General features: G+C 39.6%; 1 protein-coding gene and 1 long non-coding RNA gene across 3 annotated transcripts; one reads left to right on the top strand and one right to left on the bottom strand.

The window, feature by feature from the left end:
- Positions 1 to 24,301: 24,301 nt before the first annotated feature.
- Positions 24,302 to 27,248, bottom strand: LOC113609220 (uncharacterized). Its single transcript, XR_003428562.1, has 2 exons — positions 26,538 to 27,248; positions 24,302 to 26,201 (listed from the first exon to the last, which is right to left on the bottom strand). It is a non-coding gene; the product is annotated as an uncharacterized LOC113609220 (long non-coding RNA).
- Positions 27,249 to 27,409: 161 nt separating this feature from the next.
- PRRX1 (paired related homeobox 1) lies at positions 27,410 to 101,752 on the top strand. 2 transcript variants are annotated; one of them, XM_027086344.1, is made up of 5 exons: positions 27,410 to 28,669; positions 83,769 to 83,944; positions 88,648 to 88,829; positions 92,625 to 92,696; positions 98,419 to 101,752. In XM_027086344.1, exons 1-4 carry the CDS (start codon positions 28,429 to 28,431, stop codon positions 92,677 to 92,679), a joined length of 654 nt encoding a protein of 217 aa, XP_026942145.1. In that variant the 5' UTR covers positions 27,410 to 28,428; the 3' UTR covers positions 92,680 to 92,696; positions 98,419 to 101,752. The 2 variants fall into 2 exon arrangements, with proteins under 2 accessions (XP_026942145.1, XP_026942144.1); XM_027086343.1 differs by lacking the exon at positions 92,625 to 92,696 and having other exon boundaries at positions 27,542 to 28,669.
- Positions 101,753 to 142,692: the final 40,940 nt, after the last annotated feature.

The following is a 142,692-nucleotide window of genomic DNA, read 5'->3' as shown; positions in this document are numbered from 1 at the left end:
CTGCATCAGCAGGCGGACTCTCAACCACTGCGCCACTAGGGAAGCCCTGTTGTTTTATTTTACATTTCCTTGGTTATAGTGAGATTGATCTCATTTTCTGTGGTATTCCTATTCATAGCCTTTGCTCATTTTCCCAGTGGGTTCTTTGACTTTTTAAATTAATTTGTAAGAGTTCTTAATATGTTATAGATACTAATTCTTTGACAATTATATGCCTTGCAAATAATTTATATTATGCCTCTTTCTACAACTATTTAAGTATTTCTGTATTTAATGTCAAGCCCCATCTCTATTCTTTGACAGCTCCATTCACCATACACAGTTAATGACCCCAAAGAAATTTTACAGTAACTTCACTTTGTTTGCCTATCAACCCCATTCTTGTTCAATTCCAGATACAATTGGCCTCTGACGCTTGACTCCGTTTCCTTTCATTGGCCCCAAATCTGATCTTTCGTATGACATTTAAACTTAGAGGTTTTGATATTCGGTGCTCCCTTAAACTCTTGCCAAGCACTCAGCCTTGGTCATCTCAGCTCGTTTCTTCCTGATGCAGATTTTCTGGATTTGTATAACTCATGTACCATGTTCTCATGATGGTAGATCCTTTGGTCTAGCATTAAATTTCCTAACAAATGCTAAATCTTTATCAACCTGATTTGTTTTCTTCAGGCATATATCACTGTCCTAAATCATCTTGTCCATGTCCAGAATCAAAGCAATACCACTGCTTCTTTATTATCTGTTTCATGCCCTCTACCCTCCTGCCACTATGTAAGCTCCATGAGATCAAGGATTTCATCTTTTCACCATAGTATTCTCAATACTTTTAGAATGAATGAATGAATCCAGGTGTTCTTTGCACAACCTCTGAACTTTGGAAAGCTAATTCTAGCACAAGTCTTTCTAATTAAAGTTCTATACCATTCTCACACCATAATATACAACTGAAGAGATGAATAAATGAATAGAAGAATGAATGAAGTAATTTCAAAACTGCTTTCCTCCCAATATTCCCTATTTTCAGAATGGAGTCGCCATCTCCTTTTATTTTTCTAGTCCAAGAACCTCAGAGTCATCCTAAATCTTTCTCTTCTCCTTGTTCTAGCATACCCAATTTTGTCAGTTCTACTTTCTGAATATTTGCCCTTCCTCCCCATCTCCATGACCATAGCCCTAGTTTATCTCCATCCTCTTCATCTTCTACATGTCTATCAGAGGGATAATTCTAAACACAAGTGCTATTATGTTATACTTCTGCCCAGCTCTGCCACTGAGCTGCACGACCTTGGGCAAGTAACTTAACCATGCTTGTACCTTACAGAGGATTGTTGTGGGGCTTAAATGAATTAATATAATGAATAATAATAACATTTAGAACAGAGCCTGGGATATGGTGACAGTCAATATATGTTACTAAGTATTATTTTATTAGAACTTAGTATTCTTCAATGAACTTGCATTGCTTATAGGAAAACAAAAATATGTCACAGCACAAAACAACATTTTTGCCAGGCATGTAAGACCTTTACTATTTGACCCTGCCCACTGCTCTCTATTCACTTCCCCCTCTTCTCACTCTAAATTCTAGTAATACCAAATCACTTTGCATTCTCTATACATGCTTCTTTATAACATTGCACACACTGGTGTCATCCTTTTCAAAGTTCTCTTACCTTTTAAGTCTCAGCTTTAATGCTGTGTCCTCTGATGAACCTTGCCAGACATATCTTGATAAAGTCAGGTGCTTCCCTGGAAGTACCACTTAACTTTGTGTATATGCCACTTACAGCTATTATCTTACTGTATTATTAAATTTTAAGTAGTATTTCTGAATCTTCAGTAAACTGTATACTTCTTTGGGGCAGAAATAGTTCATTTAATCTTTTTTTCCTTTTTCCTAGTACCAGGGTCTGGCATTTAGTACATATCCAACAATTATTTATTGAACAGATATATGAATTACCTGGAATGGCCTATATTATTGATAGGGGAATAACATTTTGAATAAAGGAAAACCCCACCATTATTATTCATGACTCTCTGCTGAGAAAAACTCCAATTCTGCATTTTTAGTGATTTAAGTATGTAAGCTCATCCTTTGAAGAATCTCATAGCTTGTGATCTATTTTACCTTCATATATTCCTTCTCTAACACTCTTCCTTTCTTTATGTAGATACAAGTTTCTGACCTGCATCATTTTCCTTCTTTCTGAAGAATTTCTTTAATATTTCTTGCAGTGCAGGTGTCCTGACAACAAATTCCCTCAGTTTTTGTTTGTCTGAGAAAATCTTTATTTGTCTTTCACTTTTGAAGGATAATTTCACTGAATAAAGAATTCTATTTTGGTGGATTTTTCTTTCAACACATTAAGTATTTCACTCTACTCTTTTGCTTACGGGACTTCTGAAAATAAGTCTGATGCAGTTTCTATCCTTGCTGTTCTGTAGGTAAGGTGTTTAAACTCTGGTTTCTTTCAAGATTTTTCTCTTTGTCTTTGATTGTCTGCCATTTCAATATTGTGTACCTATGTGTAGATTTTTTATTTTATCCTACTTGGTATTTTATGAGCTTTCTGGATCTGTGTTTGGTGTCTATCACTAATTTTAAACAATTCCCAGTCATTATTGCTCCAAATATTTCATCTGTTCCTTTCTCTTTATTTTCTTTCTGATAGTCTCATTGTATGCATATTATACCTTTTGTAACTGTCCCAAAGTTCTTGAGTATTCTGTTTGGTATCATTCCATTCTTTTCATTCCTTTTTCTCTTTGCATTTCAGTTTAGAAGTTTCTATTAATGTTTCTTCAAGCTCTCTGATTCTTTCTTCAGTTGTGTCCAGTCTATTGAGGAGCCCATCAGAGGCACCTTTCATTCCTGCTACAGTGTTTTTGATTTCTGGTATGTCCTTTCGATTCTTTCCTAGAATTTCCACCTCCCTGATTACATCACCCATCTGTTCTTGCAATCATCCACCTTTTTCTTTAGGGCATTTTTCTTAGCACATTAATCATAGTTGTTTTAAAGCTTCAGCCTAATAATTCCAACATTCATGTCATACGTGACTCTGGTTCTGATGCTTGCTCTGTCTCTTCAAACTGTACTTTTTGTCTTTTAGTATGCCTTATAACTTTTTATTGAAAGCTAGAAATGGTGTACTGGGTAAAAGAAACTGAGGAAAGTAGGCCTTTTTGTGAGGTTTTATGTTTATCATACTAGGAGTTAGGCTGTGTTTACTGTTTGCTGTAGCTGTAGATGTCAGAGGCTAAAATTTCCTATGGTGGACTTACAGTTGCCTTCCCTGTTGTCTTTGGATTTCCTTAGAGATATCAATTTTTTTTTAATGTCTACTGCTTCTCAGTAGAACTACAGGGAATACACTGATACTTCCAAGAAGAAATGGCTGAGTGGTGCTCAGGAAGATAGAAGCACAGGTAATCTCACCAAGAAAGGGTTCCATGCTCCAAATATGTATGGCAGGAATCTACTGGTATTGAAAGGGTCATGCAGGCAGCAGACATTTAAGTGGCTATCAATGTGGCAGAAAGACTGAAGACCACATGCCCCCTACCCAATATCTTCACCCTATGTAAAATCTACAAACTGTGACATAACCCAGGATGGAGAAGTCCAGGAAAGCCTAATGCTTATGTTTTCTGCCTTATGGGTTGAAGGCTTAAAATATTAATTATATTAATTTATGATTGGGAAAACCCATTTATGATTAAAAACTCTCCAGAAAGTGGATAGAGAGGGAACATACCTCAACATAATAAGAGTCATATATGACAAACCCACAGCTAACGTTATAGTCAATGGTGAAAAGCTGAAAGCATATCCTCTAAGATCAGGAAAAAGACAAGGATGTGCACTCTTGCCATTATTATTTAACATAGTTTTGGAAGTCCTAGCCATGGCAATCAGAGGAGAAAAAGAAATAAAAGGAATCCAAATTGGAAAAGGAGAAGTAAAACTGTCACTGTTTGCAGATGAAATAATACTATACATAGAAAATCCTAAAGATGGTACCAGAAAACAACTAGACTTCATCAGTGAATTCAGTAAAGTTGCAGGATACAAAATTAATACACAGAAATATGTTGCATTTCTATACACTAATCATGAAAGATCAGAGAGAGAAATTAAGGAAACAATCCCATTTACCATTGCATCAGAAAGAATAAAATACCTAGAAATAAACTTGGGAGGCAAAAGACCTGTACTCCAAAAACTATAAGATGCTGATGAAAGAAATAGAAGATGACACAAACAGAAGGAAGGATATACCATGTTCATGGACTGGAAGAATCAATATTGTCAAAGTGACTATACTACCCAAGGTAATCTATGGATTCAATGCAATCCTTATCAAATTACCAATGGCATTTTTTTGCAGATATAGAACAAAAAAAAATCTTAAAATTTGTATGGAAATACAAAAGACCCTGAATAGCCAAGACAATCTTGAGGGAAAAAAAAAAAAAAAAGAAGCTGGGGGAGTAAGGCTCCCTGACTTCAGATTATACTTTAAAGCTATAGTAATCAAAGCAGTATGGTACTGGCACGAAGACAGACTTATAGATCAATGAAACAGGATAGAAAGCCCAGAAATAAACCCATACACGTATGGCCAATTAATCTATGACAAAGGAGGCAAGAATATACAGTGGAGAAAAGACAGTCTCTTCAATAAATGGTGCTGGAAAAAATGGACAGCCATATGTAAAAGAATGAAATTAGAACATTCTCTAACACCATACACAAAAATAAACTCAAAATGGATTAAAGACCTCAATGTAAGACCAGATACTATAAAATTCTTAGAGAAAAACATAGAACACTCTTTGACATAAATTGCAGCAATACTTTTTTGGATCCACCTCCTAGAGTAATGAAAACAAAAATAAACAAATGGGACCTAATTAAACTTAAAAGCTTTTGCACAGCAAAGGAAACTATAAACAACAAAAAGACAACCCACAGAATGGGGGAAAATATTTGTGAACAATGCGACCAACAAGGGATTAATCTCCAAAATATACAAACAGCTCATGCAGCTCAATATCAAAAAACAAACAACGCAATCAAACAATGGGCAGATCTAAATAGACATTTCTCCAAAGAAGACATACAGAAGGCCAAGAGGCACATGAAAAGATGCTCAACATCACTAATTATTAGAGAAATGCAAATCAAAACTACAATGAGGTATCACCTCACACCAGTCAGAATGGCTATCATCAAAAAGTCTACAAACAATAAATGCTATAGAGGGTGTGGAGAAAAGAGAACCCTCCTACATTGTTGGTAGGAATGTAAATTGGCATAGCTACTATGGAGAACAGTATGGAGTTTCCTTAAAAAAACTAAAAATAGAGCTACCGTATAATCCAGCAATCCCACTCCTGGGCACATATGTGGAGAAAGCCATAACTCAAAAAGATACATGCACCCCATGTTCATTGCAGTGCTATTTACAATAGCCAAGACATGGAAGCAGCTTAAATGTTCATTGACAAAGGAATGGATAAAGAAGATGTGGTACATATATACAATGGAATATTACTCAGCCATTAAAAAGAATAAAATAATGCCAGTTGCAGCAAAATGGATGGACCTAGAGATTATCATACTAAGTGATGTAAATCAGACAAAGACAAATATCATATGATATCACTTACATGTGGAATCTAAAAAATGATACAAATGAACTTATTTACAAAAAAGAAACAGACTCACAGACTTAAAAAACAAACTTATGGTTACCAAAGCAGAAAGATGTGGGAGGGAGAGATAAATTAGGAGGTTGGAATTAACATATACATACTACTGTATATAAAATAGATAATCAATAAGGATCTACTGTATAGCACAGGGAACTCTACTCAATACTCTATAATTATATGGGAAAAGAATCTGAAAAAGAATAGATATGTATATGTAAAATTGAATCACTCTGCTGTACACCTGAAACTAACACAACATTGTAAATCAACTATACTCCAATATGAAATGAAAATTAAATTTAAAAACTTTTTTTTAAATTTACAATGGGGGGGCTTCCCTGGTGGCGCAGTGGTTGAGGGTCCGCCTGCCGATGCAGGGGACATGGGTTCATGCCCCGGTCCGGGAGGATCCCACATGCCGCGGGGCGGCTGGGCCCGTGGGCCATGGCCGCTGAGCCTGCGCGTCCGGAGCCTGTGCTCCGCAACGGGAGGGGCCACAGCAGTAAGAGGCCTGCGTACCGCAAAAAAAAAAAAAAAAAAATTAACAATGGAGAAAACATTTCTTTCCAACCTGAATTTGTAGACATATTCACATTTTTATTAGATCCCTATGCTCTTCTTTAAAACAGAGGGTACATACCTACATTCAAATGATTTCAGAAAGTTTCTCCAATTCTCTTTTAATAGGATTCATCTTCCAGAAAATTAATAAATATGGAACACAGAAGACTTAGGCAAACTAGACTTTATTGCTGTAAAAACCACTTTGGATTAAACCCAATCTAAATAACTCAGTATGAAACTAAACAGGAACAAGATAGAACAACAAAATTACAACAAATAAGAAACTCAGAAGGGTCAAAAATGCTAATATTTACCAGTATTATGAGCTCCTAATTATTAATTGTGTCACAACTTAGCCTTGTGACACCTCATTACTACTGTAGTCCTCTTACTGTCCAATGTTCCTGCCCCTTCAAATTCTCTTGTCCCAAACATTACAGCTGCTATGGGCATCACGTAAAATTTGCTGCAATCATTGGCACTTCAGCTTAGTAATTATTCTAACTTTTTTCTATCATCCTGGACTCTTTGAACTCCCTCACAAATTGGTTCTCTTAAATCTCCAGTCTCCCTTGCCTTTGGATCTGGGATTGCTCATCTGTTGATAACCCAACCTCAGACCATCCTGATTGTTATGGGTTAATTTTACTTCTCTGCTTCCCCTCCCCACCAAAGATATGTTGGAGTCCTATCCCCCAGTACCTCAGACTATGACCTTATTTGGAGATAGAGTCTTAACAGAGGTAATCAAGTCAAAATGACTGGTGTTCAATATGACTGGTGTCCCTATAAAAAAGGGAGATCTGGATGCAGAGACAGAAACATACAGAAAGATGATGTGAAGAGACACAGGGAGAAGATGGCCATCTCTAAGCCAAAGAGTAAGCCCTGGAACAGATCCTTCCTCACAGCCCTTGAAAGGAATCAATCATGATGACACCTTGAGTTCAGACCTCCAGCCTCTAGAACTGCGAGATGACAAATTTCTGTTGTTTAAGCCACCCAATTTATGGTACTTTATTATGGCAGCCCTAGCAAACTGATACACTGATCCTCATCTGACATCACCTTGGAATGCTGCTTCTGATCATTGTTCTTTGGCTCCAGCCACAGAAACCAAATGCAGGATGTCCCACCGCATAAAACACAGCAGCAAAACAATATTCCTTATGCTCCCTATCAGGAGAAGTAAACATAGCCACACCTTGAGCTTCAAGAACATTTTTCTTTATGCCTATATATGAGTAATAATTATCAGTCTCTTTCAAAACACATAATTCACTGTTGTATTTACTAGCCAATGTTGTTAAAGATATTGTTCACCACATCACCCATATCCTTACATGGAATCCTGTGTGAGAAACTTGTTCTGAAATTCAGTGTTTCACAATTTGGCAATATCTATGAAAATTAGAAATGTAATGATAATCTATGACTAAGAAATTCCACAAGGCCCTGAAGGTGGATGCAAGCTTGGATTGTCTAAAGATCAGGAAAAAGGCCAGTCTTAATCTTTAGGTGCTTCAAGATGTGGATCTTTCTGAGACAGTTTGTTCTTCAACTTAGTGAATAATCAAGAGTAGAATAGAGTGAGAAATATCCCTAAAACGTCAAATATTTTCTGTTTGACCCTCTTGGATCCTTGGAATTTGGGACATTTAGAATGAGGATTTCAGTTCATCATAGATCTTGCCCATACCATGTAGCTGTGACTGTTCACTTTGTGGATCCTCAGACACAGATCCTCAGAGTAAGAATAATGATATTGATACGAATCAGGTTACAGGGCCACAATACCCATCAGGTGTGTCTTTTAAAGTAGCTCTATAGCGTAGCTAAGACAGCACTCAAACTGTACATAAAACAGTAATGATAGACAGCTTATAAAGTATTAATATGAAAGCTTAGAAACCTTATATGCTCAGAAGAAACAAACACTTTGCACCTGCTCCTGTAATCCTTACATAAGGGAAGGAAGAGCTGTAATTTAGACTGTTTTGTGGTTTCTTTGTCTTCTCTCTGCCCCAAAGAAAACAAATACACACACAGCTGTTATAGCACTTGCTTTCTGCTCCAGAAGAGCATAAGTATGGAGTAGAAATCTTGACTGCTTGCAGACATTGCCTAATAACTAAAAAGTGACAAACACAGCAGGTCTCTCCTGGTTCCAGTAAGGAGGCAGTAATTCATTATAAAAGCAACTCTGCAGCTGCAGTGATGGCTGTTTTATGCTCATTTGAGCTGTTTTATGCTCATTTATGCACCAGAGTCAGTCCACGCATAACTGTGTAAGTTTAAAGCTGAGGAAGTAACATCACTACTGTGGGCCTGGAGGTAGAAAGCACTATGATGATTCCAAATCAAAAGAGGAAAGTGACCAGTCCTACTGAGACAGAACCAGTTTCCCAAGCTTGGTCCCATCAAGGCCAAGAATGACTCCAGTTGAGAGGCAGTGACCCGAGATTAAGTCAGTGCAGTTTTTAAAAATATATATTTTACTTTTTACATTTCACAAACAAAAAATTTGTGAATTCCAGACCGTGTACAATTTAAACCTTTTCAAAGGGCCATGAAGTTGCAATACAGTAAGGTGCCTGGCTGAGGTTGGTGATGTCAGTGAATTTAACCCTTATTTTTGACTATTATTTCCTGTAGTAGTTATCGGTGGTATTGGTCAAAGACGTTATTTTTTAAAATCCCATTGATTATAGAGAGATGGAATGTCCTTCAAAGTTCCCTTTGGAAAGCTCTTACGTTTTCTTCCTACTATAAAGTAAATAATCTTGTGATAATTTTTAAGAAGAATCATTTGGCATAATATGAAGATATCAATCACAAGTGCTATGAAGCATTTCAGAAAAGCTCACTCATTCATTCATTCATCCAACCAGCTCTGATTAATTGCTGAGGTGACTTTGAAACTGACAGCTGAAGAAAGAGCAAAAGCTAATCTTAAGCAAAGTAGGTGTGATGACCATTAGAGACGAGGAAATGGCCTAGGTGAAGAGAGGGGTAGGAGGTAAAGTTAATCCAGTTAATGAAAGGAAGTGTGCTAAACCTTGGGAGAATAGAGATAAGGACAAATCCCAGTGGGAGCTTACATTCCAGTAGAGGGAAATAGATATGTGAACTAATAAAAGTAATAGAACGTGATCAATTTTATGATGAGGTGAACGATGGTTCAGCAGGGTCCAAAGATAAGAGTGGGTAACTCTACCAGGCTTTCTATAATGCTTGAGCTGAGTCATGAAATATGGCGATATACTCCCCAGACTTTTCAGAGAATGACAAATGCTCTAGATAGAGAAAACTGAAAATGTGAAGGCAGAAGTTGAAATAGCTTGATACATTCAGGTTGCTGAAGCTTGCTCCATTTGGAATAAGGGTTCATTCATATACTCATTCGTTAAACAAGCTCCTTAGAATAGTGAACGAGATGTGTTCAGCCTATGCCTGCATGGAGACTACTTTATAGTGATGGAGGCAGATTTTTAAAGTACGATGTAAATAAATATATAATTACAAATTTTAAGTGTTTATAAAGAAAAAAGTGAGAGCTAAGATAGATATAGAGAAAGAGACATGAGGAGGAATAGAAATATTCTTTAAAGTCTAGGAAGTGCTCTTGTGAGAGGTGACTTTTAAAATGACATTGAAGAATGAACAAAAGCTAATCTTAAGCAAAGTAAGTGTGATGACCATTAGAGACAAGTAAATGGCATAGGTCCTGATATGTGAAGAGAAGGGTGGGAGGTAAGTTTAATCTAGTTAATGGAAGGAAGTGCATGCCATCACTATGCTAAGGTGTTTAATCTCGCTCTTGTAGGCAATACAGAACCACTGGACAATGTTGAAAGAGACAAATACAATCATATTTGCATTTTAAGAAATCTACTTTCTTGGCAGGGTAGACAGGTATTGTCCATAAAGTAACCAGTTAGGAAATTGCTACAGTAGTCCAGTCAACGGAAGAAGGATTGCTGGAAGTGAAGTTAAGGAAGGAAAATAGAAGGTGCATATAAAACAAGCCCACATTTACACAAATAGTAGTGAAATTCAGGAAATTTAAGGCAAAGGGAAGATCAAAAAACCAGAGGAAAACTCAGTGGATGTTGCTTTTCATGAGACTTCTTTAGGGCCTCCTTTCTGACTCCAAGTATTCTTTCTCCTTGGTATCGAGTTTGCCTACTCAGCCTGCCTTGTTTACCAGAAGTCTATATAATTTTCTAAATATTTTGAAGTTATAGTTTTAATTGTGCCTAGGTTATATATTTTAACAAATTTAAAATTTTAATTTTCTATTAGTTGTAGTTTATTTTTATACTTTTCAAAAGGTAATTTCTAACTTTATTATCTTATTGTCATAAAAGACTTGTTTTATTTCCGCTTTTCTGTGGCATTCTTTTTGTCATAAACTACAGTAATAATCGGCACTTGATTGTGATAACCACAATCAGTTCAACTCTTCTTTGTTTAATCAATCACAGAGGCCCATCTTTGACTGTCTAAGATTTATGTCTTCTGTTAACAGAATCCTGTACACTCGTTAACAAGTTAGTTCACTCCTGCCTGAGATACAGAGGCAACTAAATTCAAAAAATATAATATCAGGCAACATTGTGTCTGCCTTCAGTGTCTGTAAGTTTCAGCAAGTATATTTTGGGTACCCGAAGTTTTATCACTAGCATCAAAGAGAATTAAGAATTGTAACCTGACTCTATTCATTCAACAATGTTCTACCGTTAAACTTTATTAGTCAAACTTCTTTCAGTATACTATATAGTTGAGTTTCTTCCCACTTGGGAAAAGGGACAACAGTGTCAGCTGGGCATAGGGTGAAATGTACAGGGTATCAATGACTGAATGGATCACCAGGCACTACCTGAAATATGCTTCTCTAGGCCTGTGTATGTGTGCATGTATTTGTGTGCACTTCCAAATATATTCCAAAGTATTCAATGTTAGTAATACTATTTAATCTGTACTGATTTTAAGGATGATAAAGCAACATTGTCCTACAGCCTCTAAAGATTCTTCTTTAATTAATAAATTGTATTATAGTTCCCCATCTGGTTTTCCTTCAGTCTGAATGGCTTAACATTTTAGACATGTCCTTGGAAAACCTATGTTCTATCAGTGAAAATCCTGAGAAGTAATAATAGCAAGAAACTTGATTGTATCTCTTGCTTCAGTTTTCCAAAAGAAAGCCAATTATATCAATTTAATTATCTTTCTCGTTCTTTTACCCTAACATGTCTACAGTTGTGTGTTCCTTCTTGGTGTTTCCATTGTAGCTTATGCATCTAAAATAGGGATAATGAATTTTTAAATATTACGTAATAGTTTTATAATATGTTATAAAACTACAAATATATAATCTATTTTAAATGTCATAAGAAAATAAATACACATAATATATAATAAACATTAAAATATAAACCTTTTTCCTCCTATTTCCATTAACTTTCTATTTATTTGGAAATATCCGTCTGCTGGAAATGGCAAATAGAAATGGAAAATAAAAGAGTAGTGGATATTCAACTACTGACTACCAAAATGGGATTTTTGAGTCATTTTTTTATGACAGTATTCTTAGAAGCCAAGCATTGTGGAAAGAAAAAATAAATCTCTAAGTTTTTTCTACTCTTTTTAAAACATCAAGAAGCAGGACAGGCTGACCTGAATATCAAATTCCAATGGGTAGAGAGAATTCAGAAGACATATATCCTTTCCACACAGGAAAGTGAGCAAATTCTACTTCTTCTAGCCTAAAAGGTTATGGGAAGAAAAGTTTAAAAGACATGGGAGGAGGTTCAGTTCCTCAGTCATTCTCCCCCACAAAGTACCCCCCCTCCATTTCCCACCAACTCCAAAGATTTTCCCCCTTCTTCCTATTTGCAACTCTTGAAAGAGATGATCTCACAGGGTGCTGTCTTGTACCAAAACAAAAACAAAAATAACAAACAAACCACACACACAAAAACAAAAAACAATGGAAAGGCTTGGTTTGCTTATAAGACTTGAGCTAGCCCTCTAAATACTCCATCAACTCCTTTAGTGTGTGAAAAAGATCCAGAAATTTGCATGCAAGGGGAGGGGAGGTAAGGAAAGCAGTTGAGCCATTGGGCTTATATGGTATTGCTGTGACAAGGGATGAGAGGACTTAACCAAAAGGATCCTAATCCTAGGAAGCTGAACATAGTGAGCTAAAACCGAGAGGGTTGTGCAATGCTAGAGTCAAACTGGAGCTTAATGAGCCAGGGTGGACCACTGCGGCCTAACCAGCTATGAGAAGCAAAAGCACACCTTCATCAATAATACCTGTGAAAGGGAGGCCAGGAATAAATTCCAACCAGAAGCTTTGTCATACAGGACCTAGAAATCAACACAGGGCCGTAGATCTTATTTGTGGATCTTAGACTCTCTCTTTCCAGCCTCTTTGAGACTTGAAACCCCTTCCTAACATTCTCAGATGCTAACCTAGAAGAAAGCCAGGGGAATGGAAAACAAGCTGAAAGATCGAGTATTAACATCCTCAAGGATAACGAATTATCTTTGAGAAACTATTGAATCCCCAAGAGTCTGAGATACCATTACTTATTGAATTTAAGCTTTTCTTTTGGTCCTACTGGATGAAGGACTAGGGGAATAGATCAATTTTAGAAATTAAAGAAATTACTTTTTTCAGTTTGAAAAATATAGTGTTCAATCATTAACTCTGCCACACAAAACATTTTCTTAATATCTGTTTATCTCCCCTCTTAGATAGTGAGTGTATTGTGGGAAGACCTGTTTTGTTGTTTGGTCTTTTTAAATCTTCAGGGTTAGTAGGCACTCAGCACATGTTAAGTGAGTGAATTAGTGAATGAATGAGTATCTAGTGCAGAAAGGCCTGGGGGATTGTTTTACAAGTATCCATTTTCCTGGTCAGGATTTGAGGTAAACAGGCATGAAAAGTGCAATGAAGACAGACATCTTGTTGAGAAGTGAAGTTCTGGATGAAGAGATGAATCTTCAAATATAGAAAATCAAGCCTTACAAGGGTTACTGTGTTGAATTCTATTTGACCTTTAATCCCAAATGCCATTGAAAGCAACATAAGCAAAAAAAGAATGTTGGAATCTTCACTTCATGCGCTGTCTGACTCACTATTTATACTTTTTATTTGATCTTCAATAAGGCTCCCTTTACCTCATACATGAGTTATGGGTTCAAGGTTTTTATTAGTCTTCTTGCTGCAGCAGGGTGCAGTAGCTGAAATTCTTCTTCAACCTGTACAAGTACAGATTCATTTTTCAATTGAAGCTGTTATCTCCAGAAAGAACATATTTCACCAACACAATCCAAGGGCAGAGTCATAATAGCAAGTCTTCCCTATGGTCTAAGAATAGGAATCTGGCTCCTGGCAGCTGAAGAGCATGCTGGTGACAATATGCATCCTGATGTGACATGGCAAAGGAATCTTTCATTGCAAACAAAAACATGGCACCTTTCAAAAATGGGGTGGGTGTGAATGTAGAGAAAAAATAATCTAAGTATGACTATCCTTTGATTTATAGGATATCTAAGCATACATTTCATAATTCTTTCTTTTCCATTGTTCTGCCAAGAAAAATAGTAAGCCTGAATGCTACAATACAACTTCTCTCTTAACTCCATCCCCAGAAAAAAAAAGCAAAGACAGGGCCCTAAACATTCAGTGGTATCTTATTTGGGAATGTGGACACTTTGGTGAGACAGGCAAAGGGACAGGCAAAGACTTTCTCTTCTTCCTCATGATATTTCTAGTTTTTCAGTTGCCACTGTGGTGTAGGGCGACTCAGGAGGGTAAATTGAAGGCTAAAGGTAGGGAAACAGAGGGAGTCTTGGAACTAACTTTATACTAAATCTTACATTTACAGTTTCAGACCATTGAACTGGCATTTCTTTATGTCACTGATGCACACCTGCACAACACACCATTTAGCAAGGCAGTTAAGAGCACATGCCTGACTGTCAGAGAGAACCAGATACTAATCATGTCTGGGTGACTCTCCTGGGAAAATTACTTAATTTTGGTTTCCTTATCTGTAAAAGGAGAGAGTAAAACCTACCTTCCAGGGTTATTGTAAAGATTAAATGAGATAATGGGTACAAAACACTTTGCACAGTGTTTGGCACATAGTAAATATTCATGAAATAGTAGCAATTATTACTATTATTACAGTTCTGAGGTTATGAAGTTGAGATCATCATGAACACCTGTAGAGCTAGGAGAAAATTGTCATGTCCTTATATACTTCAGACATCTGTTTTCAGTGCTATATACTTGGTATATCATTTACTTGAACACGTAAAAGCATAGTTAAGATTTTGCTAAATATCAGAAGGCAATTTGTGAAAATATTTAATGCTTCTTAGACCAAGTGATATTTTAAGCATTTTTTTCTCATGCTGCTACTTATTCTTACAGAAATTCTCTGTGGAAGACAAATGGTAAATGAGTGGCAAGAAATGGGCCTCCAATCCCCTGCTTGAATTATAGTTTCTGTAAGAAACGTAATATGATATGTCTTCAGCTTGTGACATGGAAATGGAGGGAACCGACTTTTTAAAAAATGTATGGAACAAACTAAATGTGCTCTTTGTGGCTGGCATTTTTCCATCAACATTATATTTGTGGACCCATCCATATTGTTGCATGAAGTATTTAATTCTATAGATATAGCAATTTATTTATCCATGATATTGTTGTTGAGTATTTGGGTTATTTGCTCTTTGAGTCTGTCATAAATAGTACTGTTATACTTTTTTAAAATATTTCTTTGGGTACATGTTCACATGTTGAACCATCCTTGCATTCTAGGAATAAATCCCACTTGGTCCTCATGTACAATCCTTTTGATATGCTGCTGAATTTGATTTGCTAGTATTTTATTGAGAATTGTTTATTCATGTTCATAAGATATATTTGTCTGTAGTTTTCTCTTCTCATAGTATCTTTGTCTGGCTTTTGGTATGTTGTGTTTTCACTTTCATTCATCTCTATTTTCTAATTTCCCTTGTGGTTTTGTCTTTGATCCACTGTTTGTGATTCAAAGAGTGTGTTGTTTAATTTCCACAAATTTGTGAATTTTCAAGTCTTACTTCTGCTGTTGATTTCATCCTGTAGTAGTGAGAGAATATAATTTAAATAATATTTGTCTTTTTAAATCGATTGAAACTAACCTGAAAAATGCCCCAGGTGCACTTAAGGAGAATGCATATGCTGTTATAGTTAAGTAGAGTGTTCTGTATGTCTGTTAGATCTTGTTGGTTTATTGTGGTAAGTCCTCTATTTCCTTTCTCATCTTCTCTCTGGTTGTTCTATCTATTATTGAGAGTGGAGTACTGAAGTCTCCGCCTATTATTGTAGAGCTGTCTGTTTCTCCCTTCAATTCCATCAGTTTTTGCTTCATATATTTTGCACGTCTGTAATTAGGTATGCAAATGTTTATAATATTTACATATTCTTGGTGTACTGAAACTTTCATTAATATATAGTGTTCTTCTTTGTCTCTTTTAACTTATTTTGATTTAAAATCTATTTTTTCTGATATTAGTACAGCTACCCTTGCTGTCTTTTGGTTACTATTTGCATGGAATGTCCTTTTCCTTCCTTTCACTTTCAACCTATTTGTGTCTTTGGAAAGTGAGTCTCTTATAGATGGCATATAGCTGGATCATGTAGTTTTATCCTTTCTGTCAATCTCTGTCTTTTTATTAGAGTGTTTAGTACATTTACATTTAAAGTAGTTGCTGATAAGGAGGGGCTTACTTCTGTCACTTTGCTATTTGTTTTCTGTATTCCTTACAGCTTTTTTGTTCCTCATTTCCTGCATTACTGTTTTCTTTTGTGTTTACTTGATATTTTGTAGTGAGACATTTAAATTTCTTTCTCATTTCCTTTTGTATATATTCTATAGTTATTTCCTCTGTGGTGACCATGGGGATTGTATTTAACATCCTAAAGTTACAACACCTTAATTTGAATTTATACCAGCTTAAATTTGATAACATACAAAAACTCTGCTGTTTACAGCTCTGTCACTACCTGTTCCAGTTGCTGATGTCACGAAATTACATCTTTCATATTGTGTGCTCCAAAACCTAAACTAATAATTCTTTCAAATGCATTCATCTCTTAAATTATGGATAAGGCAACATGTAGATTTACAAACCAAAGTTACAATAATACTAACTATTAGACAATAGTTAAAAATATATTAGTCTCTTAAATCATGTGGAATAGAGAGTGGAGTTACAAACCATTGTTATAATACTACCTTTTATAATCACCATGTATTTAACTTTATCAAGATCTTTATTTCTTCACATGGCTTCAATTTATTGTCTAATTTCCTTTCATTTCACTTTTCCTTTGAGCATTTCTCACAGGGAAGTTCCAGTGGTAAAGACATTTCTTAATTTTTATTTATCTGGGAATGTCTTAATGTATCCCTCACTATGAAGGACAGTTTTGCTGAATATAGGATTCTTGGTTGATAGTTCGTTTTTCCTTTGAGTGCTTTGAATATATTGTCTTCTGGCCCCCCAAATTTCTTATGAGAAAATCTTCTGATCATCTTATTGAGTATCCCTTGTATGTAATGAATCTCTTCTTGTTGTTTTCAATATTCTCTGTTTATCTTTGGCTTTCAAAAGTTTGATTATAATGTGCCTCAGTGTGGATCTCTTTGAGTTTATCTTACTTGGAGTTTGTTGAATTTCTTGGATGTTTATATTCATGTCTTTCCTCAGATTTGGGAAGCTCTTTGCCATTATTTCTTCAAATATCCTCTCTGCCCATTTCTTTCTCTTCTCTTTCTGAAACTCTAACACTGAATAAATGGTCTGCTTGGTAGTGTCACTTAGGCTCTATTCAGTTTTCTTCAATCTTTTTTCTTTCTATTCCTCACATTTGGTAATTTCCATTGTCCTGTCTTCAAGTTTGCTGATTCTTTCTTCTGCTTTCTCAAATATGCCTTTGAATCCTTCTAGTGAATTTTTCATTTCAGTTATTATACTTTTCAGCTCCAGGATTTCTTTTTGGTTTCTTTTTATGTTTTCTATCTCTTTATTGGTATTTTCATTTTGTTTATACATCATTTTCTTGAGCATATTTAAGACAGTTATTTTAATTTCTTTACCCAGGTAATCTTCCATCAGGTATTTTAAAGGAACACTTTCTGATTATTTATCTTTTACTTTGAATAGGCCATACTTTCTTGTTTCTTTGTTTGCCTTATGACTTTTTGTTGAAAACTTGATGTTTGAATCTAATAAGGTGAAAACTCTGGAAATCAGATTCTCCCTTTTCCCTAGGGTTTGCTGGTTTTCGTGATTGTATGTATGTATGTGTTTCTTTGTTTGTTTATTTATTTATTTGGGGCAATCTCTGTTCCAAGGATCAGCCTGAGGTGTAAACCTAAAATCTCCTCAGGTCTTTTCTGAGCCTTCACCTTTCCCATGCATGGTCACTTTCTAATTTTCCCTGTATGTGCACTTGCTTTTGAATGTCTTAGGCTTTAGTGTTTGTCTCCCAAAAGGGAAAAAAGAAAAAATGAAGTGGGGAGAAAGGGCACCGGCCATTTAATTCCCTTAGAATCACTTTCACTTGAGGGGAGGAGCTTGAACAATGGGGGAAATGTTACAACAATTACCATCCTCCTTTTTGCACTTCTGAGATCAGAATCAGTGATCAGCAATTAGAGCACTGATTCCTGATATTTGGAGAGTAGGGTCCTTTTTGCCTACCCTGGCTTCCACAAGTTGTGTGTTGTGTGTAGCTGCTCCAGCAATGTGTGCACAGCTGCGTGCCACAGGGCTGAGGCTAAGGTATGAGTAGTAGTTGCTACTGTGCTAAGAGCTAAAATTGACTGAAATCAACCTCAATTTACTGTCCAAACCTTCCCCTGAAACTTGCAAGCCTTCAATATACTCCAGAGTTTTAAATTAATTATATTAGACAGATTCTGCCAGCAAAATTGTTGTCAAGGTGGAGAGACAGTTTCTTGGTGCTTTCTACTCCCCCATTTCCCCAGAATTCTCTCTGCTTCTCATTATTTTTCTCCTCCATACTTAAGTCTGGATATTTTCTTCTGATCTATTTTTCAGCTATTTCTCTCTTAAGCTGTATCAAATATCCAGTTAAACTCATCTACTGAATTTTTGAGTTCACCTGTTGCATTTTTTAGTTCTATAAATTCCACTTGATTCTTATAGTTTCAGTAGTGGAATATTATATAGTTTATTGTTAATTTTAAGTCCATGTCTGCTATGTCCAATACCCGGGACACCTATTTCTGTTGTGCATGTTTTCTCTTGGTCTTGTTTCTTAATATGTCTGGGGTTTTTTTTTGTTTCTTTGTTTTTGCGGTATGCGGGCCTGTCACTGTTGTGTTCTCTCCCGTTGCGGGGCACAGGCTCCGGACGCACAGGCCCAGCAGCCATGGCTCACGGGCCCAGCCGCTCCGCGGCATGTGGGATCTTCCCGGACCGGGGCACGAAACTGTGTCCCCTGCATCGGCAGGTGGACTCTCATCCACTGTGCCACCAGGGAAGCCCTGTTTTTCTTTTTAACTAAAATGCTGGGCATTTTATATGAAAATTATAGTGACTCTGGGTGTTATATTCCTCCAGGGAGGATTCAACCTATTTTAAAAGGCAAGAGAGAGGCACATCAGCTCAATTTAATCTAGGACTGAAGTCAGTCTTTGGTAAGGTTCAGTCTTCATCTAAGTTTCTTGCATTCTTAGGGATGTAGCTTTCTATGTTTCCTAACAGAGGGCCCGAAGTGTTCTTGTGGATTCTCCTCCTTGATATGTCATAAACTTCAATTTTGGTCTTCCTGGCCCTTTTGGGTTGCCAAAATTGCTGATCTGCTTTTTATTCACATTATGTTATACTGAGCCTTTTGCCTTGTGCAACTTAATTAGCAAACACCTTGAGGGAAAAATGGTATTACTGTTCTTATTTGTCTCAGCCTCACTTTTCTATGAAATCTCAGCTGCCCCAAACTCTAATTTGTCTTTCTCCATGGCCGTACAAATGCATAAAGCTCTGCTGAATTATCTGTTTCTTAGCAGGTACATTTTTTTCCTTTTCTTTCCTTTTCTTTTCTTTTTTAAGTCTCTTGGTCCAGTCCAAAATGTGGCAGAAAGTGGCAGACTACCCAACAATTAAGGAGGAATAGAGAAAGTTTGATTTACTTCCAAAAGCATTCTTCTCTGGAACATGATTTTCAAGTCCTGACTGCCTTGGAAGCTCTTTGATATTTGGGGTGAGGAGGATATAAATATTTCAGATTTTCTAGTTGCTCTTAGAGGGAGCATTGCTGTTCTGCTACAAGCTACTATATAATAAACAAAAGTGGAAATTTTGGACTTTTATTGAGTATTTACTATTTGCCAAGCACTCTATTAGATCCTTACTATGTTATGCTACTTTTTTTTTTCAGCAGTACCTTAGATGCTGAGACTCAGATATTGAGACTCAAAGGGACTGCATAACTTGCTCAAAGTTTTTAAGAGGCAGAATCAAGAAATATACTTCCAAGGTTTTTAAAGCTTCTACTCTTTCCATCATACTAAACTCAACATGGAATATAATAGACTATCTGGTAATGGTTACAGGTTAATGGTAGACTCCTGCTTTATGCCATTTGGTCCAAAATAACATAAAATTGGATATCTGAAATCCTGTATCATAATTTTCAGAAGGAAAGCAAGACACCCAACAGTAATGAAAATTAGAGAGATCACTAAATCTTACCCTTCAAATTTTGAAGGAAATAATTCAAACTTCTGGCTTAAAGGAGCAGAAGATGCTCAAAAGAAAAATTACAAAAAGAGGAAAAGATAAAAGGTGAGTGGCAAAAGGAAGTTTTGTTTTGTTTTTAAATCATGTATGTTGGTGAGAAGTGGTTCTGGTGTTTTAAATGCAGAGCTGGACACCAGGTTTATGAAAAGCAAAGCTGTATTTGTATAAAAGAGGTGAATGGTGACTTAACAAAGTGTTGAAGTATTAGGTTCATGATCTGCAAAGTGTTGAAACACTACATTATTTTAGACTTTAAAAAAATCAGTTTTCTAACTTCCGTTATGTAAATACTTCCTTCTTATCTGTAGTGATGAAAAGCAAGAAAAGAATGGCAGGAAAATGTGACAACTGGAGGTAATAATCACTGCAACTGGTATTATACATACACATTATCTCACAGCATCCTTTTGAGACAGGCAAGAAAAAAATGTCACTGAAATTTGTTACCACTATTTACTGTGGAGCAAAACTTGAAGTAAGGTATATCTGGATGTGTTCAACATGACAGATAAAAAATTTTTATCTAACCAAACAATAATATACCTAACCAAACAAGTGTAAATAGACAATAGAAGGTGCAACCAGCTTGGTTTTTGACCTATGAGCTAGTACTATAGGAAAAGTGGAGAACTGGGGGACAAGAAGTGAGAGACCTGTTTAGAAAATTAGAGATTTATGGAAGGACTCAGGAGAGGAAAGCAGGTGGAGAATTGGTTGTGCTTGGCTCCAGATTTATGAGAGCAGCAAGTCCAAAAACGTAATCTTAAGTGTCATGCCCACTGGGTAAGCACTAAAGTCAGCTGAAGAGCCTCATAAGTTTTAAATTGGCCAAATTTACCCAGGCCCAAGGCGTATTGTATCTATCCTGTAAGATTCCACCCCACTTTTTTTTTTTTTTTTTTTTTTTAAAGAAACTTGTTTATTTTTATTTGTTTTTTTGTTTTGTTTTTGCGGTATGCGGGCCTCTCACTGTTGTGGCCTCTCCCATTGTGGAGCACAGGCTCTGGACGCGCAGGCTCAGCGGCCATGGCTCACGGGCCCAGCCGCTCTGCGGCATGTGGGATCTTCCCGGACCGGGCACGAACCCGTGTCCCCTGCATCGGCAGGCGGACTCTCAACCACTGCGCCACCAGGGAAGCCCATCCACCCCACTTTTGCTTGGCTTAGAAACAGAGCTCTAGGGCCCCAACGTTTAGGAACTTGCAGAGGCAATAAGCCAGCCTGGGACCTCAGCTCTGGTGTCTTACATAGGGCCAAGAATCCAATGAGCATGCAGGTTCTCTAACTATCAGAGTGTGGTAAAAAAAAAAAAAAAAAAAAAAAAAAATCCACCAGGCTTGAGCATTTCCAGCACAGTATTGAAGGGTCAGCAATGGTTTCCCTGGCAGTGCTGTGTGCTGCTGTTTGCCTAGAACCACTCCCAGTTTTATGCTTCTCAGTCACATGCATTTGCCCAGGAGTTTTCTAAAATAGGAAAACAGCAAGAATTTAACATCCTATTTTTCCATGGAACTCAAAGGAATCTGTAACCAGGGCCATCTGAAGAAGGGAATTAACAGAGTAGAGGAAGGGAACTTACATTTGTTAAATGATGATTATGATAAGGCAATTTTTATGTTTTTGTTTTTTTTCTTTCTTAATCCTCCCAACAGCCATTTGTGGTTTGTCTGAATCTGCCTGGTGAGTAAGGCTTGAGTTCCTCAGGACAGAGAAGGTATGGCGTCTGCACATTCATATTTCCTCTGAGGGCGTTTGGCAAGTCATCCTGACTACTAATTGTTATTATGTTAATATAATGTGAACACACTCTAATATTATAGCTACACACTCCCACGTAATGTTGCCTATTCATTTGCTCCAGTGTTAATTAATCTTCAGTTGCAATTCGACAAGCACTTATTGACTTAGTGACAGGATTGATGCTAGTTAGATAACACAGGCAGGATTTAGTGGTTACCTGGATAAGCTGGAGGTCACGTCAAAGAGGGAGGAATTTGGGGTAACTCCTAGGTTTCCTACTGGGGAAAAAGGCGGAGCATGGGAAGATTAGGTTGAGTTCAGTTTTGGACATGCTGAGTTTAAGGTTCCTTAATGAAGTGCATGTCCATCAAGAAAATAGCTATTTTTTTTCCAGGGTTTACTGTACGGTAAGCACTGTGTTAATGGCTTGCATGCATTCTCATTTAGTTCTCATGAATATATGTGGTAGGAGCATGGTTTATCTCATTGGAAAGATGAGTAAACTGAGGCATAGGGAGGTAAGTAACTTGCCCAGTTTGCCCAAGGTGACAGTGAGTAGGTGGTAAAGCTTAAGATTTAGATATTAGACTCATTGATGAACAAGTGGTAGTTGACCCATGAAAGTATATGAGATCTTTTAGTAACGACCTGTTTACTGGAAAGGACAGTGAGGATGAGGGACAGAACTCTGGATAATATCAATATTTAAGGAGTAAGCTGATGAAAAGGAACACTCTACGAAGGCCAAGAAGAAGTGGTCATTGAAACAGAGAACCAGGAGAAGAAATTTCAAAAAGAGAGTGCTCAATACTGTCAATTAGAGCGAAGGCACTTCGCAAAGGAAAGTCTGAGAGTACTCATTGCATTTGCCAATGTGCAGGTCCCCGGTGTCTTCAGTAGCACGTGCAAAGTCAGTGTCCAGTGGTTTGAGGAGGAGACAGCTCTAAGTGAAACTGCACTAGGTCCTACGTGAATATGTTGGCCCTCCCAAACTGCAACAAAATGAACCTATTACCAGCTTGCTACCTGGAAATGTGTTTTTAGTCCTACTTCCTTTGATTACTGCAAAATGCCAAAATAATCCAATAGGGCTATTGGATGGAGGTGGGCGTGGGTAGAGAGCATTCACCCATGCACAGGAGAAATGTTCCTGAGATGCCACTTATGATAAGAAGAACCAGAACAGGGAGGGCAAAGGAGAGTTTTTCTCAAGTCTGGCATAAAATCTCCTCGGAAACACTAAAATATGAGAACCCTGAAGAATCTATCTTGCATTTTACTCTTTTCCCCTTTTTTATTGCTAATGAATATATACTAGAATGTCAACCATGAGCAGGAAAGCATTTCCACCCCTATAGCATGTTATTTGCATGAGGGTGGTATTGTCTTGTTTACATGTCATGGAACCTATGACCTGTCACACGTGATTATCATGTCAGCTTATTAACATGTCAGAGAGTACAACTCCTGGCTTACACCTCAGAGGGGAAACTGCTTAGGGTGTGTGGGGGGGGGCTAGCCAGATGAGGCAGAGTTCTGCTAGCTTCCAGTGCCAGGGAAATCCTGGACAATAATCAATACCAAACCTAACTATGAATAGGACCACACAAGGGCACATAACTGGGAACCAAACCTCCTTCCTACTTTGGTCTGATCTCTTGGCAAGTTTCCTTGCTAGTCCGAGCTTTGCTCCCACTTACTTGGGGAGGAATCTAGACACAGGAGTTATTTTTAAAAAGGACAGGGCAGAAGGAAGGGTTGGAAAGCCACTCGCAGATCCTGGAGGGATCATGAAGAAGAGGGTTCTGGTTAATTACATGATCCAGGGCTTCACATTTTAATAATCATTGATTGATGGATGGAAGTCAAAGAAAAAGCCAGGGAAAGATCTACACACGTTTAGAGATTTTGAGTTAGAAATGCTCTCCTTCTAACTTTTCCGAAACGGAAGTCACATGGTGAAAACAAAGTAGTGATTAGGTAACTAAACAGGCCACAGCATTCTCTGAGGACTTCTAAGTTCCCAGGCCAGGCCTGCCGCTTGCCTGGGAGATGAGCATGTGCTCCCGGCCACAGCTTCTCCTCCCCTGACATCTTTCTGCCAGATGGTCATTCTCTAATTCTAGAGGTGCTTGGCCCTCCTGGTTCCTGCAACCTGAGCCGAGAGAACTTTGATCCACCAATTTCCCCCTCCCTCCACCCCTCTGGCGAGCAGGGCCTGGCGCCTGGACGCAGGGAGAGGCCAGGCGTGGAGACCCTTGGCACTCTGAGAAGGAGCTCCGTGGCCCGCCTCTGTGTGCCCGAGGTACAGCGTCTGCGCTGGCTCCGAGGGTTCCGCGTCAGCCTTCTCCCGCCTGGCCAGCTGGCAGCACGAACCGACGCCTTTCACCATTTACCGGGTGAATGCGCTCCTTGCTCATGAATCTCCCTGTAGGGTTATCCGGCTGGTTTTTAATTACAGTCCAGAATCTCAACAAATTACAAATGTTTTGTGTAAACATAATAAGGGTGTGGATCCAATCCACTAGCAATTGTTAATAGAAAAAAATAAAAACTAAAAAACTCCACAAAGACCTAAACAAGAAAAAAATATCAATTCTGCAGGGTCTATGCCTCCAGGATTTGCTTTCTTGGGGACCCTCCCAGAGCGTCCTCCCAACTCACCCCGCCGCCCCAGCTCCCTGTGGTGAGAACTACGGATACCCTGGGAAGGAATGGCCTTCTGGAGCGGTGAAGAGTCCCCGGAGCCTTTTCCGCAGGATTCCAAAATAAGCATGCCGGGACTGCCAGAGGGGCCCTGCCGCCTGTCTCCAGACCCTGTCTCAAGCTGGCATCTCCCTTCCCTTGGACACCCCGGGAGTCTGCCCCCTAGTTCCAAATTCTTCTGGGCTTGGAGGACACTCTGTCAGCCCTTCTCCTGCCACGTAGTCCTCAAATGCCACCCCTGGAGGGGGACTCCGGGGCCTCAGGACTCTAGCGCAGCGCCGAGAGCTGCGCTGTGGCAGCTGGGCCAACCCCACACAGTCTGCTGGTATTTGAACTCTCACTCCGGAAGACATTTTGGGAAAATATTGTGCATAGAAATGTATAGATGTATATATGTGTACATATACACACATATATATGCATGTATATGTAATTTGGTCGACAAATGCTAAGCAAATGTGCCCAGTGTTTTTGTTGAAACCGTTAGCATCTTAGTTGGTATTGGTATAATTGGTTGATATTATTATAAGTATGACAAGTGGATGATGTAAAGGGAGCGCCCGATCCCCTTGGAAAACACAGCGGAACACAAGTGGAGACATCTGATTGTTTCCAACTGCCCGTATCTCCCCTGTCGCTACCTCTCGGTCACCAACCAGGCTGACGGCACACTCTGGACAAGGCAACTTCCTCCGAAGGGCGATCTCCCCTCATATGACTGAGATCAATGTGTCTTCAGGGGAAGCGGCAAGTCCTGGGGGTGTCAGAAGCCCCTAGTCCCTTATCCAGACCTTTGTCACAAAAGGCAGTTCGGTTGGTATCAAGGACGAAAAGAAACATTAAAATACAACTGTGTAATGAGGGTGGAGAAGGAGGGAAAGGCTAGGGCCTGCTCCATTTCTGGGAAGATCCGAAGAGGCTGACTCGGCTGCGGGGACATTCCCAGCCGTGCCTCGCGGGGCGTGGAGAGAAGGGAGAAACGGCCGGCCCCTCAGCCCTTTCACCTAAGCTCATGCAGCGGGACGCCGGCTGAAAACCTCTCTATGCGATTAAGTCACGTCCATTCCAGCCGGTGGCACTGACACATGTGCGCTCGGCTTAGGCGCGCGCAACCAACGGTTTTGGAAATCTCCGCGCAAGGCACCCGCCTGCAACGCTCCCACTCCGGCGGGCCCACCTGGGAGCTCGGCCGTCTCCCACCGGCATCCCGCTAGCCCTGCCGCGCAGCTCGCCCCAGCCCAGACGCGGACAGATGTTTACTGCTTAGAGCCCCGACCACTGGGGAGACGGAGCGACGGGCTCTGCGCACCACGCGGCGCTGGCTGGGCTCTGGGGCTCGCGGTCCGGGTGCGAGCGGGCCGCGGGGGAGGGCGAAGGGATGGAAAGAGGAGGGAGGGAGTGGGTGGGCTAATGATGAAAAAGTCTCCTCCATCCCGGCTCCTTAATTAAATGCATGGAAAGAACCGAGGCGAGCACATCTGGTTTCAATCTGCAGCCCTTTGATGGCATCAAATGTTCTTTTCCTAGATCAGGGCTGGAAGTTCTGGGCTAACTGTGGCCGTTTGGAGCCCAGAAACCATTTACACACACTCGGACCCTTCTTTCTCTCCAGTCGAGCCTCTGGGCTATAGGAGAAAAAGGGAAAAAAAAGAAAAAAAAAAAGTTTAGTAATCAAGGGAGTGAGGGAATATGTGTGTGTGTGTTTAACGAACATAAAACGCCACAAATAAACACTTAATATTTTACTTACTAGTCATATAGTAACTCATTTCTAATGAGACTATTAAAGCTGTACCAAATTCCAACAGGTCATGAAAAAATCGCTCAGCACCTCTCTGTCCTCTGTCAAGTTAGGGCTCAGCATTAGAACGACAAAGCATTATCCGTAGACTTAGATGGGGGTTCGTCCACCCCTCTCCGTCCTTCCTCCCTCCTCCACCCCCAGGGCAGCCGGACTGTACCCTGAACCTCCGCTGGAGCCTCCGCCCGCAGCTGGCTCTAGGAGTGCCCCTGCTTCCTCCGCATCTGGGCAGCGCGACCCTCTCGGCTTAGCGTCGTAGCCTGGGGAAGCGACCTTGGCCGCACCAAAGAGGTTACGAAATTGGCCAGCGTGGGGGGAAGGGGAGCAATTATGACAAACTCCTAGAGTCCTTTCTTCCAGCTAAATAAATATGTAAATTTCCTACTGCCTGGCCCCGGGATTCCTAGCGGCGCGGAAAGACTCGAATCGATTCAGTGCCTTCTAGATCTCCCCCAACCTGCCTTCAGTCCACGGAGGAAGCGTGGGAGAGCCTTCCATTATGATCACTCCTGTCATTTTATTACATTATTTAATAGGCTGCCTCTACAGGGCCAAATGCAGCCTTAATATGCTTGCTGTCTCCCTTGTTCTCAGACGCTCTTCCAGCCCCACCACCCAAAAATTGTTAGAACAGCAGGAAACGTAAAAAAAAAAAAAAAAAAAAAAGGCAGAGGGAGAAGAAAATTTGATTGAGATAGTTGTGGATTTTTTCCAACAAGTTTCCCCGCAGCTGTTATCAAAACATGCAAATGAGATTTTCCAACAGGATCTTAAACAAATCTGGAGGAGTTAATGCCGAAGCAAAATAATCAGCCCGTTTGAAGTGACTATGGGTTTCAGTTTGTCTTTTCTCCCCGTGATACTATTGCAGGGGAATGATAATTAGACCTTTACTTAAAAAATCTGAAGGGGCTCTCTCACTTTCTTTCCCCTCCCTTTTCTCCCCCTCCTCCCTCTCTCCCTCTCTTGCTCCCTCCCTCTCTCCTTCTCTCTTGCTCAGAAGTTGGCAAAGGGGGTTTTCTTAATCAGACTGTTTTTTTGGTCCGAGGGAAAGGAGGAAGAAGGAGATTGTGATGGAGAAAAGGGGTCTGTAAAACGTCAGGCACCACACAAAGGCTTTGCCACGTAATTACAGGCTCCTATTAAGTCGAGATCTGCCCTCCCAGGGGTCTCCAATTTTCTTGTATTCCCTACAAAGCCTCCTCTGCATGCCAGTTTGTGCCTTTTGAAGTGCCAGAGAGCTTCTTGATCCAACTGAGAAGGAAAAAGGAGCTCAGCAAGAAGAGGGGGAGAGGGAGAAGGGAACGGGGAAACCCACCACCACCCTCCTTCGGACTCTTGGAGCCCTTTTTTTTTTTTTTTTCCTTACGAAAAGTAAAGTGAGAATCCTGCTCTCCAATACATCTGCAAGACATCACCCTCTCCTCCTGAAACTTTAGTCACTCCTGAGAATCCACAGGAGTGCAGAGAGGGGGAACACGTTTTCTTGAAGATGTTTTAAAGCTGGAACAAGCCTTCTTCTGTTGGTGCTTGAACTCTTGCCTGGGAATAACTTTTTTAACCTTAAAAAAAAAAACCCACTTTGATTCTTCTCTCCCACCCCTTCTTCTCTGTTCTTCTGTTTGCCTAACTCCCCCGCCCTGCTGGCCTCCCCTTTCCTCTCTCCCCCTTATTATTATTTTTAGTGTGTGCGCGTGGACGCTTTTGGAGAGCTGGAAGGGATTTTTTTCTCCTGACTTGAACATAGGGTGACTTTTAATTTTATTTTTTGGTGTGGATTATCTCTTTGGACCCCGCCGGACTTGGCCTCAGGAAGGCAACCGAGGCTGTCGAAGGCTGCTGGTGCAGAACGCTCTGCTCTACACAAGGGGGTCCCCCGCCCTCCTTCCACTTTTTTTTTGTTCTTCCCCTCCTTCTCTCTCTCTCTCTCTCTCTCTCTCTCCACTCCCCCCCTCTCTTCCCCACTCTTCTCCTCTCCCCCCTCGCGCCCACAGCGTTTGGTGTTGATTCGAGCGGGAAGAGGGGGGTGGGTGGGATCGGAGGGGGAGACCATGACCTCCAGCTACGGGCACGTTCTGGAGCGGCAACCGGCGCTGGGCGGCCGCTTGGACAGCCCGGGCAACCTCGACACCCTGCAGGCGAAAAAGAACTTCTCCGTTAGTCACCTGCTAGACCTGGAGGAAGCCGGGGACATGGTGGCGGCGCAGGCGGACGAGAGCGTGGGCGAGGCCGGCCGGAGCCTACTGGAGTCGCCGGGACTCACCAGCGGCAGCGACACCCCGCAACAGGACAGTGAGTGAGGGGCGCATGCCCGCGGGGGTGTGTGTCCCGGGTCGAGGGCGGGGGTCCGGGCTGGGCGGCTGGAGCCCGCCTGGGGCCAAGGGGAGAAAGTCAGGAACCAGGAGGGGTTGGTGGCAGTGGCCGGAGGAATGGCCGGTCACAGACAGAGGGAAAGGATGAGAAAAGGAGGGCTCCGCGGAGGACGGAGCCAGGGCGGACGCTGGAGGGAGGCCCTGCGATTGGGGTCAGGGACTCTGCCCGCCGCAGACTCTCGCCGAAGCCGACTGCGCTGCCTCTTCGTCCCGAACGAGTGCGGCTGCCAGATCTTCCCGCTTGCGGGGCGACGGGGCTGGGCTGGAAAAGGGTCCCAGAGCGGTGCAAATTCGGGGAGCCCGCCCTGTTTGGGAAAGCATTGGGTTAAAGATGCTCAGTCGAGTTCGGAGGGCTTCTTCCGGGTGGCGTAAGCGGGTTGGAGGGCAGACGGGACAGAGGTGGCAGAGGGCACCGTGTAAATCGAGCTAGACCCGCGCTGCTCTGGCTGGGCACCGCGCGCGGGCTCCGAAGGCCGGGTGTGCCGGAGAGGCGGCGCCGGAGCGCCCGGCTAGAAAGCCGGATCCGCTCTCTGTCCCCGGAGCCACTCTCTGTCCCCGGCTGTTGCGGACACCTGCATAAGGGTTTGAGACCCGCGGTAGAATGAAAGGCCTGAATGACACGGGAAGACTCAGGCGAAGCAAAGGTAGTGTCCTTTAGGGGTGAAACCCGAGCTGCCGCCCCGCATGAGCCCGCACGGGAGAGATGCGCTGGGGAAGCGCGGAGCACTGTCGCATTGAAGGAGCTCTCCCTACTGGCCCCAAAATTTCCAGAAAAGTCCATGTATAATCTCCCTTCCGCAACCTACCTGATTGGTATCGTGCCCCCAAGGAAATCTCACCTCGCATTATTAGCTGTACCTCAAAAAACGTGACTCCAAGTGTATCCATACGTCCTGGAGTCTATAACAGACCTGTCACCTGGCTCATCACAGGTGACATGGGGTTGGATATTTCCTAAACAAGGTTGTTAGAGTCAGAACTTGGCTGGAAGGTTTTAAATGAGGCTGATCCCTTTCCATGCCATTATTTGCTGACTGCTGTTTCGTCTTGGAACCTGGAGCCTGTGGAACCAGGGGGTCCACTGGAATTCTGTGCTTTTCCAAAAACAGTGCCAAGGTCAGATTCTCAGAAAACAGATAGCAAAGGAAACGGGACTTAGAAACAGCTGGAAGCAAGGCCTGTGAAAAATGGTGGGAGGGCCAAGCTGAAACAGGCCGCAGGGAGAGCCCATCTCTACCGCAGGCTGCCTGCTGTTCGCCCTGCATCCTTGGTCCAGGCCTGGGCTCCCCTTATAGTTTTTTAGCCAAAAGCAAACTGGGGCCGATCCACCCTACGACGCGCAGAGGCAGAGGGTGATGGGGAGTCTGACCTGGCCTGACACTAGGGAAAAACTGGGCAACTCTGAGGAGTGAAGACCCCGTGTCCCCAAGTCCCAGATAATGCCTGGGTGCAGAGGCCTCCTTGTTGAGGTTACTGGTTTCTGGGGAGCTTTCTGGGGAGCTGCTCAGGCCCAGCACAGCCAGGCAGCATGACTCAACCACCGAAGGCGTAGGCACTTGTAGCTCAAGAAAATGCACTGCAAAATAATATTATTTGAAAACACTTTACTAGGGAATATTTAAACATACAAAGAGTAGGGCGAATAGTATTACGAATTTCCATGTGCCTATTACCCAGCTTCACTAATTCTGCAAATTCTGCCGTTTTTTTGTTTTGCCATGGCTCATTATTAATCACAACGTTTGTCACTATTCGGAGAACTGAAGGCTGGAGCCACAACAGAAAACAACGTTGTGAAGAAACTGCTGTATAGAAAATCAGGGTGCGGCAAGGGAGATCAGCCAGGGCTGCTTTGCCCCAAAAGCAAGCGGAGGGCTGTGTAAAGCAGGCCCAGGGTCAGTGGCCGCAGCAAGCCCAGGGCCCACGCAGGCCAGGGCTGGAGAGATGCTGACGGTTCCTGTCGTTTGACTTTAAGTGGACACAAAGAGAGGGGAGTTCGAGTTCATGGTGGCCTTCTAGTGGGTACAGAGCAAGACTGGGCTGAGGAGGCCAGCTGGGAAGCACCCCCAAGCTGAGGCGAGGCCACAGTGGTGGGGAGGCAGCCCAGGGATGGCTCTTTCAAGACCCAGGCCTGGCGCAGCTAAGGCTGCGTTGAGCACGTGACAACCGCGGGATGGTTGGGGACAGGCAAAGGGCAGCAGGCAGAGTTGGGGACCGTTTGTCCTGAGGGAAAGGGATGACACCTGTGGGAACCTGCCTGCTTGATACTGGAGCACATCACAGAGTTTCTAGTAGTAAGGAGGCCTAGTGGGGAGTGACCCCAGAAAGGAAACAGATTCTGGGGGAGAGGGTGTTTGAGGAAGAATGGTAGACAAACAGTTCCAGAGGGAGGTCGCAGAATGCAGAGCGAGGTGATGGGAATGAGCTGATGGACAGACACCTGGGGCTGAGAAAGTAGCCGGGAAAACACACACAACCAACCCCCCCCCCCACACACACACACACGCCAGAGGCCTTGCTTTCTGGAGATGACCAGGGCCTATCCTAACAAATAGTAGTTGCTTTTAGAAGCAATGTTTCCTCAACCTCCTTCCCCATCTCTGGGATGAGAATAAGAGGGTTTGGTAAGTTGAGTGATAGCAAGTGTCCAGGAGGACCTTTGTCCTTAGTCTTGGGCCCCAACCAGGAGATGCCAAGGAACCTGTCATGAGCTACCTAGAAGTCAGGACCAGTGGAGCCCTGCTGGGCCTCCAGTCCACTGTGGACAGTGAGGGTCAGACTGTGAATCAGAGAAGAGAGGAGTCTCCAGGCAGGGTGTTAGAGCTAGGCTGCCAGCTGCAAGACACAGAGGAGGGCACCGAGAGTCAGGCGCTTTGAGCAGCCTGCTGGGAGTCTGCTCCAGAGTGAGAAATCATAATCTCCTTTGCAGAGATGAGGAACATTTAAAAGACACCTTTTCCTCTTAGAGCTATATAGAAACAGGTCCTTCCTAAATTTTCTGTTCAGCTGAAATAAGTAAAACAGACTCTACTTACACTTGCAATGTTAGATGATTAATACTGCAAATTTTTCTGAATTACAAACTGGACCCATCTTAGCAAAGAGGAGCCACGTACTGTCCAAAGTGAAGGCTTCCCACTGATCTCCTGCACTCCACACCACAATTCTGTCCCCCCCTTTTTTATTCACTTCACTTTCCTCTCTGTTGAAGGATTTCTTTCTCCTTTTACTGATACTCCCAGCCTAGTAAATTTCTCAAACTTCTCGGTTCAAATATCTTAAGTGTTTAAAGAAACGGTTCTTTAACACGGTTAGAAATCCAGTGGCTAATGGGGGAGTGTGGAGTGAGAAGGGGGTGGTGGTAGAACAGGGGTAGTCAGGGAGAGGAAAGAGAAACAGGTCATAAAAATAGGCAGACCTACTTCTAGGAGGACGGTGCATCCCGCTGTCATTTCTTAATCTGAACTTCTGCAAACTCTTAAAAAAAAAAAAAAAAAAAGCGCCTGCCTTCCACGTTCCCAACCTCTAAATTAGTGAAACCAGATTGTCCTAATAAGACCTTTCGTTGGAAACACATGTAGTCATAAAAAGGTAGACGGAAAGTCAATTAGACACGCGTGCACACTAGCACACATTCACAAGGCTGTTGTAAGTGTGCACCGGGCGCAGCTGGACCGCGGGCCACGGCGGGATGCAAATGCAGAACAGCGGCGCGGGAAATCGATTTGTCACAAAGGGAGAGGTGTAAACGCGGCGCGAAGGAATCACCCGCCCAATGCGCCTGCCACATTCCCGGGGGCCCATCTCTGCCGACTCTTCTAGGCCAGAGAAACGCCCAGGAGAGCGGGACCGTTCTCCAGGGCGCTCCCTGCTTGGAATTCACATCGGAACATCAATTCCACTGGAGTCTCAATATTTGCAACACCTACAGCGCCAAGAAATTTTCCTATGCGGCACCACCCTGGGGCCCTGGAGCCGGTGCCGCCACTCTGAATTTGGGCCTCAGTTATCTCAATTCAGGGGAGGGAGCGAACGAAATATACCGTTTTAAGCGTAGCCTGGAATTTTTTTCTCTTTAGAGGAGGCAGTGAAATCCAGGATCAAGGGAGGTCACTGAGTCCCCAAGGTTGAATGTCAAGTCCAGAAAAGAGGTTGAGAATCCTGTTTACCTTACATGCAGAAGCAAGGGGCTTAATGGCCTCCTCTTACCGTTTCGGAGAAATTGACCGCCTAGTGACTCCCTCCCGCTTTGGAGCGAAGGGCGCTTGGAGTTTGAAGCTTCGGGGAGGGGAGCCTCTAAAGTCCGAGGCCCCGGCTGCCAATACTCCCTGGGGCTCCAGATCCCCCAGGTCTAGAAGACAGTGAGTCACTGGCTCCACCGTTCACTTCACTGAGGAGGCCCTGCCCAAGACTCCGGAGCGCCTTTCCCGCACCTTGGGCGTCGCGCAAACCTGCATTTTTGCTCGGCGACCTTAACCTTCCCCGGGCAAGCTCAGGTCAGAGCGTAGGGGCGTCAGACGGGGAGCAGTAGGTCACTCGGGTCCCTGCAGTTCCTTCGTCTTCCCAGGGGCGTCATTTTAGATTTTACAACACGAGTAAATAAATCATCTCCAAACCAACAAGATGTCACCCCCCTCCAGCCCCCTGCGAAAAAACCCCAGCAATTTCAGAGCCAAGGAGATCTTCCTATTCCACTGGCTCAGATCAGCTCAGATCCGAATTTTGAAGCCGCTCTGGTCAGCAGACACCTCCGGGAACCTTTTTCAGTTTTAAATAACATCTATAGATTTTCAACGATGAGGATCCCTAGACCCATTTGAATTTTCTTTTAAAAGATGTGTTTCTTTTACAGTTCCTCTCCCATATCCTGTTTACCTGCTCCCTCCTTCAGCAGGGCCGACAGTCAAATCAGACCTCCACCTCCTGGAGAACCCCTCTCCTTCGCGGGGGCGCCAGGGACGCGGGTACGAGGAAGTTGAAAATCCGTGCGCGCCTGTGCGTGCGCGGCGAACCCCGCGTTCCTCTCGCTCCTGGCGGTGCGGACTTTCAATGGCTCTGAGAATATATATTTATTTTTTACCCGTTAGGAAAGATGGAGTCAGCAAAAGCCATAAGAAGTACAATTTTTAGGAATCGGGGGAGTGTATTTGTAGAAAAGGATATAAGGCTTCCTTTTTTCTTTTTTTCTTTTGTCCCCCTGAGGGTGGATAAGGGGCCAACTCCCTGTTGCCACTTCGTGTCCAAACATTTACAGAACTACCTGTGATTGCGCGCCATTGTAATCCGATTGGAAGCTCTTTGTCGAATTCTGGGTTTTAATTTGAAGCGGGGCGAATGCCACTCATAGTTTTGGTACACTTTTAACTCCCTGTTCGACAACTCAAAGAAGATGCATATGTCAACAGCATTATTATTTATCCACAAGAATTTGGATTCTTGTAAAATCCAATAGTTTGGTGAGCAGGCTAACAACACTCAGTTAAAAACCAACCACCTCAAAAAGTAATAATAATATCAACAAACTGCCACGAACTCCTTTTCTCGAAATGCTGTTTGTTATTAAATCAGTAAATGCGGAGAAACATTGCTGAGACGTCTGAGGAGGGACAGTCATCGGTGTTTCAGGGTCAGTGGGTTTGTTTTCCAAACACACGTACGTTTTTGAGTAAGGAACCTCCACCGTGGTCTGGATATTAGTAGATTCTTGGCATTGTCATTTGTCTAATTTAGTGAGGCAGCCTCAGGGAAGTAGTCGTACAGAGAATTATGGCCTATCAATTTTAGGTTTAAGACAAAAAAGAAAAATCACTACATTTCACTTGTCCTGGAAGCACTTTTCTTGGTGAAAAAAATATCTGGGAAGCCGATTACAGGGGCAAGCCACTTTAGGGGAGGGGAGGGGAACAAAGGCACAAATGGTGGAGGGTTAGGGAAATTTTATGAAAGAAAATAAAGAAAACACGTCAGAACAAATCAATCACAAACACAAGTGACTTCTCAGAAGAGTCTGAGTACTACTAGAATCAAGGATTCTGCTGTTCCCGGAGTTCTCAAATACAGGAATTTATATAGGTCTGAGTTAGGACCAGAACGCAGTTCTCGGGCACTGGATAGCCTAGTCGCTTTGCTGCACCCCGTAATGAGGGAGCTCTAATTCCCAAGAACTTTGGTCCTCATTTTTGCCATTATTGATTTCCCCAGACTCAGCTCCAAATGAGGAATGCATTTGAAAAATGTGTATTAATTTGAATCCCCAAGGCCCGAGTTATGAGAAAGAACAAGGACAGGTCCTCTGGTTCCTATTTTGTCTGCTTTCAAGGAGTTATTTGCAAGCGATTGGAAATGCTCTTAACTGCCGCATGAGGAGAGACTACACCGAAACTCTCTTGCAGGAATGGCGGTCGCACCCGGCCAGAACCACAGGCTCTCTTCGACGCTCATCTATTTGGAGGAAGAGGGGCGGAAGACGTGGGGCGAGGGAGAATTAATTCAGTAATTCAGTGAAGAATTTTAACTTGTAAAATAAAGACACAGTATCTTAGATTTTAACGTTCTCCATCTCTGCCGGCCGGGACGAAGATGCGAAAACCGCCACCCCACCTCCGCCCTTTTCCTCCCAGTTCCAGGGGCACTGGGGCGCAGCGCTCGGCGAGGTGGAACGCACTCGCGAGCCTTACCAGACGCGCCACTCCTTGCTCTCTCTTGCCGAAAGGGGGCGCATTCCTCCCAGGTCGGGGCTGGAACTTAACCCCGGCCTTCAAAAACCCTTGGACTCCCGCAGGAGAGAGAGATGTGCTGGAAGACCCCTCTACACAAGTAGCAAAAGATGGGAAATATCAATAGCGTGAAGTCACTGCGGGGCCTGCGTAAATATATGCTACACATAAGTTTTAACGGAAACATGGTAACAGCTGGTAGGCTTTGTGCCTTCCTCTACTTTGAAACGAGGGTGGTCAGTATTCCAGGGTTAGCAGGAAGGGACAGGAGAAGAGTGGGACTAGATGACCCTGGATAGGTGGGTGCTAGGGCTGATGCCTCGGTTCCAGTGGGAAGGAGAATGTTTGTCCTTGTGGAGGTGGGTGAGACATTTCTGTAGATGAACTCCAAGTATTTAAAGAAAGAGGGGCAGTTCTGAGAGACGGAGAGCTGGCAGTAGTAGTGAGATGCTGCAAAACTGCCACAGAAACCCTCAGTACCTGAAGTCCTTGGATAGGGCAGAACATTGGCCACCTTAGAGTTAGGCCCTAGGGTTAGGGTAAGCCTCTTCCCCTCAAAGGAAGAACAGTAGCTGCCCCCGCCGTCTTTTATGTGCCTGCAGCTTGGGCACTCACAACCATTTCCAACCCCTGAATCTGACTCCTGGCCTCCACTGGTCCTCCCTTTTTGGGCAAGAGTTTCAAGAGACTTACAGGACAGATGAGGATACACCCTTGTACAACTTGGGATCTTCTACTTCTCTCTTGGTCTGTTTCTCACCCTGACATTGGAGGGTCAACAGGATAAGGCAATGCTGGGAACAACAAACTGACAGAAGGAATATTTTGTCTTCGTAGCTTCGATGGTAGTTTATACACACCTTCCAAGATAATCTTGAGCTTGGGCGTTCACTAGAAACAGAAGCATGAGGCCAGAACTGGAAGGGAAATTGCTTTCCCTCAAACGTTTGTCTGAGAGAACATTCACCCCATTCACTTAATTTCTCATCATCAGTATGTCATTATATTTTAAAGGACCTCACAGTGCTGGAAGGTGGTGTAGTTATAAATAAGCATAAACACAGATGGGTACTCTTCCAGAACTCTGAATATACATGCGGAGGCCAAATCTATTCAAAGACGATTGAGATACACAACTTAAAGGCCAAGGGGCTCAACTCAATCAATTTTTGAGCCAGGATATGCTAAGTTCAATCAGCTTGACTATGGGCAAAGTGAAAGGCCTAGCCAGCACTTCAGATATATACAGAGAACATGTTTTCTCAAGTTTCCGTTGTATTTATCCACACAAATTCATGGTAGTCTGCAAAGGTCTTGGTAGAATTGGCTTTGGTCTGTTGAGTGATAGGGAGTCAGTGCCCCGGCCTCCTGAGCTTGTCCACCATCCTTTTCTTCTTTGCATTCATTCCCTGTGCCCCAACTGGCTGTCCAAGATCTGTCTGCTGTGGAGAAAACTGATGTTAGAGGCCACAGAAGCCTCTTAAATGCTGTTCTAGAATCCTCAGAAAAGGAGAGGGCTTTTGAGCAAAATATGTAATGTACTAGGTATTTTCATGTATTTGTCCTTTCTGATGATTCATTTTGTAATAGCCAGTTAGAGACTTCTTGGGGATTGAGGTTCGGGAAACTGGTTACTATTCTGCTTCTTTTCCAAGTAACTCATAAATATATGAAGTTGAAAGTTCTAGTGGGAACAGGCATTGAATCTAAATCTTTATACCTGGACATTGACATACATCACCATTAATCCAAACTGGGAGGTGACACTAAATAACTATGTACATTGTGACTTTTCCGTCCATTTTCTACCAGTGCTACTTCCCTAAATACTGGTCTGGATTACAGCAGTCACATACCACTGGGACAGGTGCCAGACTGTTGTCTGTGCTCAGTAAATGCTTATTAAGTGATAGAATGAGCTCCCTAAGTTTAGTGGATCCCCTTTCTAACCTAGCATAAGTACTAGGCCCCCTCCCCTCCTCTTCCCACTCTAAACCCTTTGCCTTGGAGATCTCCTCTAGGCTCACCATTTTAGTAATCATCTATATACTAATGACCCCCAGCATATAGCTTCAAGGCCCCCCCCTTGGAGCTGCAGATCTATATATGCATCTACCTATTGGACATTTCCATTTGAACAGCACAAAATGCTTCAACCTCAAAAACCACCTAAACATGGCACTAATGAGCTCCTTTTCTCAGTCTGATCCTCTCATAACTTTTTCTATTTTCCTGTATCAAAACATGTGGGTGCAACACTCAGAAACTTCAGACTCATCCTTGACTCCTTCCTTTATGCCTCTGTCCAATCCAACTCCAAATCCCAACAATTTTACCTTCTAAAATCACTTGAATTCATCTCCTTTTTAAATCTTTACAATACCTCACCTGCACTGCTAAGCCAGCCTCCTAACTAAATGGGTCTGTCTGCATCCATGCTTGTCCTCCTCTATGTGTACATGATGGCAGAGTGGATATAATAGATCTTCAAAGAATATTGGTTGCATGAATGAATGAATGCTAGTGCATTTTTTACAAATATATTTTTTAAAAAATCATGGCTCTCCTCTTCTTTAGAATTCACAATTGCTTTTCATTCTTTTCTATCTGAAGACCAAATTTTTGTCCTGTTCTTTTTTTAAAATCACTCTTTACTATATATATATATATATATATATATTTTTTTTTTTTTTTTTTTCTTCGGTACGCGGGCCTCTCACTGTTGTGGCCTCTCCCATTGCGGAGCACAGGCTCCGGACGCGCCGGCTCAGCGGCCATGGCTCACGGGCCCAGCCGCTCCGCGGCATGTGGGATCTTCCCGGACCGGGGCACGAACCCGCGTCCCCTGCATCGGCAGGCTGACTCTCAACCACTGCGCCACCAGGGAAGCCCTACAATCTATATTTTTATCTCTGCCCCAGCAACCTGCTCATTCACACACAAATGCTGATTCGAACCATTCCCCTGCTTTTCCCTAGTATGCCAGTTAAGCTAGTACGTGTGCTCTAGTCTCTTTTCTGCTTCTTTGATTTTGATCTGAAATGTCCTTGCTCCATGCCTCTTTTTACAAACCTACCCATGCTACCTTTCAAGGTTCTGCTTCCATCACCTCCTTGTGATATCTTCTTTGTCTGCTTCTTTTAGACCAAGCAAATCCCTTTTCTCAATGCTTACTGTAGAAATAATCAGTTCCTCTACAAGTACTGTTTAATTCTTTTCTAAATAGTTTAAATTGTTAGTTTACCTTGAGAATTTTCTTAAGATTAGAGACTTTTTTGGGCAGGGTTTATTCCACAGTTGTAGTAAGCAAATAAATCAAATAGATAATTTTAGGGAGGTATTGTATGATTCTTCTGTTTATGCAATCTCTAATGCAAGTAACTTTTAAAATATGAGTAATACCAAAGTGCAATACATGCTTATTTTAGAGAATGTATTATTTTGCATTAAAAAGTTTAAATGGGAAAGTCAACTAAATTTCACCACCCTTAGGTAGACACAGGTAACAGTTAGATGTTAAAGTATTTCTTTTTTATTTTTTACACAATGTTTGTATTAATATTCTTTTTTTAATATAAATTTATTTATTTTTATTTTTGGCTGCGTTGGGTCTTCTTTGCTGTGCACGGGCTTTCTCTAGTTGAGGCGAGCGGGGGCTACTCTTCGTTGCAGTGTGCAGGCTTCTCATTGAGGTGGCTTCTCTTGTGGAGCGTGGGCTTCAGTAGTTGTGATACATGGGCTCAGTAGTTGTGGCTCGCGGGCTCTAGAGCGCAAACTCAGTAGTTGTGGCACACGGACTTAGTTGCTCTGCGGCATTTGGGATCTTCCCGGACCAGGGTTCGTACCTGTGTCCCCTACATTGGTAGGCAGATTCTTAACCACTGTGCCACCAGGCAAACCCATGTACAACATTCTTGATGGCTGATTTTTCTTAATTTTTCAAAGACTGTGTTTCCCCCAAATTAAGAAAACACACACATGTTGAACCCACTTGCTCTCGTCAGAAAAGTTAAACAAACGCACAAACAACAAACAAAAGTTCTCCAAGAATGATGAGAGCTGTGACATCACAGTTATTTCCCAGCGTTCTCAAGTTCCAGTGGGTACATTTCCAGCAGTAAAGACCTTCAGAGTAAACAGTTTCTTTTTCTTTTCTGCTTGTTCTAGCTGGGAACCTTCCCTAGACATGAGCACATGTCTCCTTTTGAAATTGGAAAAGCCTGCATAATACCTAAAGGACATTCCAAGACCACAGTTGGAGAGCTACTGCTCAAAAAAAATCATTTTTACATGATTTAGTAAGAAAAGTGCCACAAAGCAAGTTGGGAAGAAAATATCTTAAGGGACTGAAATTTTTCTATTATTGTAGATCCCTGGATCTTGAATTTTCTTTTATTAAATATTTTAAGACGCATACATGCTTTTGTAGAAAAAAGAGGAGGAAAATGATATATATTTCTCTGTACCCTGTAGAATGATGATCAGGTTGGATAGCAACATATTCCAGGACACGGTAGTGTTTTTTGGCAGAAGAAGAAGCACTTAGAAAAATCAAAGACAATGCATTTATCCAGATATGAAAGTCTGCAGTCCCCCAGCCCTTATTTAAAGTGATAATTGCAGAGAAAATATAAATTGTTATTATGAAGTCTATGTAAAAATCATTCCCAGGCAAAATGATGTTGAAACATTTGCCTGATGAATGCAAATATTTTCTTTAGGGAAAGTATTAACAAATGATATAACATCATGCAGAACAAAATTTTAAAATTATAAATTAGATATAGCTAATAATTAATCTTTCTCTTTCTCATGAAAAAGGGGGAACAGGGAGAGTAGTCATCATTTTTGAGGATTAAAAATCACTCTTCCCCAATAAAAGTTTCTGCAGTTTCCCACATTGCCTAGTTTTAAAGGAGAAAAGAAGGAGAACCACCCAGAGAGCTCTTTGCCTATAACCAGATGTGCTGTTCAGCTGCTCTAATCCTCAAGTTCGAGGGAAGAACACAGGATGAATCCTTAACACATTTAAGAAATAAAATGTAATTTGGTTCATTAATCACGAAACTGAAATCTGCAGTTTCGCTACATGTATTTCAAAGGCTGAATCCCTTTTGACAAGAGAAGAAGAAAATAATATCACTGCACGTTTGACTGTTACGCGTCTGTTTTGGCTTCCCTCAGGGAAGAAGAGATTTTTCCGTGCGTGATCATTTTTTACTCAGAATATATGAAGTGTTATTTAAATTTATATCTTTTTTTCCTTTACCCTAACACTCTCCTTTCTCAGGGTGATGAGAATATCTGTTGTCTGCACTGTTTTGGATTTTTCTTTTGTGTGTGTGTGTGTTTGAAGATTCAGGGCTACCTTGCACAGCCAGGAAATTCCAGCTGTGCTTGGGTAAAGCCTTAAAAGTACAATTGTTTAAACTGAATTAATATACTCAGGCTGCTGGTTTGCTTAATTCTTTTCCCTTATTACTTGTATAAATTGATGCCTTACTTGTCTTAAAGGATTAATAACATTAATAATAGGAATGATAAAGTGAGATAAAATATGAAACTGCTTCACAAACTCTAAGAACATGTGCCAGTGCTATTATGTTTTATAAAGGCAGTTCTAAGAAGTAGGTAGGGGTAGCATAATTATTTTTGTTTTACAGATAAGAAAACTGTGGCTTGGAGAATTTTAGTGAGCTACTGTTGAGTGACTTGAATCTTGATCAGGAATCTCTCCTGATCCCATTTTAATTTTTTTCATTGTATCCCACCACCTTTGATGTCAACCAGATTCTTTTAGATACATTATTATCTAGAGAAACAACACTGAGTTAGGAAGAGGGACCCCAGCATGCCACTTCATGACACACTGCCGTGCTGCACAAATCTCTTTTAATTCCTCTGGTTCTTATTCTTCGTTATAAACTGGGCATATAACTTCATTATAAACTGCCCATCTTCCTCATGGGAATGTAGCAGGCCAAAAAGACATTGCATTTGTGAAAATATTTGAGAAATAAAGGGCTAAATTTATGTACATTAGTATACCATAAGGAATCAAATGAAGGCTTTTCTAAATTAAGTTATCAAATAAAGATAAAAAACAAGAATGTATTTCAATACATTTATATCCAATTCTCAAAAGCAAGAATACTTAATTTAGATTTAGGGGCACTAGGAGGTTCAAAGCATTTTACTTTGTTTTTAGACAAATCCATGTTAAATGATGGGTCTGCAATTTACTTTCTGGTTGACTTTAGACACGTCTCTGGGTCTTGATTTTCTCATCTAAAAACCTGACACATTAATATCTATCACACAGGTTTATTGTTTGGAATGATGAGATGATGTAAACAAAGACCCTGAATGCTTGCCCTTTCCCTGTTCTCTAATTCTACGACCTCTCCGACAAGTTCAGGCTCAGTTATGTATTCAATACGGTTTCCCAATCCATGCTGGAGGTCATTTAATGTCACTGAAATTAGGAATATTCCCATCCTCCAAAGTCACAGTCTTACAGCATGTCACTTACCGAGTGACTAGGGAGACATCCGTTTTTGATCAACAGTTCAGAGCTGATGCCTTAGGATTTTTAGTGACACTCCTAAGACCACACCATAAGTTCCTGGCAGAGCCAGGAGTCTGGCTCAGATGTTCCTGACTACGGTCACCTCTTTCAGGCCACCCTCCCCTTCTTTAGCATGAAACAGTATTGCACATCTTTTTAAACTTTGAGATGGGACCAACCTTTCATATTTCCACGTGCTTCATCCATCACTGAAGGCTTTATCGTGACTGAAGCAGACAAACACCCATCCCCAAGTTAGACACTGAATTGAATGGAGAATATATGACATATGCTTAGGCTACCAGCTGTCAAGACTTCTCATCCCAGACCTGACACAGCCAGTAAGTTTCCAGGAGACCAATCACGTTAAATTTTCTCTGTAGTATAATATCTCTAACATAGCACTGTCATACCACTCCTCTGAGATTTCTGTGGGGTTTACTTAATTTTTTTGTACATGAATAATACTAAGTTAAATGTGATTATATATAAAGTTGCCATTCTTTTGCCAACTTAGATTTCCTAACCAGTTGAGTAAGATAAACATTCTGTTCTCAGTTTGATATGTGACCTGCTTTCATATATATGGCTTTGAAATCTGATGAACCTGGAAGACATACAGACTGCATTTCTATATCATGAAGCATCCAGGACTCTTTATTTATTTTTTGCCAAGCAATTAACGATGAAATCTTCCTGGCATTTTTCTGTAATAGAACAGCATGGCTAATGCTTGTGGTGCATGTGGAGAAAATGGGTCACTGTGGGTGAGGCACTTTGAAGACGGTTTATTGCAAGACGTGTGCTAGCCGTCTAGAGAAGCAGGGTACCATGTATCTTCTGCACATGACAGATGAGAGGCAGATCATCTCTTAAACACGCTCAGTGGGTATTAGTCAGAGATTAGGAGCACAGCTTTGTTGGGAATATCAGTTCCAACATATGGAAAAGTGTTTGTGTGTTTGTTAAAAATGCTTTGTGTGCTTTACAGTGTTATGTAGTCTCTAATTGGGGGTGTAGATAACTGGGTTACTGCTTTCCTTTAGGGAGCATGGAGTCCTTCCTCATCCAGGAAAATTATGCTTTGGTCCTTATATTCTTCCTTTCTTTCTCCTATATATGTCTCTCCCATGTGCAGTTCATTTCTAATGATTTAGAGAAAAAGGATAAAGAGAAATAACAGGTAATCGGATTCTTTCTCTAATGCACTTGCAATCTAATCCTGTGTATCTTAAAGTGTGATCCCTAACTCACCCGCATGCATCAGAAAGAAGAACCTTAAAATGCAGATTCCAAGGCCCCACCCACACCCAGTGAATCAGAATCTACCAATCATGTGCATTCTAAATATCCTGGATGATTTTTATATACCGCAAAGTTTGAAAACACTGACGTACACCACTTTCTCTCATAGTCATTGGTGTTGAATGATGTTTCTTTGTGACATCCACTGTGTTTTACGTGTTCCATTGTTATTTAACTCTCCCTAAGTGTCAATCTTATCTTTTCAACCAGGTGTATAAAGTTTTGAAGACAAGGGCAGAGAGGCAGGTATTTTCTAACTTCAGAGTGCTTATCATGGTGCTTTTCATGTTGTAGATGGCTTAATAAAAAGCATTTATTAAATAAATGAATGCATGAACAAAGTGGGAGATAAAAAGAGCACACATAAAGCACTCACTAGGTGCCTGGCACTGTTTTAAACGCTTCACATAAAACAAAGAAAAACAGTTTGAGGCAATTATTGGGGGTTGTAAAATTCCTATGATAAATTTTCAGAGATTGTTATCTCAGCTCTTCTTCTAGAAGAAAAATGTTAAAGAAGGGGCAATCTATCACACAGATACTAATATTTGCAATTTCACTTTAGTTTTAAGTAAGTTTTCAGATGAAAGCATGCCACATTTAGAAAGTTATAGTTCAGTATTTTGTATCTTTTTTTTTTTTACAAAGTCCTTCCTTTCTGATGGTTGATAAAGTACAGTTTTTCTAATATTTATGCAATTTTGTGTACTTATCTTCTACATGGTCTGAGAAAGCCAAGTTTTAATTTACCCTTTTTTCAGACATTGACTGTGGGAAGGTTGTATTTTGAAATTTCAACATAACTTTTCCAAGTTTGCCATGTTTAGAGACAAATTTATTCCATTAGTGGGCACATACATTAGCTTGGCACATACTAAAGTTACATCTCAAATATCTCCTTTTAAGGTGTGTTCCAGGGCTTTTGCCCTAAATGGATTTTTCTGCTAAATATCAGGCTTAGCTTTTTTCTACTGAAGTATATCTAATTCATAGCTTGCCGTTCAAAGAGTGTGGAGGAGATGTGGATAGCCTCTTAAATGACAGACCATTCAGTTAAAAAGGAACTGCATTTAGAAAGTCAGGGTTAGTGTGATTTTAGAAAGCTCAGAGGAAGAGAACAAGAAAGGAGGACCTTTGCAGAGATGAGAAGGGGCAAAAAACAAGGGGAAAGCCTTTCCTGGAGTCATATCTGCAGCAGAGACCACTGCTGAGTTACAGGCCTCTAAGCTCATCTGGGATCCTTGGTGACCTAAACTTTGCTCTAGTGGTTTACGACATCACTGGCACCCCCTTAGTGGAATTACAACTTCATAATTTACAGTTAGCTGTTGTTTATTTTATATTTAATCATTTGTGGAGCATATTGGCAGTATACTCAGGGGAACTATGTGGTTGTGCTCCTGCAAATCTTGTTGCATAATTAAGTACGTAAGAAGTAATTCACCCAGTGTCATAACATCCCATATTTCAGGTCTTGCAGATGCTGGCCTTGGTTGTGATTGTCCTGAAAGTTAGCCCTGCTGACTCACCTTCTCAATGAGTTTTTCTTTGGGCTGAACAGTTACCAAAGACAGCTGGGCTTCCTGGTTTAAATACAGTTTTCTAAGTAGCAAGCATAATGCTTCCATAGAAAGATAATCCTCTATGTGATATTAACTTCTATGATGTAACTGTAAAATGTGTTTCTATTCCTATTAACCCAAAAGAATGTTAAATGTATCAATGATATAACAAAGAAGGTTCTTGAGTTAGCAAAGGGAATTTGGATTAGTCTCTATATTTCTCTGTGTTTGGCCCTGCGGCTCAGAGATGCTACCACTTATCTAATGTCTTTGGATCTTTCAATGGAGGAAGGGAGCTAAGGGAAAGAAATTAGGATTTATTGAGCACTCATCATGACCAGGTACTGTGCTGGGTGATTTATACTACTTAATACTGTTTAAATTTTCACAATAATGCTGAGTGGTAGATATTGTCATGCCCACTTTACAAATAGGGTTTTGAGACTCAGAAGGGGCAGAGCAACTTGCCTAAAGCCTCAAAGTTAATCCTGACAAAACCAGAACCTGTCTTGACACCTCTGGTAACCCATATTCTGTTATCCTATCACTTATCCTCCAGTGGCTAGAAAAGTGGAAGAAGATGATTGAGTTGAATGGCTTTTCTGTGACGTTTAGTCCGTGGAACACAGGACTCCTGTAACTGGGGTACTGGACTGTTCACTGGGCTTACAAGTTAAAAAATGCAAATAGTCCTTTAGAAAATTATAGTTTTGCGAAGAAAACCCCTCGTGTCACTGGATACTTCAATGACAGTCAAGCAGCAAAGTTGAGGTTAATTACAGGGCTCAGTGAACTTGACTGAAAGGGTGAGCTGAAGATAGTACCAGAGAAGAGATTAGGAGAGCCAGAGAGCTTTCCTCAAGATAAGGACTTGATTTTGATCATGGCTCTGACCTTGAACATGCCACCCAGCCCCTCTGAGCTATAATCCTCTCAAATAGAAAGCATATCGGTATAGTTTTTACAAGTCCATTGAAGATTAAATCAGGTATATATGGATCTTCTTTACCTTATCTCACGAGTGGTACACATCTTTTCAATTGTGTCAGGTCTAATACTGGATTAAATACTGGATTAAAATATTGAAACAAAATGACAGGTCCAAAATTTCTGGTTATATTCTTTCCTGCTATGGAAATGATTTTTTTTTATAGCAAAGAATAGGGTTTTATTTGAAAGAGTCAGTCTGATTTGGTTGTTTGGAATTGGAAATTCATTTTTCCAGATGCAATGTTATAAGTGGTGATTAGGGTCCCAGGAAGCCTCCAACAGACGAGTAAAAGTATGATATAGATGAACAGTAGTGATGATGGAGGCATCCAGTGGGCTGTGTCCTGGAAGGAATTGTCTCAGGGGCTCAATAGTGAGGAGGAAAGGGCTGTCTTTCCCTCTTTACTGGTATAGACCAGTGCTGGGAAAAGTTTAGAACTGGATGAATTTTATCTCTAGCAGCCTTCTTTAGCACTTACCCTCTGACCACCAATGTATGAATTCAGCCCTTCTCTCCTGGTGCTCTCATGTCATTTATGGTGTGGTCTCTTTGCCCGGTTTCTTTAAGAATGCGACTGAGGTTTTGGTGCCTCAATCATCCTTCCTGCTCACCCCTCTTCTTTCTTAGTTCCCAGTGATAAACACACAGACAGTAGTTTAATGGGAAATGATATACTGAATTTTCATCATCTGGACCAACACTCAATAAACCCCGGGCAGCCCAAGGCCCCATCTTCTGAGATTTGCTGATGAAACAAAGTTGGAGGCCTAAGTTTAAGTCTGTCATGATTGTGGAACAGACTCCCATTCCATTGTCTTTTCTGTTCCTCTCACTCATTTCCTCATGTTTGACAACTATGTTTTGAGTACCTGCTGTGTACCAGTCACTATTCTAGGTTTTGGGGATGAAGCAGTGAAAAAGACAAATTGTTTCTTCTCATAAACCTTACATTCTCCTGGGAAAGAAAGGTGATAAACCTGTACATAAACGAACAACTAGATAAATGATTCAATTACACATGATGCTAAGTCCTATAAAGGAAATGAACAGGATTATACGAGCAAGGATATAATGAAAGGAAGGAGCTAACCATGAGGAGATGAGAATAAAGAGCCTCTCAGGCAGTGGGAGTAAACAGCAAGTGCAAAGGCCCTATGACAGGTACAAACTTTTTTTTTTTTTTTTTTTTTTTTGCGGTACGCGGGCCTCTCACCGTTGTGGCGTCTCCCATTGCGGAGCACAGGCTCCGGATGCGCAGGCTCCGGACGCGCAGGCTCCGGACGCGCAGGCCCAGCGGCCATGGCTCACGGGCCCAGCCGCTCCGCGGCATGTGGGATCTTCCCGGATCGGGGCACAAACCCGTGTCTCCTGCATCGCCAGGCGGACTCTCAACCACTGCGCCACCAGGGAAGCCCTTCATTCCTTTTTTTTTGTTTTCTTTTGGCGGTACGTGGGCCTCTCACTGTTGTGGCCTCTCCCGCTGCGGAGCACAGGCTCCGGACGCGCAGGCTCAGCGGCCATGGCTCACGGGCCCAGCCGCTCCGCGGCATGTGGGATCTTCCCGGACCGGGGCACAAACCCGCGTGCCCTGCATCGGCAGGCGGACTCTCAACCACTGCGCCACCAGGGAAGCCCAACAGGTACAAACTTGATGGGTCCAAGGAACAGAAAGAAGGTCAGTGTGACTGGAAGATAGCAAATGATAGGAGTTTGGCAGATGAGATCATAGACATAAGTAGGGGCCGGGTGATAGTGACCTTGTCGGTCACAGTGAGGAGCTGGGCTTATATTCTACGTGTGATGGCAGTGGGAAGCCCGTGGAGAGATTTAAGCTGGGGAGTTTTGTAATCTGATTGATGAATTTAAGAGAACAATATGACTGCTATATGGAAAATAGATATTAGAGGGGAAAGGAGAAGCAATTAGGAGGTTATTGCAACAGGCCAGGTCGGGGGCGATGGTGTTTTGAACCAGCTGTATGGATGAAGAGCTGAGCATCGGTGGCATTCACCCAGACTGCGCTTACTATAGGGGCGTAGGAGGCTGATGGGAGCCAGCTGGCTTAGTAGATAAAAGAGGCCTCGCCTGGAGGACTGACCCCAGGTGCTTACTTTTCTTAGCCTCATCTTTTCTGTATTTCCTTAACCAGGTTTTCTCTCGAACTTGCAAGCCTTTTCTCAGGGAGCTCCCTGGAATCAGTTGACAAAGAAGAGGGAGTGGTTGGGTGCAGTGCAGTGTGAAATGTGGGCAATTTTTTTCTCGAGTTTGTGATTTGAAAAGTTTGAGCCTGTAATTCAGGTACTGCCTGTAATTTTCCCAGAAAGGAAGGATTCTGTTTTAAGTTTAAGTTCAAAAGCAGCCTCTTTGTAATTTAACAAAACATCAGAAAGTAGTGTTACTAACAACCACAATTCAGATACGTGATAACTGAAATGCCTTGAGACGTTCTTTGTATTTCCCCGGTTGGAGTTCCTCCCCTTTAGTGTGTGTGCATTAATGCAGTCAGAGGTCAGAAGCCAGTGAGGTCTTTTCTCCAAACAATGAAATAGTACGCAGAGTTCAGATGAGCTCAAATCAGAACATTTTACCTACCACTGGTCATCCAGCTAACAAGTATTTATTGTGTTCTGCACCATGTCAAGCACTTTGGAGGATACTAAAGATGCATATGACATAAGCTTTTGCCAAAAAAAGCCAATCATCTAATTGGTGAGATGAATCTACTACTGGCCCTCACATAGCTCACCTTCAGTGTAATTTTAACACGTCCAATCCTGAGATCACCAGTCCTCCATACCTTTCCTCCTCTTTTCCCCATCACTCAAGGGTACCTCGGGCTACCAGGTGGTGCCAGCTCAAACTTTCAACAGCAACTGCAGCTCCTTCCTGTCTCCTGTTCTACATGCCTGTTTCTTGGGGCAGACATCTTGTCTCACAGGGGCTTGATCAGACCTTTCCTTCCAGTTCTTTACAGATGGAATTTTCTATGACCTGGAAGTGATTCTAAACTGGAGGAAGAATTTCAAACATGTAAGAAACCACTAGTTGGAAAGAAGACACTTTGAATAGATACATCTTGCTCTTATTTATTTTTTATTTTTAAAAATTTTTATTGGAGTATAGTTGATTTACAATGTTGTATTAGTTTCAGATGTACAGCAAAGTGAATCAGTTATACATATATCTACTCTTTTTTAGATTCTTTTCCCATAGAGGCCATTACAGAGTGTTGAGCAGAGTTCCCTGTGCTATACAGTAGGTCCTTATTAGTTAGCTATTTTATATATAACAGGGTGTATATGTCAATCCTAATCTTCCAATTTATCCTCCCCCCCCTTACCCCCTGGTAACTACAAATATGTTTTCAACATCTCCTCTTGCTTTTAAAGAATATTTTGAACCTCCAGTACTTTAAGCATTGTGCAGCTTATAGTACCACGAGAGTTAAGAAATGCCTCATTATCTCATCTTCCTCAGCATTCTAAACCTTCTAACACTTCTCGTGATTTTCAAGTTATTTGGCAAATGATGTTATAGTCAGCGTAAATGTACAAGTATGCGATCAATTAAACAGACCACACAGAAAAGTTCAGTAGTTGGAAAGAAAAACTGGACTTCATATAAACTGAACCTTGGAACAAGATGACAGTCCCCTAACTTTGAGACTAGAATTCAGAGACAGTTTATTAATTTCTTAACACGGAATTTAGACAGTATTTTTCCTGAGGCTGAAATATTGGCTTTGCAACGGGGCTTATTTGAGGTTTTATTAGGCTTCTCATTTCTTCTGAGCTTCCACTAATGTCTTTATTAATGATCTGAAAAAAGGAGCAGAGGAAATTGGGTCAGGATAAATCATTTTACACCAGTGGTGGCTGGAACTAGCCCTGCACATCTCCTGATGCAGGGGGACACAGAGGACAGTGTGAGGTGGGGAAGCCCTGCAGCCTGACAAGGCTGGTCATAGTCAGCTCAGACCTGGGAAGGCTGGTCAAAGGGTAATTCAAGTCCTGACTAGTAGCTGACTAGGGAACAACTCAGCAGTTCTCAGAAGGCTGATTCCAAGCCAGAGGATTTATGGAGGCAATCTGCAAGACACAGTTAAGAGGGAAGATGATATGGGAATTACAGTGCTTTCATCCAGACTAGGAAGTTTAAAAAATATTTGTTTTGGTAGGTGAAGAATATGGAATTTGAAATCAGAACATCTAGATTTCAGTCCTGCCTACGTGTGCCACTCTTGGCCTCTATTACCCATCTGTAAAATGGAATGATAATGCATGCTTGATTTTTCTTTTTTTTTTTTTTTATGGAGTCTTGAAGGGGGCACAACATGGAAGAAAAGATGTATATGAGAAGAAACTAACACAACATTGTAAACGAACTATACCCTACTAAAAATTAAAAGAAAAAAGATGTATGTGGTTTGAGGTCTGATCAACACTACTATAAAACTCTAGTATAACAGAAGGGTAGCAAACTGCTAGGGAATCAGACGGTGGATTTTTCAAACTAGCGGGGATACATGAGGAAAGGCTTCCTGGAAAAAGCAGCATTTGAACGGGACTTGGGTGTAGTAGAGTTTTTTTACAAGTTGGAACATTGTGAGTTAAGAACAATATAAACACTAAGCAAGGAAATTTCAAATGGACATGGACCTGTTCAATCCCACAAGGACGCTTGCAAGCAGAAGGGTGAGGCCTGTGAATTTCCTTGGCAGTAGCTGACATTGCTTCACTCTGTTATAGTTAAAAATATAGACCCTCCGCCTCCAGGCTGTCAATCTAGGCACCTTTCACCAGCATTAAACTCACTTAAAAATGATTTGAAACAACATTACATTTAAAAAAAAAAAAAAAAGAGCCTGGTAGATTTTTAGTCAAGGGTACAAAAAACAAGTTGCTGTTTGTGTTCCAGATACTTTTTAAAAAATATGGTCTAGTGAGTGGAGAATGGCAGCTTGGAAAACATGCTGGCTTTTAGAGGACCAGAAAACCTAAGAGGGCAAAAGGGGGCAGCTCTGCATTTTATAACCCAGCTTTTCTTTAAAAGGAGCTATTGGAGACCCTGGAAAGGGGGGAAGGAGAGAAGTGGGGAAGAGAACTCATTCAAATAATCCCATGGTTTTCAGCAAGGTCAAAAGTCTGAGAGTTCTGTGTTGCCTTGGGGAGTGGGACTAAGGAAAATGTGACTTGGCAAGGTCAGCAATTTCTGACACTCATTCAAATTCTAGCCTTAGGAGGGTAGCTATTTGATGAGAACAGGGGAAGAAGTGGCATGAATAGATGACTTTTAACATCGGTAAGAGACAGGCAGCTGCAGCAGCTTGTGCGCTCAATTCCAGGAGAGACATTTCGAGAGCAAACAGCGTCACCTCTTAATCGCCTGCATATGGATTTCCCACTTGGTGGATTCTTTTAATGTCGATGGTTGCTGTCTCAAACTTGCACACTCCAGAGGTACTTCATTTCATTATCCCAGAGACTGCACGTTGAGAACCCAAAATCATCTGGAAACCAAACCTAGGCAAAAGTTGTTAGAAATGTATACCTCCTAGGTAAACGAAAACAAAGAAACTATATAATATTTTTCAGGGGTAAATACAGAAGGCTTCTGGACTACCTTTTGTTTTGGGGAGTGGAACTAACATTCTTTGAGTACCTTGTAAATGGTCATGGCTTGCTTCTCTCCATTAGTTAGAACAATCAATAATTGATTGGACACTTCCTCATCCCCACCCCAAATACAAGTCATTTAAGCGTTTTTTAATTAATACTAGGCTCTTTCCAGAGTGACACAAAGTTAAACAAAAAGCATAGTTTCTATGATATTAAGAGCTTCTTTTAGAAAGGTCACCTTGACCACTTAGGATTCTTTTTTTTTACAGGTCAGAATATTGTGAGTGAAGAACAATATAAACACTAAACAGGCAAATTTCAAACTCCATACGTGAAAGCTGGGTTTTATTTTTATTTATTTATTTTTTAATAAATTTATTTATTTTATCTTATTTATTGTTTCTGGCTGTGTTGGGTCTTCGTTGCGCGTGGGCTTTCTCTTGTTGCGGCGAAGGGGGAGCGACTCTTCGTTGCAGTGCGCGGGCTTCTCATTGTGGTGTCTTCTCTAGTTGCAGAGCGCGGGCTCTAGGGGCACGGGCTTCAGTAATTGTGGCACGTGGGCTCAGTAGTTGTGGCTCACGGGCTTAGCTGCTCCGCGGCATGTGGGATCTTCCCGGACCAGGGTTCGAACCCGTGTCCCCTGCATTGGCAGGCAGATTCTTAACCACTGTGCAACCAGGGAAGCCCTGGTTTTTAAATAGTGAGAAAGTGTTGGCGTCATACATTTACAGTCTGTTGCTATATTTGGTGAACAAGTCTGTGGGAAGTACTCATGGATATTAAACAAGGAGGACTCTTGGTCTACAAACCTTCCTCTCTCACCTCTTAAAGGAAATTTATTTGGATGTTCAGGGATGCTCCACAACTTCTGTGAATTCTTTCCTCTGTATGATGCTGTGCTAAGCCAACAGGAGAAGAGCTTTGCTCTGAGAGAGAGGCAGGGCCCACCGGCTAAGAATGTGGACTTAGTATAGCAGCCCATTCCCTCACTTCATGTTCTGCAGTTACTCTCTGAGCCCCACCTTCCTCTTCTCCAAAACGAGGAGTACAAAACCTCCCATATAGGGCTATTGTGAGCATCCAGTGAGATAATGTATTGAGCGTGGTTAGCGCTGTGCCTGGCATGTAGCAAATACTTGCAGAATGGAAGTTATTTTATAATAAGCACTTGATCCTTATTTTACAATTGAGCAGACACTGTGGAGTCCTTTATCACTCAGCCATAAAAACTGTGTGAATATTTCCTTGAAATATTTGTAAACATCTGGAAACAATTTAGTCCGAGGACACTTTAGGTAACTAAAGGGACTCATTCTTAAAATGAATATATAGTCTCAGGAGACTCTGGGGTCAGAGAGCAAGTGACCAAATACTTCTGCTCAATCCAGAAAGCTTTGTGGTGAGAGAGAGGGAAAAAGAAGTAGGGAGAAAGAGAACGGGGGGGGGGGGGGAGAGAAATAGATTTTGCTTAAAGCTAAGGATCAAGCATATTTGGTTTGAGAAGCAACATGTTGCTTATTCTATGATTTAAAAGTCAAAGCATCTAGGCTATATATCTATTTATTTGCTGAGTGACCTCTAAACCCAGTGGAGTACCTCTCTAAAAATTATTATTGTTATTATTATAATTAAATCTATTCACCTAGAGATCTTGGGAGATAAAGCCTAGAACTGCCCGCTGAATTTGGACCTCGAAGCGGTGTAAAATTACTCGAGGGAAACATCAGCACTCAGAGTACAACGTGGATCAGAAAAATGTAATGTTACACAGTGTAAAGAGATATCTGTGGAATTGGGCTATACTTGCAAAAATGGAGGTATTTGGGTTTTTTTCTACTTTTCTTAGACGTTGCCTTTTTTTTTAACCAATCCATTTGAAAAAGCAATTGGCTTTTTAAATTTTGCTCTTAAAGATAACACAAAGCCAGGTGTGTTTTGAGGGTTCCCAACTTTTAGCCCTTCAAAATTAATTTCAGATTCATGCTCTGGATAATCTAGACTTTAGAAATTTATTTAGTTGTAAAATTTTATTCAAAAAATTCTGGGCATTCTTATTTAGCCACATAAGGACATTTATATAAACTTCCTACTCTTTTCTGACTATATCGTTTCATAAAGAAAAGGATACTATAACACCAAAATAATAAAATGACTATAATCTCAGAATAAAACTTATGAGTGCACTTAACTTATGAAGAAACTCGCTGCTTTGTACTTATTTCCTCCCCGTTTTATATTGGAACCTTGAAAGATTTGTTCTGAGGACTGTTGACTAGGAATCTCTGATCTAGGTATTTTTTGCCTCCTATATCTTCACTATATAATTGCTGATTTTGTTATTGAAACTCATTTGATGATTTCGTGATGACCCTAGTTCAAGTAAAATTCATATTCTTTAGCTATGCATTTTCAGTTCTTAGTTCTGTGACAATAAAATTATCATCAATATGCCTTAACAACCAATTACATATTTAAAACCAGATGAAAGATAATCTGAATAAAAAGTAGACATTTGAGACTTTTTTTCAGGAATTATTGATTTGAAGCTGTACTCAATCCATCAGGATCTATTTTTTCCTTATCCACTGGTACCCAAGTTCAGATTCCCCAGCTTCTTAGGGACAGTGATAGGAAAACTTGACTAATTTTCAGTTATTTCAAAACACCTAATGAAAATATATGTCTACTCTCTACAGACAAAGAAAAAACTTTACGGTTTCTTGATTGGATTGATATTAAGTTACTGTCACTCTGTGGAACATTGTATATAGCTCTTAGAATATAGTAGGGACTTATTAAAGAGCTGATTGAACACATAATGAATGATGATATTCCTGGCTATCACAGGCTAAACGACACCTTAGACTGACAATTTTGAGTTTACTTAATGAAAATAACAAATGATAGTTTATTTTCCAGTAAGGTTTTTAAAACATGGAATCTGTGGTGGGGGGAAGGTAGTCCATGGAACTGAAAAGATTGACAGCATTCTTTTCTTGTGTGAAGATGTGAGTGGAAACAGGCTGTGCTTTGAGGGAGTTTTGTGCACTTAATCTTTATGTTTGTGACCAGAAGTCTATGCCAAGAAGCATGTGATTTTTTTAAACTTTCAGTATATGATTCTAATGTCCTGATATTTATCAGCTCAAAAAAAATCCTTTTCATTTCTTAGATATTTTTCTTGCTTTCGGACACCAGGTGGCGATATGAGGTGAGATGTGGGGAGCTTGGGGCCCTGAGGCTGGATTATGTCACAAGACAGATAAATTTAAAAAGGGAAGGCGTTTTAACGATTTGGCTGTATTTTGGCTGAGAAAGGCTAGGTTGGCATTCATCATCTGTATGAAACACTTTTCTCACCAGATTTCAGGCAATATTTCACTTGGAAAATTCAGGAGCTACCAGAAGGTCTGTAGCTTCTGCTAGTCTTTTCTTTTTTTTTTTTTCCCGATACGGGGGCCTCTCACTGCTGTGGCCTCTCCTGTTGCGGAGCACAGGCTCCGGACGCGCAGGCTTAGCGGCCATGGCTCACGGGCCCAGCCGCTCTGCGGTATGTGGGATCTTCCTAGACCGGGGCACGAACCCGTGTCCCCTGCATCGGCAGGCGGACTCTCAACCACTGCGCCACCAGGGAAGTCCTCTGCTAGCCATTTTTGATTAGTATTTCATAATATACAAGACCTGCCCTCCTCCCATCTCTCACATTCATTCAACATTTACAGAGTACCTACAGTGTTGCACGCACTGTTATAAGCACTAGAAATATTGTGTTGTATAATAAGGTCTGGGCCCTGCCCCCTAGGACCGCATAGCTTAGAAGAGGCAGACATATGAGTCCTAAATCAGCAACATGTCATGGATTCTAGGATGGAGTCAGGATCAAGGCAGGATAAAGAAGAGTCACAAAGGATGAAGTTGTCAACCAAATAAATGGCTAAGGAAGAACTACATGGAAGATGCGAACTTTGGGCTGAATAATGAAAGATGAACAGATGTTAATCACTTAGAACGGATTGGGGGAAGGGAATTCCCTTTATACATAACAGTCCATTTTGCCACCACAGACAGTTCAAGTATGTGTGGTATGTGCAAGAAAAGTTGGTTGGGTCTTAGCAGTTAATCATAGTCATACCCAAAAGCAAACTTGGTAGTTAACATTAGTAACCTAGTTTTTGGATTTGAAAATGTGAGAGAATACACTGTTGGCAAAACCCGCCACCTCCTCCTATATATGAGAATTTTTGTGATAAGAGTAATTGTAATATAAATTGGGTTTAAACATTCAAATGTTTTTACGGGGTCAGGATGGTTTAAATATGGGCCACCTGGATTTTGTGTCAGAAAGGTCTGGACGTGTGATTCTTGGAAGAGTTTGAATAAAAAAAATTTAGAAACTATTCAGAGAGTCGGAAATTTCAGAAGATGTAAGAGCCTGGAGAGAGAATAGTAAGTTGGCTTGATGCAAGCACTGCCATTGGGGTCAGAACCAGGGACTGCAGGGATTGATCAGAGATAGTCCATTAGAAAAGGTTTGATTGCAGGGAGAAGGTACTAATGGTTTTGTCTGGGCAGACAGAAAGAATTTAGAGAGGATAATGTGATGAAAAAGATGCCTGCTTGACAAAATTTGGGGATGGATAATAGCACTAGTTTGGGTTTCAGATGGCTGTGGAGAGAGTCAGATAATCCGTTCAAGTGAGAGACATGTTTTGTTCCCCACTATTTTTCCAATGCCCATCACAGACCTGGGAAATTGTTCCTCAAAAAACATTTGTTGAATAAATGAAATAAAGCAGATGGGTTGGGTGACAGCAAGCAGACTCAGATTGGGTTAAAAAATGTTTATTAGCCAATTTAGGCATGAAATATAAAGTAATGTCTTAGACATTGCCAATGGGTTTAATCAGGTCAAATTTAACCCAAGTAATGAGAACAAACTTGTTTTTATAGAGTTGCCATTCAAATGAATTCTGACTTCGAGAAGAAATTACATTCATTTCTTCCTTCTTTCTTCTTCCCTTCCTCCCTCTTTCCTTCCCTCCTTCCGTCCCTCCCTCCCTTCTTTCCTTCTTTCCTTTTTTTTTCTTTCTCATGTTTTTGCTATTATTTCAGGTACATTGAATTATTTTGTTTTCCCCAGTTCCCATCTTTTCTTCCTCTCTCCTTCTTTTTCTCTCCCTTTTCTTCTTTTTCTCCCCCCTTTCTTCTGCATTCCCTCCCCCACCCTTCCTTTTCTCCTCCTCTCCTTCCTCCTTCCCCCTTCTCCTTCCTCTCCCTCTTTTTCCTCCCCTATTCTTGTGTGAGTGACAAACATAGAATTGAAAATAAATAAACTAAAGGAGCACAGCCCCAAGGGTTTAATGTAAAATGGAAATATTTTAACCCTTGTGCTCTGGTGGCTGACAGAGTTCTAGCTGCAGGTTTCAGCAGACCACTCGACCTTCTGTTGGGGTGGGGGAAGCAATGCCTTATTACAGCACTTAAACCTACCTTATTGTAACATTAATTCAAGAAATATTTAATGCGCCAACATATGTACATGGTACTGTGTTAAGCACTCTGAGAACACAAAGTTCTTTGTCCCTCAAGAAACTTGAGTTGATGGATGGGTCTAGAATCTAGGCTCTAGATTAGATAAACACAAAATAAATATAATATTAAATGGAAAGTGATGTTACAAGAGAGGAACAAATTATTTGATACAGGAGTTATTTTTATCTTGGAAGTCCAAAATTGGAGTAGGATTTATATTTCTGGGAAAGAATACGCATTTATATTAATGATTGTCCAAGATCAGGAAGTTCTTCCTAATAACTGACAATCTTTATGGGTTAAAAATCTAATTATTCTTCCATAGTTTCAATATTTCTGATTAAATTCTTAATTTGAAGGGTTTAACTCAAGAGAAGAGCCTTAAAAATCCCAATAAGTGGTGTTAGTAAGACTGTTGGAATATTCTTCCTTGATTCATTGTTGAATTATATATTAGAATGTAGCTAACTTTCTAGAATGTAGTTAAAAGATAACCTTACATTATTATTATAACCCTACATTATAATGAGCATTATAACCTTATTATTATTATTAAGTTATGCATTACATGTATCTGATGAAAAATCAAAGCTGATTTTATTTCAGGTTGTTAGTATTCTCTTATTATTTAAGAATTAGATTTGTCCTAGTTGTGGAATCATTGTTTTTCAAGATAAAAAATGATAGTCTGTGACAAGGATTGAGGATTTAAATGGGTTCAGTAGAGAACTTTCATGGAAATAAGTTAAAGGAATCTTTAACTAATTAATTCCCCACCACCACCCAACACACACTCACCCCTACCTCTCTTACATTTTTCTGCATTTGGGGCTTTTGGAATTTGTATATCATCAAAAAGCCTTACCTTCTGCAGAAAGCCCTTGACCTTGAGGTACCTTGGGAAACTTTAGGAGCTTGCTTAATCCTATATGTATTCCAGGCAAATTTTGACAGCCTTATTGCTTTTCATCATTAAGTGATCCTGGAACTTTTCCTAAATAGTTGGGCATATTAACACCAGCATCTTGATTCATTTCCAACCCAACCTTCAATTTATTCCACTTAGGCTAGTCATAGCATTCTTCCCTGCTCCTTCTGTGACCTAAGCCATTTGGGAGAACAGTGTGTGCTGTTAATATGTGTAGAGTTCTCAGGAGACAGAAGCAATAGAAAAGCCAAATAGCATGGTTTTGTTATTATTACTAATCACGGGGCTCTACCTCAAAGGAACGAGGGTGAGAAAAGATGAAATAGCATTGATAAATGACTTGCACAATAAAATATGCTGTAGAAAAGTTCTAAATATTACTATAAAGAGTGGAGACAGCATGCAAATGTGATTAAGGAGGTGGGGCCAGAGGGCAAAAGCTGGAATATGGGTGCACTTAGGGTCAACAAGACTGATTTCTGCTATGATGTAACTTCCCGCACATACCAATCTCAGAGTCATGTTTTCAGGAAACAGGATATTTGATATGACAGCAGTGCCTTACTTACGAAGGGGACCAGGAAAGAACAACAGTTAACTTTCTTGCTGGGCTGTGATACCCCTCTTCCCCTACCCCTAACCCCCACTAAATTCAACAATTACCATTGTAAATAATTTAAAAATTGGTGTTGCTAGGTAGAACTTGCTCAGCCAGACTCTTAAAAGGAGAACTTTTAGGAATGAGACGTTTGATAGTACAGTTGGTATGATGGAGGATGGGTAATGGGGTTGATGGGGCCATTTATTACCTGGAATTTCTTGGAAATTGAATTAAAAAGACGAGAAGATCAGACCTTGAATTGGACTAAATTTTGAGATGAGACAATCAGAAATCTGATAAGATTGGAGGAAAGTGAGATGTATCAGTAGTAGCAAAGAAACAAGTCTACATAGTATAAATTGCAGGTGAGTTTTTGTCTACAAAATAAAATGGTTGGGAGTAATAATTCCATTTTGTTTCAAACATTTGATTCCTAATTTCCATGTTTTCTGCCTGTGAGAAGCGGGAATAGTATTGTTCACCACACACAGATACCATAGAGTTTTAGGTAAAAAAACTTTGCAGTTTTTTTGGAAGAAGGTTGCCGCCACAAAGGATGTTACTACCACATACTTTGGTTTCTAGGTGCAAATGTGTCCAAAATCCCAGGTGCAAATGTATCCAGATTTCAGCACCACAAGGTTTTAGTTTCTCACTTGTGTTTGTTGTAGTCCCTGCCAACAAATGAAACATAGTAAAGAGGTTGGGTCAATTTCTAAAACGAATTAAGGAGAAAACGGTAACTTACAGAATCTCTGAACTCACAGTTGAAAGAGAGTTTATAAGTGACTGAATCAAACCTATTCTGGAATCTGGAATTCCTCCTCTGGTATTCCTGGATTAAAAAAAATCCAGGGCTTGTTTAGTGGTTTTCACAGCTAAGGAGTGCACTATCTCACAGAACAGCTGTTTTCTTTGTAGGGTGGAAATTATCTTTATAAAATTTATATGAAAATTTTGTACATGTACATGCTTGTGTGCATGTATTATACATATGCCCATTTAGAAGAGGCATATTCCCTATATAACTTCATTTTCTTATTCAAAAGCTAGTCACATGGGCTAAAAAGTGTGAGCATATTTATGGGGAAAATAAGAGAACTGGAATAGTGCTTAAAAACTGGGAAATGTGCCCGCAGTATTTACCACTCTTTTAAGAAAGCATATTTAGGCTTTTAGTACCAAGCACATCTTTTTATTAACTCAGGAACTTCTACTATTTCACAATGAAAGCAGACTGTAAATAAAACGTTACTGATTTTTTTTTTCCTTTTCCTGTAGTAACCAAATGCTTTCAGCCACTGGAGTCTAATGAATAACAGCTGTGCTTGAAGTGTTTCTATAGATAAAAAATTTTAAGTATGATAACATCTAAGGATTTTTTGTTGTTGTCAGAATAACAATAGATGCGGGAAACTAAGTGGTGACTAAGGGCATCAGTTCTTCTAATTTGTCATTCAGCCTCTTCGTGAAGTAAATTAGGAACTGGCAGAGTCTAAGAATGCAGTGCATTGGGAGAGAGGCCGGGGCTCTCTGAATCTGCATGTAGTTGCAAGAACTTGCAATGGAAGAGTCTAGTTCACCCACTGGGATGTCTTTGGTGGCCTGATTTACAAGATATCTGATATTAGAATGGCTAAATGCAATAACTCTACCCCCATGGACGGTTAGAGCTACAAGGGTCTGGAGAGGGCATCCTTCCAAACCTCTTATTTGCAAAATGAGGAATCTGAGGTGACTTACACAAGATCAGGTCGCTGGTGGCAGAACTGTGTCTGCAACTGGAGCGCCTATTTAATGCCCATTAGGTTCCACCAGTGGCTTTTCCAAAGCTGCCTTCTGGTTGTAACCACTCAAAATAAGATGCTATATAAATACTACATACCTAAATATTCAATCAATTGTCCCCCGCCCCCCGCCACCTTTTAGCGAAACCTTTCAGGAATATATTTGACGCTAGTGTCATGTGTCTGTTCACATACGCTTAGTGAAGGAATATTTGTCTTTGGGTGGAAAGGTCATTCTTTCATGCTGGGAATATGTACATGCATGAGATTCTCAGCCACAGTTAGATAGAGGAGAATATTTCCTTCTTCAGAGTCAGGATCAGAAGCCTTTATACTGCCAGCTGTGCTTGAGTTCTTTTCACTTGGACATATCAACTCCCAGTCAATTATATTTCCTATTAGTTCAAATCATTTCCTATCATAATATTGTAATACTTATATTCAATACTACATAATATTGTAATACTTCAATTAAAAAATAAATAAAAATAAAAAACTCAAAAAGGAAAGTAGAGACTATTGCCACCAACATTTTTGGATTTGTATGCTGGCAAGAGTCAAACATCAAAGAAATTTTGCTGCAAAGCTTTTAGATTTGGATTGTGTTTAAAAAAAGAGAGCCACTAAAGTAGTGCTGGTTCGTTATTTTAAAATATTAAATCTGCAACACATAATCAGTGATTTGATTAATAGTGGCTAATAATTACGGATGTGCTTTTTTGCTCTATTCAGTGAGGAATCATTTTTAAAGTCTTTATGTGTGAACTTATAGCCTCATATTGGCATTAGATATTATAAGAATAATAGTTACTGATAAATAATAAAAAGAAAACATAAAACTAGATGCATTTAAGGTCCTGAAACTATTTTATTTGTTTACTTGATCTTTTATTTTTTTTAAATAAAATGCATATATATTCAAGGTAAAAAAAAAAATCACTTCCTGTTAGTTCCTGTTAGAAAGTCACACCTCCAGTCAACAAGAAATCTATAAGAGGTATGAAATCACACCTTTCCCTCCAGCTATCCTAACTGCGTCTTCTCTTTTCACTTCTTTTCCTGGATATGCTCTTTTTTGCTCTATTCTCTGGGCCCTTATCTGGAACCCCAGTTGATGTAATGTAGCATAGGCTTAGAGCGATTTAGGATGATTTTTCTGGGACCTTCCAGATGTTCAGTGTGGAGAAATAAAATATAGACGTGCTTCCCTCTAGACTTCAACATAAAAGGCTTGAGCTTTTAGCTTCCTCTCCCTGTAGTGGTACGTGTCCAAAATCCAGCACAAAAGAGAGACAGAGAGCATCCACACCTCACATCTGCACGGGTCACTCATGCAAGGTGCCAGCTAGGCAGGAGCAAAGGAGAGAGTGACACATGAAAAGTCCCAGGGCCACATGACAGTAAGACCAGCCTGGCATGCTTTTCTAGAGCGATTTGGAAACTCAGCGGGAAGGGTGCTTAATGCATTATTAGTCATGGCCAGCGGTGACCTGTCTGTATTAGAGAAAAAGAGGCAAACTTGGCTCTCAATATCATATTTTTTGTCTTACTTTGCCTGTTCCCTAGTGTGCAGTTCTCAGAGAGGAATGTGCCATAGTATTCCAATGGTTATGAAAAGATAGCATAAGTACAGCTGGCAGTCCGGAAAGGATGTGGTTAAGATATAAGCCACTTGAAGTTCTTTATAAGTAAAAATACCTCACTTAATGGCTCTTTTTTTGTTTTTTTAACATCTTTATTGGAGTATAATTGCTTTACAATGGTGTGTTAGTTTCTGCTTTATAACAAAGTGAATCAGTTATACATATACATATGTTCCCATATCTCTTCCCTCTTGCGTCTCCCTCCCTCCCACCCTCCCTATCCCACCCCTCCAGGTGGTCACAAAGCACCGAGCTGATCTCCCTGTGCTGTGCGGCTGCTTCCCACTAGCTATCTGTTTTACGTTTGGTAGTGTATATATGTCCATGCCACTCTCTCACTTTGTCCCAGCTTACCCTTCCCCCTCCCCATATCCTCAAGTCCATTCTCTAGGAGGTCTGTGTCTTTATTCCTGTCTTGCCCCTAGTTTCTTCAGAACCTTTTTTTTTCTTTTTAGATACCATATACATGGATTAGCACACAATATTTGTTTTTGTTTTTCTCACTTCACTCTGTATGACACACTCTAGGTCCATCCACCTCACTACAAATAACTCAATTTTATTTCTTTTTATGGCTGAGTAATATTCCATTGTATATATGTGCCACATCTTCTTTATCCATTCATCTGTTGATGGACACTTAGGTTGCTTCCATGTCCTGGCTATTGTAAATACAGCTGCAATGAACATTTTGGTACATGACTCTTTTTGAATTATGGTTTTCTCAGGGTCTATGCCCAGTAGTGGGATTTCTGGGTCATGTGATAGTTCTATTTTTAGTTTTTTAAGGAACCTCCATACTGTTCTCCACAGTGGCTGTATCAATTTACATTCCCACCAACAGTGCAAGAGTGTTCCCTTTTCTCCACACCGTCTCCAGCATTTATTGTTTCTAGATTTTTTGATGATGGCCATTCTGACTGGTGTGAGATGGTATCTCATTGTAGTTTTGATTTGCATTTCTCTAATGATTAATGATGTTGAGTATTCTTTCATGTGTTTGTTGACAGTCTGTATATCTTCTTTGGAGAAATGTCTGTTTAAGTCTTCTGCCCATTTTTGGATTGGGTTGTTTGTTTTTTTGATATTGAGCTGCTCTTATGATTCAATTTTCCAGTTAAAAAAGGGCAAAGAACACATTTTGCCATTTGTGCTAGAGATTAGTATCTCTTTATTTACATGCAAATTACTTTAAAAACTAGGAAAACCTATAAAATCTTAAATATTCCACACCAGGGACTCAAACTAAGAGTCTTTGTCAAATAAAATGAATTCTCTGAGATCTGCTTTGAGCAACTTTCTTTGCATCTAAGCACAGCCTCTCTTAGAGGAAGGAAATAGTAAAGTTCTCACAGGGAGAGAAAACGTTTACCACTCAGTAAAAATCCTGGGGCCTCGCTGTATGAAAGCTTTAATTTAGCTCGGCTCACTCCTCCATGAGTTAATTTAGAGCACTAATAAATGGAGATTATTTTTGGACTGAGAATCTGCCTGGTACATTCTTTGAACCTAATAGAGCTAAATAAAGCCATCCAAACTCCTGTGATTTTTGGAGGAGGTCACCCACAAGTGATAGCCCTGTGATAGTTTTTATGAACATAGCAGACCAAATGTGAAGGAACATGCTCTAATCTGGAGCGATTAGGAGCCTCATATATGAATAGACCCGCTTCTTAAACCCACATTAACTGGGAAAGATATGGAATGTGAATGTGCAAGTGTGCCTGAGTGTGCACGCACACACACACACACACATATCAGTGCAGGAGGCAGCAAGGAGAAAGGGAAAGCACATAGGCCTAGAAGTAGAATAAACCGTGTCTCAGCTTTGGCTGTGGTACCTACCCGGTTTCCATTGGGCAAATCACTTAATCTCTTTAAGACTCAGTTACTTTATTGTAAAAATGGGAACAGTCAAAAGGTTATCATATTGGATGTGAAAAGTATATACATTCACAATCACCTTGCAAGCCTAATATTTTAGTTTTGATTTTTTTCCTTGCCTGTACCTTTTCTGTTTTTTTCTCATAATAAATGTAAGACAAGCTCATCATAGAAAATTAAAGAAGAGTATAGAAAAAAACAATATGAGAAAAATATCTATTATTGCATCACTCAGAGGTAAATACTCTTAACACTTTGATTTATCTCCTTCCAGTCTTTTTTTGCTGAATAGTGTTTCACACAGTTAAGAATATACCAGATGTATAACTTTCATTCGTATATATATGGATATATGTGTTCACAAGCGTTCTTTCGTAACATTAAAAAGGCTTTATAAACGCAAATCTTAATACTGCATATTCCCCCTCCTCATCTTTATCAGCATTATTGCCAACAGCATCATTATCTTCGTTTACTGATCACTATATACTAAACAAAAAATAAGTGGTTTACATATATTCTGTTATTTTACTTCCTTCTGATAGAATACCGATGTTTGTATACTGAGACAAATATAGTCAATAAAAGCAAAATATTGGAGGGAATAATAATATTAATCTGTAAGCCTCTGAGAGAAACTCCAGGACCATTGAAATTAAATTAACTGGCAACAAGGTGATAGTAATACTGACAATGACCTCATACTTCTCTGGAAAGTTAAATCTAAATAAAGATATACACATATGTTTCTTGAAAAAGAGATGTCGTACCACATATATGCACTTGAGACTAAATTTTTTTCTAATTTTAAAGTCTGGAAAACAAAGCATCTCTTTGTTTTTCTGTTCCTAAGGAATGAAATCATTTAAAGATGGTTTAATGCCTCAGTGAAATGCAAAAAGGCTTCTTCCGAGAATACATAGGCACCATTCAGGGTTTGGGAGGGTGTTTTAGAATCACAGTAGAGGCCTTTTGCTTATTAAAATTCACTATTTTTCTGACCAGTTAGCCTCTAAATGAAGCAGCTGAGAGGAATAAGACCATATTATTTCTTTAGTTTTCAGAAACCAATCTTGTCATTTCCATTTTTATCAACAGAGCTCATTCAGAGCAGAATTGGAGCAAAGTTGCTGCTGACTTGATTTGGCCAAAGGTTCTTAAGTAAGGCCTTTCACAACCATTGCATCCTTTTGCTGAAAGCTTGCTGGTGAAGGGAGAGAGTGCAAGAGATGGGAGAGTCAGCCTTTAAAAGTGAAGAGGGTGGGCGAGGAAGGGTCGAGGGGGGTCTCTGGGGAAGGGGCTCTTGGTGTTTAATGTTCTAATCCTCCCTTCAGAGTGGCCCACTGGCCGCCAAGGCTGGTGTTATCCTGTGTTCAGTGTTGATGGTCTGTAATCCTTTGTCAGAGTAATTGATGGTGAAGTCTGCACTTTTGCAGCTAATGATAAATAGGGCTTTTAAAGGTTATAATTTCTTGTTTAACTGATGCCAGTTGCAAATACTTTGTGCTGAGGAATAATTTCTCTCTGCCAAATAAAATATAGTGGAAGTCTGGGGCGTGTTTTTCAGCTTATTGTTAATCACAGCTTGCCTGACAGAGCACTTTCTATGCAGGAGATAAATGCTCAGGCCGTCTGGCTGCCAATTTCGGTACAGAAAGGACTTTTCTTGTGGAAAAAGCTTTTCTGTTTCTCCAGCAAACATTAATAAGGCTTGTTTATTTTTATTTTTTTTTACTTCTGATTTTTATTCTTGTATAAAACACTTCCAGAGGGCTAAATGTTTAGTTCCTTGAAAAGAGAGGGATTCTTTGAGTTTCTGAATGTGTCTCACTTCTTTCTCTGTTCCATTCTGGAGCCGTGGTGCACACATAGCTCCGCCAGATAAATGGCAAGAAGGCAACTTTCTCAATTCACGGAAAACTGAATTATGAGCAATGGGGTTGGGGGTGAGGATCTTGAGGGGGTCTGCCCATTTCAAGACTGAAGGAAAAGTTAGAGTAAAAAGGGCTGGAGAATGGCAAAGAGAAGAGAAGTAAGGGTTCCTGTGGGCTCAGAAGGAGACAGGCTTGCTTGGATTTGAATTGCACAAAGCAACACAAAAATACGGTGAGAAATGCCAGTTTGCCTCAAAGTACAAATGCATGCACTTCTGGGGTTTTCATATATATATAATTATACATAAAATATACCGATAGAGTTAGCAATTTTAAAATACCCTGTGGTCAATATTTTGTCATATCTGATATTATATTTTTGGAAATTTTCTTTCTTTTCTTTAATAAATCAAGTTGCTTAAAGTGAGACTCCTCAGGAGCCTGGGAAGTTCAGTAGGTCTCAGGTGGAATGTTGGAGGGTGGAGGCAATACCAGGTAGTATAGAGCCTTTGATGGGTTGTGTTACTGCAGGTTCCTAGTGGAGGGGTGCGTGGACTTTTTGGATATACATTTGGACCATTTGGAAAGTCCTTCAGAGTTCTGCCATGCAGTAAAAAATTTCACTTCTTCATGTCCTGAATTTGTACTTTGAATCTTTTGTAACTCAGATACACATATACTTAATAGATTGAAAGAAAGATCAGCAGGGAAGTTAAAAACAGGTACATACCAGAGAGATAGAGAGAGATGATGGACAGAGATATTATGGTAGAATTTTAAGAATCAGAGATGCCTAAAGCATCCTGAGCATTAAAAGCAGCAGGATGGGCCACATTATTAGTACTGACTTTTTGAATATATAAAGTGTCGATGTTTGCCTCACGCCCAGCCAAAACCACACTCTATGCAATTAGCAGGATGCTATCTGAAAGGCAAAACTGCTCCTGTCACCCACTCCCCTGCTGAAAAATTCATTACTGACTCCCCTGCGCTAAAGGATGAAGTCCAAATGCATGTTTTAGGAGGCCCTCCACCATCTGGCCCTGCTTTCCCTACAGCTCCATCTTTCTCCTCTTCTCAAAGATCCCAGTGCTCAGCTTCAGCAACACAGGAAGGTCAAGATCATATCACTTGCCAGCCCTGCCTTCTTGAGATGTCTACTTTTCCGAAACTCTGAAATTAGGGCAATGACATGCTCCTTCATGGGGCTGGAATGAGGAATAAATGAAGTGAAAATCCTCTATTAGGAATGAGTAATACTGCTTTCTATAACTTTGCTCCATCCATTACAAGCAGTCATCCCCCCCCGGTCAAAGTGTAATTTTTTTCCTTGAAAATCCAGTGCAATTTGTTTCTCCTTTTCTGTGATTTTTTTTTTTTTTTTTTTTTTTTTTTTTTGCTTTTCGTGGGCCTTTTATTTTTGTGGCCTCTCCCGTTGCGGAGCACAGGCTCCGGACACGCAGGCTCAGCGGCCATGGCTCAAGGGCCCAGCCGCTCCGCGGCATGTGGGATCCTCCCGGACCAGGGCACAAACCCGTGTCCCCTGCATCTGCAGGCAGACTCTCGACCACTGCGCCACCAGGGAAGCCCTGTCTTTTTTTTCATCTGTTAAGATGCAGTTGATCCCTCCGTTGTTCCACAGCTTTGCAGTGTATGCCTCCGTTATTTTACTTAGCTCATTTTTTTTGGAAGTTACCTATTTATAGATCTGTTTTTCTCACTAACCTGTGAGCTCCTTGTGGGGGTGAAGGCCATTGACCTTTCATACTCACCAGCCCCTAGGTGTTCAGTAAACACATGTCACATTGAATAGAAAGAAAACACAAGATAGGAAACCTGAACTGATTCATTATTGCAACTTTATTTTAATTCCATGGTTTAAAGGCTCGTATACACCTTGGGCATGAACTCAGTTTAATTTGTGGGCTACTGATCATTCCATCTCTACTCAGGCCAAATGCTTTGCTTGCTTTGTTCAAGAATCGCTCATTTGTCAGACTCCCCCTGTGGAGTTGGTCTGTGTGTGAGGTGCGTGTGAGGGAAAAGCAGAGGCACATTTCTGCTAACAAATGTAGTTTCCATCACAAAAGAACTAAAAAGAGAACTACCCAACTTAATTTCTTAGTGGGGCTCACCGGATCCTTAAATTGAGGTGCTTATCTACGTTCACATCAGACGATATTGAATTTTGCTGGTTTTTCTCATGTTTTCCGTTGTTCTATCTCATGAGCACCCTCTGAAGGATAAACACTTAAATTTTTAATTTTATTTTGATAGCACTTAAGGCAAAGACAGTATAATATGGTTCTTCCATAAATGGCAATAGTAGAGTATTGCAAACAACGTGGGGATTCCAGAAAGCTGAGGTCGCGGCACTTCAGTGATTGATGATGCTGAGTGTAACGGATGGGTACTAGGTCTGTGCAATTATCTTGTTCCCACTGGCCTTGTGCATAATCGGATTTATGCTCCCATGATTCTGGGAAGAATTTGTAACGAGTTGATCAGGAGAAGAATAGAAACATCTTGTAGGCTGTAACTTCAGTGTTTAACATTTTGCCAAGTCAAATGCTCAGAAGTGTTTCTCTGAAAGAAACACCTCTTATACAAATCATATGATTGCAACCCAATCATATATATATCAAGAAGTTGGTGTATTTATTTATTTCAAATTCTGAGTTAAAATTATATCCAACATATGCTCACCAATTCCTATGCACTTCTTAAAAGTTCTTTCATTTTTTGATAGTTTTAGGAAGGACATTTTATAACCTCTGCATTCTTTCAGGAAAGAATGCTGGTTCTATGAAAGACAAACAGAGTAAAGAGTTTCAGAACTTGGGCTCTGTAGCCAAACTACTAAGAGTCAAGTGTCAGCTATGTGCCCCTGGTCAGGCTGCTCAATCCCTCTCAGCCTTGGCTTCTTCATTTGCAACATGAGCATCATAATAACATGACCTATTAAGGTAATGAAATATAAAATATTCCATGTAAAGTACTTAACAGTGATTCTTGGAAAATAGTAAGTACTCAGTAATTGTTCGTTATTAAGAAATATTAATTAAGTACTTACTTGGGAAATCATATTAACACAACATCACATTAGATCCTGGAAAGTAGGTAAGACAGTTACAAAATATTGTGTCTGCCTTCACAGAGTTTACAATAATAATGTCTTATTTGTATGCATAGTAGTTTTTAGAAAAAAAATCTTATTTGAACCTCACAACAATCCTTTAAGATTTTTTTTCATTTGTTAGTAAAGAAACGAGCATAGTAAGGCTGCGAGTTTGTTGAATGACAGTGAGGGGCAGACACAGGTCGGGCACTCAAGGCTCTTGTCTTGAGTTACTGTCATTTAGCTATTGAGACTAAAATACATAGAAAACAAAGAAGACAATGTAACAGTGTATAACAATGTGCTAAATTGTGTGAATCAAGCACTTAGTGCAATTAGAGTTAAGAAAAGAGAATAACTCATATGATCTTGAGAAGTCGGGAAAAGTAAAATAAAATTTTTAATTAGAAATAAAAACAGTGAACTCACCCACTAACCATTTTTAATTCTGAATGTTACTGAACATTGGTTTCTCTTGTACATTAAATTAAGTAAACGTTACTTTACTTAGTTTTGCTAAATTTATTAAATTATTAATATATTTTTCCTTAAAATTGTATTTAAGTGCTCTTTTCTTATACTGTAAACACATTTGGAATATAAATGAAATAGCATATGTGAGGTGTTTTATGATCTTTGGAAGAAAGGCATCATAAAAATGCAACCTCTCAACCCTCAGAAGTTACGAATACAATTACATTGTCTCTCTCTAATGGAATTCTGTTCTCTCCAACTGCACTGAGAATAAAGTGGGGAACATAGATTTCTAGTTCTATTCCTGAGGTTTAAAAATCTCTAGGCTGTGGTTAACTTTTGGCTTGAGACCACAAAAAACACACTCCAAATATTTGTCATATCCAAAGGTTAAGTAGGGTACAAAGATGTAATTGATTTATTGGCCATTGGTCACTGGAGTCATTGTATAGGACTGTATGCAAACTTGCCTTCTTAGCTGTACTATATTCTTAAAGGCACCTTGAGAAGCAAGCTAGACTTGGGAAAGCCAGTGACATACATCTTCCTGTCTCCTGTCCTGAGCTCCCACAAGGGATGATCTTGGAGGAACTCGCCATCATGATAGTCTTTGTTGAAACAAATAAAACGGTAGACAGATTTGCCCCAACAGATCTGCACCCTGTGTATAATAGACTATACACCAAACTCTTCTTAATCCTAAATGTCAGAGTTTTTCTCTCAGCCTGGGAAGTAAATTGTTTTTCTGAATGCTCTCCTTTTGGAAGAGGCATCAACTTGGAATCTAACTAACAGGCCTAAATTCTGTTGTTACTGGATCCTTTGCAACATTATTTTTCCAGCCCTGACAAGAAACTGCTTTTCTAGAGGGACCCATAAAATCTACCTAGTGGCTTTGGTCTGGATTTTGAAACATATACTGCAAATGGTTCCAAAGGCTTGCGTATTACTTGGGTCCTAGTGGGATGGTGTTAATGTATAAACACTCACAGTTTAATGGAAGAGCATCCTTAGTGATTCATCTTTAATGCACTCCTACTCCTTTTGTGTCACTTCCCCTCCTCTATGTCTGCATTATGCAACAATTTAAGACCCCATTGATATAGCACTTGGTTGTACCAACCAGCACAACTTGGCAATTGACTTACTTGGAACCTTACACACTCTGCCTTGGTTTATTTAAATTTTAAAATTTAAACATCTGAAATATCTATTTAAGATTTTTTTTTGTTTACAGCTGAGTCCAGCTGGCACTGATATCACATGAGCCATTGTCGGGGAGCTCCTACCTAGAAACTAATATGTCAAAGTGAGTTACCAGATATAGCTGACATGAGACTAGGTAATGATGATAGGTCTTAACAGTTTTAGTGGGCTACACAGAAAGCCCAAACAAGTAAAATCTTTCACAATGCCAAAGGTTGGTCCTTTCCACTGTGGGCAGTTGGATCTGCTTCTGGTTCTCATGTTTATAGCACTGTTGCAGTTCAACCCAGGATTCTCCGAGCTGAGTCACACACACACTCACGCTGACACACACACCCACGCACATGCACATGCACACAGACTTTTTATAAAAAATATGTCCCCCACCTCTAAATGTCAGATTATTTTAAAATTCCAGAACTTTATAAAATGGTTTTTCATCTTTGCTCTCTTCTCAACTGTTTGAATACTTGCTAAATCTGAACATTTTCTTTAAAGTTTATCTAAAAGAAAATAAGCATCTACGCAATGCTGAAATAACCCTGATATCCACAAAGGTCATCAGTAATGTTATTTAAAACATCAAGAACACTGCAGATTTGACTGCAAAAATGTGTATCCGTGGAGTTATATAATATCTAGTTAGTCATAGATTCCAAAATTGGAGATAATTAGTAAGTAAATATATTATTCTTTACTATATACCTCTTTGAGGGCACAGATTTATTCATTGGTCAAGTATTTGAAGAAGAATTTATAATTTAAAATCAGGAAAAGATATTAAAAAATCTAATAACATGCCACATTTGATAACAATAGAAATGGAAACCCAGCTTGGCAAAGTTACATGCTTAAGATTACATGACTGGGAAAAAAATCACATGATTTTTAGTACCAGACAGGTCAAGAACCCAGGTTGTCTGACTTTTAATCCACTGGAGTACCTCCCCCACCCCTGCCCCCACCAATTATATAAAACTGTCTTTATAATAAAATTCTATGAAGACATAAATATTGGATTTCTGGGGAAAGGTATAAAATCACTATCGTGAAAATCTGATCTGGGGCTATGACTAATTAGAGATAAAGTTTGATATAAAACTAGACTCTCTCAAGTCAAGAAGTTAATTATACTGACGTCATTCGGTGACCACCTAGGCTTAGTGGCAAACAAAGTTAGTGCCCTTTTGGCTTTTGGGAAGATCTGAGACTGGTGCTAAAACTAGAAGTCTCCAGGAAAGAAAATCATGATAATCCTCTAGCCAAGGAGCTTTACTTCCAAACTGACAGACCTGTAGTAAAGAAGGAAGTTTAATTATGCTCTCAAGGGAGGTATGACCACTACTGGAAAACCTTAGTATGAAAACAACCAAACAGAACAAAGTGAAGGAGCCCAGCAGGGGTCTGCAAAACACAACTGAAGAGCAAGAAGGAAGTTGATTTCCTTGTAGGTAACTCCCTCTTTGGCTAGATAAAAAAGTATAAAACTGCAGCTTAGGATGGTCTCACTTTCCCAGATCAGTTACTGTATGCACACGTCCTTCAACCAATTTATGGCAAACATTATGTTTCCAAAATCTTATTTTCTAAAATCTCTTCTCCCATCTATACACCTAATCCATATTATGTTTTTTTTGTGAGTCACCTGAGTTCATAAATCTTCCAGTTTATTCCTAAGATGCTTTATTTTAAAGGTGCTGCCTTCCCAGTAAGCTAACCACATCGTCAAACCCTGTGCCATTTTATCAACATTGCAGAGGAATAGAGAAGAAATAAGAAGAAAGCCAGCAAATGAAAGTTGAAGAATGGTTTTGTAGTGGAATTAAGCACTGGTTTTGTAGTGGAATTAAACACTAGTTTGTCCTGGTTTATCCTTCCTCTTGGTTCAACATATTGCTATCAGAGTCCTTTCTTGAAAATGACTTAAAGGTTGGAAAAAGATCTAAAGGTAGGGAAAATCTGTAAAGAGACGCAAGGATGTGGAAGGAAGAATGGCTGTATTGGCAATGCATGCACATTGGGAACAGGTGTCAAAGAAGAGAAAGATTTAGGTGGTGACTAAAGAGCCATTGTTCTTACCCTTGGTTATCCTCCTTTTCTAGTTACCTTCTTTTTAATCGGTAAAACTTGGTATTAGGTCTTTCCTCCATCCTGGCTTCTTCCTGTTATGAGCTGAGCAGTATAAAGTCTTCTTGCCAACTTTCAGATGATGCGGAGTTGGAAGTGGTGGCCATGACATGACTCACAGTGACACATAGATTACTCATAGGTTTCCACTCTAGGCAAACAGAATCACCTACTCACAAGGAGTTCTTTAGGGCTGTTCAACAGCAGGGGACATGATTCAGTGGAATAAGATTATCCCACATGGATTTTTGAGTGCTTTGCCCAAAACCTTTTTTCTCTCATATGACCTTAGTGCATCAGCTTTCTTACCGGTTAAAAGTCACATATCCCTGGAGAGGAAATCGCCATATAATTAAGGTTTAGGTGTGGTTGACAGTAATGTTCTTGTATGTTGGCAAATGAATTAGTCATGCTTTTGCCCAAGCTCCTTTACCAGTGAAAAGGAACAGAAAACACAGAAATAACTAACTAGAAGAGAATACAACCTAAAGCTAAAAATACATATTTTTGGAACAGAAATAACTGTATCAGGTCACCACTAACATGTTCAATAATTCCATAATGTGTCATCATTACCAAAGTCAAAGATTTCATGAGTGTTACTGAGATATATAGGGCTCTGTTCTACACACTTATTCACCTGCCTCAAGGCTCTCTTCTAACTGGGGTGATAATTACTGATGCAAAGTCATGTGCAAAGAAAGTGCATGAGAGACCTGGGTAACACATGCTCCTGGAATTTATGTGCCTTGTAGAGATTGCAGTAACCCTTCATAACAGGAAAGTCTCTGTGCCAAGACTTTATAGAAACTCAGCCCTGAAAGGGCTGTCGGGTTTGTGGCTGAGTGTGAATCAACCAGGTGTACAGAATAGGCGTTTTCACCAAGCACAGTTAACATATTCATTAGTCATTCAAAGAAAAGAGCCTAAAGTATGCCAGGCACTAATGCTAGAGGCTGGGATACTACAGTTAACAAGTCAGAAAAGGTTCCTGCCCCCATGCAACTCATATTCTAGTGTGTGAGCCAATCAACAGCAATAATTATTTGTCATAATTATTAGTTTGTCATAAGTTGCAAAGCCGATGGTTCATTCCGATTCTGGAAGGGGAATAGTTATAGGAAGGCTACTTCTGTTTGGTGATCAAAGAGGGTCCCTATGGAGAGCTGACAGGAGGAGGTTAACTATGGAGGTTGACTGAGACTTGGAGGAGGAGAAGGTACCATCAGTATAGTCAGTGGATAGGGGAAAGGCCTAGTATGTGTGGTTAGGCAAAGACAGACGAGGTCAAAGAAGAGTATGAATGACACATGAGGAAGGCATGATTTGTCACCATCATCAGCTGAACAACCAGAATGGGGTGAATGGAATGACAAGTCATAATGCAGCTGAAAAAAGGATGCTGAACTTCACATGTGACAGAGGGAGGCTCATGCTGACTGTGTCTTCTTACTTGCCAGCCACTTTGGTGTCTCTGTCCTCCTCCCTCGCCCATTACTGGCTCTGATGGCCACCACATCTACTGGAATCTCTTTTCTCTGTTTTTACTTTACTTTTCAAGTGCTCATGGCTTCATTTCCCAAATCGATTATAAAGTGCCTTGAAGGTGGACTACATGTAATATTTGTCTATTTCTCAGAGCACCTACTTGCCTGGTGTGTAGTAGATGCACACTTAATATTTGTTCAAATGAATGAATAAGGTGATAGAGACAGGATGTGAAGGTCAAGAATAAGCGTGACCATTGTTAGTGGCACCAGTTTTGGGATTAGTCTAAAGTGGTTGACATAGACAGTGTTTTCAGCAAGTGTACTGTCACCCAACCCACAGTTAGGTGGTCAAAGCTAGTAGAAGTAATAATAGAAATAGCAGTTATTCTCATTTCTGTTAAGTAAATTTAAATGTTAGAATAACTGTTTCTTAGAAACCTCTCAGGTTGCCTCTTTTTTCTTGACTGCGATTATAGGTGAACTAATTTCTTTTAGAATAAAGATTCACATAAATTTCAGTTTGGAGACATATGTGCAGAGTACTCTGGACATAGAGGAATGGGTCAATCACTTCAGCTTCCTCCAGGCATGAGTAATTACAGGATAGTCTTCATCCAATATGTCATCTAGCCAAAGGTTTTCCAAAACATAGACAAGAACGAAACAAAGCAAAACCAAACACATAACAACAAAAACCAAAGGACATGATTCAGTCATTGCCTTAAACAAACAATTATTAAAAGTTTTCTATTGGGCTAGATACCGAAAATATAAAAACAATCCGAAAAACCCACAGTGCTGGATTTGAAAGAGATCTTAGTTGCCTAGTCCAACCTATAATTTTTCCAGTAAGAACACTAAGGCCAAACATCACATATTTGGTCAGCAATCCTGCTGAATTAGGATCTGAACCCCCTGATTGCCAATCTAACACGCTAATTGCCAATTTCCACAACTGCTCCATAACAGAATTTAAAGCAAAATAGAAGGAAATGTGTATATACCTAGTTGTTATAATTTTTAAAAAACATGTATTGTTTATGTCTTAAAGCAACCCCATTTTACAGATAAGAAAGTTGAAATCCAGAGACGTTACAGTGTGATACATTTCTCAGAATATGTCAAGCTTTAAACCACCGTTTACACTTTGGCTTTTCTAATTCTTGAAAGAGAATTTTAATTTCCTTTCACTTAAACATTGTTTAAAGATACCAGGCTTCTTATGTTGACCATTTTGGCATATTTTAGTCTTTATATTAGTTTGATGTCAGAGGCCAGAGTAACACCTGAGAGGGGCTTTAATCTCCTCTTTAGCCCTCTTCATTTACTCTATACAGTGTTAACAGAGTTATCCTTGCCTCCATCTTTATTGTGATGAAAAGCTAATTCTCTGTTCTCTGTGGCTTTCTCTGCTATAGGCATCTGTCCTTTTAACTTGAGATGAAAAAGCATAAGGAAAGACTAGTCATGCTTCTATTCTCAAGTGTTCAAGCCTCATAATTGTCTTTTTATCCAAGTAAAAGAGCCTTGTTCCACCACTACTGTCCTTTCAAGAGCTGAGCTGACTCATTAATCATGTACATCTCCTTCATTACTATCTGCTGCCAGCTATGTTTGTTTGTTTTTTTAAAAAATGTATTTTTTACCGTATTTTTCTTGAGGACATTAAAATTTATTACCTGAAAAATGAATCATTAAAAAAAAATGACTTATAGCGGTTGCCTCCCATGGAGACACCAATTTCCACTGCTAATGTTAAGACTGATGTTGTGTCTTTTACAAAATAACAACAAGTCTTACTACAAAGGGAAAATGCTACCCAAAGAAGACAGGAGCTTATAACTCCTCTAGAGCTTTGTTTGTAATCCTACTGAAATACACGGCACTTCCAAGGGGACCACACACCTGGAATACTGCAAGTTTAGAAAGCTTTTAAAATCTCCATCAGAACTCACTCTTTTCCCAGAATTCGCTTTCCTTGGTTTCTTTTTATCCCTTTGGAATTCACCAAAATGCTCAGACATTTAGAAAAAAAAAAAGTCACTGAATAAATATGGAGTAGTATGACCCAACTCTTGTGTTTTTAGACATGTGGCAACCAAATTAGTCAACCCGAGGCAAACAGGCTGCGAAATCATTGAATTTTCATAGCCTGGGTTTAGCCCTTGGTTGTCTTCTTCCTTTCTCCTGTATTTTTTTTTTTAAACTTGTTTCTAGTGAGATTACTTGTTAAAGGAGAAGGTTGCTGTCTTTGAGTCTTAGAATCTGCCTGCTTTCTGAAAGTTTCTTTTCAAAATTTTAATTGAGAGAGGAAAATTGATTGCCTTGTTAGAAAGCTAGGAATTGACGAGCAGTAGAAAAGTGACCCAAACTGCACTGATTTCCATGTGCAATTTTGGGTCTATTGTCATGTTTCAGTTCTTTTTTAATTTATAAAGTTTTTACTCATTTTTCATGCTCCCTAGATCTCAACTATGCCCTCCATCAAACCTAACTAAGCCAGATCAACATATTTGAATGTTTTTTCTCACTATCTCCCTAGTTATGCTGTGATAGAGATCTTAGTGAATAGTTAGATACCAACAAACAGTAAGCAGAAGAAAAAAGGAAGAACAGCAGTGGTTTTGACAATCCACCTCCAAGGAGAAATTGCAGCAGCAGTGGTAGCTGTTAAAATCCACCACTTACGAAACAACTGCTATGTGCCAGACTATCTGCCTGCTCTGTGTTCATTATATTTTCAAGTGACCCTAGGAAGTAGGTAGTCTACTTCCATTTTATTGTTTTGAAAATTGAGGCTCAGAGAAGTGAAGTGTCTTACTCAAGGCCACACAGCTACTAAAGTAGCAGGGCCTATAGGAGAACACAGGTCATTCTGATTGCCAAGCCAGTGAACTTTCCTCTCTACTCCACTGCACTCCCTCCTGATTATAGTGTAGTTGGCTCTGAGTAAAACATTCTCATTTTCCACTATTTTCGACATCCAGAAATGAATTGAAAAATGAGTAAATAAGTGATTCATCCGTAGAGAATTGGGAGTAGGTTACATATCTGAAGCTGGAATTTTATGTCTTTATCAAAGAGAAGGTATTTTGTGCAGTAACTGAACTGCTATAATAATTCCAATATATGAATATTTTATGTCTGACTGTTAATTTGTATTCACTGAGCATTGATAAGAGCTTCAATTAAATACACATGTAAACTTTGTATTCTGAAGTTATAGTCTAAAATAGACCCAGAGTCACATGGAAAAATGATAGCATGGGGAAAATTGTCAATATAGTCCCAGAAGAAAGCTAGGGTTCCAATATAGGGCTGCATCGGAAGGCTTGCTTTGTCTCGGATATCCTCAAGGTTCTGGTCAGGAATCCTTTCAGAAAAATGTCTTAAGAGGGTTAAAGTAGATAAGATGATATGGATTGTGTTGATATTTTTGACTGTATGGAAATGTATTGGTCCTACAGAGGTGAAAGCAAATATGTGAGATGAAGAAGTGAAAAGCAGTACAAACTGTATTATGATATCTCATATTCTCCAGTATTTTCCATTTCAAATGAGAGTTGGTTATATTCAGAGAGCTCAACTTTGAGCTGTATCTGCTTGAAACCACTGTAGCTTTACACAGAGCCATTGATCCATCTTTTGGGTGAAAACCATTCAAAATAACATTATTTCAAACTTTTTAGAGCATTTTATTCTCCAAAGAACATATATTCCCCCAAATGTTTAAGGTGTTTTAATGCTATTTTCTAAGGTTTAAGACTCATACTTGACCAAAAATAAACCATGTCTATGCCAAGTTGACAGTAAGGGAAAAAATCATCAAAGACCATGACGCAAAGTTCAGGTTCTGGCAGCCATGACCCTAAGGTGAGTAAGAGCTGTACAGTTGGGCATTTGTATTGGCTGAAACCTGGTCACTCTTGACAGTTGCTGGGATTCAGCAGTGGAGGATACCAGGTATGCTGCAGAGAAGATGCGGATGTGCTGCTGAACTTGGCTTTGGTCAGTGGGATGTGCTAAACTCAGTCTACACTCATCCCGGTGAGGATCTGTGTGCCATTGATCGGAGCACTTATTGAAAGGATGCTGTCCTAATTACAATTGGAGCTTAGTGTAACCAAAGAAACTCAAATGAATGCCATAGCTGTATTTCACTGCTTTTCATAAGCCTTGCAATAAAAGCTAAACAGTTTTTAGTGGCTTTTACAATTATACTTCCCTTCAATCTTCCAAAGGTTACAGGGCCTGAACCACACAAATCCCATTAAAGTAAGTAGTTGTGCAATGTAAGTTCCTTTGAAAACATTCTTCAATGCCCATAAAATGATCAGCCGGCTGCTCTTTAGATCCGCTTGCCTGCCATGTTTTCAGCCAAAAGGCAGATGACAAGCTTTGATGTGATGGTTGGTTTCTGCTACTGAAGCTGGCGTTTTATCTTCTTGCATCAGATTTCTTCTCAAATTGATGTGACTCAGGCATACGAAACACATTTTTTTCTTCAGATTTTATTCCTAAAATATGTTTTTGCTGTACCTTTAAATTACATTTGGCTGACTGATTTTGGAATCTCAAGTGTCCCACAGGGTACAGAGCAGGAGAGCGTAAGGGCCTTTGGGAGTTAACTGGAGCCTGCACAGTGAGTGCAAACCTTAGTGAGGAGGAACCGCGGTGTGCTGCGTTCTCCTCACGCTTGAGGATGGCGCTCCTCCCTGTCTTCTCCACCCTCCCTTCAGTGCAACTTCAGCAGCCGCGAGTGAAGTTCACAGTGAATTTCAAGCTAGAGCCAAGGACAGAGCTATTGTTCTCTTTAACTTCTACTTGAAAGCGTGAGGGGTCTCCTCCCTAGAATTTACGGCTTTCTTTCCTAAAGAAGTGCTTGATAAGTATTCTAACATCCTGTTCCATAGGAAACACCATTCTCTTTAGCAGCTCTTCCCCCTGCGTGTTCCTGTTTGCTGAAATCATTCATTTATCTTAGATCTGCTTTTCTTGTAGGGAATAAAAAAGAAGGACCAGCTCCTTCATTTACGGAAGAGTCAGACCCACCCAGCTTTCTCCCATCTCTCTAAATCTGGTGGTGAACCTGTTTGAAAAAGAAACATGGTAAAAAGATTTTTTTCCTCCACAGGTAAAATTATCCAGGGACAAAAGATAATGTTAATCTAATTATTTACTATGCACTGTTAAAAATAATAATTGGAATCAGAAGTTATTCAGCCCTCCAAAACCTTACGTAAATCACCAAGGTTCTAATTTTCTGGGACTACTTCTATACCACAATACTACTATAACTCGTTCAAATTTTATTTAATGTATCAAAAGACCTTATGTCTTTTATATAGGAATACTTGAGCGCAGCGAGGTGACAAAACATTTACATAAAAAGAAATGAACCATAATTTTAAAAAAGTATTTGATTATGTACTAAAATATGTTTAGGAATTTAGATATGGAGAAATCAATATGGACTGGCATTATCAGCAAAGTTTTATAGAGAAAGTAGGATTAAGATGTGTCATAGGAGACAGAGATTTTGAACTGTGTCCTAAAATGAAAGAAAGGGAAGTACTAATATGAATGTGAGGAGAAGATGGAAGGTGAGGGTTTACTCCTGTGCTAAAGGAACCCTGCACACACTTAATTGATGAAGCAAGCACTTACAGAGGCCTTTGAAAAGTGAAATCCAAGGACGTCTGGATCAAAGTTGCTGTCCTAGATGAGAATGGTTCCATTTTTGTAATGGCTCTTCTGGCAGGAATAACAGCTTGTGATACACGTGGACCCTCTTCCTGAGACCCTCTTTATACAGCTAGTTTGGTTAAACCTACCTTTCCCATAAAATTTTTTCCTGGGGTAGTGGTTTTTTATTTATATCTGTGGTGAGTCATTGCCCCTCTCCTGCACAGGGTGTATATTGTCATTGGCACTTAAAAGTAGAGTGGAATTAGAAGTCCTGGCTTCCACACTACTATATATAAAATAGGTAACAAACAAGGACCTACTGTATAGCACAGGGAACTATACTCAATATTTTGTAATAACCTATAAGGCAAAAGAATCTGAAAAAGAATAAATATATATTCTTTTATATATTTTATATATATATGTATATAAAATATGTATCTGAATCACTTCACTGTTCACCTGAAACTAACACAACATTATAAATCAACTATACCTTAAATTAAAAAAAAAAAGAAGTCCTGGCTTCTAGCTCTGGCTCAGTCACAGCTTGTATTGTGATTTGAGGCAAATCACTTCATTCTTCTAAGCCTCATTTACCTCATCTGTAAAATAAAAGGGTTGAATTAGATAATTTCTCTGGTTTCATGGGGTGCCAATATTTTATGACTCATGAATCCACGTGAAAATTAACCTGCTAATAAGATCATTTTTCTTATTTTTATTAGAAAGCATGGCAGTAACTGCATACTTACAATTTACTCAATCATTCATAACATACATAATCATCCATAAAATCTGTAAACACCTTGGATTTGAAACATGATTTTGATAAAAATGTATCCATGTACCCTGTGGTTATCCTGCAGTTTGGTGAATCCTACCCATTTCAGAATTCCAAAGAATTAGCTATTTCCTGATGGCCAATTGGCTGTCAGCATCCTTGGACAGCATCTTTCAAAATCAACCTTTACAGTAGCTGTTTTTATAAGAAAGATGATATTCCAGCAATGATAAAAATACACTACTTTCTCTACCCTGTATTCAACCAGAGTTCAGAATCTGATAACAGTCCTTATCCCAGGTGTTTCAAATACCCCACATTTGGAAACCCGTACGATGTTCACATTTTCTCTCATGCTGCTGATGAGATTGTACTGATCCTGTTCTGTGTTCTTGGGGGAAAACAGGGAGCTCATAGTTGGTGATTAGTGAGCAAAGACAGACGAGCCGAAGGGCTGCCGCTCAAGCTGTCTCTGTTGCCCCCTCACTGTCTCTTTCTGTTATACTTGTGCTCTGAAGGACGTTTGCCAGATACACTCCTTGGACCCCTGTTATTTGTGTGTCTTTTCTCACCTTCAACATGATCTGGACTGGTGTTTTCATTTGTTAAAAACAACAAGAACATTCACTGGGAAACTTTTGCTGGAATCATTTCAGGTCATCATAGCTATTTATTCTCTGTCATAAACTATAATTCTCCATTTCCCTTGCTCCCATGTCAGGGGAGTTGGTGGTTTATGGTGGACAGGCAGTGGAATTTGAGTGAAGAGTGGAAGATTTCAAAGAACTACTGAAAGGCTATGGAGCAGGTTGTAGTACTAACAACAAAACATAAAAAATTCTTGTTCTCCATCATAGTTTGGCAGTACAAGAAGAAATGGGCTTACCAAACAGCGTAAAGGATTTATAATTTGTGGTTATACCTGAGAAAGCATTTTCTTTGAGGAAAGAAAGCAAATCATGGGATTGGCTTAACAAGGGATTTCCTTTATATGATTAAAATAGCCTAGGGTCTAATTGATCTCAGTCTAGGGTTGGTATGGAAGCTAAATATTTTTTGCAGACTTCTGTTTAATAGGAGCATGAAATACAGGTGTGGTGCTGTCAAAAGGCCTGAATGACTGAGAGAGACCTGAAGTGCAAGACATAGAACTGTAAAAAGATTTAGAAAGAGAATGGGAGCAACAGGAATGCCTTCAAATATTCAAATAGGAAGGAGCATACAGACGCAAGGCAACAGCTGAAAGATGTATGATCCTAGGTGTTTGAACTCTAGTGTTGACATTATTATAAACTAATTTTGCTAATAGCTAAATAGTGGTAAAATCAGGGTTGTTGGATGGAATATTCCAGGCGTTGATAGATCCCAGAAATCATGATAATCAAATTGGCTCCATTCTCAAGATGCCACTGATCTGACCTTCTTATTGAGAGTGTCACAAAACTGCCTTCAAAGCAGGGCTCCTTGTTGAGGTACCACAGTGGAAGAAACTAGAGAGGTGGTCAACTCTGAACACAGCCATAAAGCTGAGAGAATGGGTGTCAGCAGCTTCTTAGCTGGGGGAATGTGGTTGAGATCATACGGCTTTTTTTTTTTTTTTTTTCCTACAGAAACAATTTTCTAAAGCCAGGAAAAGTTTCACATTTTCCCTGGACACAAATTCAACAAGCACTTACTATATCTAGGTGCTTTAACTATCAGGAAGGAATGAGCAGTCTCTCTTCTGAGCTCCAAGGGCTTCATCCTCCACTGATGAAGCAGCACTCATGAAGAAGGGGTCTCTCATCGAAAAGTCTTGGAGGCCTTAGTTAGGCACTGAGAGATCTGAGCTAGGAACTCCTAGATTTAAGCTGCACTTTGAATCCCCGCCCAAATCTGGAACATGCCCTCAGTTTGTAATACTACTACTGTAGCTCAGGGGTGGGTCACTCTCCTCGGGGCATTAGAATTCATGTTAGTAATTTTTAGAGTATTTTGTGTGTTTATAGTCAGAGAGGATCAGGAGACTTTACATGTTGGAAAAAATGGCTGAGAGCTACTTTCTGTTGAATGTGGAGCTAGCAGCCACGCTCCTCTTTCTCTCCATCCTCACTCTCACTCCTCATATTTTTCTTTGAGCTGAGTGGGGAAAGTGATTGGAAGTGTGAGTTCAGTTCATCAGGCTGAGCATGTGACTTGGGCCTGAGCAGCTTGAGCTGTAAGTCTCTGAGTGCTACACGGGCTCTGCAGTGGCTTGGGCGTCAGGGTGAGGGCTTGATGGTGGTGTTAGCACAACTGGTATTCCGCGCAGCTTCACACATCCATCATTCCTGTCTGGGCTGAAGGAGGGTGGCAGGACAGGAGCACACTACTCTCTGACTGCCATGGGCAACCTGGATGATCAGCTTGCCAGGGTGCCTTTGGGGGCACTCAGAGAAAACCAAGGAGGAATCTTGACAGGTGAAAACATGGGGAAATGATTCTCCAAAGGTTCCCAAGAGCTCAAAGCCTTAGAACTCAAATTTGGAGTGAAACTGTTTCAGAGATGTTTCAGGACTGTTCTTGAGTTCTTAGAGGGTGAGTCTCAGGTCAGTGTCAGCTTTTGATGGTGTTATAGCACTAGCTCTGATCTAGGCTGAGGCCCCTGAAGCCTGCCTCAGCAACAGCATGGAGCCTTGAGCGAATACAGTTATGAGTTACTTGCCGTTTTCAGGAAAATGCATGGTAAAACAGAGATCCTTCTAATATTGCCTAAGACAAGTGAGGTACAAAGCAATCTACTCTCCTTCCCCAATCTCCAGAGAATATGGAGAGGAGTTAAATTTTCCTTTAGCCCTCTTTGACAAAACAGGCTTCAAAAAAATTTTTTTTTTCAGCATACAAAAAATATCCCTCTGACAGTTCAGGTCTGGTCCCAGATTTAGAAGCAACAGCCAAGCATGAGGACTGCTGCGGGCTCTTGGCATATGAACCTGATTGCACCAACGCCTGCATGTGCACACTGAAAGTGGCATTTGGCTCTAGCACTTTGATAAGCGTGTGAGCCAAGGAAACAGTCTCACTGTAGGTACACCGTAAAGAAGTGTAAACCGGGACCTCCAACGTGACTTTTTAGCTCCTTATCATCAATTTCTTCTATTCCAGATGATCAACTGAACTCAGAGGAAAAGAAAAAGAGAAAGCAGCGGAGGAACAGGACAACCTTCAACAGCAGCCAGCTGCAGGCTTTGGAGCGTGTCTTTGAGCGGACACACTACCCGGATGCTTTTGTGCGAGAAGACCTCGCCCGCCGGGTGAACCTCACCGAGGCCAGAGTGCAGGTAACCGGAGTATTCCCCTCCTTAGAGGCACATCTCTGAAGACTGTTGAAAAACACAACTTGTAGGTTTCAGACCAGAGCCGATGCTAAAAAGAATTATAAATGGACAGCATGAGAACAGAATCCGTTTCTAATTGTGTTTCTTTTGGCAGCAGAGTATTGAAGTGAATTGAAGCGAATGCCTTTCAGTAGGGCCGAAAAGGCTTTGCTGGAGGTCTCATTCCTCCCTTCCAGATCCATGTTCTAAACATTGTCCATTGGAGGATTTGACTCTGCACCCTCCCTCGTCCACATCCCAGATTTCGACTTGAGTTGTAGGGTGGCGGGAGAGATGAACTCTCTGTCCTCCATCTCAGTTTTCCTCCCCAGACTTTGGGAATAGCTAAATCTTCAGGAAAGGTATTATAAATACACACAATTATGGACATGGATGGGAGTGAGAAATGAACACACCAAAGACCTTGCCCATAGGAACTGCATTAAGAGCACATTCAAACAGGTGATTTTGTGTTTCTATGAAGTAAAGAAGGAGAAGGGCATGTAAGACAGGGGAAAGAGAATCACATGTGTTTCTAATATGAATGCCATGAGACATCACCTACAAGCCAGACATCTAGAAATAATACCACCTGTGATTAGGAATAATAATGATGATAATCATAACTAACACTAGTTGAGCCCTTACATGCCAACTAGTGTTTGTAGTTACATAAACTAATCTGTCTAATCCTCACAACAATTCACTGAGGTGGATAACATTATTCATCTTGCAGATGAGGAAACTGAGACTCAGAGGTTAAAGTAGTTTCCCCAATGTCACACAGCTAGGAAGTGGCTGAACTAGGATTTGAAGACAGATATGCAGATTCAGAGTTCCTGATTTTAAGCACTACAGTAAATTTTAAATAAGTAAGAGTCTTCTGGCTAAATGCTTTTTCAAGCAGTGCTTTGCTGTCTTTGCTGAGAGTCAAGATTTTATTATTTTCCATATTGCCAGTGGTAGGCTGCTCTTTTTTTTTTTTTTTTTTGTGGTACGCGGTCCTCTCACTGTTGTGGCCTCTCCCATTGCGGAGCACAGGCTCCGGACGTGCAGGCTCAGCGGCCATGGCTCATGGGCCCAGCCGCTCCGTGGCATGTGGGATCTTCCCGGACCGGGGCACGAACCCGTGTCCCCTGCATCGGCAGGTGGACCCTCAACCACTGCGCCACCAGGGAAGCCCAAGTAGGCTGCTCTTTTGATAAAGAGGGGTTGTGGGCCAAATCTGTCTTGTCTTCCCGAATGAGTTATTGTTTGCATATCTGTGTTCAGTCTGGGCTTAAAGGGTTTCTTTCTGCAAATAATAACCCTCTTGATGGGGACTAGAGCTAGACTCAAAGAGTGTGGAGAGTAGGAACTGTATCTAGTACCCTATGCTATGAGAGACATTCGTTGAGTTGAGGGAGAGGGTCCTAGAGGTCCCTTCAACCTGAAGAGAGTGTGCAAGAGTTTTCCCCATGGGAAACAGGGACTTCACCTAGAAGTGTTCCCCAGGAGAAAAAAAAAAATGTCATTGACAAAAGGGGAAAGTTGCCTGGGCACTGTGGTGCCCCCGAGGATAGGTGAGGAGATGGCATACGTGAGGATGCGTATGTTACTGCGTGGCAGTCTCTCAGGGCTCAGATGAGAGTGGTCCACGGGCACAAACTCAGTTCTGCTCTCTCCGTCCTGCAGTCCAAAGCAGAACTCGGAGGTCTGCCTTCCAACATCCTCTTCCCCCATGCTGCTCACCACAGTTCTCCAAACACGTTCTCTGTTTCTACTCTTAAATCTCTTCCTCTCCTTCAAAAACCCCATATGTTTTATACCCCAGGCTTGGCCTGCAGTGGCCTAATAAATAATTTTAGGCCAATAACCCACAATTCCTGAAAGTACCATTTTTGCCATGGCGATCTGAATTTTAAATAAGGAAACCTGGACACGGCAATGCTGGAAATTTTTAAAAAAATGTGAAAGAACAATTTTGGGTTGAGAGCTATTTTGGCCCCATCACAACAATGAGCAAATGACGTTCTTATATGCTGAAACTATTTTATCTTCCACCTTTTCCATCCTACTACGTTCTAATGTCTTTTAGAGCTGTGAACATTTCCCACGTGAGCAGGACAGAATTCTCCCTCCGTGACTTTATTCTTCCTCCGTGAAGTCTTAACCTTTTGCCAGTGTGAACCACTCCCTCTGACTCTGGCCTTCTTTATATTTATGGCTTTTATCGCAACATGACATGTATTATATTGAGTTGTATGTGGGCCAACTTCCCCAAGTAGACTGTGAAGCCCTCTTGGATGGAAGCCATATCTTATCATCTTTGCAAAATTCACTTTTTTCCCTCAAATATTTATCGAGCATCTGTTATTCGCTTGGAACTGGTTTTGGTTTGCAGGGCATAAATAATACACTGGCCTCTCTCCTTAAAGTTGTTACAGACTGGGGGCAGAGAAGACAGATGTGCATATCATACTATTATCATAGAGTAAGATGATTCCTACACTACAGGAATGTTCAAGAATGAGTGATAGACCAGAGGAGGGAATGATTAAATCTTCCTGGGGAAAAAGAGAATACATGAACATTAAGCAGCCATTCTGAGCCAAGTCTCACAACAACCTGTGAGTAGGTATAATTATCTTCATTTGATTGGGGGACAAGGAATCAGAGAAATTAAATAACTATCCAAGGACAAACCTTTAAAGCCATGGAGCCAGTGTTTTTATCCAACTCTGTTAGACTTTAAAGTTATGTTCTTTCCACTACAACATTTCACAAAGAAGGTGATATTAAAGTTAAATCTTAAAAAACATGTCCTTGGCATGTGGACAAAAGGGAAGAATATCACAGGCAGAGAGAACATTCAGTGTGAATACACGTAGGTGGGAAAATAACCAAATATATTTGGGAGCCTTAAGCCCAGGTAGGATTGGAAATGATGAAGGGCCAGTGCATGAGATTCAAGTGATACAGGATGTGGCTGACTTGGTGGACAGTGTGCTAATTCTTGAACAGTCTTTGTTCTACGGTAATACATTTTGATTTTAATCTGTGGGTGATGGAGAGTCAGAGGATGATATAAAGCTAAAGCGAAGCCCTGATACAATTATATTTGCATTTAAAACGATAACTCTAATAGCAATATGAAGGACACATTAGAAACAAAAGAGGTGAAGCCAGAAAAGATTCTGCCTCTACTGATTTGCACCCTGGTCTTCCATGGGGCACCAATCACATGGTATTTTATGTGAATGTTACCAACTAGAACTGTGAAATTGTCCCACTCCTCACCATAGGATTTCTTTCTCCCACACCTGGTCATGCGTTTCCATAATTGCACTTAAAATTCTTGTAATTTTTCAAATTTACATGTCTATCTTCTTTTAATAGATTGTGAGCTGCTTATGAGCAGAGAATAAGTCTCACCTCTCCATTCCCGGTATTTAGGCCAGGGTCTAGAACACAGTCGCCATAAAGACTTCTTGAATGAGTAAATGAATGAATAAAATACCACGGCAGTCTGGAAGAGTTGTAGTATCATGAGTCAGATGTTCTTAAGCTCAAAAACTCAGCCATTTATTACTTGTGAGAACTTTAACAGATTACTTAATCTCATTGAAACGGTTTCCTCAACTCTGAAATAGAAATAATAACACCTAATTGTGGAATTGTCATGATAACTAGAAATAATGTAGGTAATGTGCTTATATAAGTTCCTAGCCCCAATAGCACTTAATAAGTGATAGGTTTATTATTAGCTGTAGTCGATGATATCAGTACTGCCCATTTCCTTGGAACCCTACAATTAAATATACTCCAGCCAACTTCCAATTTTCAGTATGTGCATTTCTTCTGTTTCACAAGTTTCTTTCTAGAACTTCGGGAGACACGCCAGAAGTGTTGGAACATTTATGATCAATGACTGACAGGAGCCAGTGTACAAATCCACAGTTCTCTCACCCCTCCAGTGGGAGGTGTGTGCCCTGCATCAGTCCTTAGAGCCCCTTAAGGACTGAGCTCCCACAGAGGAAGCTGGTTCAGTAGCACAGTTAGAGGTTGCTTTTCTTCTGTTACTTCCTCCCTCTCTTATTGATATTCCTTGCACCTCCCAGATAAACTATTTGCTTCTTAAATCCTTGTCGCAGGGTCTACTTTTGGGAAGATGGAGAGTTTTCTTTCCATATCCAATAAGTATTATGAAAGCAGTTGAAGTTTTTGCTTTTTGAAGAACTTTGAAAAAACTTTTAAAATGCCATTGTATCTGTGCAGAAATCTAACGAGATTTTTCTGTTTTTGAAAAAACTTTTAAGATGCCATTGTATCTGTGCAGAAGTCTAATGAGATTTTTCTTTTTTTATTACAATTACAACAAGGAATATAATCCATATTTTGCTGTCACGTGGGTTAGTCATGGACCGCATCTCCGGTGGCTTGATTATTGGAAGTACCTCATGGTCCTGTTCTAATAGTCTTTGTGCTTAAGAGCCCTGGAACATGGCCCACCAGGGAAGGATTATGGCATGTTTTCTGTTGTTCTGGGAAGAATTCCATACTTAGCCTAGATCTTCTATGGGAAGGTATTGCATGGTAAAAATCAACCAGGACTTTATTCATGGAACCTCTTCTTTGTTTTTTTCTCTCCCTCCTCATGCTCTTCTCTCCTCCCGACAATCTTCCAGGTGTGGTTTCAGAACCGAAGAGCCAAATTCCGCAGGAATGAGAGAGCCATGCTGGCCAATAAAAACGCTTCCCTCCTCAAATCCTACTCAGGAGATGTGACTGCTGTGGAGCAGCCCATCGTACCTCGTCCTGCCCCAAGACCCACTGATTATCTCTCCTGGGGGACGGCCTCTCCGTACAGGTGAATGACTGGCCCACTCTCCCTTGCTCCGCTTCCACACGTTTCTCAGCGGTTGGTCACGTTTAAAGCTGCTTGTGCAGCTGGCTGACATTTCTTACTGGGTTAACCTCTTCAGAGACATTCAACTTGCTGACATCCCCAGATTTTCACAGGAGATTACTAGTTGCCCCAGGAGCAGGGTTTGGGGCAGAAGAGAGAGGGGCAGGCCATCAGCAATCTCCTCTTGGACTCAGGAACTCTTGCAAAGGTTTCAAAGATGGGGAAGAATCTCAAAGAAAAGATCATTAAGCTATGCCCAGAGTCCCTCTTGTAATCATTCTGGAACAAAACTTCACTCCATTTCCAAATCTGATAGATTGGTTTGATTATATGCAAGTAGGAATTGAACATGTAAGGCTCTAAGTGTAGGACCAAAGGCAAACTTCACAATAAAACTGATTTTGAATGAAAAGAAAAGAAGTAAGGAAGGGAAAAAAGAAGGAGAGAGACAGAGAAAGACAGGGAGAGAGAGAAGGGGAAAAAACCCAAGATCATTCAGATAACTTTCATGGCCATAGTTCTTTGTTAGTAGGTGGGGATGTCTTATGATCCAAGATGCCTTCCTAATCTATTGCTAATTCTTGTCTACTTATCTGAAGTTCTTTGAGGGGTTAGTTTGTGTGTGTGTGTTTTTTTTTTAAATATATAAAAACAATGTATAATTTACACTAAATTTTTATATTTAAAAGGTGAAAAATATTAAGGAAGCAAATAACAGAGTATTATTTCAATGGCTTGGAAAGGCTTTTAACCTCCATTTATTATGCTGTCCAGAAAATACAGATTAACGCCAGAGGGAAGCTGAGACACATGTGCCCAATGCATTGTCATCAGTCTAAAGTGTCTTTATTTGAACCTAAACCTGAGTATTCTTAGAAACCAGATCAAGGCTATGTGTTCTCTGGCTGATTGCAGTGGAGGAGGAAGTATTTACAAATTCATTTATTATGCTTCTGTTTACCTTTTTATTGCTAAGGTTAATTAAAAGTTTAAAGAGAGGTTTTAAACTAATTATAAGATTATCTCCCAGTTGATGCTGAGCTACTGATGTGAAATGCAACATTAGTGAAATGCAAATACTTGCAAAAGTTGATCACTCTAATCAAAGCAAAAAAACCTCAACTAAATATTCTCCCTGTTCCAAATCAGTTCCTTGAAAGAAACAGCATAAATGGATTTGAAAATTTCTTTTAAATTCCCCATTGTGAAATTAGCCTGAATCGCTTTGGTCTTAGTACATGGAGATTCTATGCATAGGAAACTGGAAATTTCTATTGCTCTCAGACATAGTATGCTTTGCTGATTTCAAAAGATTAGTCCTATCTGTGTGTCCTATTTAAAATTTAGACTCCTCTCCCATAGGATTTACTAAAAACATATTTTGAAGACCATCGTGAAATCATATATTCTTTAATATTTTAAAAAAGTGGAAGACTGCTTTGTTTTTCAGATAAATATTGATAGTTCATAGACTCATTAAATGGCTTGGGAAATGGATGTGGATCAGAGCTTGATGTTTCAAGGTCTCTGGTTTGAATTTGGTCACAACCAGGAAGTTCAGCTCCTTTTTCTTCCTGGATCCTAGTGAGGAAGTTTTCATACCAGCTGTAATAACCCAGATGGCTGTCACGTGGTCCTTACCAGTGAGAGGCGGAGGGCAGTACACTGCATGAGTGGGGATGAAATCTTCCCTGAATTAATGGCTAGATTACCTGGACCTCAGCAGAAGTTCAAATCCTGTGCCTGCATTATACATACTATGTATATGGGCATCTAATTGAAATTATTATGCAATTTATGTGTGCTATTTGGGGAAGTGTTCTATTTTATTTTGAATGATTATGTAGAAATACTAGATACACTTTAAAAAAAACACTCAATTCCACCATCTTGAGATAATTAGTGTTTATTTTTGCAATTAGAGTTCAGTATTTCATATAGTATAGACTTAGTATAAATACTATTTTGTATTCTGCTCCTTTCACTTAAAAATCATATAACCTAGTACTTCTTACTCAATTCATGGTATACTTTTATATCATTTCTCTCTTAGACACAGAGTTTGTAAAAAATAATTAAAAATTTCATAGAATCTGATTGTTCATATTCTGTATGAAGAATTAATTCATCTCCAGATTTAAGTAGAAAAATGATGGTTTAAGCAGTCATTTAAGCAATAGTAATGTTTTTTGACCCAATGTTGACTGAAGTGTTTATATTTTGATTAGTTTCTAAAAGTGGCACAAAGCTATTTTGTTTCTTAGAGATTTTTTTCTGCTATGTTTAGAACCAAAATACATTATGATTTCACATTTTGAAGCTTGGTAGGAAATATAAGTCTTGTTAAGGAAATATAAAAGAAAACCAAGTGATGAAAAGCAGAGGAAATGATAGACCTTTTGTGTTATGGAAAATTAACTTGCTATTTCTGTTGGTACTATTATGTCAAATTAGTTATCTCACATGTGACATTCATTAAAAGGCATTTCTCTTGGTTAATCCTTGGACGTACCTGTGTGGCAGCTCTGTCCTTGATCTGGTTCCAAAGAACAGACCCAACACTTGCCCAAGTTTAAGCCTTCAGCAAGCAGAATTAGAGCGAGGGCTCATGATCCCTGTTTGTTTCTGTCCAAAGTATTAGGCCACATAACCATATTTTCATTCAAATTAAATCTTACACGATATTGAAAATAGTAAATCGTGTAAGACTAGGAAACTACGTAAACATGCCTGTTTGATTCAGGGTTTGTCTCAGATCTGTGAAGCATGCCTGCGACTGAGGTCCACCTTCTGGGGTGTGTGGGTAACCCCTGGGATGAGTGAGGCAGCTTGGTCATGCAACCCAGGGACAGCGGAGCAGACAGTTTTGCCAAAGAGGACAGTTTGCTCACTTCCACAGCAAACTGTGGAAGAAGACAGGAGGAAAGCAAGACTCAAAGCAGACAGCGTGTGTATGGTCAGAATTATGGGATGGGAAACAGCCAACATATTTTTTTCTGGGTGTCTTTTATATCTAGAGTGGTGGCTGTATAATTTATCATCCAAACTGGGACACTTTTGAAGTAAAAGGGGAGTGCTATTCATAATGACACTAGGACAACAGGCATAAACTGGGATTGTCCCTGGCAAACTGAGACTTATGGTTCACTCTATTTATAGCATGCCATGACCTCCTTCATTCCCTCGAGGGTGTTAGAGGTGATGATATCAGGTAGGAAACTGAGTCACCAGAAGGAACAAAGCATTCCTTAACAGGACACTACTGTCCTGGCAGGTGTCTTCTTTATCTACGCCTAGACAGTTGAAAGAAGCTTGTCTTTGGCACACATGCTCACTGCTTAGCTAAGAACTGTTTCCTTATGCAAATGAAAGCACACACAAGCACTAGAGTTATTTAAGACTCATTAGCTTGTACTGCTTTGCCTTTCGGGTGGCAGTGATTTACCAAGTCCTGGACTTTTGACTGTTGTTTTAGATGAAGTAGTTAAGAAACCTTTCTGCAGAGACATCCCTTCCTATGAAAGATAGAGAAAGAATGGCCTAGCTCTGCAGTGTTGGTCTGGAGTGACATTTCCAGAGGGAGGGCTGGGCTTCAAAGAAAACTAATGACAAGTGAAAGAGAGGCCAGCGATCCTTATCCACAATTTCCCTCCCCCCACCTTCTCCTCCTCCCCTCATTTGATCGTGGTCACGGTGCTGCCTGACATCTGCTGAACGCATTTGGCTCATTTCTCCCTTTCACACTTTCAAAAATAGATCCTCGTCCCTCCCAAGATGTTGTTTACACGAGGGGCTTCATAACGGATTCTAACGGAAGACACTGAAAAGGTAACTTGTCAGAGGGGGAAGAGGGCGGCTGCTGGGGGTAGGGTTTAAATGGGAATTAAGTATATTCAAGAAAGTGGGGCTTACCAGTCCTAGAAATGAAAGCAGTGAGGTCCTCAAGTGGGGAACACCATTGGAAACCAAAACTGCAAGAAAATACGTCCATAGAGTTAAGGGTAGTCTGATAGCCTAGAGCACGGCTCTGCAAAGATTACTGGGCGTATGAATCACCTGGAATCACGGTACGATGCAGAATGAGATTCAGGAAGTCTGGGGCAGGACCTGGGAAATGCACCTCTAACTTGCTCCCATGTGATGCCCATGCTGTTGACACTTGGTACATACTTTGAATAGTGAGGTTTTAGAGGAGATGGGACAGAGGTCAGAAGAACTATGTTCTTGTCCTGGCTCTTGTTGTTCTTCAGGCCAGTTGGGTCGTGAATCTACGTAACCTTGTATCTAAGCTTGAGCTAGTAATAGTTTCCCTATTCTATATCACACAGGGGCATTTGGAACCTACGTTAAGCAATGTGCATTTCAAAAAGAGAAACAAAAATCATTGAGACAACAGAAAGATGCAAGTCTTCATATATAAAACATTTCTAGAAAGAAAAGTTTAAAATGGTGGAAGCATCACTGAACATGCAGTGCAAACTGAAGGCTTAGTAATGAAATATGGCCCAAATGTGTCCACTTTAAGAGCTAAATGTACGTTTAAAAAAATCAACTTCTGAGTTTTAAAAACAGAAGTTGGAAATGATTATTTAAATCACGAAAAGATCATTTCCAAAAGGATTTATCGGGTCTCTCTTTAACAGTAAATTTTCCCTAGGAAAACTCACATTGAATTTCCTTAGATGAAGCGAGTATACCTCTGCTGTTCTTGCATTGACAAAAGAACAAACCAAAGCGATGATCTCCAACCTCTACACGTCACAGACAGAGTCATGAAAACCTCAAGCTCTACAGCCTTTCGAAAAATCCCAAGCTGGGAAGCCTTAGGATCTCAGGAAGACACACAGACTTCTTGGGCTGACAGATCTGTCTTTGGGGTGAAATTTTCCATAGCTTGTCATCATTTGTCCAAAAGGGCCAAATAGAAAACGAAGTTAGAGTTGAAAACTGAGTCAGGTAGTATTTTTCCCCCAGCTCTCCTCAATTGTTTCGTGATTTGTGGGATTTACACTCCAGGTGATTAGAAAGCAGAGGGGGAGACGGTCATAAGTTTCCTGGCTTTAAAACCATACCATGTATAGTATTTTCCATACTTCCTTGGTGTTTGGCAGTCATTTTAACACACTGTCCCTCACGACAACCTCTCAAGGTAGGTTGAAATTATCAAAAATGATTTGTCCCCAGTGAAAACAGAACTCTAACCCTGCTGGTGGTTAGCATTCTGCTGTCTGTGGCTGGGCTCCAACTGTTAGGAATCTCCAAATAAGGAGAGGGAAAAATTTCAAGCTTACTTAAATGTGTCAGCTCTGTGCAAGTCCCAGAGCAGATTTGCTGAATCAACAGATAGGATACAAGTATTTCTTTTTCATCTCTAATTCCTCAATGCCCTGTACACGGCAATGTCGTTTCTTGGTCACAGACACAGAGAATTTTACATTCTTCAAAACTAAATAGAAATATTGCTTTGGCCAAACCCTATAAGCCCAGTCTTAGTACTCATCTCATGTCTGCATCCTGTTAGAGGAATAGGCAGAAGGCAAGACCAATGGGCAGGATCTCTACGTGTTGGAAAGCAGGCTCTTGGTGTTATCATGTGCTTAATAAATTACCTAGTTTCAACCTCATCTTTTTAGCCCAGGAAGCTTAATCCTGTTTAGGAAGGAGAGGTCATTTTACATGGTGCGAATGGCCCCATTAATTTGGTTGAAAACAGCTTATTAACCTCACTGGTTTCTGTCTCGTGAGAAAACATTTCAGGGTTCTCGTTCTTTTCCTAACACAGAGCTTTAGAAGTTTTGGTGACATGGAAAACAGGTGGTCATGAACAATCTTTCAGATTGACAGCCACTCAAGGCTCTCTTGCATCTGTTGTCACTTTTGGAAGTGGGTCCTCTCCATCATACTTCTAATGCCTTTTTAAAGCATGACTAAGCTGCTCTTGGATTAATTTTGTCTTTTCTGACCTGTAACACGTCTTGCTTATTACTGGTATGTCAAAGGACTGGTCCCTACTTGCCTAAATGGTAGTTTTAGTTTAAGTTGAGAAACTAGATTCATGTCAAACTGCTGGAGGGAAAACATACTCGTTTTCTTTAGTGTGTGCACACTATATCACTTTAGCCTCTACCTATAAAGTTACGTACTCTAAATGTTTGTTTAGAGGCTGTGAATTAAGATGGTCTCTGTTCTTTTATCCTATTTCTTATGGCTATGCGATGCTGAAATAAGTTAGACCGATTTTTGAAAGTTTATAGCTTTCCTAAACGTTTATAGAGTGAAAAGCTTATCACTTATCAAGTGTATAGGATATTGCAAAACTCATTCATTAATATCAACTGCTTTTTTATTCTCACATCCCTCTAACTTGAGAGCTACATATAAGTCATTGTCATGGTCTCACTAACACAGTGGTGTCCTTTAACAGCACCACAGTACAATTAGACAAGGGTGTTGTTCTCAACTCTGCAAACACAGGTTGCTATTTAAGGAAAAATGTCTCAGTGAAAATCCAATCTCCTGTGTAAAATATAACTCTAATTCCATTAATTTGGTTTTGAGATGGGAAGTGGATCAACATTCATCTCATCTGGGGTATTAACATCTGGCCTGCGTTAGAAAATCTCAGTGTTTCCAAGATATGTGTTACCACACTAAGTCTTCAGACTAGAAAACCAGATGATACTAGCGAATTATGAAGTAACTGCAGCAAAATGGTTATATAATAGATAAAACTGAAATCGCAAATACAGTAGACATTTCTAGAAAACAGTAACAGCATCTTCAGTAAACTAATTCTCCATGGTTCTAATTCCCTTTGTCTGCTAAGGCAAGTGGCCACACCTTTGATCATCACAAAAAGAGAGAATCTCTATTAAATAGGACTTTGCTTGTCCAGGATCTCAAAGGAGGCAAAACATATCCCCCGAGAAATTGGGCCAAATACGTAAAAGCACAATACTCTATGACAATCTACAGTTTGCCATCAGAGAATTTTTTTTTTTCTTTCTGCTCTCTCATGAAGTTTTAGCCTCCTGTTTTCAGAAGCCATTTAATTTTATTCTCAGTACTTAAATAATACAGATAACTCAAAATCTGAGCTTCTTTCCTATGCATTTAAAATTATACTATGTACCATCTTTAGGACTTAATTCTCTCACAGAAATCTGGCTGAGAAAGGCTGATTTGGTTGATGTCATAATCTATAACTTAGGTACATTTTCCAAATCCAATTATCTTTTTTTCTCAGCTACTTAGATCTTTTATTTCTTTGAAATCTTAGATTTCAGTATATCCTAGAAATTTCTTGAGTATGGGATTTATGGATTTGCATATATTTCTGGTAGGGTCTTGAATGGAAGCATGTAATTCATACAGAACTTAAATGATAATATGTATATGGGTTTTGGAAATAAATGAGACTTCTTGGTATATTGTAACAAAGACAAAAACTTGTCCCATTTTAACAGGTTGTTCTATTTATCGCACTCCTAACTGAAACCTACATGAATTGGGACTCTTTCTGTCTTTGTCTTTTGGTAGACAGTAGTAGTAGTAATAGTCTATTCTATAAGTCTAACCTGCACCAATATTTGTTCACTTTTTTACTGTTAAAAGCTATTTATGGTGGATTAAGAATATGCAATCATCAGTCTTGCCTTGGTCATGTCCCTTTTGATTTGGCCATTCGATTAAGATAGCAAAATTAACGGGAAGGACTGGTTCCTTAAAATAAAAGCATGTTGGTAAAATATTTTTAGAAATCATTGCTCACAGCAGGATGACAGAGATCACTGATATTGAGCAGTAATCAGTTTAATCATACAATATCTAGATATTTGTCAGTTACTTATCTATTCATTAAATACTTCCTTGAATGCCAAATATGTGCTAGATATGGTGGTAGTTCTATCTGGGGACACGGTGGTGAACAAGGCAGATGTGGTATCTCATCTATGGGGCTTATAGTATGAGGAACTGAAATAAGTCCTAAAAGGAAAAGTACAGGGTGCTATAGATAAATCTAACTTTGTGTAGACAGTTAAGATCGTGCACCCAGAAGTGAGTAAGAGTGAGACACACAACAATGAAATAGAGGAGTGTAGGGTTATTTTGGAACCCTTCTGAGTCTTCCCCCTGCCATAGGACACAAGCATAGACACTCACACTCATACACATACCAGTGTTATAAGGGTCTTAAATTAAGGATTATATTTCTGGAAAGACCTAATTATACTTTTTAACCCAATTTTCCTGGGTTAATTGCTAGTAACTGAGCTGATATAGGCTATTGTGAGTCTTGACTCTAAGTCTTGACGTAAATCTTGACTATGTGGTGTCCCAAATAAGTATTAATGACACAGTCTCTCTATTTGTAGAGTAGCTTTAGTTTTTTCTTTCTGGTCTGTCACTTGACCCCCAGAACCACAAACTCTTGTGTGGCTGACAAAATTGCATAGGAATGCAGGCACCAGAAGAGCACATGTCATTCCATTTATAAGTCTATCTCATTTCAGCCCTCAGTTGAAAGGTATTTTGTTAATCTTAGAAACAACTAGGAACATTTTCATTGAATTAAAGTGAGTTCCCTTATAGCTGTTTAGTATCAAGTAATGGATAATTTGCATCCAAGTCTAAGAAACCTTTACTTTTCCTTTAAAAGAAATTCATGGATACAATTAACAGAAAACCACCAATTACAAATTTCTGCCCAGTGGTATTCCTAGGTCTTAATTACAGTCTCCGACAATGAAAAACAACTTTGGGTTTTTCTCAGCAATAAGAACGGTCAGAAACAGTTACCTCTGAGGTCAGGAATACTGAAACTGGAACATTTGCTAGTTTATCTAAGAGATTTAAACATTTCCAAAATAACTGACCCAAAAGACAGTGTAAGCTGCTCGAGTACTTTTGAATAAGTTATAAAATCAAGGCCAATTGGAGTGGAAACCTCTTGCTTTGGCAGTGCTTGGTACTATCAACCAGTGGATCAACAAAGGCAGAGAAGTCATCTTAGATTATTTAACTGGTTCTCCAAGTACACTATTTACTATGGTATTCAGTGATTATCTAAAATATGTTAGGATTAATGTCAGCTACCTAGAATGAGGAATGAAAAATGCCCCGTAGTTTCTTTTCAAATGCCTCCTTCTCTTCCTCCTCACTCCCACAAGCTGGTGATGTAGGCAGGACAAGATTAAACACTGTTTTAACTGGTCAACTGATGAAACACCTGTTATCCACCATAAGCAGCTTTCTTCTCTCACCCCAGAAATAAATCATTACTCACCGTATCCAACACAGAAAATACTTTCCCCCTCGTCTTGTTCCACGCTCCACTGCTTTTCCCTGCCCTTCAAAACACTGCCACCCTTTTCCAAGGGCCTTAGACTAATGGAATCTGGGGCTGTAAGGGACCTCAGAGGTCATGTAGTCCAACCCACCTGCCCCTACCTGCCCCCATCCTGAGACTTGTACCCATCTGGGGCACAGACTTGCAGCTTTATGAAACTAATGCCTGTTATTCTCCCTGCTCTCTCCTTTGTCCCTACAGCGCCATGGCTACTTATTCTGCCACATGTGCCAACAATAGCCCTGCACAGGGCATCAACATGGCCAACAGCATTGCCAACCTGAGACTGAAGGCCAAGGAATATAGTTTACAGAGGAACCAGGTGCCAACAGTCAACTGAGGAAAAAAATAATTAAACAGGCCTAAGAAGAAATCAAAAACCATAAGACACCTATCCTGCTCTGTCATTTCTACATCTGCTGGAAAAAAATAAAAACAAACAAACACAGAAATAAACTATTGGGACCATGGCAGAGAAAAGCAGGAGAGGAGCAAAATGAAAATTAGTTAACAAATGTTCCTCCTCCCTCTGGGATACCACCACCACTTGTTTCTGTGTGTGTTAATTTTGTTTTTCCTTCTATTCATATGCTTTGCTTGATATACTCTGAGCTTCTTCAGTTAAGTTCAGCCCACCCACCCCCATGATTGTATGGGTTTTAAAAGAATCTACAGCAGCCAAAGAAACCATATATGTATATATATTCAGAATACTTGCCTATAGTCTCCTCATTGACCTGTTTGAACCTCAGTGTCTTACACTATCCTTCTTCCTAGTTCTCTGTACAGAAGCTCTAGGAACTTCTGAAAAGCCAAAGTCTTTCTGAAGAATCTGTGCCAGACATAATTCCCTTTCTCATTGTCTCCATCTCTGTTGGTCATGGTAAACTTGTTCCATCAGCTACTGGAAAGAAAAAGCAATTGTATACAACATCTGGTCACTGGCCTGTCTGATCCAGTGTGATTGGCTATGTCTGGCTAATTCTAAGCTCTAAGTTCTAGATCTAAGCTCTAGATTTAAGCTCTAAACTATAGAGGATAATATTACCATCACTACCACCCCTCACCCCTATCCAATCAATCAGCCATCCTAAGTTAAAGATATTTGTTGTTTCTTGAATGATTTGCTGTCATAGGCTATTTGATAGAAGATACATTTTTCACTTGAGAGAGGGAGAGACATTTCTCTAGGAAAACAAAGACTAAGTTGTGAAAGGCATGGCCTATATCTCTTTGGTGCCTTAAGGGTAGTCAGATGCACACTTATATATATACTGTATATATTTATATATTATATATATATAAAATATTCTTGCAAGCTTGAGTTTGCAGTTTCTCAAACACTACAAAGAGCAAATTTCACACCATCACCAGTGTCTTTATTTCTACGGTGATAAGACTTTTTATTAGGGATCTCATTTCCTTTCTTTCTCTACACAAAATTCTCATTACGGCCACAGAGCAATTGATAGGGCAGCTGTTTGAAAACAGGTCTAATTTTCACATTAGGGTTTTAAATAAATTAGAAACTATTTGAGGCTATGAAAATGTCCTTGAGTTTGGCACCTGAACTCTGGTGGAATGCTGATACATTCTGATCTATCACGCGAATTACACTTAGAAGAGGGAAAGCCGTTTCGTCATCTGTCCTTTTTCCACTCAACAGAAATCTGAAAGGTACGCCTTTAAGTGGAATACTTAAAGGTTTATCTAAATTCTAAAAATTTAAAAGGCAATTGTGGGCTATTTTTATCTTCTAATATATTGAAATAAAGTTTCGTGTCTAGGGCTGGGAGCCAGGACTGACCTTTTCTTTGTTTCTTTCTCTTTGTTTCCACCCGTGCTTTTGTAACTTGTCAGGTAAACTTGACCAAACCATGTTACCATGCTGTGCCTTGGTTTACCTTTTTTGTAAAATGGGTTTAACAATACTTACCTACCTCACAGGGGTGTTGTGAGGCTCTAATCATTTGCTTTTTCATTCTTTCCTGTATTCTCTGTACGTCCAGCGCTTTGTAGCCATGGGAGGAAAGGGAATATAAAAGTATACCATGTTAATAGAAGGCCGCTGTACCCAGAAGCCTTGTTTTCTAGCAAGGAAATGCTACCTTGCTGTAAATACTTATAACCTTGTATTTGGAAATGAGAAATAGGTTTATATTTGCAGACCTCTCAAAAAATCACATCATTTGACCAAAGAATAATTTAAGACACACAGAACAGACATATCTTTGACTTATGTTTTCATCCTGACCAACTTGGATTTCTAATAATTTTTATCAGTAATTTGAAAAGGTTTAGATTGATTTTGGCCAAATATGCCAACTCTGAGTGACAGGCAAGGATTTGGGATTTAAGATGCACTTTCAGTACAGATTTTTTATTTTCCCTGGCATATCAGATTAAGCTTAATGGTGGTATTTTTTCAGTCAAACAGCCACCAATCTGAAAATGTATTTCCTATGTTGATTTTGAACATCTTTTATTAAGAAGGAAGCCCATCTTATGCATTTTGCTTTCATCAGCTGATTCTCTCAACATACTATTAAAATATTTCTTACTGAATGGTTTATGTAGGCTGGCTGAACAACACACATTACTTGCTTCCTGAAGTATTCTTCAACTAATTCTTTTGTCCCACTAGTTGCTGCAGATTATCAAGTTTCAAAGGAACAGTGTATCCTAACAGATTAAAACATTCTTTGTGAAATGAGTGCAGTCCAAGAAATTGGTGAACTTTTGGAGTTTAGGGAGAACAGCTAAAAGAGGATTTGGGTTATATAGTGCATGGAAGAGACATCATAGGTGAAAAGATTTTGCTAAAAAGGGGGAAATCTTAGAAGAGGGAGTAAAGAGATAGAGGATCATGTAAAACAAGGTCATTTGAAACTTGCATCCTGACATTCATTTCCAGTGGTGACGAGAAAAGCCTGAACCCATAACCCCAGTGCTGGATGAAATTAGGCAATTTTACCCAACACCTGGGCAAGTGCTGTCCAGGACTATCATAGAGTAACCAATGCTGTCTGCCACAGGAGCTTTTATTGCTAGTGAATCAATACCACAGACACCTATTATGTAAGCATCTGATGGAGAAATGTACACAGGGTACAAGCACTCAATTTTGTTCATTCGTTATTGATTAAAAAAATAGAAGTTTGATATGTGATTTGGAGGAGTAGCCTTCTGGCTCCTAAACCAGGTGTCAACAGAGGGCCTCAGGGACACAAAATTCAAAGGCATATCCCTGTTCCTTATCATTCTATACCCAGATAACAGATGAATACATACAAACTATCTGTCTGTGTCCCCAGTCCCCCCCACCACCAAAATAAGGCGCTGATTTGTAGGGTACTTGGCAGTTTAAATCAAGCATGAAGAAGTGACCGGATAAAAAAGGGAATGACATTTAGGGTATAAAGATCTCATAAGAAATGTAATATGTAAATTATATCTTGCTTTATGATGTAAAATATACATTGTTTGCGCTAGAATAGAAATGATTCCTTTTCAATAAAAAGAAAGAAGGATACTACTATGTCTGCTGAGTCTGCTGGTTCTTTTCTCTTCGACCTTAAAAAACACATCTGCTAAGATCTAAGATTGCACTCAGAAAAGAGTGAAGGTAAGAGGGATTTATGAACAAGAGAACTTTTATCGGAGTGTAATAATATTTTCTAAAAAAGGGAAATAATCTATTGTTCTCACAAACAAAGACAAATGGTGGGAGGAAGAGGGGACTTCTTTTTAGTATAATGGAGAAGTGTAAAGCGGATCTTTTAGGAGAGTTTTGCTATTTTTCATCCACATCTTTAGTATCCACAATAACAGATATCATTAGACAAAACAGATTTTATATAAAGCACAGCCTTTTCTTTTAGAAAAAAGAAGTAACAAAGTAACATTTCTTAAGCACCTATTGTTATAGCATTGTGTGTGGTAACTGGTGGAGGCGTGATATAGAAAAACGAAATAGGAATCGAGTTTTTTCATACAAATTAAAATATGATTTAAAAGGCAACTACAGCATGAACAAATTTATGCAGTAGTTCAAGACAATAAATTAATGTGTCAAAGAAATAGAGCAGATGGGAGTTCAGAAGAGGAAGCAAGAAAACACTGTGAACTGGAATGGGAGAGGGTTTCACGGAGGAACTGGGGCTTGAGTTTCATCAGCAAGGATTTGGTCAGGAGAAGGGAAAGTGATGGCTTTCAGGTAGGGGGAATGGTATGCGTAAGAAAGGATGAAGGTAGGGATACGGGAATGAGGAATTTGTTTCAGGAGCACGGCAAGATGGGCCTTGTGACTGCCTGGAGGGGTGGGATAGGGAGGGTGGGAGGGAGACGCAAGAGGGAAGAGCTATGGGAACATATGTATATGTATAACTGATTCACTTTGTTATAAAGCAGAAACCAACACACCATTGTAAAGCAATTATACCCCAATAAAGATGTTAAAAAAAAAAAAAAAAGATGGGCCTAGATGGGATGGAGAGTTTATTTTCAAGTGGAGTAGAAGAAAACACTGAAGATTGAAGCTGAGTCTTCATCTTGCAAGGTATTATGTGTCAGACAAAGGACTGTGGACTTTTCCTCAGGCCATAGAGATTCACTGAAAATTATAAAGCAGGAAAAAAAAATGCCATGCAAAAAGTACTTCTTTAGCAGGATTGTTGTGGTAAAAGAATAAAGGTAAACTAGCGCAGAACAGAAACCGGAAGCAGAACAGAGAGAAGGGGAACAAAAAACAAAGGATGAATAGGAAATATCTTGCAAGGAAAGAATCAATGGGACTTTATGATGGGAGAAAGAGAATGGACAAATCAAAGACAACCCTGATTTGAAACCTGGGGACTAGGGAGATGAATCACTGACAAAACTGACAAAAAGCAACAAAAATGGGAGAGACCCAATTACAGGATAAGATAATTGCAGTTTTAGATGTATTATATTATTGTACCATTTGAAAACTGAAATGTAGGGACTTCCCTGGCAGTCCGGTGGTTAAGACTCCACGCTTTCACTACAGGGGGCATGGGTTTGGTCCCTACTCAGGGAACTAAGATCCCACATGCTGAGTGGCATGGACAAAAATACAAAACAAAAAACTGAAATATAAGTGTCCAGTAAGTGAAGAAGTAAGGCTTGGAACCAAGGTCAAGGATGATAGAAGTTTGGGATTCATCTTTAAGGAGGTGACACCTTGAGGTACAAGTGTGAATAAGTTCTTCAAGAAGAGAAAGTGTCATTGTGACTCAAATAAATATTTTAATAAGTGGCTTTTGGAAGTAGTTTAGCCCAGGGAGGAAGACAGGACTTTGAAGAACATCTCCAAGTAGGGAGAGAGTTACTGAAAGCAATTTACAAGGAGCTTTTTGAGAAATAGGAGAAAGGTCAGCTTGTTTGTTATCCCAGAGTTAAGGAAAGAGAAGTTTTCAAAAAGAAGGGAATGCTTAATATACTCAAATGCTGTAGAGCAGACCAGCTAACTGGGGGTGGGGACAAGGCCATTGGATTAGTGATTTTCTAGAGTACAGTGTACTAGAGTGCTGAAAGAAGAAGGTACATTTTGGCAAGTTATGGTAAGAAGAAGTGCTTTAAAAAATGGAAGCAGTGGCTATAGACCACTTGCTTGAGACTTTTGGCATTGAAAGTGTATTAATAAGGATCCTTTCAGTGGCAGGTGGCAGAAACCTATCGCACTAGTTCAAATTACAAAGAGCTTTACTTAAAGGACACGAGGGTTGCCCACTGAACCCAGAAAAATACTGCTGGAGCCAGAGTAGCCCTTGGGATCCCAGACACTGTAATGAGGCCCATACCCTTAGACCTGGCAAAGTCCACACACCCTGCCTTGGGTCTCACTAGCACTCCTCTGACTGTGCAAATAGTCTAGGGGGCCAGATGGATGTGCCCAGCTGGAATCTGCACCGTTCATTGTAGAACATCCTTCAGGCACTTGGGATTTGGAATTTCCTGTCAGAATGATCTGGAACCTGCTTTCAGGGTTTCCATAGGCCTCTTTTCCTGGGACCACTGTTTTTGGGGGATGGGGTTTGTACGTTGTCCTAGGATATGTGTGCTGCAGTTGCCACCTGTGTGCGCATGTCTACTTTTGGTGTGGGATGGGGCTGAGGTGAGAAGGAAAGTGGGTAGGCCACAGGCTGGGAGCTAGGTCCTGGCCCTTCCCTACACTGCCATGCTCTGAAAGAAAGTACAAAGCAAACAGTCTGAGAATTCTGGATGTGAACCTGGCTTTTCTGGTCATTATGGAGGGATTCATTAATGGAGGAGAGTGGAGCATAATTGTTTAGCGGTTTGTTAGCCTGATTTATAATATAAGCGTGTGGACGTAACTATGCGGACCTTCATTTGTACTCTTGCCTGGGTATGGCTCTAGCACCCCCATGGATGAGAGACCTGGCTTGGCTGCCTTTTGATTTAATTTCTGGAGACTCCATTAACTAGAAATCAGTGCCAGAAAGCTTTTTGCGTCATAAATTTTGAATCTGAACCCATCCTGACCCCACTTTTTTTTTTCTCTTAGAAATAGGACTCAGAGTTCTATGCATCTGTAGGACTTCAGCTTGAAGGCTTCTTTCAAATTTTCCTTGGGACAGGGTCACAGGAGAGTTCTGAACAGAGCTAATCTGCCCCCTATCAACCAACATCCCAATTTATTGTGATTTACATGGGTTGGGGTTTGATACCTTACATCAGGTCTATGGGGAGAGAAAACAGCAGAGAGCTTTGAGAAAGGGCCGAGAAGGGAGATTTCAGTTATCGCTTTAGCTCCTCTTAAGCCCATGTACTTTCCACTGTGTTTCAAACTTCCTGACTTTGCTTAAAAAGGGGACATTTCTGTTACAGTTCACAGAGTTTGCTATGGTCTCACCCTCGGGAGTCTTGGAGATCTGGCAATGGGTTGAGATCCTCCTGGTTGTACAGAATACCTCAGGTCATGTAGTTCTAGATTTGAGGGCCTCTAATAAATGACACTCCTCTTTCACTTACCCATTTCTATATTGTTAGGTACATTTCTGTTGCAAGTGGCAGAAACCCAACTGAAATTAGGTTGAGGCAGTTTAATTAGGGTGTTTATTAGATGGATGGGAGGTAGGCCAGAGGAAGAAAAGAGGAGCCATGAGAATCAGGGTAGCTCTGAGAAGCTCAGCTACCAGAAGAGACTTGACATCACCAGAACCCTCTGTCTCTCATCTCTGCAGGCAAATTTTCTCCATGGAGTAAGGAAACTGACTGCTGGCAGAGGCAGACTTACATCCCTTCAGCTTTAGCAGAAAGATCTGAGAAACCAGCTCCTGTTATAAATGTCCTGGGAGAGGACTTTAGTGTCCTGGCTTGATGTACGCACACTCATGACCCAATCATTGCGCCCTGGGGGTGGAGGTGTACTGAGCCTCCAGACCAGGGGTGTCTGCCTTTTTCAGGCACCACTTGAGCATCAGGGCAACTCCTCTTGTCCTCACTTCTACCTCTAGTCACTACTGAAACATTCAGTCCCCAGCATATTTCCAGAGTCTTGTAGACAGAACATAAACTAAGCCAATGTATAAATGCTCCCCACTTTCATTTTCAGGCATACAATTATTGGACATCAGTCCCCATAGCAGTGGTGGCCACCTTGATAATGGATCCTTGTGTTGGTTTCCCTTTTTTCCTTTTTATTCCCTAAGCTCCTCAATCCTGCTACCTGGGATCATTTTCCAAATAAAATACCTGCATGTCAGCCATTACCTCCATCTGTGCTTTTTGGGGGGTGGGGTGGGGGGAGGGCTCTGACTAATACGAAGCTCTATTCTCTTTTGCTAGGGGCATCCTCCCAAAAACGATGTGGATTGAGTATTGGGGACCTGCTGTTACCAGATGAAAGAGAAGGAAATGAAATGTAGTCAGATAAAGATAATACAGACAGGTTGTCCCGAGCAAGGAAGGAGAGAGAAACATTTTTGACTGTAAATTGCTTTCCATCTCAATTGGTATTAACTCTTTCTTCTCACTAATGTTGGCAAATGTTTGCTGCAAATACTTCAGTTAAAATCATACCAATTCCTTTCCTCATTCTTGTAGAAGAGACAGCTAGCATTTCAACAAAGTCCATTTACTCTTCTTTCTGTGCACATGGGTAGGTCTCATGCCCCAGCATCCCTTGCAGTAAGGTGTGGTCTTGTGACTAATTTTCAGACAATGGAATGAGAGAAGTGGTATTTGACAACTTCAGCCCTGGCTCATAGCTCCCATCTATGCTTTCCTTTGCTCTTCCTCCCTCTGGCTGCCTGATATGACAGCCTCTGATCAACACTGGGAACCACATTTTAAGGATGGTAAAGCAACAGTCAACCTGGGACTTGGAATAGTGACTTCAGGAAGCAATGCTGCAACTCTCGCTGACCTGGAAACATTCTGGAGTGTTATATGGTGGGGAAATAAAGTTTTGTTCTGTCAGTCTATTACATGACAAGGTCTATTTGTTAACTGCAACTCAGCCCAACCTAATACCTCCTCCCCCTTTCTCCTCCCTTTCCATTCTTCCTTCCTTCAATATCACATGCATTTCAAGATCCTTGTAACTCACTGACTTACTGTTTTCCATGAGCACACATTCTTATTCTCCCATACTGGATATCTGAATATTATAATATATAGTTTTATAGCATCTTGTGCCCTTTGGATAATACCTAATTAATTGAATATTGTAGTAAATGAGTACACTAAATATCACTTTCAATAAATTAGTGCCGGACACTCTGGAGTTCCTGGAAAATATCTCAAAATGTTATTCTAGTTATAAAAAGGCAGCATTCTTGAAAGTAAGATAGCCAGGTCATCTACAAATTGAAGACATCTGAAAACTATTTCTTAGAGTCACATATTTATTTGCTTAGTGTCACTCAGTTACTCAGAGGTAAAATAAGGCTAGCGATCCTGGACAGCTAGAGAAACTCACACATGTGCACAGAAAGATGTGAACAGAAATGTCCATTATAGCACGGTTTGCAATAATAAAATATTGGAAACAAATAAAATGTCCATCAAAGAGAGAATAAACAAAACTGTGATATATTCAGACAATGGAATATTATTCAGAAATAAAAAATGAATAAATGAGAAATGGCTACACATATCTACTTGGGGACCTCTCAGAAACATAACTGTGAGAAGAAAAAATAAAAGTTGCAGAAGGATATATGACACTTTCTATAAAGTTAAAAAATGCACACAAATCATATATTGTTTATAAACACAGATGCATGTGGTAAAAATACACATACATATAAATAAATAAAAAGATGAAATGAAAAACAATTTCAGAATACTCTTTCAGAAAAGGCAATTTCTGAGTAAAGAGGTAAGGCATAGGATTGGAAGGGGCACACTGAGTGCTTCAAGTAAATCAGAACTACTTCATTTCTTAAAAAGTATGAAGGTGTCTGCTCTTCTGGTGAGATGGGGCCGGGAGACGCTCTGCTCACCTTCTTGCCTGGGTTGGCATTCAGGCTCTAGGGCCGACAGAAAATCTCGTTTGAGGGTCCCACTGAGTTCCCCGGTCAGAGTGTTGTAGCTGAGGAGAGCGGCTGCTTGGGAATACTGTTCAGGCACTGCAGAAAGCCTTCTTGGAATCTGACATGTTATCACTTTGGGACCGTTGGCCTGCTGCTCCTGCCTTGGCCACATGAAGGCTCAGACTGTCCCAGTCTCTGAACTGAAGAGAACCAACACTATTAGCATATCTCTCACCACCATGAATGCAAGGTATTTCAATGAAGAGTATCAGGAGGACATCTACAAATCCTAGACTGGCATGTACAAGTTCTGAGGAATGGTAGAATAACCCAATGTATCTGGGTGACATTTGGAGACAGCTGGGACAGAGCTACAACAGGGCAAGGGCTGACACCCAACTCATAGCCCACCTTCTCCAGCCATGTGGCTGTCAGGGTCTTGGTGCTCTGGCTGGCTGTCAGGCCTGAGCCTCTGAGGTGGGAGAGCTGAAATCAGGGCATTATCCACCACAGACCTCCAAGCCCCACATAATATCAATGGGAGAGAGCTCTCCCAGAGATCTCTGTCTCAACGCTAAGACCCAGCTCCACTCAATGACCAGCAAGCTCCAGTGCTGGACACCCCATGCCAAATAACTAGCACGACAGGAACACAAACCCACCCATTAGCAGAGAGGCTGCCTAAAATCACACTAAGTTCATAGACACCCCAAAACACACCACAAGAAGTGGTCCTGCCCACCAGAAAGACAAGATCCAGCCTCATCCACCAGAACACAGGCACCAGTAACCTCGACCAGGAAGCCTACAAAACCCACTGAACCAAACTTACCCACTGGGGGCAGACACGAAAAACAATGGGAGCTATGAACTAGCAGCCTGCAAAAAGGAGATGCCAAACACAGTAAGTTAAGCAAAATGAGAAGACAGAGAAATACACAGCAGATGAAGGAACAAGGAAAAACTCACCAGACCAAACAAATGAAGAGGAAATAGGTAGTCTACCTGAAAAAGAATTCAGAGTAATAATAGCAAAGATAATCCCAAATCCTGGAAATAGAATACAGAAAATAAAAGAAATGTTTAACAAGGACCTAGAAGAACTAAAGTGCAAACAAACAATGATGAACAACACAATAAATGAAATTAAAAATTCTCTAGAAGGAATCAATAGCAGAATAACTGAGGCAGAAGAATGGATAAGTGACCTAGAAGATAAAATAATGGAAATCACTACCACAGACCAGAATAAAGAAAAAAGAATGAAAAGAATTGAGGACAGCCTCAGAAACCTCTGGGACAACATTAAACACACCAATATTCAAATTACAGAGGTCCCAGAAGAAGAAGAGAAAAAGAAAGGGACTGAGAAAATATTTGAAGAGATTATACTTGAAAACTTCTTTAATATGGGAAAAGAAATAGTCATTCAAGTCCAGGAAGCACAGGAAGTCCCATACAGGATATATCTGAGGAGAAACACACCAAGACACATATTAATCAAACTATCAAAAATTAAATACAAAGAAAAACATTAAAAGCAGCAAGGGAAAAACAACAAATAACACATAAGGGAATCCCCATAAGGTTAACAGCTGATCTTTCAGCATAAACTCTGCAAGCCAGAAGGGAGTGGTAGGACATATTTAAAGTGATGAAAGGGAAAAACCTACAACCAAGATTACCCTACCCAGCAATGGTCTCATTCAGATTCGACAGAGAAATTACAATTTTCACAGACAAGCGAAAGCTAAGAGAATTCAGCACCACCAAACCAGGTTTACAACAAATGCTAAAGGAACTTCTCTAGGCAGGAAACACAAGACAAGGAAAAGACCTACAATAACAAACCCAAAAATTAAGAAAATGGTAATAGGAATGTACATATAGAAAATTACATTAAATGTAAATAGATTAAATGCTCCAACCACAACACATAGCCTGGCTGAATGTCGACAAAAACAAGACCGTATATATGCTGTCTACAAGAGACCAACTTCAGACCTAGGGACATATACAGACTGAAAGTGAGGGGATGAAAACAGATATTCCATGCAAAAGGAAATCAAAAGAAAGCTGGAGCAGCAATTCTCATATTGGACAAAATAGACCTTAACACAAAGACTATTACAAGAAACAAAGAAGGACACTACATAATGATCAAGGGATCAATCCAAGAAGAAGATATAACAATTGTAAATATATAGGCACCCAAAATAGGAGCACCTCAATATATAAGGCAAATGCTAACAGCCAAAAAAGGGGAAATCGACAGTAACACAATCATAGTAGGGGACTTTCCACTTTCAGCAATGGACAGATCATCCAAAATGAAAATACATAAGGAAACATAAGCTTTAATTGACACATTAAACAAGACGGACTTAATTGATATTTATAGAATATTCCATCCAAAACAACAGAATACACTTTCTTCTCAAGTGTTCATGGAACATTCTCCAGGATAGATCATATCTTGGGTCACAAATCAAGCCTTGGTAAATTTAAGAAAGTTGAAATAGTATCAAGTATCTTTTCTGACCACAATGCTGTAAGACTAGATATCAATTACAGGAAAAAATCTGTAAAAAATACAAACACATGGAGGCTAAACAATACACTATTAATAACCAAGAGATTACTGAAGAAATCAAAGAGGCAATCAAAAAATACCTAGAAACAAATGACAATGAAAACATGATGACCCAAAACCTATGGGATGCAGCAAAATCCATTCTAAGATGGAAGTTTATAGCAATAAAATCCTACCTCAGGAAACAAGAAAAATCTCAAATGAACAACCTAAACTTACACCTAAGCAATTAGGGAAGGAAGAACAAAAAAACCCCAAAGTTAGTAGAAGGGAAGAAATCATGAAGATCAGATCAGAAATCAATGAAAAAGAAAAGAAGGAAATGATAGCAAAGATCAAGAAAATTAAAAGCTAGTTCTTTGGGAAGAGAAACAAAATTGATAAACCTTTAGCCAGACTCATCAAGAAAAAAAGGGAGAAGATTCAAATCAATAGAAATAGAAATGTAAAAGGAGAAGTAACAACTGACACTGAAGAAATACAAAGGATCATGAGAGATTACTACAAGCAACTATATGCCAATAAAATGGACAACCTGGAGGAAATGGAAAAATTCTTAGAAAAGCACAACCTACCGAGACTGAACTGGGAAGAAATAGAAAATATAACCAGACAAATCACAGGCGCTGAAATGAAAACTGTGATTAAAAGTCTTCCAAGAAACGAAAGCCCAGGACCAGATACCTTCGCAGGCAAATTCTATCAAACATTTAGAGAAGAATTAACACCTATCCTTCTCAAACTCTTCCAAAATATAGCAGAGGGATGAACACTCCCAATTTCATTCTACGAGGACACCAGCACCCTGATACTAAAACCAGAAAAAGATGTCACAAAAAAGAAAACTAGAGGTCAATATCACCGATGAACATTGACACAAAAATCCTCAACAAAATACTAGCAAACAGAATCCAACAGCACATTAAAAGGATCATACACCATGATTAAGTGGGGTTTATCCCAGGAATACATGGATTCTTGAATATATGCAATTCAATGTGATACACCAAATTAACAAATTGAAGGATAAAACCCATATGATCATCCCAATAGATGCAGAAAAAATTTTGACAAAATTCAACACCCATTTATGATAAAAACCCTAGAGAAAGTAGGCATAGAGGGAACTTACCTCAACATGATAAAGACCATATATGACAAACCCACAGCCAACATCATTCTCAATGGCAAAAAACTGAAACCATTCCCACTGAGATCAGGAACAAGACAAGGTTGCCCACTCTCACTACTATTATTCAACATAGTTTTGGAAGTTTTAAGCACAGCAATCAGAGAAGAAAAAGAAATAAAAGGAATCCAAATCAGAAAAGAAGAAGTTAAGCTATCACTGTTTGCAGATGACATGATACTATACATAGAGAATCCTAAAGATGCCATCAGAAAACTACTAGAGCTAATCAATGAATTTGGTAAAGTAGCAGGATACAAAATTAATGCACAGAAATCTCTGGCATTCCTATACACTAATGATGAAAAATCTGAAAGAGAAATTCAGGACACACTCATATGTACCATTGCAACAAAAAGAATAAAATACCAAGGAATAAACCTACCTAAGGAGACAAAACACATGCATGCAGAAAACTATAAGACACTGATGAAAGAAATTAAAGATGATACAAAAAGATGGAGAGATATACCATGTTCCTTGATTGGAAGAATCAACATTGTGAAAATGACTATACTACCCAAAGCAATCTACAGAGTCAATGCAATCCCTATCAAACTACCAATGGCATTTTTCACAGAACTAGAAGCAAAAATTTAACAATATACATAGAAACACAACAGATCCCGAATGGCCAAAGCAATCTTGAGAAAGAAAAACAGAGCTGGAGGAATCAGGCTCCCTGACTTCAGACTATACTACAAAGCTACAGTAATCAAGAAGTATGGTACAGAAATATAGATCAATGGAACAAGGAAGAAAGCACAGGGATAAACCCACGCACATATGGTCACCTTATTTTTGAAAAAGGAGGTAAGAATATACAATGGAGAAAAGTCAGCCTCTTCAGTAAGTGGTGCTGGGAAAACTGGACAGCTGCATGTAAAAGAATGAAATTAGAACACTCCCTAACATCATACCCAAAAATAAACTCAAAATGGGTGAAAGACCTAAATGTAAGGCCAGACACTATAAAACTCTTAGAAGAAAACATAAGCAGAACACTCTATGACATAAATCACAGCAAGATACTCTTTGACCCACCTCCTAGAGAAAGGGAAATAAAAACAAAAATAAACCAATGGTACCTAATGAAGCTTAAAAGCTTTTGCACAGCAAAGGAAACCATAAAGAAGACTAAAAGACAACCCTCAAAATGGGAGAAAATATTTGCAAATGAAAAAAAAGACAAAGGATTAATCTCCAAAATATACAAACACATGGAGCTCAATATAAAAATAACAAACAATCCAATCCAAAAATGGGCAGAAGACCTAAATAGACATTTCTCCAAAGAAGATATACAGACTGCCAACAAACACATGAAAGGATGCTCCACATAACTAATCATTAGAGAAATGCAAATCAAAACTAAAATGAGGTATCAACTCACACCAGTCTGAATGGCCATCATCAAAAAATCTACAAACAACAAATGCTGGATAGGGTGTGGAGAAAAGGGAACCCTCTTGCACTGTTGGTGGGAATGTAAATTGATACAGCCACTATGGAGAACAGTGTGGAGGCTCCTTAAAAAATTAAAAATAGAACTACCATACGACCCAGCAATCCCACTACTGGACATATACACTGAGAAAACCATCATTCAAAAAGAGTCATGTACCACAATGTTCATTGTAGCTCTATTTACAATAGCCAGGACATGGAAGCAACCTAAGTGTCCATCGACAGGTGAATGGATAAAGATGGGGCACATATATACAATGGAATATCACCCAACCATAAAAAGAAACGAAATTGAGTTATTTGTAGTGAGGTGGATGGACCTAGAGTCTGTCATACAGAGTGAAGTAAGTCAGAAAGAAAAAAACAAATATCATATGCTAACACATATATATGGAATCTAAACATAAAAAAAAGAAAGTTCTGAAGAACCTAGGGGCAGAATAGGAATAAAAATGCCTTCGTAGAGAATGGACTTGAGGATATGGGGAGGGGTAAGGGTAAGCTGGGACGAAGTGAAAGAGTGGCATGGACTTATATATACTACCAAATGTAAAATAGATTGCTACTGGGAAGCAGCCACATAGCACAGGGAGATCAGCTCGGTGCTTTGTGACCACCTAGAGGGGTGGGATAGGGAGGGCGGGAGGGAGACGCAAGGGGAAGGAGATATGGGGATATACATATATGTATAGCTGATTCACGTTGTTATAAAGCAGAAACTAACACACCATTGTAAAGCGATTATACTCCAATAAAGATATTTAAAAAAAATCTCTTAGAGGAAAACATTGGCTGAACACTCTATGACATAAACTACAGCAATATCTTTTTTGACCCACCTACTAGAGCAAGGGAAATAAAAACAAAAATAAACAACTGGGACCTAATGAAGCTTAAAAGCTTTTGCACAGCACAGAAACTATAACCAAGACTAAAAGACAACCCTCAGAATGGGAGAAAATATTTGCAAACGAATCAATGGACAAATCATTAATCTCCAAAATATACAAGGAGCTCATGCTGCTCAATATCAAAAAAACAAACAACCTGATCAAAAAATGGGCAGAAGACCTAAATAGACATTTCTCCAAAGAATATATACAGATTGTCAACAAACACATGAAAGGATGCTCAACTTCACAAATCATTAGAGAAATGCAAATCAAAACTACAATGAGGTATCACCTCACACCAGCCACAATGGCCATCATCAAAAAATCCACAAACAATAAATGTTGGAGAGGGTATGGAGAAAAGGGAGCCCTCTTGCACTGTTGGTGGGAATGTAAATTGATACAGCCACTATGGAGAACAGTATGGAGGTTACTTAAAAACTAAAAATAGAACTACCATAGGACCCAGCAATCCCACAACTGGGCACATATCCTGAGAAAACCGTAATTCAAAAAGAGACATGGGGCTTCCCTGGTGGCGCAGTGGTTGAGAGTCCGCCTGCCGATGCAGGGGACACGGGTTTGTGCCCCAGTCCGGGAAGATCCCACATGCTACGGAGCGGCTGTGCCCGTGAGCCATGGCCGCTGAGCCTGCGCGTCCGGAGCCTGTTGCTCTGCAACGGGAGAGGCCACAACAGTGAGAGGCCCGGGTACTGCAAAAAAACAACAATACAAAAAAAGACATATACCACAATGCTCATTGCAGCACTATTTACAATAGGCAGGACATGGAAGTAACCTAAGTGTCCATCAACAGATGAATGGGTAAAGAAGACGTGGCAGGTATATACAATGGAATATTACTCAGCCATAGAAAGAAACGAAATTGAGTTATTTGTAGTGAGGCGGATGGACCTAGCATGTGTCATACAGAGTGAAGTGAGAAAAACAAAAACAAATATTGTGTGTTAACCCATGTATATGGTATCTAAAAAAAAAAAAAGGTTCTGAAGAACCTAGGGGCAAGACAGGAATAAAGATGCACAGGTGGAGAGTGGACTTGAGGACACAGGGAGGGAGAGGGTTGGGCTGGGATGAGGTGAGAGAGTCGCATGGACATATATACACTACCAAATATAGAATGGATTGCAGGTGGGAAGCAGCTGCATAGCACAGGGAGATCAGCTGGCTGATTTTTTTTTTAACATCTTTATTGAAGTATAATTACTTTACAGTGGTGTGTTAGTTTCTGCTTTATAACAAAGTGAATCAGCTATGAATAAAGATATATCCCCATGTCTCCTTCCTCTTGTGTCTCCCTCCCACCCTCCCTATCCCACCTCTCTAGGTGGTCACAAAACACCAAGCTGATTTCCCTGTGCTATGCGGCTGCTTCCCACTAGCTATATATTTTACATCTGGTAGCATATATAAGTCCAGGCCACTCTCTCACTTCATCCCAGCTTACCCTTGCCCCGCCAACCCCAGTCCTCAAGTCCATTCTCTACATCTCCAACTTTATTCCTGTCCTGACCTTAGGCTCTTCGTAAGCTTTTTTTTTTTTAATTCCATATGTATATGTTAGCATATAGTATTTGTTTTTCTCTTTCTGACTTCACTCTGTATGACAGACTCTATGTCCACCCAACTCACTACAAATAATTCAATTTCTTTTTATGGCTGAGTAATTTGTATATAATTGTATATCTGTGCCATATCTTCTTTGTCCATTCATCTGTCGATGGACACTTAGGTTGCTTCCATGTCCTGGCTATTGTAAACAGAGCTGCAATGAACACTGTGGTACATGACTCTTTTTGAATTATGGTTTTCTCAGTGTATATGCCCAGTAGTTGGATTGCTGGGTCCTATAGTAGTTCTATTTTTAGTTTTTAAGTAACCTCCATACTGTTCTCCATAGTGGTTGTATCAATTTACATTCCCACCAACAGTGCAAGAGGGTTCCCTTTCCTCCACACCCTCTCCAGCATTTATTGTTTGTAGATTTTTTGATCATGGCCATTGTGTCTGGTGTGTGGTGATACCTCATTGTAGTTTTGATTTGCATTTCTCTAATGATTTGTGAAGTTGATCATCCTTTCATGTGTTTGTTGACAATCTGTATATCTTCTTCAGAGAAATGTCTATTTAGGTCTTCTGCCCGTTTTTGGTTTGGGCTGTTTGTTTTTTTGATATTGAGCTGCATGAGCTGCTTGTATATTTTGGAGATTAATCCTTTGTCAGTTGCTTCATCAGCAAATATTTTCTCCCATTCTGAGGGCTGTCTTTTACTCTTGTTTATGGCTTCCTTCGCTGTGCAAAAGCTTTTAAGTTTCATTAGGTCCCATTTGTTTATCTTTGTTTTTATTTCCCTTTTTCTAGGAGGTGGGTCAAAAAGGATGTTGCTGTGATTTATGTCATAGAGTGTTCTGCCTATGTTTTCCTTTAAGAGTTTTATAGTGTCTGGCCTTACATTTAGGTCTTTAATCCATTTTGAGTTTATTTTTGTGTACAGTGTTCTAATTTCATTCTTTGATGTTTAGCTGTCCAGTTTTCCCCGTACCACTTATTGAAGAGGCTGTCTTTTCTCCATTGTATATTCTTGCCTCCTTTGTCAAAAATAAGGTGACCATATGTGTGTGGGTTTATCCCTGGGTTTATCTATTCTGTTCCATTGATCTATATTTCTGTTTTTGTGCCTGTACCATACTGTCTTGATTACTGTAGCTTGTAGCATTGTATGAAGTCATGGATCCCGATTCCTCCAGCTCCGTTTTTCTTTCTCAAGATTGCTTTGGCCATTTGGGGTCTTTTGTGTTTCTACACAAATTGTGAAAACTTTTGTCCTACTTCTGTGAAAATGCCATTGGTAGTTTGATAGGGATTGCATTGAATCTGTAGATTGCTTTGGGTAGTATAGTCATTTTCATAATGTTGATTCTTGCAATCCAAGAACATAGTATATCTCTCCATCTGTTTGTATCGTCTTTAATTTCTTTCATCAGTGTCTTATAATTTTCTGCATACAGGTCTTTTGTTTCCTTATGTAGTTTTATTCCTAGGTGTTTTATTCTCTTTGTTGCATTGGTAAATGGGAGTGTTTCCTCAATTTCTCTTTCAGATTTTTCATCATTAGTGTATAGGAATGCCAGAGATTTCTGTGCATTAATTTTGTATCCAGCCACTTTACTAAATTCACTGATTAACTCTAGTAGTTTTCTGGTAGTGTCTTTAGGATTCTCTATGTATAGTATCAAGTCATCTGCAAACAGTGATAGCTTAACTTCTTCTTTTCTGATTTAGATTCCTTTTATTTCGTTTTCTTCTCTGATTGCTGTGCTTAAAACTTCCAAAATTATGTTGAATAATAGTGGTGAGAGTAGGCAACCTTGTCTTGTTCCTGAACTTAGCGGAAATGATTTCAGTTTTTCACCATTGAGAACGATGTTGGCTATGGGTTTGTAATATATGGCCTTTATTATGTTGAGGAAAGTTCCCTCTATGCCTACTTTCTCTAGGGTTTTTATCATAAATGGGTGTTGAATTTTGTTGAAGGCTTTTTCTGCATCTTTTTTAGATGATCATTTGTTTTTTATTCTTCAATTTGTTAATATGGTGTATCACATTGATTGATTTATATATATTGAAGAATCCTTGCATTCCTGGGATAAACCCCATTTGATCATGGTGTATGATCCTTTTAATGTGCTGTTGGATTCTGTTTGCTAGTATTTTGTTGAGGATTTTTGCATCTATGTTCATCAGTGATATTGACCTCTAGTTTTCTCTCTTTGTGACATCTTTGTCTGGTTTTGGTATCGGGTGATGGTGTCCTCGTAGAATGAGATTGGGAATGTTCCTCCCTCTGCTATATTTTGGAACAGTTTGAGAAGGGTAGGTGTTAACTCTTCTCTTAATGTTTTTTACAATTTGCCTGTGAAGCCATATGGTCCCGGGCTTTTGTTTGTTGGAAAATTTTTAAACACAGATTCAATTTCAGTGCTTGTTTTTGGTCTGTTTATTATTTTCTATTTCTTCCTGATTCAGTCTCCGAAAGTTGTGCTTTTCTAAGAATTTGTCCATTTCTTCCAGGTTTTCCATAATATTGGCATATGGTTGCTTGTAGTAGTTCTCTGATCCTTTGTGTTTCTGCAGGGTCAGTTGTTATTTCTCTTTTTTCACTTCTAATTCTATTGATTTGAGTCTTCTCCCTTTTTTTCTCATGAGTCTGGCTAATGTTTTATCAATTTTGTTTATCTTCTCAAAGAACCAGCTTTTACTTTTATTGATCTTTGCTCTTGTTTCCTTCATTCTTTTTTCCATTTATTTCTGCTCTGATCTTTATGATTTTTTTTCCTTCTTCTTACTTTGGGTTTTTTTTTTTTTTTGTTCTTCTTTCTGTAATTGCTTTAGGTGTAACATTATGTTATTTATTTGAGGTGTTTCTTGTTTCTTGAGGTAGGATTGTATTGCTATAAACTTCCCTCTTAGAACTGCTTTTGCTGCGTCCCATAGGTTTTGGGTCGTCGTGTTTTCATTGTCTTTTGTTTCTAGGTATTTTTTGATTTCCTCTTTGATTTCCTCAGTGATGTTTGGTTATTAAATAGTGTGTTGTTTAGCTTCCATGTGTTTGTATTTTTACAGATTACTTTCCTGCAATTGATATGTAGTCTAGCGTTGTGGTCAGAAAAAAATATTTGATACAATTTCAATTTTCTTAAATTTACCAAGGCTTGGTTTTTTAACCATGATATGATCTATCCTGGAGAATGTTCCACATGAGCACTTGAGAAGAAAGTGTATTCTGTTGTTTTTGGATGGAATGTCCTTTAACTATCAATTAAGTCATCTTGTTTAATGTGTCATTTAACCTTGTGTTTCCTTATTAATGTTCTGTTTGGATGATCTGTCCATTGGTGAAAGTGGTGTTTTAAAGTCCCCTACTATGATTTTGTTACTGTCAGTTTCCCCTTTTATAGCCGTTAGCATGTACTTTATTTACTGCGGTGCTCCTATGTTGGGTGCATAAATATTTAGAATTGTTATATCTTCTTTTGGGATTGATCCCTTGATCATTATGTAGTGTCCTGGTTTGTCTCTTGTAATATTCTTTATTTTAAAGTCTATTTTGTCTGATATGAGAATTGCTACTGCAGCTTTCTTTTGATTTCCATTTGCATGGAATATTTTTTTCTATCCCCTCACTTTCAGTCTGTATGTGTCCCTAGGTCTGAAGTGGGGTCTTGTAGGCAACATATATACGGGACTTGTTTTTGTATCCATTCAGCCAGTCTATGTCTTTTGGTTGGAGCATTTAATCCATTTACATTTAAGGTAATTATCAATATGTATGTTCCTAGTACCGTTTTCTTAATTGTTATGGGTTTGTTTTGTGAGTCTTTTTCTTCTCGTGTTTCCCACCTAGAGAAATTTTTTAGCATTTTTTCTAAAGCTGGTCTGGTGATGCTGAATTCTGTTAGCTTTCGCTTGTCTGTAAAGATAATAATTTCTCCGTCTAATATGAATGGGATCCTTGCTGGGTATAGTAATCTTGGTTTTAGGTTTTTCCCTTTCATCACTTTAAATATGTCCTGCCATTCCCTTCTGTCTTGCAGAGTTTCTGCTGAAAGATTAGCTGTTAACCTTACGGGGATTCCCTTGTATGTTTTTTGTTGCTTTTCCCTTGCTGCTTTTAATATTTTTCTTTGAATTTAATTTTTGATAGTTTGATTAGTATGTGTCTTGGCGTGTTTCTCCTTGGATTTATCCTGTATGGGAATCTCTGTGCTTTCTGGACTTGATTATTTCCTTTTCCGTAATAGGTAAGTTTTCAAGTATAATCTCTTCAAATATTTTCTCAGTCCCTTTCTTTTTCTATTCTTCTTTTGGGACCCCTCTAATTCGAATGTTGGTACCTTTAATGTTGTCCCAGAGGTCTCTGAGACTGTCCTCAATTTTTTTCATTCTTTTTTCTGCTCTGCGGTAGTTATTTCCAGTATTTTATCTTCCACGTCACTTATCCGTTCTTCTGCCTCAGCTATTGTGCTATTGATTCCTTCTAGAGAATTTTTAATTTCATTTATTGTGTTGTTCATCATTGTTTGTTTGCAGTTTAGTTCTTCTAGGTCCTTTTAAACGTTTCTTGTGTTTTCTCCATTCTATTTCCAAGATTTTGGATCATCTTTACTGTCATTACTCTGAATTCTTTTCCAGGTAGACTGCCTATTTCCTCTTCATTTGTTTGGTCTGGTGGGTTTTTACCTTGCTCCTTCATCTGCTGTGTGTTTCTCTGTCATCTCATTTTGCTTAACTTACTGTGTTTGGGGTCTCCTTTTAGCAGGCTGCAGGTTCTTAGTTCCTGTTGTTTTTTGTGTCTGCCTCTAGTGGCTAAGGTTGTTTCTGTGGGTGGCATAGGCTTCCTGGTGGAGGGGACTGGTGCCTGTGTTCTGGTGGATGAGGCTGGAACTTGTCTTTCTGGTGGGCAGGACAGTGTCTGGTGGTGTGTTTTGGGGTGTCTGTGACCTTAATATGATTTCAGGCAGCCTCTCTGCTAATGGGTGTGGTTGTGTTCCTGTCTTGCTAGTTGTTTGGCATAGGATGTCCATCACTGTTGCTTGCTGGTCATTGAGTGAAGCTGGGTCTTGACGTTTAGATGGAGATCTCTAGGAGTGCTTTTGCCATTTGACACTACGTGGAGCTCTGAGGTCTCTGGTAAATCAATGTCCTGAACTCAGCTTTCCCACCTCAAAGACACAGGACTGACACCTGGCCGGAGCACCAAGACCCTATCAGCCACATGGTTCAGAAGAAAAGGAGAAAAATAAATAAATAAAATAAATAAAATAAAGTTATTAAAATAAAATAATAAAATGTAATTATTGAAAAGAAAAAAATTAAAAATAGAAAAAAGAAAAAGAGAGCAACCAAACCAAAAAAACAATCCATGAATGATAACAAGTGCTAAAAACTATACTAAAACAAACAAACAAACAAAAAACAACAAAAGAAACGGACAGACAGAACCCAAGGACAAATGGTTAAAACAAAACTATACAGACAAAATCACACAAAGAAGCATACACATACACACTCACAAAAAAGAAAAAAGAAAAAAATATGTATATGTCATTGCTCTCAAAGTCCACTTCCTCAATTTTGGGATGATTTGTTGTCTATTCAGGTATTCCACTGATGCAGCGTTTATTGTGGAGATTCAATCCGGGGCTCCTTAGGCTGCTGGGAGAAATTTCCCTTTCTCTTCCTTGTTCGCACAGCTCCTGGGGTTCAGCTTTGGATTTGGCCCTGCCTCTGTGTGTAGGTTGCCTGAGGGCTTCTGTTCTTCGCCCAGACATGACGGGGTTAAAGGAGCAGCTGATTTGGGGGCTCTGGCTCACTCAGGCCGGGGGGCCAGGTGGAATACCGAATGCAGAGCGAGCCTGTGGCAGCAGAGGCCGGTGTGACGTTGCAACAGCCTGAGGCACGCTGTGTGTGCTCTCAGCTCTGTGCTTTGTGACCACCTAGACGGGTGGGTTAGGGAGGGTGAGAGGGAGACGCAAGAGGGAGGGGATATGGGGATATGTGTATATGTGTGGCTGATTCACTTTGTTATACAGCAGAAGCTAATGCACCATTGTAGAGCAATTATACTCCAACAAAGATGTTGAAAAAAATATGAGATGCAAATATGACAAATATTAAAGTTTGACAAAAGCTGGGTGGCAAGCACAGTATGTTCAAGATACTGATCTCTGTAGTTTTCTGTGCTTATATTTCAAAATTTGTTAAATGTGGGAAAAAATAATGGGCATGTATATCTTACAACCTCAGCAGGGGGACATGCAAGATTGTGGTGGGTGTGTTTGTGTAATCCTGGACTTTGCTCTAGCCAAGAGGGGAGGAAAGATGCTATAATACATTTTAAAGAAGACTTTTAAAAAAATCCTACATAGAACTTATCTCACCCAATCAAGCTTCTAAGCATGGAAGAGGCAATGCCCCTTAAAGATTTATATCAAAAATATTTTCCTTGGTTTTTTACTGTAAACCTAAATTTCTGCCTTTATTGTTTGGGTTTCCAGGAGTCTCCCATTATCTGGGCTGTATGAAGTAACCCATACCTTGAAGTTATTATTAGCCATTATAACTCCTGCATGGTGTTGAAAGCATAGGGCATAGTTTTGATGTATGTGATGGGGGCAGTGGAGAAGTATGTGTGTGGGGTATGGGAATCCTGTTGCAGAATAGCAAACATTGATGGGAACTCTACAGAGGGGAATTTTAGGGGATAACATGATGTAATGGGAAAAGCATGAACCTTGTTTCCAGTCTCTACTAACTTATTTTCAGTGTAATCTTGGAAAGTTATTTATCCCCTATGAGCCTTTTCTCTTTGTTTGTAAAGTAATACCTACACCATTGGTTGGTGGAGGGATTAAACAAGGCAACACACATGAAGGATTAACATACTACTTGAATCACATTATAGATTTCCTTTTTCTTCCATACTTCCAAGGGACAGCTCAGATTCAATGGAGAGAGTCATGATTTGTAGGCTAGGAGGCCCAGACTCTCTGTGTGGCAACATAGCAGAAGGAATTCAAAGATGAGAGAAGTGTGGTAACCAATGAGAGAAGGAAAAACATGGAAAGGAAAGGAGGGAGTGTACAGAATGTGTGTGACTGCCCTACTTTTCCCAGAAGTATATGCAAGACGTTTCTCCTGATGTCTAGCTACTCTTAAAATTGAAGTTGGCTTCCCCCACCTCCTTTGGCTACAAAAATGAAACTCAAAGTTTAGAAGCCTCAAAAAAAAAAAAAAAAGAAAAAGGGAAGTTTAGAAGCCTCTTTTCCCCACCCCTTTGGAAATTCTACAGAACAGTGAGTGAAGAGAGTTCTGATGAATTTTTTTCTCTTTTGTAACACAAAATAGTGCAGCTCCAAAGTAGTAGTACACAGAGCTAATTTTTGAGTGAAGACAAAGTCCCCAAAGTATTTTTCTTCCATCCCCTTTCCCTACTGCTGCTTGTCTGTGCAATGCCCCTTTTTGTCAGGACTGGAGTGTTTGATCCCGGTTAGCTGTGAACAACTTGTCTCATCCTGGACAGCACTCCCTATTCCTCCTGACTCCCAAACTTTCCATTCTTATTTCCAGGTGAGTTTTCAAAGAGTTTTCTTGAAGTTAACTATTTTTGTGTCAGTGAGGAAAACAGCAGTCACCGTGGATGCCTAAGAATGATTACAAAATTGTCCTTCTTCAAGCTTCAAAAAAATGAAGTCTGGAGCTTTCTCCCAAGTGCCCCTGCTGTCTCTGTCGCTAGGTACCTAACTCAGCCCCTGCCCTTCTAGGGAAAGAATGAAACTCCTTCCCTCACCCCAACACAATATAAATTGCTGATGGTCAGGTGGGATTAAAACTATACTGCAAATACGCTGTTGACAAGAGATGCACAAAACACAAGGATGGAATTTTGAAGAAAATATAAATCAGTTGAATACTAGGCCAAAGAAACCTGGTGTATACATATTAATGACAGATAATACAGACTTTGAGGCCAAGAGCTCTATTAGGGATAGGGAGAATCATCACATCATGGTAAAAGAACAACATGAAACTTTAACAATGTAAAATAACACTTAACACTTAATGACACAGCCTTAAAATTTATAATCCATACATTGACAGAATTACAAAAAGTAATTTAGAAATTCACGATACCAATTGGAAATTTTAACATACTTCTCTCAGTAAATGATAAAGACTGAAAATTAGAAAGCTTATAGAAGAGTTGAACAAGAACAACCTTCATCTTTATACATATTGATAATATAAGATAGATTTTAAATATCAAAGAACTCATCTAAACTACCTTTTTATTGTAAGTTAATTAAATGCTATATCATTAGCAAAAGAAATATAATGGGGAAAGCATTATAGGCCATTTTTGAAATTCATAGACAGCAGACAGTATTCCAGAAGAGTAGGCTCAGGAAGATATTTCAATTTTAAGGAAGGGAGATAACAGGCATTATACCTATATGGGTATAGGGGATAAGCCTTACAACCAGTCAAAGGTCCTGTTAGTTGGGCTCCTGGAGACATCAGAGCAATTGATCCTTGTACTGATCCCACTGTACTGAGTTCAGGGACATACCTGGACTAAACTCATGTTGGCCTACAGGGGTTGAGGGAGATGCTTGAATGTACTATATTGAACTGCTGTCAGTAATAATATTATATATTATATAACAATAAGTTTGATGATCTCAGGCATATATTCCGACTAGCCTACGCTCAGACTTCCTCTGGCCTGTATAAGACAGAATGCTGGGTTTCCTGAAGTGATATTACCCTCATTCACTTAGACATTATAATCCATAACTGCAGGATTTTAGGGTGTAGAAATTTGCCCTTCCATCTGTCCTGGAAAATGTGCTGTGTATCCTGACATCACTAACTTCCTTAAGGATCCTTTAGAAAAATGAATCCAGCTTGATTTCCTAGAGCAATGTCTGTGTTTGATATTTTGTCAGTTTAAGCCCCCTAATAAGACTTATTAAGTCCTGTTTGACTTTGCTTCCCAGAAAACTACTGAGTGAATGCTTTTGAGAAAAAGAAAAAAAGAGAGAGTATGGCCACAAGAGGACAGAATGTAATCATGTACTTTATGCTTCTTTAAATAGGCGGGATTTGTAGACTGGTAGTTTGGGATATTCCAAAGTACTTGTTCATCTTCATTTCTGGAAGCCTTTTAAAAATTAGGAAACTTATTATGGCAGGGCTTCTATACCTTTCACCTAATGACTTTATCCTCAGACTGGTAGCTAGAAAGTTGAAAATGTCCCAGAGAATTTTTGAGTGAGTTTCTCATTTTTCAACAGAAAAAATATACAGAAATAAGAGATAGATAATGATATAGTACAGTTGGATATAATTTTTGACTGGCTGAATAATTGTATCCAAAGATTGTGTTTTTTTCATTAGCACACTTCAGAAATTTGTTGTGGGTTCACCTTTGCTCAATATATTAAACAATTGCTAGTATAAAGGCAAGAAAAATGTTATGCTGGTCAAAATTTCAAATGACCTAAGCCTTGAAAGAATAGCTAATACACTTGAGTCACAGGATTAATTTCAAGATGGATTCATTTCAATATTAGATAATGGATTAGTAGGCTCCTAATTTCAAGAAAAAAAACCCTACCTAAAGCAACGTCTTTCTTTAGTCTGATTTCCACTACACACCCCTTAGAATGGCTAAAATTAAAGAGATTGTCAATATCAACTGTTGGTGAGGATGTGGAGCAACTGGAAATCTTACACATTTTGCTGGTGGAAGTAAAAAATGATATAATCACTTTAGAGAACAGTTTGTCAGTTTCTTATCAAGATGAAAATATAATTACCATAAGACCAAAAAATTCCACTCCTAGATATTTATCCAGGAGAAAAGAAATATATGTAAAGACCTATACACAAATGTTTATAACTGTTTTGTTCATAGTAACCCCAAATGGAAATAACTTAAATGCTCACAATAAATGGATGAACAAACATATGTGTGGTATATTTATAAAATTAAGTACTACTCAGTGATGACAAGAAACAAACTATTGATTCATGCAACAACATGGATGAATACCAAAAACATTACGTTGAGTAAAAGAAGATGGAGACAAAGTATATATGTATGACTTCATTAAATGACACTCTAGAAAAGACAAATCTAATCTATAGGAATAGAAATTCAGTGGGTTGCCTAGGGCTGGGTTTGGGAGGACTGATTGCAAAGGTTACAAGGGATCTTCCTGAGGGATGGAACAGTCCTCTACCCTGACTGGGGTGATGGCTCCATGACGGCACACATTTGTTAAAACTCATCAAACCATAGTCATAAACTATGTATTTGTACGTAAATTATGCTTCAAAAAAGATTAAAAAATAGTATGATTGTAGAACTCTAAGAAAATGTTGGAGATATCAATAAATCATGCAGCAGTAGAAGCTCCTTGAATGACTGTGTGATGAAAAGTTTAAGTTGCAGGAAGGGGGATCTAAGAACAGTTGTTAATCAATGGCTTGAGCTGCAGAGCAATGAACAAACTTTTGGTATGTGTTAGTTAATTCAATTAATTGGGCATCCATACCAAAAAAAAAATTCCCATTGTGACTTCAGAGAATATTATGCATTCAGAATTGCTCTGAAGGCATAAAGAACTAGGGTCTGCAAACAAGCAATGACAACTATCATCATGATCTTAATTATTATTATTATTATTATTTGCAGTACGCGGGCCTCTCATTGTTGTGGCCTCTCCCGTTGCGGAGCACAGGCTCCGGACGCGCAGGCTCAGTGGCCATGGCTCATGGGCCCAGCCGCTCTGCGGCATGTGGGATCCTCCCGGACCGGGGCACGAACCCGTGTCCCCTGCATCGGCAGGCGGACTCTCAACCATGGCGCCACCAGGGAAGCCCCTTAATTATTATTTTTGATTATATTTGTACTTCCCTTGGTGAATAATATATCTATACATTCACATGAAACTTTCCTGAAATTTAAACACAATCTACTGTTGGAAGATAATAATGTTGGTACCAAATACAAACTGAACATGATTTTCCAATATGAGATAGTGTGCTTCCATTTCACATGAATGTAAATCATTTTGTAACTCACAGAAGGACGATAAGGAAAACTTAAGGTGTTACTTTAAAAAATCAAAATCCAAAGATGAACATCAAACTATGAATATGAAAGCCCTGACAGTAACTTAGGTAAAACCACAGACTGATCCTTAATGCTAAAATTTTCTCTGCTGAGACACAGTCAGGTTGGTTCTAGGATCAAAAGCCTACATCAAGAATTATATATTGTACTCTCTCCAGATGGAGGCTTACCAATTTGGGTAGTGGAAAAGTGACTTCTACATTGCATTCCAATTTTGAATTAGGTATCTATATGATGATAATATTAAAATACACTTTTTAATAGTATTATGACGTATTTTCAATGCCTCAGTGGCATGGCACAAATATGAGTAAGATGCCAGCAAGATGCCAGCTTCTGGTTAGCTAGCTGTTCTTTGGGTACACTGTGGAGTATGCCAGCTCTCAAGTTTGTTTGAGTTTCCAAACCTTTTGTGGCAAAGTTAGACTCAAAAAGGAGAAAAAACAACCCTCACATATTTTGCTTGCTGGGCAGTCCTATCACATAGACTCAGAATAAGATCATTAGTGTTGATGAATTTTCCTAGTTATGCTTGAGAACTTAACACACAGTTTTGAGAGTTGCTTCATGTTGCACTGTCTAGCTTGAACTCTAAAAATTGTTCAGTTGCTAAACCAAACATGCCCCAGGTTTGCCAAGGAAAATAATCTATTTTCCTATTTCCCGTGCTCCATCAGGGTACAAAACACACAATAAGCCAAAATTTCTCCACAGTAGGCTTGCAGTCTTAAGGAGACCATTTTCAACGCAGAAAGTCAAATATTTTTTCCAGAACCAATTTTCTTGCTGACCACACTGAGCATTGAGAAATCAGTGAGCGCCTTCTTGGGAAAAATTGAATTGAAGAAGGAATTTGGCTTTAGAAAACAGGAAGTGGGTTTCTATTACTGTATAAGGCCAAGATAGAAGGACTTCTAGACCACATTGTCAAAGGTGTGTGAATAATCTCTAGAGGCAGTGACTATTCCTTTTGATGCTTATCTAAACCAAAGCAAGGTTTATCCATTACTCCTCATTTAATGACAACGCTAGGATAATACGGATGGACTTTTCTTTCTTTTCAAGGAGGAGGAGATCAAGTTGGGAAAGTCCAATTCAACACTTTTAAGAAGTCTTTAGTACAAACATATTTCATCCATTAGGTTAATGTTTTTCTCAGGCTTGTCCAGGAATAAATCCCAATTTTCTCCCCTTAACATCCCAAAGGCACAGCTGATTTGTTTTTAGTTGGGGCAATGAAATGTTTAAATGGGAAACACATGTCCATTTGGTCTGGAGAGGACAAGCTAGGAGCTTCTTGTTTACGAGGCCCCCACTCAGCAATAATCTGACAGCCACAGAAAGACTAAACAAGCAACTAGCAATTAACTCCTAAATAATAGTTCTTCCTGGGAAGATAGTGGATTTTAAATCCATGTAGAACACTCAGTACCTAATTTAAGGTTTAAAAGGCTCTTTATTTCAAAAAGGAGGAAGTTCTGTTATAAATCTTACGTCATTGTTGCCCTTCTCTTTCTCGCAACACAAATAATTTGACCTAACTCTTCCACCCTAATGCTCATGATCCCGATCCCTGTGTCCTAGGTAGTGTTTCCAAGTGGATATTTCTTTCCAGCCTCTCTTTTACCTTTATATTCTTTTCTAAATTCTGTATCCCAAGCACAATCTGGGAAATGGGAAGAAAAATATTATCTCCTGAGAGAATTACACTGAATAAACAACATAGAGAAGTTGCTGAATCAAAGGAATCTCAGGAGATTGTGACATGCAGAGTGGAATTTAAGGTCAGCATTTTTGGTACCAGGACAGTAACACGTAGGAGAGATCACAGTCTAATCAGTCCTCCTTGTAGCTGTTACCGTGGCCCTGTGTGCTGCTAAGAGTGAGTCTTTCTTGTAAATAAAATAAGTATAGTAAGTTTAATCACATGGAATATTTTATACAACTGCTATGAGTAGTATTTCTGGAAATAACAGGTTTTAGAAACAAAGTAAGTCCTTAAATTGATAACGTTGACATGTGATTTTGTATACTGCCATTAACCTTGTTAGAAGATGTAAATGTTACATTATTTAAATCCCACCCGATAATGTTTTCTGGTGTTTTCCAGTGTTTGCATATTTGTTATAGACTGTAGTTTATTTTACTACTATTAAACTTAATATCTATGATTTATTAATAAGGAAGATTAATAAAGTAATAATTAATAATTAATGTATTTATAAACAAATGTGTTTTAGATATCCATAATAAGAAGTAAAGAGTGTACAGAGTACTGAAAGTGTTTTAAGAATAACTTATGACTTTGCCAAGTCTCAAGAATTCCCAGGAATTCTAATTTCTTGTTCCCAAATCCTAAGATTAATACTAGCCGGGAATTTGAAGCACTAGTCCTTGGTGAACCTAGGAGGAAACATCATTCGTGAATAGAATACCGAATTCCAGTATTCAGTGCCTTAGCAAAGAGTGGTGAGAATGTTTTGAACTTGGGAATTAGAAGAGCTAGCTTAAAAACCGTCTTTCAGAGACTTGTCCTCTAGACAGCCTTGGGCAAGCCACTGGCAATATGGAAATACTAACGCTTTACTGGGTCGTTGATGAGCTCAAATAAGATTAAGAATTTCACTTTGTACCCTTCTACGCACTTCAGATAAATTCAGGCAATTATCTCAAATAATCTTGCCAAAATTTGCGTGCCCCCTATAAAATTGGGAAGACCCAAAACTGGACTGCAAGACTGACTGGGAAATTGGTAGAAAGAGCTTTGTGGCTAGTTCCAAGTATTCTGTTCCTAATAATTTTCCCTACCTGCAAAATAGGATCAGGAATGGGTGTGGTGAACGGCTGATGGATTTTGAGATACTGGGGATTTCTGCTGACTGCCTCCAGCAAGGCTCCAGATTCAGTGTCCTTCCTTTTTCAATACTAGAAAAAGTCTAATGGGAAAAACACAAAAAAGGAATCAGCCAGAACAAAAATATCAAAGATCAAATGTGACCCAAGAGACTGACAGGTACACACTGCTATATTTAAAATCGATAACCAATAGGGACCTACTGTAGAGCACAGGGAACTCTGTATTCTGTAATAACGTTTAAAAATAAAGAAAAAAAATGTGATCCAAGAATGCTACCCAAATATTTAAGGTCATTAGGACACCTTAATCAACCAGTTTTTCCACTGTTTCCAACTTCAATCATTTAAGTACTATATTATACTTTCTACAACATCTGCATACCATCCGTACTCATTTCTTTAATATTTTTCTTTAATTTGGTCCATTTTTAACTTAGTCTTGTCCCAAACAATAATAAACATGAGATTATTGATTGATGTGCAAATGTTATTTCCCTAAAACACATTTGCATAACTATTACATGTATCATAACACATTGGTACATAACTATTATGGTAAACAAATGTCCATCTGTGTACCATTTCAAATCATACTGCCTACCACTGGACCACAATTTGGGAAAGAGTTCTACAGACCATTTTCACTAAGTTTACTAACAAAGCCTAAGGAAAGGCATTTTGTCTTAAATGAGTAAATGGAAACAGGCCTGTGAAGTCACACAGGACCCCACGCTCAAAAGGGTCTCATGTTTGGTTTAATACTCTGCTGTCACCCTCCTAAAATTCTTAATAATTTTTTAAAAAATATTTATTTATTTATTTAGTTTTGGCTGTTTTGGGCCTTCGTTGCTGCACGTGGGCTTTCTCTAGTTGTGGCTAACGGGGGCTACTCTTCATTGCAGTGTGAGGGCTTCTCACTGCGGTGGCTTCTCTTGTTGCACAGCATGGGTCCTAGGCACAGGCTCAGTAGTTGCAGCACATGGGCTCAGTAGTTGTGGCTCGCAGGCTGTAGAGCACAGGCTTGGTAGTTGTGGCGCACGGGCTTAGTTGTTCCGCGGCAAGGGGGATCTTCCCAGACCAGGGCTGAAACCCATGTCCCCCTGCATTAGCAGGCGGATTCTTTACTGTGCCACCAGAGAAGTCTCCTCTGAATAATTTTTAAACAAGAAGACCCACATTTTCAGTTTGTACCACGTGCTGCAATTTATATAGTCAGTCCCAAAGGGATAGAGGAATAAAAAAGGATTGGCATCAGAACATAGCTCAAATGTGACATTGAAATTTCATTAGATTCATTCATAATGTTTTTCATTAACAACTTTTTGCAATCAATCAGTAAGTAGTTATTCACCCTAAAATTATGCAAGACATCCATGGAAGATTTTTAAAAGAAGCAGATATTTGTTACCTTATAGTAGAGCCTGTAGTCAGGTTGGGGAGTTAAGATGATATTCATTAATCAATTAGCTACTCCATAATGAAGAGCTAAGTTGAATATTGTGTATAACTGTAATAGTAGTTTAGAAAAGAAAGATATCTCAAAGTAGGAACAGTTGGAGAAGATGTGAAAGGGAAAGATTTGAGCCACTTATCATCTCAGATATCTAGTTTTAGAAATGTCTATGCTAAACTGTCATGTAAAATCCTCTACAGTCTAGTCCCAACCTTTCTTTCCAGCTTCTTCTCTAACCTGTTTCCCCAAATACAGATCTGTCCCTAAAACTTAAAAAAACCCAGGTCAAAAGTATTAATGGAGGCCCACATACCATGTATTCAGATGTTTAAAATTTATAAGCCAAAGTAGTAAACTGTTAAATAATACCTGTCATAGTATCCTGCACTGATTATCCTATCTTTATGGCAATCTGGAAGGCTAGGTTCTAATTTAGGTTTCCTGGACTCCTGGGAGTTTCACTCTTGAGCTTGGTGGGGTGGGAATAGCTGGCTCCTAGCCTCAGGCTTGCAGCCTACTCCCCTTCTGTTACTGTATCCCATTTCCAGCCCACAATGTGAGGGGCCTCATGCATACCATGTGGCCTCTAGCTCATACACCTAGGCTCATCCACACCTCCCCCCAGATACCTGCCTGCTGTCCTCACTTCAGTGTAGGTGAGTTCACATCAGCAGCATGATCTGCCTTGGGAAGATGAATTTGGGAAAAAGTCTGTGCAGGCCCTCAAGCAGGTTTGGGGCCATTTGGGCAAGGAATTCTGGATTCCAGGAAACCAGAGTGGGGTCTACAAAGGGCAGGGGTGGGAAGGAGGGTTATAGGGGGTGGGCATGGGCTCTGGGTGAGCATATCTTCTTGCTCATGGTCTTCTTGTTTCATGGAAGGTTTGTAGTTGAGGAGGGCTGAAGCCTGGTCCTGCAATACACAGAACCTCAGGAAGGTACAGCCAATATACCCTATGTGCAACCCACTGCCTAATTTCTCCTTTTCCCTAAAAAGTGTTTTTAAGTATCTCTTTGTCTTTATACATACCACTCTGCCTTTCTTTTTCACCTACAATACCCACACCCACTCTGTTGAGTATCATAAGAACTTGTTCATATGCCACCTCATCTTTGAAGCTCTGCAAACTCTGTTAGGCACAGATAGTTTGTTTCTGCTTTGTGGTCCCTTGACATTTTATTTTTGCCTCTATGATGGCCTTTATTATCTTGCATTGTAATCACTATCTTCCTCCACTGGACTGTGAGTGCTTTGTCCATGTTTGGTCTCTGCACCAAAAGAGGAACTAGTGACACACAGTACTCTCTCTTACAAACATATTTACTGAGAGAATGAATGAATGAAATATACTCTTGTGGCCCCCAAATGTGCCATGCTATGTAAAAGTTTGTTTATCTTGGAGCATTACTGGTCTCTAAGAGTAGACTTGAGCATCTACATGGCACCATCCTGGTGAAAACTGGAAACATTCAGTCATCCAGATGTTAGGTGTCATACGGATAAATCCCCAGACGATTGACTGAACTTTTCCATTTTCATTGGAATGATTGGCATTGTGTATATAGGGCCTTGTGTTATCAGCCCTTGTACTCCCACCACAGTGGGTTCAAAAAGTTACTATTACAGATACAAATGCTCAGCAAGCTATTAATGGGATGCAGCATTCTTCATCATGTGCTACTCACGTGAAAGCTGACAAGTTCGGTGCCAAAGTGATTTCAGTTCATCAGTCCTCATTGTCATTAGCAGCTAGCATTTATTAGGCAGTCGCATGTGCAGAGCACATTTTCAAATGAAAGACATCATGACAAACATTAGCTGATGAGAGGGTTTTTTTTAAGCCACAGAAACAGCTTTCCTGCCGCCTACCAAGCTATTTTATAAAAATTCTGCCTAAAGGATTCAGAGCATGTACTACGTTTTGATTTTTAAAATCACACTCATGTCATGGAAGTCCTCTGTTTCCCCAATTCCCTGCCCTTTGTTATGCCCTTGTCCTTGTCTTTTATCCCAAACTCTAATAATTGAGCATGCATTTGTTTGTTATATTCTGCCTCTTAGCGTGGATAGACGAGGTACAGTGGAAACGCAACATATTAAGAATCAGAAGCCCGACTTTTACCTTGCCTCTGTCATTTGGGGATTTGAGGAAAATCACTGAACCTCTCAGAAGTTCAGTTTCCTGATTTGTAGTTAGTAATACCTGCCTTAGAGAGCTGCTGTGAGGGTGAATAAAATAATGTATGAGAAAGCACTTTGAAAATTCCCAAGTAATATAAAAGTATTCAGGGTTATTATTCGTTGCCTTAAGTGCACCTTTCTATTTGATTTGAGGTTTTTGTCTCTTCAAAAACAAGCTTAGATGGTGTCTGAGCATTGGTCCTTGAGGGTGTCTAGATACAACAGCAAAAAAAAAAAAAAAGTCAAATGAAGCGTAATAAACAGTAATGATAGTGATTGTGATGGGTAGGACGGATAATCTTTTAAGCACAGATGGGAAATTCAAGGCCTGGAATTTTCCAGAAGTTTCCAAAGAGATTCCATGACTTCTGATGCAAATTCCAAAGCTCAGTGTGCTCCTTCTACTGTACTGTCCTCCCCCAGCCATAGTTCTCCCTTAGGGAGTTATAAAGTGAGACCTAATTTTTCATGTGCTTTTATGTGGCTCTCATGATGGAAGAGCTGCAAAGCGTCAAAGAACTAGTTCTATCCAGTATGTCCAAGTGGTGCTATCTGTGCACAGGCCATGGGGGTCTCTCACAATGGGGGCCAAGCACTGCTATTCCGTGTGGTGCTGTGATAAAAGGTGGCAGCCAACAAATATAGAATTGTCGCTCCTCCTAGAAGCAATGACATGAGCAAATGTGCCTGGCAGGTTTTTCTGCACAAACACATTTGGCCACCCATTTCCCTCAGCTTCTAGAGGAATTTCAGAACATAGATATTTGAAAAGTCCTACATCACGGGGAGAATATAAATGCTTATTACAGAACTGACAGATAAGATTCAGGAAACATACTCTTTCGATTAGAACTAGTCCAGGGAAAGGCCAGATTGCTAAAGGCAGCAGTTGTTTTAACTGCACAACGATACCACATGGTGGCTCCGGAAAGAACTGCACTGAGAAGACAAAATGTCTACAACCAGTTTTCCCCCCAGCAGCCTCTTTCTCCAAGGCATTGTGAGAATTTCACAAAACAGATGCAATTAAAAATAGGAAATTTGCTGAATATCAGAAATTGCTTCCTAAATATTTCAAAGAAGTATTTTAAACTATTCTATTTTATGAAAACTTCTCTGATAGTCCCCAGATGGGTAGGAGCCTCACAGCACTGGGTGTGTGATAATCACCTACTTTACTTGTCTTTCTCACCCAGGAGATGGTAAATCCCTTGAGGACAGGGCAGTGTCTTTCATCTCTGAAAGGCAGGCTAGTATAGTGGAGAGAGTTTCTGTGAGACACCAGCCTGTTCCAGGGTTACCTGTGTGACCTTCAGAATATTATACACTTACTAGACTTAGTTTCCTAATTGAAAAAGTGAAGGTCAAAATAACTACTTCAAAGAGTCATTGCCAGGAAGATAAGTTCATGGGTGAACACTGCCCAGTGTATAGCAGATACTTCATCGATATCTGTTGAATGAATATAAGATGCATCTGTAAAACATCTGCTATTGTATTTTCCATTTTGAAACCCGTATCTTCAGTATTTTTTCATAAATGCAATTTTTAAAAAAGTATTAAAACTTTCTCTTTGTATATGCTTCCTATTCTTTCTTTTGATCTTCTGTCATATCACCTCTTCAGGAAGATACACCTTGCATTGTGCTTATATAATTTTTTCAGCCTGTCCCTTTAATCTCTCCTAACACATATCAATATGTTAATAGATTTATGACTTGAAAATATTCCCTTGACCTGCAACTCCATCAACCTAATCTTTTATCTTTCTCCACTTTACTATTAAAATTGTCAAGTTAACTTTCTCCTTCTAATGCTTCTCTGTGAAGACATACTATGAACTTTCAAAACTGGCTTATTACCATCTATGCTACAGAAAGCAAATATATTCTTGAACATCTCCAATGACTTTGTAATCATTAAATTTATGGACTTTAAAATCTTATTACTATAACAATTTCTTAACAAATTCCCTTTTTAAGAGTAAAAATTCTATGTTTTAGATGCAAAGCCACAGTTTATTAGTTTTATGCTATAAAGTGAGTCTCCTTCAAGGCCTTTGGACCTCAACTTCTAAATATATATACACTTCACCAAGTGGTGAGAATAAAATGAGACAGGGTCTATGAAAGTTCTTAGAAAATTGTGAAGTGTTGTACTCATATTAAGAATTATTGCTCTTATTACTGTTATCAGGGACACAAGATGAGTTAGAAAAATATCCTGCTCTGGAAGACCCTACTGTCTACTTGTGAAGGAAGACCTATGCAAGATAATTTAGAAATAGACAAATGAGTGCCAAAAGAGCCAGTATAAAAGTTTTTTGGAAAACCTAGAATGGAGTGACTAGGTTGGAGTGGATAAGGAGTAGGCATTTGATTACTGTTGGAGTTGATGAAAGAATAATATTGATACAGAGAATAGACCTTTGAGTAGAATCCTAAAGATGAGTAAGAACAATGGTGGGAAGATGGTTCCAGGCAAATTAGCCCTGTAGGATATATATGGTGCAGTAGAAGGTGAGGATTCTGGAAAACTAAGCAAGAGCTATATTTTTCAGAGAACATATACTGTTATTACATGTGCTCATTTCTTACAAATAAAGTTCTAGAATGGCAATAAGGACAATTGTTTGTTGGTACTTCCTTAGCCTTTCCCAAATTATATTTTAATAGTAATTTATCTTTCTTTTAACTTCCTCTAGGACAGTTGTTCTTAACTGGGAATGATTTTGCCACCAGGAGACATTTGGCAAAGTCTGGAGACACTGTTTGTTGTCACAATTGGTGGAATGCTACTGGCATCTAGAGTGTAGAGGTCAGAGATTGTGCTACACATCTTACAATGTATAGAACATTCCCACACAACAAAGAATTATCTGACCCCAAATATCAATCATGTCAATATTATTTTTCTCCAGAATAAAACAGTCTCATGCAGAAGTTAGCCACTTTGTTTCCAGGCTTCTGTCCCATCAACCCCCATGACTGTAAAGTATTACCTTGGACTCCAGGTTGCTTATTAGAGTACTTTCTTAAACAAAGAAAATTCTTTCTGTAAGAGAAAATCTGGTGCCAGCTTTTAGGATAGTAGACTTTCATATGCTAGCTAGACTCAGAGGAGAAAGATGTTCTACTCATGCTTACTTAGAACACACCAGCCCTGAAACCCTGAAGACGCACAGATTGAGGAGCATGAGGTGACAGCACCATGGATAGCCGGGGGAGCAGCTAAGGAGAACTGTCCCATCCATGGCTTTGTGAGAAGACATCCACTGATAGGGGAGGAGCCAGGGGGAAGGAAAGGAGTTAGGCAGGAAAAACCCAGAAGCTGTGTGACAGTGGCTGTAGTGGAGAGACTGACTTGTGAGCCTATCCAACACTGATTGGAGATTCTTAGACATAATTGGGAGAGAATGGAAGCCAGAGGTCTCCCATGAGCAAGTAGGCGCAAAATACAGGAAAGTTACATCACTATATAATTGTGATACAACTACATCACTATATAATTCCAAATGAGTCTGAAGATATTCATGTGGTATATAAGTGGCCAGAAGTCCAATTCCAGGGAAGCAAATATTCTGGTAGAATTACTTTTGGGGTCATGAAACATTCCTTATAGCTGTAGAATAAGGGTGACCTTTTACAGTACATTAGCATTTTAATTTAAGCAGAAGAAAGCAATTTCTGATTTACTATATAGAAAATTAATTGAAGAAAGACTAATATTTCTTAGTAGTTTGTTACAGCTTAACCCAGCAGCCTTGACTCCAGGGGAAGGTCCTGTGGAATCCAGTTCTTACCGCCTTACTTCTGTTTTGTAGCTATCATGGCTGTCACTCAGCCAGAATGGAATCCCTAATGCTAGAGAATCTGGTGTTCCAGGAAAGCTGCTTCGTGCTGAGGCTTGGGGAGCCTGCCCATCCTCTACACAGCTCTGATAGCTATAAATGCATGTGGGTAGGATAGTGCCATAATCTGGGAAATAAGTACAGATTCCTGCCATGCTAAGAGAGAAGGGACTTACACATACATAATACATGTACATACATACATAAATGTCTATCTGCTAGATTAGAGGGGTGGATTATAGCCTGTGGAAATGTATTGGAATTTAAGAGAGAAAACAGTTTTTAGTTACTTTAGAAAGAATAGTTATATATTAAAAATATGTTGTTTATGTATTTGCATATTAACAATGCACGTTAACAGTAGTGTGCTATTTAAAATACACAACTGAAGCATCAGTATTTAACAACACTTTTTAGACTTAATTTTTGTTATCATCTGAATTAGAAAACAATCTGTTAAAAATGTTTGTTGTTTTGAGTAGTCACTTCCTTCACTCGAGTTAAATCAAATTGTTCAAATTTTTACTGTGTCTTATCACAGTGGCTATTTTTATTTTTGAAGAGTAGCTCTATTTTCTACAAAAAGATGAGACAGATATGATTTTAAAAAATGGGGCACTAGATTAGAATAGGATGTCCAAATTTCCATCCTGACTCTGTCATAGCAGAACTATTTTTGAACTAGATTAAATCATCCTGCCCCGTGGACTTCAGCATCCTCATCTATTAAATGAAGGCTGTACAACCCCTAAGTTCCCACCAGCTCTGTGATCCTCCGAAATTACTAGACTTTTCTTGTTATTCTCTCTTCTACTCTCATTACTTCTATTCTTTCAGATGAGAATTTTGCCAACCTTGTTTATTTATCTGTTCTTTTATTTTGCCACCTTTATTTTGCTCAGCTTCTTGAATAATAAAGTCACATAAGATTCGCCTCCTCCAGGTTATGTTAATCTCATATTGATTACTGAGGTTCAGTTTAACACTATTTAAAGAGCAGAGGGTTTGGAGTCAGGTAGACCTGGGTTTGAATCCTGGCTCTTCCACTTATTGTGTGACGTTGGGCAAGTCACTTAAACTTCTTATCCACCTGGAGAATACGGTTAAGAATGTCTTCCTTTTAAATTTGTTGTGAGAATGACTTGATCTGAATACTTATGCCAGCATAACCAGCTTTTTCTTATTGAGCTTCTTTTCTTCAAAGCAACTTTCTTCTTTCAGCCAAAGAATATTTATTCAGTGCTTCCTGTATGCAAGCATGCTTCTAGATGCTTGGGTACCATTTTTCTTTTCTTTGAATTTTATTTTATTTATTTTTTATACAGCAGGTTCTTATTAGTTATCCATTTTATACATATTAGTGTATATATGGCAACCCCAATCTCCCAATTAATCACACCACCACCCACCCAACCCCCCACCCTCCACTTTCCCCCCTTGGTGTCCATACGTTTGTTCTCTACATCTGTGTGTCAATTTCTGCCCTGCAAACTGGTTCATCTGTACCATTTTTCTAGGTTCCACATATATGCATTAATATACGATATTTGTTTTTCACTTTCTGAATTACTTCACTCTGTATGACAGTCTCTAGATTCATCCACGTCTCTACAAATGACCCAATTTCGTTCCTTTTTATGGCTGAGTAATATTCCATTGTATATATGTACCACATCTTTATCCATTCATCTGTTGATGGGCATTTAGGTTGCTTCCATGACCTGCTATTGTAAACAGTGCTACAATGAACATTGCGGTGTATGTGTCTTTTTGAATTATGGTTTTTCTCTGGGTATATGCCAAGTAGTGGGATTGCTGGGTCATATGTATGGTAATTCTATTTTTAGTTTTTTAAGGAACCTCCATCCTGTTCTCCATAGTGGCTGTATCAATTTACATTCCCACCAACAGTGCAAGAGGGTTCCCTTTTCTCCACACCCTCTCCAGCATTTGCTGTTTGTAGATTTTCTGATGAAGCCCATTCTAACTGGTGTGAGGTGTTACCTCATTGTAGTTTTGTTTTGCATTTCTCTAACAATTAGTGATGTTGAGCAGTTTTTCATGTGCTTCTTGGCCATCTGTATGTCTTCTTTGGAGAAATGTCTGTTTAGGTCTTCTGCCCACTTTTGGATTGGATTGTTTGTTTTTTTCTAATATTGAGATGCATGAGCTGTTTATATATTTTGGAGATTAATCCTTTGTCCGTTGATTCGTTTGCAAATATTTTCTCCCATTCTGAGGGTTGTCTTTTGGTCTTGTTTATGGTTTCCTTTGCTGTGCAAAACCTTTTTAAGTTTCATTAGGTCCCATTTGTTTATTTTTGATCTTATTTCCATTACTCTAGGAGGTAGATCAAAAGAGATCTTGCTGTGATTTATGTCAGAGTGTTGTTCCTATGTTTTCCTCAAAGAGTTTTATAGTGTCTGGTCTTACATTTAGGTCTCTCAGCCATTTTGAGTTTATTTTTGTGTAGGGAGTGTTCTAATTTCATTCTTTTACATGTAGCTGTCCAGTTTTCCCAGCACCACTTATTGAAGAGACTGCCTTTTCTCCATTGTATATCCTTGGTTCCTTTGTCATAGATTAGTGGACCATAGGTGCGAGGGTTTATCTCTGGGCTTTCTACCCTGTTCCATTGATCTATATTTCTGTTTTTATGCCAGTACCATATTGTCTTGATTACTGTAGCTTTGTAGTATAGTCTGAAGTCAGGGTGTCTGATTCCTCCAGCTCCGTTTTTTTCCCTCAAGACTGCTTTGGCAATTCAGGGTCTTTTGTGTCTCCATACCAATTTTAAGATTTTTTGTTCTAGTTCTGTAAAAAATGCCATTGGTAATTAATAGGGATTGCATTGAATCTGTAGATTGCTTTGGGTAGTATAGTCATTTTCACAATATTAATTCTTCCAATCAAAGAACATGGTATATCTCTCCATTTCTTTGCATCATCCTTAATTTCTTTCATCAGTGTCTTATAGTTTTCTGCATATAGGTCTTTTGTCTCCCTAGGTAGGTTTATTCCTAGGTATTTTATTCTTTTTGTTGCAATGGTAAATGAGACTGTTTCCTTAATTTCTCTTTCAGATTTTTCATCATTAGTGTATAGGAATGCAAGACATTTCTGTGCATTAATTTTGTATCCTGCAACTTGACCAAATTCATGGATTAGCTCTAGTAGTTTTCTGGTGGCATCTTTAGGATTCTCTATGTATAGTATAATGTCATCTGAAAACAGTGACAGTTTTACTTCTTCTTTTCCAATTTGTATTCCTTTTATTTGTTTTTCTTCTCTGATTGCTGTGGCTAGGACTTCCAAAACTTTGTTGAATAATAGTGGTGAGAGTGGACATCCTTGTCTTTTTCCTGATCTTAGAGCAAATGCTTTCAATTTTTCACCATTGAGAATGATGTTTGCTGTGGGTTTGTCGTATATGACCCTTATTTTGTTGAGGTAGTTTCCCTCTATGCCCACTTTCTGGAGAATTTTTATCAAAAATTGGTGTTGAATTTTGTCAAAAGCTTTTTCTGCATCTACTGAGATGATCATATGGTTTTTATTCTTCAATATGTTAATACGGTGTATCACATTGAGTGATTTGCATATATTGAAGAATCCTTGCATCCCTGGGATAAATCCCACTTGATCATGGTGTATGATCCTTTTAATGTGTTGTTGGATTCTGTTTGCTAGTATTTTGTGGATGATTTTTGCATCTATATTCATCAGTGATATTGGTCTGTAATTTTCTTTTTTTTTTGTAGTATCATTGTCTGGTTTTGCATTCAGGGTGATGGTGGCTTCATAGAATGAATTTGGGAGTGGTCCTTCTGCAATTTTTTGGAAGAGTTTGAGAAGGATGGCTGTTAACTCTTCTCTAAATGTTTGAAAGAATTCATCTGTGAAGCCATCTGGTCCTGGAGTTTTGTTTTTTGGAAGATTTTAATCACAGTTTCAATTTCATTACTTGTCATTGGTCTGTTCATATTTTCTATTTCTTCCTGGTTCAGTCTTGGAAGGTTATACCTTTCTAACAATTTGACCATTTCTTCCAGGTGCTCTATTTTATTGACATAGAGTTGCTTGTAGTAGTCTCTTAGGATGCTTTGTATTTCTGCAGTGTCTGTTGTAACTTCTTTTTCATTTCTAATTTTATTGATTTGAGTCCTCTCCCTCTTGATGAGTCTGGCTAATCGTTTATCAATCTTGTTTATCTTCTCAAATAACCAGCTTTTAGCTTTATTGATCTTTGCTATTGCTTTTTTGGTTTCTATTTCATTTATTTATGTTCTGATCTTCATGATTTCTTTCCTTCTGCTAACTTTGGGTTTTGTTTGTTGTTCTTTCTCTAGTCCCTATAGGTGTAAGGTTAGATTGTTTATTTCAGATGTTTCTTGTATCTTGAGGTAGGCTTGTATTGCTATAAACTTCCCTCTTAGAACTGCTTTTGCTGCATCCCACAGGTTTTGGATCATTGTGTTTTCATTGTCATTTGTTTCTAGGTATTTTTTGATTTCCTCTTTGATTTCTTCAGTGATCTCTTGGTTATTTAGTAAAGTATTGTTTAGCCTTTATGTTTTTTTTTTAAGTTTTTTTTCCCTGTAATTATTTCTGATCTCATAGCATTGTGGTCAGAAAAGATGCTTGATATGATTTCAGTTTTCTTAAATTTACCGAGGCTTGATTTGTGACCCAAGATGTGATCTATCCTGGAGAATGTTCCGTGCGCACTTGAGAAGAAAGTATAATCTGCTGTTTTTGGATGAATATCCTATAAATATCAAATCTATCTGGACTATTGTTTCATTTAAAACTTGTGTTTCCTTATTAAGTTTCTGTTTGGATGATTGGTCCATTGGTGTAAGTGAGGTATTAAAATCCCCCACTATTATTGTGTTACTGTTGATTTCCTCTTTTATAGCTGTTAGCAGTTGCTTTATGTATTGATGTGCTCTTATGTTGGGTGCATATATATTTTTAATTGTTATTTCTTCTTCTTGGATTGATCCCTTGATCATTATGTAGTGTCCTTCCTTGTCTCTTGTACATTCTTTATTTTAAAGTCTATTTTATCTGATATGAGTATTGCTACTCCAGCTTTCTTTTGATTTCCATTTGCATGGAATATCTTTTTCCATCCCCTCACTTTCAGTCTGTATGTGTCCCTAGGTCTGAAGTGGGTCTCTTGTAGACAGCATATAGATGGGTCTTGTTTTTGTATCCATTCAGCAAGCCTGTGTCTTTTGGTTGGAGCATTTTATCCTTTCACGTTTAAGGTAATTATCGATATGTATGTTCCTATTATCATATTCTTACTTGTTTTGGGTTTGTTTTTGTAGGTCCTTTCCTTTTTTTGTGTTTCCCACTTAGAGAAGTTCCTTTAGCATTTGCTGTAGAGCTGGTTTGGTGGAGATGAATTCTCTTAACTTTTGCTTGTCTGAAAGGATTTTGATTTCTCCTTCGAATCCGAATGAGATCCTTGCCAGATAGAGTAATCATGGTTGTAGGTTCTTCCCTTTCGTCACTTTAAACATGTCATACCACTCCTTTCTGGCTTGTAGAGTTTCTGCTGAGAAATCAGCTGTTAACCTTATGGGAGTTACCTTGTATGTTATATGTTGTTTTTCCCTTGTTGATTTCAATAATTTTTCTTTGTCTTTAATATTTGCCAATTTGATTACTATGTATCTTAGCATGTTTATCCTTGGGTTTAACCTGTATGGGACTCTCTGTGCTTCCTGGACTTGGGTG

This window comes from Aethalodelphis obliquidens, unplaced genomic scaffold (assembly GCF_003676395.1).
Source record: "Aethalodelphis obliquidens isolate GAN/ISIS:26980383/991018 unplaced genomic scaffold, ASM367639v1 scaffold55, whole genome shotgun sequence".
Taxonomy (NCBI): domain Eukaryota; kingdom Metazoa; phylum Chordata; class Mammalia; order Artiodactyla; family Delphinidae; genus Aethalodelphis; species Aethalodelphis obliquidens.
The sequence above is the reverse complement of the archived record's forward strand: the minus strand, read 5'-3'. Positions and strand labels throughout refer to the sequence as shown.

Coding starts and splice junctions, on each gene's coding strand:
- PRRX1 (XM_027086343.1), top strand. CDS start 28,429: ATGACCTCCAGCTACGGGCACGTTCTGGAGCGGCAACCGGCGCTGGGC. Junction 28,670..83,768: donor CGACACCCCGCAACAGGACA/GTGAGTGAGGGG, acceptor CTTCTATTCCAG/ATGATCAACTGAACTCAGAG. Junction 83,945..88,647: donor TCACCGAGGCCAGAGTGCAG/GTAACCGGAGTA, acceptor ACAATCTTCCAG/GTGTGGTTTCAGAACCGAAG.